General features: G+C 35.9%; 2 protein-coding genes across 6 annotated transcripts; one reads left to right on the top strand and one right to left on the bottom strand.

The window, feature by feature from the left end:
• Positions 1 to 52307: 52307 nt before the first annotated feature.
• On the top strand, positions 52308 to 74020 carry OSGIN2 (oxidative stress induced growth inhibitor family member 2). 4 transcript variants are annotated; one of them, XM_036830870.1, is made up of 7 exons: positions 52308 to 52595; positions 58413 to 58626; positions 60151 to 60305; positions 66047 to 66183; positions 66749 to 66940; positions 69285 to 69376; positions 71851 to 74020. In XM_036830870.1, the coding sequence occupies exons 3-7, from the start codon at positions 60239 to 60241 to the stop codon at positions 72884 to 72886; spliced, it is 1524 nt and encodes a 507-aa protein (XP_036686765.1). In that variant the 5' UTR covers positions 52308 to 52595; positions 58413 to 58626; positions 60151 to 60238; the 3' UTR covers positions 72887 to 74020. The 4 variants fall into 4 exon arrangements, with proteins under 4 accessions (XP_036686765.1, XP_036686764.1, XP_036686768.1 ...); XM_036830869.1 differs by lacking the exon at positions 58413 to 58626; XM_036830872.1 differs by lacking the exons at positions 52308 to 52595; positions 58413 to 58626 and adding an exon at positions 52602 to 52634.
• A 19135-nt stretch (positions 74021 to 93155) lies between these two features.
• On the bottom strand, positions 93156 to 141836 carry NBN (nibrin). Of its 2 annotated transcripts, none has more exons than XM_036830741.1 (15): positions 141673 to 141836; positions 139689 to 139819; positions 138395 to 138543; positions 137782 to 137941; positions 134918 to 135021; positions 128886 to 129003; positions 128075 to 128268; positions 122668 to 122765; positions 117473 to 117602; positions 115442 to 115717; positions 107783 to 108218; positions 102122 to 102277; positions 100728 to 100841; positions 94489 to 94538; positions 93156 to 93321 (listed from the first exon to the last, which is right to left on the bottom strand). In XM_036830741.1, the coding sequence occupies exons 1-15, from the start codon at positions 141707 to 141709 to the stop codon at positions 93291 to 93293; spliced, it is 2184 nt and encodes a 727-aa protein (XP_036686636.1). In that variant the 5' UTR covers positions 141710 to 141836; the 3' UTR covers positions 93156 to 93290. The 2 variants fall into 2 exon arrangements, with proteins under 2 accessions (XP_036686636.1, XP_036686635.1); XM_036830740.1 differs by lacking the exon at positions 141673 to 141836 and adding an exon at positions 141072 to 141318.
• Positions 141837 to 144179: the final 2343 nt, after the last annotated feature.

Raw genomic sequence — 144179 nt, 5'->3', positions numbered from 1 at the left:
ATGACATGATACTATACATAGAGAATTCTAAAGATGCCACCAGAAAACTGCTCGAACTAATCAATGATTTTGGTAAAGTCGCAGGATACAAAATTAATGCACAGAAATCTCTTGCATTCCTATACACTAATGATGAAAAATATGAAAGAGAAATTAAGGAAACACTCGCATTTACCATTGCAACGAAAAGAATAAAATACCTAGGAATAAACCTACCTAGGGAGACAAAAGACCTGTATGCAGAAAACTATAAGACACTGATGAAAGGAATTACAGATGATACCAACAGTTGGAGAGATATACCATGTTCTTGGATTGGAATAATCAATATTGTGAAAATGACTTTACTACCCAAAGCAATCTACAGATTCAATGCAATCCCTGTCAAATTACCAATGGCAGTTTTTATGGAACTACAACAAAAAATCTTAAAATTTGTATGGAGACACAAAAGACCCCGAATAGCCAAAGCAGTCTTGAGGGAAAAAAACGGAGCTGGAGGAATCACACTCCCTGACTTCAGACTATACTACAAAGTGACATTAATCAAGACCATATGGTACTGGCACAAAAACAGAAACATAGATAAATGGAACAAGATAGAAAGCTCAGAGATAAACCCACACACCTATGGTCAACTAATCTATGACAAAGGAGGCAAGGATATACAATGGAGAAAAGACAGTCTCTTCAATAAGTGGTGCTGGAAAACTGGACAGCTACATGTAAAAGAGTGAAATTAGAACATTCCCTAACACCATACACAAAAATAAACTCAAAATGGACTAGAGACTTAAATGTAAGACCGGACACTATAAAACTCTTAGAGGAAAACATAGAAAGAACACTCTTTAACATAAACCAGAGCAAGATCTTTTTTGATCCACCTCCTGGAGTAATGGAAATAAAAACAAAAATAAACAAATGGGACTTAATGAAACTTAAAAGCTTTTGCACAGCAAAGGAAACCATAAACAAGACGAAAAGACAACCCTCAGAATGGGAGAACATATTTGCAAATGAATCAACAGACAAAGGATTAATCTCCAAAATATATAAACAGCTCATGCAGCTCAATATTAAAGAAACAAACAACCCAATCCAAATATGGGCAGAAGACCTAAATGTACATTTCTCTAAAGAAGACATGTGGATGACCAAGAAGCACATGAAAAGCTGCTCAACATCACTAATTATTAGAGAAATGCAAGTCAAAACTACAGTGAGGTATCACCTCACACCAAATAGAATGGCTTCATCAGAAAATCTACAAACAACAAATGCTGGAGAGGGTGTGGAGAAAAGGGAACCCTCTTGCACTGTTGGTGGGAATGTAAATTGATACAGCCACTATGGAGAACGGTATGGAGGTTCCTTAAAAACTAAAAATAGAATTACCGTATGATCCAGCAATCCCACTACTGGGCATATACCCAGAGGAAACCGTAATTCAAAAAGACACATGCACCCTAATGTTCATTGCAGCAGTATTTACAATAGCCAGGTAATGGAAGCAACCTAAATGCCCATCGACAGAGGAATGGATAAAGAAGTTGTGGTACATATATACAATGGAATATTACTCAGCCATAAAAAGGAACGAAATTGAGCCATTTGTTGAGACGTGGATGGATCTAGAGACTGTCACACAGAGTGAAGTAAGTCAGAAAGAGAAAAAAATATATCATATATTAACGCATATATGTGGAACCTAGAAAAATGGTACAGATGAACCAGTTTGCAGGGCAGAAATTGAGACACAGATGTAGAGAACAAACATATGGACACCAAGGGGGGAAACCCACAGGGACGTGGGGGTGGTGGTGTGATGAAGTGGGCGATTGGGTTTGACATGTATAAACTGATGTGTATAAAATTGATGACTAATAAGAACCTGCTGTATAAAATTTAAAAAAAGATGCTCAACATCACGAATTATTAGAGAAATGCAAATCAAAAGTACAATGAGGTATCACCTCACACCAGTCAGAATGGCCATCATCAAAAACTCTACACACAATAAATGCTGGAGATGGTGTGGAGAAAATGGAACCCTTTTGCACTGTTGGTGGGAATGTAAATTGATACAGCCACTGTGGAGAACAGTATGGAGGTTCCTTAAAAAACTAAAAATAGAACTACCATATGACCCAGCGATCCCACTACTGGATATATACCCTGAGAAAACCAAAGTTCAAAAAGAGTCATGGTATAAAAAAATAAATAAAATAAAAATCAAATATTCAAAAAAGAAAAAAAGAGTCATGTACCACATCGTTCATTGCAGCTCTATTTACAATAGCCAAGACATGGAAGCAACCTAAGTGTCCATCGACAGATGAATGGATAAAGAAGAAGTGGCACATATATACAATGGAATATTACTCAGCCATAAAAAGAAACGAAACTGAGTTATTTATAATGAGGTGGATGGACCTAGAGTCTGCCATACAGAGTGAAGTAAGTCAGAAAGAGAAAAACAAATACTGTATGCTAACACATATATATGGATCTAAAAAGAAAAAAGAAAAATTGCTCTGAAGAACCTAGGGGCAGGACAGGAATAAAGATGCAGACGTAGAGAATGGACTTGAGGACACAGGGAGTGGGAAAGTTAAGCTGGGAAGAAGTGAGAGAGTGTCATGGACATATATACACTATCAAATGTAAAATAGATAGCTAGTGGGAAGCAGCTGCATAGCACAGGGAGATCAGCTCGGTACTTTGTGACCACCTAGAGGGGTGAGATAGGGAGGATGGGAGGGGGACACAAGGGGGAGGAGATATGGGGATATATGTATATGTATAGCTGATTCACTTTGTTATAAAGTAGAAACTAACACACCATTGTAAAGCAATTATACTCCAATAAAGATGTTAAAAAATAAATAAAGTATAACAGTATAAAATTTAAATATTAAAAAAAAGGAAAGAATAGACCAATTCTACAAGAATTTTCCAAAATAGAAACAGTATGTCTTCCTCACATTTTGACTATTTCAAATATCATAATTACAATTCGAAGTAGTCTCAATTGTCCAATGTATCTGAAACAGTCCATAAGAACAAAAACCATAGTGAATGTCAAAAGTAAAGTCATACCAGTAAGCATGTGAATAATAGAACAATCATTTACAATTTAACAATTAGTATAACAATAAAAATAACAAAAATTAAAGAATAATTTTTTAAATTAAAATATTGGGTTTATGCTTTTTCTTAGATGTTTAAAAATCAATTCTAGGCCTTAATAAGAATTACATAAATATAGGCTTTCATTCACCATGCTACCTAAAATTTAGATAATCTCATCATCAGAATGTTTATCAAATGTTTTAAATTCTAAGAGAAATGAAAAATGTAAGCCTCCAAGGTTTTATCTTTTCTTTGGCAGGCAGGAAGTTTGATTATTATTTTATTACAATTAATTTCTTCTCTCAGAAGTGCTGCAATAACTGAAAAGGCATAGGACTAGAAAGAAGTAAAGATAATTTCCCCCTCTTTTTTGTCTAGCCTAGTATTCTGGTTTAAACGTATTCTCTAATTTTTGTTTATTTTTAGTGTTGTGCTAATTGTTAAACAATATTTAAGTGATTTTTCTATGATTCATATACTTACTGTTGTGATTAACTTTTTACTGGGTGAGTTAACCATTATCAAGAGCAGGAAAAGCTAAATCTATCCTGCCTCTAGCCCTACTCCACACATCCCTCAACCTCATAACTGAGTACTCTCTCCCCAACGTTTAGCCCTAACTTGTGGCTGAGCAGAGCAGCATGAAGGCAGGGTCCCCAGCAGTCAGGGATGCCAGGGCAGATGTAGTAGCAGCCACTGATTTTAAAAGAACTGGGAGAAGGAGAGCAGGGAATAGTACTAAACCAAAAGTACAAGGCAGAAACCAACTGGCCTTGTGACTGTTGCAGCACCATCAGTCACCTTTCTTTCCATTCCACCTTCAGTAGACCCAAGCAGTAAGGGATGTCCAGCCCAGTGTTCACCTCCCCAGTCTCGTCCTGAACCATACGCTCTGAAGCAGGATGCAAAGAGAGTCAGCACTAGAAGTTCCATCAGTACTGGAAGGAAGTACCAATATAATTCATCTTAAAGACAGATCTAACAACGGCTAGAGCTTTATGCTTAAAACAATGAAAAACAATACCCTGTAGTGTTATTTATACATTCATATATGTTATGTCATTTCTCACTCTCAGCAACTTTCTGAGGTAGGTAAATTAAGGAAAGGAGAATAGAGAAATTGAGAAATGCAGTGACTTGTCCAAGCATACACAACCAGGTGGAAGTAGAATGGATGTTCTCTGAAAATAGTGGTTGAGAGTGTGGATTGGGGATCCAGATTTTGGAGGTTGGAATCATGACTTCTGAGCTGTGTGATCTTGGGTAAGTGATTTAACCTCCCTGTGCTGTACTCAAGGATTTTCATAGGGCTATATTAGGCATTAAATATGTTACTCTATGTAAAGCACTCTGGAACAGCAGTCAGGCTTTAAGTTTTTGCTCTTATTTCCTCCTCATGTAATAGCATTTTCTAATCTCCTGATCTGTTTTTAAGTAAAAGAAAAAGTCAACATTTTTGCTTATTGTTGATACTCCTTATCTACCGTTTAAGCCAATAGCCAGTAACATTCTAAAATAGAGGAATAACCTGGGAGAAGCAGCTGTCCTAGGAAGGCACTAAATGTAGAGGGTAAAAAGGTAATCACTCACCAATCACTTGTCCAAGGCCAAAAAGCCACCTGCTCTCAGAATGTAAATAAGCAGCCTAGTACCTTTCTGAGAAGTTCAGATCACATCCTCCCATTCCTGTTAAGCAGTCATCTACCACCCTTTTAAAACTATTTTTTGCCCTCTCCTCCATTTCCTGGATGTATTAGGTCTTCCTCTGCTTCATTTATGTCCAATGACTGATATGCAAAAATAATTTAGTATAATGTGGTTAGAAATAAAATATATTTTATAATGAAAAAGTTTTCCTTGGTGTTGTTATGAGGTTTAAATGGATTAATACATAAATATAATGCTCTTAGAAGTTCCTGACAAGTATTCTGTAAGTGTTAGTTATTATGTGACCGTTCCTTAGTCTCATGCACTGACTCCTTAGAATCATGCTAGTCATATACTCTACATCCTTGCTTACAACTGCTTTTTGCCAAATTAACATAATATGTAAGGGACAGCAGCATTCAAAGATGTGGTTTCATTTATCTCACTCCCAAATTATCCCATGTCTTATTAAAGGTTCATCCAACAGAGAAGTCTTGGAGAGAATATTAACTCTGCAATCTCTGAGCCTGGGTGTAGGATATTTGGGTTATTTGGAAATGCCTACATTTTCTTGGTGTAAACCCAGTCCTTGTCCTAGAGGTAGAGACCTCCTCCAAATTATGAGGAATGAAGAAGACTCATGTTGAAGGCTTTGGGAAAGGAGTACTGTGAGTCTTCTCCCTCTCTTCCCCTTTCCCTCTCACCTAGCACTTCATGCTCCCATTACCAACCACATTTCTAAGTTTTCACTTGGATTGTTTTGTTTTTGACCTACCTTACCTAGCCATTAAGCTCTGTCTTAGTAACACAATTATCAGGTTGATTTTTCATAAAATACAGGAGACATATAATCTTAAAATTTTTCCATTCCAATTTTTTTTTCCAGATGGTGTTTCTCTGTCTACATTTTGAGATCAAATTAGTTTTTCTTAAAACATTCTCTGCAGAAAGTACAACACTGCATCTTCAAGTTCTTTAAATCACTTGAAGATTGTTTGATTCCAAGTAAAGAACTTCTTTTTCTGGTAAGGAATTACTACCTTAAATGAACTTCCTTCTTAATACCATGATCAGCCTGATTTTTAATACAATCTGTGAACATGTGGCATCCATTAGGACACAGCACGATTTGCTTTACCATCTTTCTTTCAAAGAATTCCCTGTCAGTTTGGAGAGGAGGAAGAGAACTGTGATATATGGCTATGATGAGCTAGATTTCTGCAGACAACTGGATTTGATACAAAAACACCTTAACTCTCTGAACCAACCCACATTTACACTACACTGGGGAATAAATAACATGTAAAAGGGGACTTCCCTGGTGGCACATTGGTTAAGAATCTGCCTGCCAATGCAGGGGACACGGGTTCGAACCCTGGTCTGGGAAGATCTCACATCCTACAGATCAACAAAACCCATGTGCCACAACTACTGAGCCCATGTGCCACAAATACTGAAGCCTGTGGGCCTAGAGCCAGTGCTCTGCAACAAGAGAAGCCACCACAATGAGAAGCCCACACACCGTAACTAGAGAGAATCCTGCGCACTAGAATGAAGAGCCCATGTACCACAAGGAAAGATCCCACATGCCGCCACTAATCCACACAGCCAAAAATAAATAATACATAAATAAAAATTTTAAAAACACTTTAGGTCCAAAGGGGAGCCTCCAGAGTGTGGAGATCCAGAGTTCGGAGCCATGTGGCTGACAGGGTCTTCATGCTCCAGCCAGGTGTGAGGTCTGTGTCTCTGAGTTGAGAGAGCCAAGTTCAAGACACTGGTTCAAGACCTCCCAGCTCCATGTAATATCAAATGGTGAAATCTCTCCCAGAGATCTCCATCTCAATGCTAAGACCCAGCTCCACTCAATGACCAGCAAGCTACAGTGCTGGACACCCTATGCCAAACAATTAGCAAGACAGGAAAACAACCCCACGCATTAGAAGAGAGTCTGCCTAAAATAATAATAAGGTCACAGACACCCCAAAACATACCACTGTAGGTTGTCCTGCCCACCAGAAAGACAAGATACAGCCTCATCCACCAGAACACAGGCACCAGTCCCCTCCACCAGGAAGCCTACACAACCCACTGAACCACCCTTACCCACTGGGAGCAGACACCAAAAACAATGGGAACTACAAACCTGCAGCCTGCAAAAAAGGAGACCCCAAACACAGTAAGTTAAGCAAAATGAGAAGACAGAGAAACACACAACAGATGAAGGAGCAAGGTAAAAACACACCAGACCAAACAAATGAAGAGGAAATAGGCAGTCTACATGAAAAAGAATTCAGAGTAATGATAGTAAAGATAATCCAAAATCTTGGAAATAGAATGGAGAAAATACAAGAAACATTTAATAAGGACCTAGAAGAACTAAAGAGCAAACAAACAATGATGAACCACAAAATAAATGAAATTTAAAATTCTGTAGAAGGACTCAAGAGCACAATAACTGAGGCAGAAGAACGGGTAAGTGACCTGGAAGATAAAATAGTGGAAATAACTACTGCAGAGCAGAATAAAGAAAAAAGAACGAGAAGAATTGAGGACAATCTCAGAGACGTCTGAGACAACATTAAATGCATGAACATTTGAATTATAGGGGTCCCAGAAGAAGAGAGAAAGAAAGAGACTGAGAAAATATTTGAAGAGATTACAGTTGAAAACTTCCCTAATATGGAAAGGAAATAGTCAATCAAGTCCAGGAAGCGGAGAGAGTCCCATACAGGATAAATCCAAGGACAAACATGCCAAGACACATATTAATCAAACTATCAAAAATTAGATACAAAGAAAAATATTAAAATCAGCAAGGGAAAAACAACAAATAACATACAAGGGAATCCCCATAAGGTTAACAGCTGATCTTTCAGCAGAAACACTGCAAGCCACGAAGGAGTGGCAAGACATATTTAAAGTGACGAAAGGGAAAAACCTACAACCAAGATTACTCTACCCAGCAAGGATCTCATTCAGATTCAACAGAGAAATTAACACCTTTACAGACAAGCAAAAGCTAAGAGAATTCAGCACCACCAAACCAGCTTTACAACAAATGCTAAAAAAATTTCTCTAGAAGGAAAACACTTAAAATAACAAACCCAAACAATTAAGAAAATGGTAATAGGAACATACATATTGATAACTACCTTAAATGTAAATGGATTAAATGCTCCAACCAAAAGACATAGACTGGCTGAATGGATACAAAAACAAGACCTGCATATATGCTCTCTACAAGAGACCCACTTCAGACCTAGGGACACATAGACATTGAAAATGAGAGGATGAAAAAAATATTCCATGCAAATGAAATCAAAAGAAAGCTGGAGTAGCAATTCTCATATCAGACAAAATAGATTTTAAAATAGAGACTATTACGAGAGACAAAGAAGGACACTACATAATGATCAAGGGATTAATTCAAGAAGAAGATATAAAAATTGTAAATATTTATGCACCCAACATAGGAGCACCTCAATACATGAGGCAAATGCTAGCACCCATAAAATGGGAAATTGACAGTAACACAATCATACTAGGGGACTTTAACACCCCACTTTCACCAATGGATAGAATATCCAAAATGAAAATAAATAAGGAAACACAAGCTTTAAATGATACATTAAACAAGGTGGAATTAAATGATATTTATAGGACATTCCATCCAAAAACAACAGAATACACTTTCTTCTCACATGCTCATGGAACATTCTCCAGGATAGATTATATCTTGGGTCACAAATCAAGCCTTGGTAAATTTAAGAAAATTGAAAGCGTATCAAGTATCTTTTCCAAACACAACGCTATGTACATATCAATTACAGGAAAACCTGTAAAAAATACAAACACATGGAGACTAAACAATACACTCCTACATAACCAAGAGATCACTGAAGAAATTAAAGAGGAAATCAAAAATTACCTAGAAATAAATGACAATGAAAAGAAGATGACCCAAAACCTATGGGATGCAGCAAAAGCAGTTCTAAGAGGGAAGTTAATAGCAATACAATCCTACTTCAAGAAACAAGAAAAATCTCAAATAAACAACCTAACCTTACACCTAAAGCAATTAGAGAAAGAAGAACAAAAACCCTCCAAAGATAACAGAAGGAAAGAAATCATAAATATCAGATCAGAAATAAATGAAAAAGAACAGAAGGAAACAATAGCAAAGATTAATAAAACTAAACGCTGATTCTTTGAGAAGATAAACAAAGTTGATAAACCATTAGCCAGACTCATCAAGAAAAAAAGAGAGAAGACTCAAATCAATAGAATTAGAAATGAAAAGGAGAATAACAACTGACACTGCAGAAATACAAAGGATGATGAGAGATTACTACAAAAAAGTATATGCCAATAAAATGGATACCTGGAAGAAATGGACAATATCTGAGAAAAGTACAACCTTCCGAGACTGAACCAGGAAGAAATAGAAAATGTAGACAGACCAATCACAAGCACTGAAATTGAGACTGTGATTAAAAATCTTCCAACAAACAAAAGCCCAGGACCAGATGGCTTCATAGGCGAATTCTTTCAAATATTTAGAGCAGAGCTAACACCTATCCTTCTCAAACTCTTCCAAAATATAGCAGAGGGAGGAACACTCCCCAACTCATTTTACGAGGCCACTATCACCCTGATACCAAAACCAGACATAGATGTCACAAAGAAAGAAAACACTGTCCAATATCACTGATGAACAAAGATACAAAAATCCTCAACAAAATACTAGCAAACAGAATCCAACAGCACATTAACAGGCTCATACACCATGATCAAGTGGGGTTTATCCCAGGAATGCAAGGGTTCTTCAATATAAACAAATCAATCAATGTGATAAAATATATTAACAATTTGAAGGAGAAAAACCGTATGATCATCTCAAAACATGCAGAAAAAGCTTTTGACAAAATTCAACACCCATTTATGATAAAAACCCTCCAGAAAGTCGGCATAGAGGGAACGTACCTCAACATAATAAAGGCCACATATGACAAACCCACATCCAACTTCATTCTCAATAGTGAAAAACTGAAACCATTTCCTCTAAGATCAGGAACAAGACAAGGTTTTCCACTCTCACCACTATTATTCAACATAGTTTTGGAAGTTTTAGCCACAGCAATCAGAGAAGAAAAAGAAATAAAAAGAATCCAAATTGGAAAAGAAGAAGTAAAGCTGTCACTGTTTGCAGATGACATGATACTATACATAGAGAATCCTAAGGATGCCACCATAAAACTACTAGAGCTAATCAATGAATTTGGTAAAGTAGCAGATAAAAAATTAATTCACAGAAATCTCTTGCAATCCTATACATTAATGATGAAAAATCTGAAAGAGAAATTAAGGAAACACCCCCATTTAACATTGTAACAAAAAGAATAAAACACCTAGGAATAAACCTACCTAAGGAGACAAAAGACCTATACGCAGAAAATTATAAGACACTGATGAAAGAAATTAAAGATGATACAAACAGATGGAGAGATATACCATGTTCTTGGATTTGAAGAATCAACATTTTGAAAATGACTATACTACCCAAAGCAATCTACAGATTCAATGCAATCTCTATCAAACTACCAATGGCATGTTTCACAGAACTAGAACAAAAAATTTCACAACTTGTATGGAAACACAAAAGACCCTGAACAGCCAAAGCAATCTTGAGAAAGAAAAACGGAGCTGGAGGAATCAGACTCCCTGACTTCAGACAATATTAGAAAGCTACAGTAATCAAAACAATATGGTACTGACACAAAAACAGAAATATAGACCAATGGAACAAGATAGAAAGCCCAGACATAAATCAACGCATATATGGTCACCTTATTTTTGACAAAGGAGGCAAGAATATACAATGGAGAAAAGACAGCCACTTCAATAAGTGGTGCTGGGAAAACTGGAGAGCTACATGTAAAAGAATGAAATTAGAACACTGCCTAACACCATACACAAACATAAACTCAAAATGGATTAAAGACCTAAATGTAAGGCCAGACACTATAAAACTCTTACAGGAAAATATAGGCAAAACACACTATGACATAAATCACAGCAAGATCCTTTATGACGCACCTCCCAGAGAAATGGAAATAAAAACAAAAAGTAAAAAATGGGACCTAATGGAAATTAAAAGATTTTGCACAGCAAAGGAAAACATAAACAAGACGAAAAGTCAAACCTCAGAATGGGAGAAAATATTTGCAAATGAAGCAACTGACAAAAGATTAATCTCCAAAATGTATAGGCAGCGCATGCAGCTCAATATCAAAAAAACAAACAACCTAATCCGAGGATTAACCAAGATGGCGGAGTAGAAGGATGTGCTCTCACTCCCTCTTGCAAGAGCACCAGAATCACAACTGGCTGCTGGACAATCATTGACAGGAAGACCCTGGACTTCACCAAGGAGGATACCCCACGTCCAAGGACAGAGGAGAAGCCACAGTGAGACGGTAGGAGGGGCGCAATCAGAGTAAAATCTAATCCCATAACTGCTGCGTGGGTGACTCACAGACTGGCGAACACTTATACCACAGAAGTCCACCCACTGGAGTGAAGATTCTGAGCCCCACGTCAGGCTTCCCAACCTGGGGGTCCGGCAACGGGAGGAGGAATTCATAGAGAATCAGACTTTGAAGCCTAGTGGGAATTGATTGCAGGACTTCGAAAGGACTGGGGGAAACAGAGACCCCACTCTTGGAGGGCACACACAAAGTAGTGTGTGCATTGGGACCCAGGGGAAGGAGCAGTGACCCTGGGGGAGACTGAACCAGACCTACCGGCTGGTGTTGGGGGGTCTCCTGCAGAGGCGGGGGGTGGATCTGTTTCACTGTGGGGACAAGGACTCTGGCAGCGAAGGTTCTGGGAAGTGCTCCTTGGCGTGAGCCCTCCCAGAGTCTGCCATTAACCCCACCAAAGAGCCCAGGTAGGCTCCAGTGTTGGGTTGCCTCAGGCAAAACAACCGACAGGGAGGGAACCCAGCCCCACCCATCAACAGTCAAGTGGATTAAACCTTTACTGAGCTCTGACCGCCACAGCAACAGTCAGCTCTACCCACCACCAGAGCCTCCCATCAAGCCTCTTAGATAGCCTCAACCACCAGAGGGCAGACAGCAGAAGCAAGAAAAACTACAATCCTGCAGCCTGTGGACCAAAAACCACAGTTACAGAAAGACAGACAAGATGAAAAGGCAGAGGGCTATGTACCAGATGAAGGAACAAGAAAAAACCCCAGAAAAACAGTTAAATGAAGTGGAGAGAGGCAACCTTCCAGAAAAAGAATTCAGAATAATGATAGTGAAGATGATCCAGGACCTCAGAATAAGAATGGAGGCAAAGATTGAGAAGATGCAAGAAATGATTAACAAAGACCTAGAAGAATTAAAGAACAAACAAACAGAGATGACCAATACAATAACTGAAATGAAAACTACACTAGAAGGAATCAATAGCAGAATAACTGAGGCAGAAGAACGGATAAGTGACCTGGAAGACAGAATGGTGGAATTCACTGCTGCGGAATAGAATAAAGAACAAAGAATGAAAAGAAATGAAGACAGCCTAAGAGACCTCTGGGACAACATTAAAAGCAATAACATTCGCATTATAGGGGTCCCAGAAGGTGAAGAGAGAGAGAAAGGAACAGAGAAAATATTTGAAGAGATTATACTCGAAAACTTCCATAACATGGGAAAGGAAATAGCCACCCAAGTCCAGGAAGCGCAGAGAGTCCCATACAGGATAAACCCAAGGAGAAACATGCTGAGACACATAGTAATCAAAGTGGCAAAAATTAAAGACAAAGAAAAATTATTAAAAGCAGCAAGGGAAAAATGACAAATAACATACAAGGGAACTCCCATAAGGTTAACAGCTGATTTCTCAGCAGAAACTCTGCAAGCCAGAAGGGAGTGGCATGATATACTTAAAGTGATGAAAAGGAAGAACCTACAACCAAGATTACTCTACCCGGCAAGGATCTCATTTAGATTTGATGGAGAAATCAAAAGCTTTACAGACAAGCAAAAGCTAAGAGAATTCAGCACCACCAAACCAGCTCTACAACAAATGCTAAAGGAACTTCTCTAAGTGGGAAACACAAGAGAAGAAAAGGACCTACAAAAACAAACCCAAAACAATTAAGAAAATGGTCATAGGAACATACATATCGATAATTACCTTAAACGTGAATGGATTAAATGCCCCAACCAAAAGACATAGACTGGCTGAATGGATACAAAAACAAGACCCATATATATGCTGTCTACAAGAGACCCACTTTAGACCTAGGGACACATACAGACTGAAAGTGAGGGGATGGAAAAAGATAGTCCATGCAAATGGAAATCAAAAGAAAGCTGGAGTAGCTATACTCATATCAGATAAAATAGACTTGAAAATAAAGAATGTTACAAAAGACAAGGAAGGACACTACATAATGATCCAGGGATCAATCCAAGAAGAAGATATAACAATTATAAATATATATGCACCCAACATAGGAGCACCTCAATACATAAGGCAACTGCTAACAGCTATAAAAGAGGAAATTGACAGTAACACAATCATAGTGGGGGACTTTAACACCTCACTTACATCAATGGACAGATCATCCAAAATGAAAATAAATAAGGAAACAGAAGCTTTAAATGACACAATAGACCAGATAGATTGAATTGATATATATAGGACATTCCATCCAAAAACAGCAGATTACACGTTCTTCTCAAGTGCGCACGGAACATTCTCCAGGATAGATCACATCTTGGGTCACAAATCAAGCCTCAGTAAATTTAAGAAAATTGAAATCATATCAAGCATCTTTTCTGACCACAACGCTATGAGATTAGAAATGAATTACAGGGAAAAAAACGTAAAAAAGACAAACACATGGAGGCTAAACAATACGTTACTAAATAACCAAGAGATCACTGAAGAAATCAAAGAGGAAATAAAAAAATACCTAGAGACAAATGACAATGAAAACACGACGACCCACAACCTATGGGATGCAGCAAAAGCAGTTCTAAGAGGGAAGTTTATAGCTATACAAGCCTACCTAAAGAAACAAGAAAAATCTCAAGTAAACAATCTAACCTGACACCTAAAGAAACTAGAGAAAGAAGAACAAACAAAACCCAAAGTTACCAGAAGGAAAGAAATCATAAAGATCAGAGCAGAAATAAATGAAATAGAAACAAAGAAAACAATAGCAAAGATCAATAAAACTAAAAGTTGGTTCTTTGAGAAGATAAACAAAATTGATAAGCCATTAGCCAGACTCATCAAGAAAAAGAGGGAGAGGACTCAAATCAATAAAATCAGAAATGAAAAACGAGAAGTTACAACAGACACCGCAGAAATACAAAGCATCCTAAGAGACTACTACAAGCAACTTTATGCCAATAAAATGGACAACCTGGAAGAAAGGGACAAATTTTTAGAAAGGTATAACCTTCCAAGACTGAACCAGGAAGAAACAGAAAATATGAACAGACCAATCACAAGGAATGAAATTGAAACTGTGATTAAAAATCTTCCAACAAACAAAAGTCCAGGACCAAATGGCTTCACAGGTGAATTCTATCAAACATTTAGAGAAGACCTAACACCCATCCTTCTCAAACTCTTCCAAAAAATTGCAGAGGAAGGAAACCTCCCAAACTCATTCTATGAGGCCACCATCACCCTGATACCAAAACCAGACAAAGACACTACAAAAAAAGAAAGTTACAGACCAATATCACTGATGAACATAGATGCAAAAATCCTCAACAAAATACTAGCAAACAGAATCCAACAACACATTAAAAGGATCATACACCACGATCAAGTGGGATTTATCCCAGGGATGCAAGGATTCTTCAATATATGCAAATCAATCAATGTGATACACCATATTAACAAACTGAAGAATAAAAACCATATGATCATCTCAATAGATGCGGAAAAAGCTTTTGACAAAATTCAACACCCATTTATGATAAAAACTCTCCAGAAAGTGGGCATAGAGGGAAACTACCTCAACATAATAAAGGCCATATATGACAAACCCACAGCAAACATCATTCTCAATGGTGAAAAACTGAAAACATTTCCTCTAAGATCAAGAACGAGACAAGGACGTCCACTCTCACCGATGTTATTCAACATAGTTCTGGAAGTCCTAGCCACGGCAATCAGAGAAGCAAAAGAAATAAAAGGAATACAAATTGGAAAAGAAGAAGTAAAACTGTCACTGCGGATGACATGATACTATACATAGAGAATCCTAAAACTGCCACCAGAAAACTGCTAGAGCTAATTAATGAATATGGTAAAGTTGCAGTATACAAAATTAATGCACAGAAATCTCCTGCATTCCTATACACTAATGATGAAAAATCTGAAAGAGAAATTATGGAAACACTCCCATTTACCATTGCAACAAAAAGAATAAAATACCTAGGAATAAAACTACCTAGGGAGACAAAAGACCTGTATGCAGAAAACTATAAGACACTGATGAAAGAAATTAAAGATGATACCAACAGATGGAGAGATATACCATGTTCTTGGATTGGAAGAATCAACATTGTGAAAATGAGTATACTACCCAAAGCAATCTACAGATTCAATGCAATCCCTATCAAATTATCAATGGCATTTTTTACGGAGCTAGAACAAATCATCTTAAAATTTGTATGGAGACACAAAAGACCCCGAATAGCCAAAGCAGTCTTGAGGCAAAAAAATGGAGCTGGAGGAATCAGACTCCTTGACTTCAGACTATACTACAAAGCTACAGTAATCAAGACAATATGGTACTGGCACAAAAACAGAAACATAGATCAATGGAACAACATAGAAAGCCCAGAGATTAACCCACGCACCTATGGTCAACTAATCTATGACAAAGGAGGCAAAGATATACAATGGAGAAAAGACAGTCTATTCAATAAGTGGTGCTGGGAAAACTGGACAGCTACATGTAAAAGAATGAAATTAGAATACTTCCTAACACCATACACAAAAATAAACTCAAAATGGATTAGAGACCTAAATATAAGACTGGACACTATAAAACTCTTAGAGGAAAACATAGGAAGAACACTCTTTGACATAAATCACAGCAAGATCTTTTTTGATCCACCTCCTAGAGTAATGGAAATAAAAACAAAAATAAACAAATGGGACCTAATGAAACTTAAAAGCTTTTGCACAGCAAAGGAAACCATAAACAAGACGAAAAGACAACCCTCAGAATGGGAGAAAATATTTGCAAACGAATCAACGGACAAAGGATTAATCTCCAAAATATATAAACAGCTCATTCAGCTCAATATTAAAGAAACAAACACCCCAATCCAAAACTGGGCAGAAGAGCTAAATAGACATTTCTCCAAAGAAGACATACAGACGGCCACGAAGCACATGAAAAGATGCTCAACATCACTAATTATTAGAGAAATGCAAATCAAAACTACAATGAGGTATCACCTCACTCCTGTTAGAATGGGCATTATCAGAAAATCTACAAACAACAAATGCTGGAGAGGGTGTGGAGAAAAGGGAACCCTCCTGCACTGTTGGTGGGAATGTAAATTGATACAGCCACTATGGAGAACAATATGGAGGTTCCTTAAAAAACTAAAAATAGAATTACCATATGACCCAGCAATCCCACTACTGGGCATATACCCAGAGAAAACCATAATTCAAAAAGACACATGCACCCCAATGTTCATTGCAGCACTATTTACAATAGCCAGGTCATGGAAGCAACCTAAATGCCCATCAACAGAGGAATGGATAAAGAAGTTGTGGTACATATATACAATGGAATATTACTCAGCCATAAAAAGGAACGAAATTGAGTCATTTGTTGAGAAGTGGATGGATCTAGATACTGTCATACAGAGTGAAGTAAGTCAGAAAGAGAAAAACAAATATCGTATATTAATGCATGTATGTGGAACCTAGAAAAATGGTACAGATGAGCAGGTTTGCAGGGCAGAAGTTGAGACACAGATGTAGATAATGGACATATGGACACCAAGGGGGGAAAACTGCGGTGGGGTGGGGATGCTGGTGTGCTGAATTGGGCGATTGGGATTGATACGTATACACTGATGTGTATAAAATTGATGCCTAATAAGAACCTGCAGTATAAAAAAACAAACAAACAAAACAACTAATACTAAACTTTCATTGGGTTATTTGTATGGAAATATGTTAATATAAATGTTTCAGACATTACATGAAATTTCTAAAAATCTTATATTTGTATTTGTATGGAAATATGTATGGAAATATGTTAATATAAAGGTTTCAGACATTATATGAAATTTCTAAAAATCTTACATTTGTATTTGTATGGAAATATGTATGGAAATATGTTAATATAAATGTTTCAGACATTACATGAAATTTCTAAAAATCTTATATGTTCTAGTATAATGTTATAAGTAATAATCCTAGTTATTACTTTAAAATGTATATCTCAGAAATAACTAATTTTCTTGTCAACTGCATTATTATGAACCTTCATCAAATCTTTAACAGTGGTGATTTTTAAGTCTTTTGTCATTTACAGACAGTTCTGGGTGTACTCTGATGCTTTTGCAAATATGTTCCTATAAAAGGCTTTCATCTTCAAGAAATTCATGGAAAAGACTCTGACAAGTACAGGTTTCTGGTAACTGACTGTACTGCTGAACTGAATGAATAAGCATTTTCAAAACTCTAATGAAAAACTGATGAACTCATAAAAGTGCTAACAAAAGATCAAGATGAAAAAAAAATTAATTACATGGGACTAAGTGAACTGATGAGGATGAGTATAATTTTTGTAACTTTCTGTCTGAATTAAAAAAAAAAATCCCACAAGGACTCAGAGGCAAAGAATATACAAATCAATTTTCACTGCAAAGTAAAGGAGCTGTTACAGTGGAGGATTACTGGACTGAATGTCAATATTATGACATAGTATGAGTGTGTTTCGTGTTTGGTAATTGCAATCATTGTTGCTTTTGTTGTGGTCATCCATGTACAATGCTTGGTGTCAGTCTATTTATCTCTTGTAAAAATAAAATACAGTGTGTGTGTGTGAAAAACAAACAAACAAACAAACGAACAACCTAATCCAAAAATGGGCAGAAGACCTAAATAGACATTTCTCCAAAGAGGATATACAGATTGCCAACAAACACATGAAAGGATGCTCAACATCACTAATCATTAGAGAAATGCAAATCAAAACTACCAAGAGTAGTTTCTTATTGGAACCCTAACCAGACCCCGTGTGAACAACACTCAGCCCGCTGGAGGATGAGAGACCACGTGAAACAAGAGAAAGCATCCCAACTGAAGCCATCCCAGACCAACTGGCTCCTAGCCAGCCTAGCAGTCAACTGCAGACACATGTGTGAGCCCAGCAGAGACCAGAAGAAAGGCTCACTGGACCCTGCATACCTGTAAACTGTGAGCTAAGTAAATGCTTGTCAATTAAAAAAAAAAAAAAAACTACAAAGAGGTATCACCTCAAACCAGTCAGAATGGCCATCATCAAAAAATCTAGAAACAATAAATGCTGGAGAGGGTGTGGAGAAAAGGGAACCTTCTTGCACTGTTGGTGGGAATGTAAATTGATACAGTCACTACAGAGAACAGTATGGATGTTCCTTAAAAAACTAAACATAGAACTACCATATGACCCAGCAATCCCACTACTGGGCATATACCCTGAGAAAACCATAATTCAAAAATAGTCACGTACCACAATGTTCATTGCAGCTCTATTTACAATAGCCAGGACATGGTAGCAACTTAAGTGTCCATCGACAGATGAATGGATAAAGAAGATGTGGCACATATATACAATGGAATATTACTCAGTCATAAAAATAAACGAAACTGAGTTATTTGTAGTGAGGTGGATGGACCTAGAGTCTGTCATACAGAGTGAAGTAAGTCAGAAAGAGAAAAACAAATACCGTATGCTAACACATACATATGGAATCTATAAAAAGGAAAAGAATTGTTCTGAAGAACCTAGGGTCAGGACAGGAATAAAGACGCAGACATAGAGAATGGACTTGAGGACACGGGGAGGGGAAGGGTAAGCTGAGATGAAGTGAGAGAGTGTCATGGACACATATACACTGCCAATTGTAAAATAGATAGCTAGTGGGAAGCAACCACATAGCACAAGGTGATCAGTTTGGTGCCCTCTGACCACCTAGAGGGGTGGGATAGGGAGGATGGGAGGGAGTCGCAAGAGGGAGGAGATATGGGGATATATGTATAGCTGATTCACTTTGTTATAAAGCAGAAACTAACACACCATTGTAAAGCAATTATGCTCCAATAAAGATGTTGAAAAAAGCACCCTTTGAAGAATATTTTTTGAAAGCAGGATTTTAAAAGAATGTACATGTATCTATAATTTTATTATGTATTTATATGGGTACATATAAGTATATTATAGAATAGAATATACAAAAATATTAACAGTGGTTACATTTAGTGGTATGATTCTTATAACTCTCATTTTCTTCTTTTTATAGAAATGTATACCCGTTTTCTTAACTTTCTATAATGACCAGGAATTACTCTGAAATGTGTATTTTTAAAGGATGAAGGTTATTAGTTAAATATGTTTGAAAATTATTTAACTATAAATGCTTTTAAAACTTTCCAGATATTTGATAAACCCAAAATGCCTGTTCCTTATGGAGTTTATTTTTTTAAAAATAAATCATTAAAACTGCACATTTCTGAAATATTCTGTTTTCCCTCTTAATTGTCCATGTATTCAGGTATTATGAAATATTATACTTTTATAAATATATTCATTTTAGCTTATGCTTTTCATTTACTGGTTGATTACTGACTTAGAGCAGTCTATCAGCATAAGAACATTATGAAAAATATCAGTGACTCTGAAAATCTTTCCTCCCAAGAATTCCAGGATGTGAGCTCTGTGTCTACAATTTAAATCCATGCCTAATCTTTAACAAAGATCAGAGTTCCTGAAAGTGACTAATGCTGAAAACTACTTGACATTCATTGACACTGTATTGAAGGAGGTGATAGGAATTAAATGAACAATGACACAATGACAATACTTAAAATATCTCACTACCTTTTATTTTACACTGTGTCCCTGCTTCCTATGGTACTGACTGTAGTAAATTGCCAAGAGACCAGAAAAAGCATACAGTGATTTAATGATAACAAAGATACAGAGGCTTAGACTTGGAAAGAAATTTAGAGACCAGATAGTTGAAGTTCCATCCAACAGATTCTCTTCCACAACATGCTAAGGGCTGTCCAGCCACTGCCTTAATATTACCTCAGGAGGCCGGAAGCTCAGACCTTCCTGAGGCAGCACATTTGAATGCTGACCAATGCTAATTACTACTTCTATTTTTATTTCTATTACTACTGCTTCTGCTACTACTGCTACTAATACTAATTCTATTACGTTTGCACAGACCTTTCACAATGTTTACAACATTCTAAAGCAACTATACTCTGAAAAAAATTAATAATAATAATAAAAAAGATATCTCTGCTTTAATTAGCCCATACAAATTTGACAAGCTTTTCAAAAAATAAAATGCCATTTTGCCAAATGGTGGTCAAAACATTAAAATTTTGGAGACAGACTTTGTAAAAATCTAATTACTAAATAATCTAATAAAACTATTTTTATAAAAAAACAAAACTGCTATAAACATTTGAAGACACGTCTTTATAGAGAAGTTTTCATTTCATTTTGGGAAATACCTAGGATTGGGATTACTGAGTCATATGGTAAGAGTATCCTTACATTCAGAAGAAACTTCTGTTTTCCAAAGTGGCTGTATTACTTTGCATCCCCAACAGCAGTGCATGAGTTTCAGTTGCTCAATATCCTTAATAACACCTAGTATATTCCATTTTTTGGAGTATAGTTGCTTTACAATGTTTTATTAGTTTCTTGTTGTACACCAAAGTGAATCAGTCATACATATACATATATCTACTCTTTTTTAGATTTCTAACAGTTTTTTTTTTAATTTATTTATTTATTTTTGGCTGTGTTGGGTCCTCGCCTCCGTGCAAGGGCCTTCTCCAGTTGTGGCGAGCGGGGGCCACTCCTCATCGCGGTGCGCGGGCCTCTCACCGTCGCGGCCTCTCCTGTTGCGGAGCACAAGCTCCAGACGCGCAGGCTCAGCAGTTGTGGCTCATGGGCCTAACTGCTCCGTGGCATGTGGGATGCTCCCAGACCAGGGCTCGAACCCATGTCCCCTGCATTGGCAGGCAGATTCTCAACCACTGCGCCACCAGGGAAGCCCTGCTAACAGTTTTATTTTAAAATTTTTATCCATAATAGCCTCAAACTGGAAACAACTTCAATGTCCATCAACTGGTAAATAAGTTGTGGTAGTTCATATAATGGAATACTAACCAGTAAAAAAATAAAGGATATTCCAGAGAGAAGAAAGCAGGCACAAAGCCTCAAGAAAAGAAATAACTTGGTGTACTGCTGTAACTACTAGGATTTGGAGTTCACTGGAAGGTTAAGAATAAGGGGTTAAGCAGCAGTTAAACTAGACCACATATGCTATGCTAAGGCTAAAGACATATTTTTGAGAAGGGGTAACATCTATAATTTGATTTGGGCAGCATAAGGCAAACAAGCAGGTATTGAGATAAAGTAAATAGAAAATATTTGTTCAACAGAGCATGAATTGACTTATTGTCAAGGAGTCCTAATCTTTGCAGGTAAGCTACAAAGTCAAAGACAGGAAAGAGAGCAGTGACATCTGTTAGAATTTTCCTAAGAGTGTGATTTATTATGTAGGATAGGTGAAATCCACAAATGTGTTTCCTTTTTTTTTTTTTTTTTTTTATATATGGCCTTTATTATGTTGAGGTACGTTCCCTCTATGCCCACTTTCTGGAGAGTTTTTATCATAAATGGGTGTTGAATTTTGTCAAAAGCTTTTTCCGCATCTATTGAGATGATCATATGGTTTTTATTCTTCGATTTGTTAATATGGTGTATCACATTGATTGATTTGCATATATTGAAGAATCCTTGCATCTCTGGGATAAATCCCACTTGATCATGGTGTATGATCCTTTTAATGTGTGGTTGGATTCTGTTTGCTAGTATTTTGTTGAGGATTTTTGCATCTATATTCTTCAGAGATATTGGTCTGTAATTTTCTTTTGTTGTAGTATCTTTGGTTTTGGTATCAGGGTGATGGTGGCCTCATAGAATGAGTTTGGGAGTGTTCCTTCCTCTTCAATTTTTTGGAAGAGTTTGAGAAGGATGGGTGTTAGCTCTTCTCTAAATGTTTGATAGAATTCACCTGTGAAGCCATCTGGTCCTGGACTTTTGTTTGTTGGAAGATTTTTAATCACAGTTTCAATTTCATTCCTTGTGATTGGTCTGTTCATATTTTCTGTTTCTTCCTGGTTCAGTCTTGGAAGGTTATACCTTTCTAAGAATTTGTCCATTTCTTCCAGGTTGTCCATTTTATTGGCAGAGTTGCTTGTAGTAGTCTCTTAGGATGCTTTGTATTTCTGCGGTGTCTGTTGTAACTTCTCCTTTTTCATTTCTGATTTTATTGATTTGAGTCCTCTCCCTCTTTTTCTTGATGAGTCTGGCTAATGGTTTATCAATTTTGTTTATCTTCTGAAAGAACCAGCTTTTAGCTTTATTGATCTTTGCTTTTGTTTTCTTTGTTTCTATTTCATTAATTTCTGCTCTGATCTTTATGATTTCTATCCTTCTGCTGACTTTGGGTTTTGTTTGTTCTTCTTTCTGTAGTTCCTTTAGATGTAAGGTTAGATTGTTTATTTGAGATTTTTCTTGTTTCTTGAGGTAGGCTTGTATAGCTATAAACTTCCCTCTTAAAGCTGCTTTTGCTGCATCACATAGGTTTCGGATTGTTGTGTTTTCATTGTCATTTGTCTCTAGGTATTTTTTGATTTCCTCTTTGATTTCTTCAGTGATCTCTTGGTTATTTAGTAACGTATTGATTAGCCTCCATGTGTTTGTGATTTTTATGTTTCTTTCCCTGTAATTCATTTCTAATCTCATAGCGCTGTGGTCAGAAAAGATGTTTGATATGATTTCAATTTTCTTAAATTTACTGAGGCTTGATTTGTGACCCCACATGTGATCTATCCTGGAGAATGTTCCATGCACACTTGAGAAGAAAGTGTAATCTGCTGTTTTTGGATGGAATGTCCTATAAATATCAATTAAATCTATCTGGTCTATTGTGTCATTTAAAGCTTCTGTTTCCTTATTTATTTTCATTTTGGATGATCTGTCCATTGATGTAAGTGAGGTGTTAAAGTCCCCCACTATGATTGTGTTACTGTCGATTTCCTCTTTTATAGCTGTTAGCAGTTGCCTTATGTATTCAGGTGCTCCTATGTTGGGTGCATATATATTTATAATTGTTATATCTTCTTCTTGGATTGATCCCTTGATCATTATGTAGTGTCCTTCCTTGTCTCTTGTAACATTCTTTATTTTAAAGTCTATTTTATCTGATATGAGTATTGCTACTCCAGCTTTCTTTTGATTTCCATTTGCATGGAATATCTTTTTCCATCCCCCCACTTTCAGTCTGAATGTGTCCCTAGGTCTGAAGTGGTTCTCTTGTAGACAGCATATATATGGGTCCTGTTTTTGTATCCATTCAGCAAGCCTGTGTCTTTTGTTTGGAGCATTTAATCCATTCACGTTTAAGGTAATTGTCAATATGTACGTTCCTATGACCATTTCCTTAATTGTTTTGGGTTTGTTTTTGAAGGTCCTCTTCTTCTCTTGTGTTTCCCACTTAGGGAAGTTCCTTTAGCATTTGTTGTAGAGCTGGTTTGGTGGTGCTGAATTCTCTTAGCTTTTGCTTCTTTGTAAAGGTTTTGATTTCTTTGTCAAATCCGAATGAGATCCTTGCCGGGTAGAGTAATCTTGGCTGTAGGTTCTTCCCTTTCATCACTTTAAGTATATCATGCTACTCCCTTCTGGCTTGCAGAGTTTCTGCTGAGAAATAAGCTGTTAACCTTATGGAAGTTCCCTTGTATGTTATTTGTCATTTTTCCCTTGCTGCTTTTAATATTTTTTTTTAATTTATTTATTTATTTATTTTTGGCTGTGTTGGGTCTTCGTTTCTGTGTGAGGGCTTTCTCTAGTTGTGGCAAGTGGGGGACACTCTTCATCGTGGGGTGCGGGCCTCTCACTATTGCGGCCTCTCTTGTTGCGGAGCACAGGCTCCAGACATGCAGGCTCAGTAATTGTGGCTCACAGGCCCAGTTGCTCCGCGGCATGTGGGATCTTCACAGACCAGGGCTCGAACCCGTGTCCCATGCATTGGCAGGCAGATTCTCAACCACTGCACCACCAGGGAAGCCCTGCTTTTAATATTTATTTTTGTCTTTAATTTTTGCCAATTTGATTACTATGTGTCTCAGCCTGTTTTGCTTTGGGTTTACCCTGTATGGGACTCGCTGTGCTTCCTGGACTTGGGTGGCTATTTCCTTTCCCATGTTAGGGAAGTTTTCAACTATAATCTCCTCAAATATTTTCTCTGGTCCTTTCTCTCTCTCTTTTCTTTCTGGGACCCCTATAATGTGAATGTTGTTGCATTTAATGTTGTCCCAGAGGTCTCTTAAGGTGTCTTCATTTCTTTTCATTATTTTTTCTTTAGTCTGTTCCACAGCAGTGAATTCCACCATTCTGTTTTCCAGGTCACTTATCCGTTCTTCTGCCTCAGTTATTCTGCTATTGATTCCTTCTAGTGTAGTTTTCATTTCAGTTATTGTATTGTTCATCCTTGTTTGTTTGTTCTTTAATTCTTCTAAGTCTTTGTTAAACATTTCTTGCATCTTCTCAATCTTTGCCTCCATTCTTTTTCCGAGGTCCTGGATCATCTTCACTATCATTATTCTGAATTCTTTTTCTGGAAGGTTGCCTATCTCCACTTCATTTAGTTGTTTTTCTGGGGTTTTTTCTTCTTCCTTCATCTGGTATATAGCCCTCTGCTTTTTCATCTTGCCTATCTTTCTGTGAATGTGGTTTTTGTTCCACAGGCTGCAGAATTGTAGTTCTTCTTGCTTCTGCTCCACAAATGTGTTTCTATGTCATTTCTGTGTGCTTGCATTAGATTTAAAGTTTCTCTTTCAACGTTCAGGTTAACATATTGTTAAAATCAGAGAAGTAGTGACTGTATTGACATGATCAGAAATATGATACTTTTCAAATAATCAAAAGACTATGGAAGAAAAAAGAACATAATATTTTCTTCTGTCAAAATAAAGTTTTAACTCTATTTTACTCCAGATTTTGACTCTAAAATATACCTTCAAAAGATGAAGCCACAAGTTTAACACATCAATAAACCACACAGGGTTTACAGACCACTCCTCAGTGTAAGAAAGTAAAAAGCTTTGCTGAACAAAATCCATCAGAATGGGCTGGCAATTAGGAGTGCGGCAGATGGAAATATAACAGGAAGAAAAGCTATACTGTGGTCGCTAGGGAAAGGTTGGAGCCAAAGAAGTGAAAGAGGTAGAGGAGGTAGTTTACAACAGTTGTAATAAAGCCAAGTTACATTAATGGAGGCTTACTGCAAGCTGCTGCCTTTTCACCAAGTTTCTCCTTGGCAGTCTTCAGTGCTCTGCTGGACCTATAGAACATTAAAGAGATAAACAGATTATCATGTTGGAAGGAAGGGACGTATGTCTAAAGGAATGAACAACAAATAGGGTACTAAGAGTAGGTGTAACATAATGCATCAGCTCCAATAGGTTATTACCTCTTCTCTAAGAGCTCATGATCCATTTGCCTTCATTGAATTTGTGGCTGTGCCATGTATATCTAAACTCAGCACATGTGTGGGCTCTGCTGACATGTTGAGCTTGTCCACCTAGCATTTTCTGCTAGTTTTCTTGGCACTTCAGTCTATTCAGAACATTCTTGGCTTTTGCTAGTCCCACTCTTGTAGAATGGAACCCTGATTCTGAGTAATGAGCAATTAGATGTAAATTCTACTCCCAAAGTAGTTTTACTGGCCATAATTAGATGCCAAATAATAATAAAGTCGTTTTATTAAGTATTGTACATATCAGTAGTGAATTTAAGTTCAAAGTACCAGTTTGATCCCTTTGAAAGAAATAAAAGAATTATTTTACTTTAACCTAAGAATGATGAACATTCAGAAAGCATATAATATTACACAAAATTCTGCCAACTATTTCCAGGGAGAGAAAAAGGGGGAAATTCTTTACTTATCATCTTTGTAACCATCATTCAAGTAAATGTAATGATAATGATAAGGGAGTAGCTAATAAACTCAAGTGGAACTCACAAGAAGCAGTGAAACAATGAAAGGTTAAGAAGGTTAATTTATTAAATTAATAAATTTTAGGTTAACATATCAGAAAAAGTTGATACTGGAAGGACCTATTCCAATACAAAATGCATGGGCCAAGTATAACAATGGAAGTTTTGGATGTACTGTCAAGCTATAAATTACCAGGAAAATTTCCAGACTGTAGAAATAAAGGAACAGAAAATGTGGGATTGTAATTGGTGGGCAGGAGCAAAGACAAAATAGCTTCCACCTTAGCGTGAGTGCAGGGTTATCACATATGTACTGGTTTTGTTACCAAAACAAACTTGGGTGTGCTTGCCCACGTGTGATAAAGCCAACCTACTGGCACTGGGGTGTGGTGAAGGTAAGTGCAGCGTTTATTGTAGGTGCCATACAAGGAGTCCAGGCAGCTCATGCTCTAAAAAACCAAACTCCCTGATAGGTTTCAAGGAAGCATTTTTAAAGGCAAGGTGAAGGAGGGGAGTCACAGGGTGTGTGCTCAGCTCATGCACAATATCTGATTGGTTAATGGTGAGGTAAAAGGGTGGTGTCACAGGGGTTAACATTACCAAGCCTCAGGCTCCAGTTCGTCTGGGGGTTACGTGCTCATGGTCATCATGTAGTTAACTTCTTCCGTTTGGTGGGGGTTTTAGTATCTATAAAATAACTCAGGAATGTGCTTCAAATACTGTTATCTATGTACTTCAGGGAGGAACTAAAGATTCTATACTGCCATATGGCTTATTTACTATTTAAATTGTTACCAGTTCTTCTGGCCCAACTCCTACTTTTGCCACTATACGTTCACATCCTTTCAATCATTCATTCTTGAGCCAGGCTTTTGTGACTCAGGGAGGCCTGGAAGACTACAGCTTTTCTACAAACAAGAAACAGGCAGAGGACATGGGGGGAGGGGTCTGTCCCAGGAAGGCCCCATAGGGTCCTGCTTGGTTACAGTTTTCTAAGGATAGGCTTGCTTTGCACCTGCTGCTTCTGCATAATTAATAATAAATCCCTTTCCAATTTTCAAAGTGTTCTGATTAAATGATAAATGATAAGGTTTTCCTAGTTAATGAACATGTTGACAGCAAGTATTATGCTTGAGAGTAGGGTTCTGGCCAAAAGACCTAACTATAAACTTCCTGCATATGACCAGGAGTCATAAGGAGCTGACCTTTCCATGAAATGGAAAAACATCAGCCACTAACCCTGCCTAGGAAACTGCAAGGAAGCTTGGGTGGAAAAGAAGCCAGTACCTTAACCAGTGGGTAGCTGTAGAGTCCAAATTCATTCTGTCTGCTTGGCTCAAATGATCCTAAACTAAGATATTTTCATTAAAACTGATCTAGATATGGTGAAACCCATCCAGTCTAAGTAGAGGCAAATTTGAAACTGGGCTGTGGTTAAGAGGCTACGTCTTGAGTATGCAGCATAAGCCACCAAATCAACCCCTGCTGCAGATGAATTTATAGTTAAAGATTATAATCTACTTGAGGAAATGAATCATTGTGAGAAAGTATTAGCAGACACAACAAATAGAAGAATATGCACACCAAGGTTACAATCTACTCTGAAAGATACTTTGAAATAAATATTTATAAGGAAGGAAGGAATATAAATCACAGTGAAAGAATAAGAGTATTTTAAATAAGAGCAGACAGATTTGTAAAAAAAAAAAAAAAAGCCAAACAGAATCTTTCTGCAAATAAAATATATAGTCATAAGAAAAAAAAAAAAATACTGAGTAGGTAGATTTCAAATCTCTTTTAATTAGTTTATCTAAAGCTCTGGTGTCTTTTGTTAGTTAACTTTGGAGATTAACTCTTACATCCATATATTTTTAAACAGGAAGTAAAATTTCCCCTTGGAATTGCTCGAAGAAGCTAGATGTGTTTTACATTCTTTTAAGGAAATTAATTCCAACCTCTAGTTCTGAGTTCTGTATACCACACTAAATTTCTAAAATATTTAGCATTAGTTTTCTTGATTTCTACTGCAGTTCATAAATTAACATAAAATTGCACACAAATAAGCACATTCCCTGGCAACTCCCCCAAAAGAACAATCCAATCAAATATTCTAGTTATAGCAATTAAACAGGCAATTAGAGAATCAAATGATTATTTTAACTATGTCATTACTAGTATATATTCTAAAAAAATTTTAAGAAAAACTATGTTCACATTTATGATTAATGCTATTATTTCTGTGATTTATAATTTGTTTTAAGATTGAGAACAAGAATAAATAGATAGCTGTTTTAATAATACTATTATCTGAGAATACCACTATTACATAAATTCAGGACAGTTGTCTTATTTTAAAAGAGTTGTATAACTTTGAATGCCTTAAAATGCCAGGTTAACAGTTCCTCTTCTTTTACCATTGAAACATATTTAGAATAAATTATATAATGATGGAAAGTCAAAGTCTTCTTCCCAAATAATCTGATTTGTGATGTATTTGATATTACAGCTTTTTCTTTCAAATCTATAGGAAATAAATCTACAGGCAAAATGGCCTGAAAGTTCAATAAGAATAAGAATCTACAAATAAGACTGTTAATTACCTCTTAAGACTCTGAGATCCATGTCAAGACACATTTAACAATGAATATACATACAAGATAACTTCTATATCATAAACCATTTTAGCAATTGGGGAGGCCAAATAATCTTTTAAAACTAAAGGAGAATAAAGTTAGGAGCAAAATAATGAAATTACATTTTAAAGTGAAATAATAATGTCAGTGTCCTTATGAAATTATCGTATGTGGTGACATAAATTGAAACTCTGAAGTAACTGGAGGGAAATGTAGAAAATGGGTCACTTTCCAAAAATAACTTTGGCAGGCATCTTAGAATTTTCTCTGATTTAATGGACAAAAAAGTATTGAAGAGGATGATTAGGTGCAAAGGACATCTATAATCATATTTGCTGATTGGATAGGTTTATCCCAACAAAGCATCAATATTTAAATCAAATAAATAAATTTTGATCTATTTCGTAAAAACTGAAACACCCCATTTTCCCCCTAAACTGGGAAGAGAATCATTCAGAGTGGAAATTTGATTTTTCATAAACATCATAAGGTGGGTTACATTAGAAGACTCATTAGGTACAAAAACACAATATTTAGTATGTATTAGAGTGCAAGTTCCCCCTTGGGAAGCTGTTAGAATATCAAGGGCCATGTGATTCCATAGGACTGCTTTTCTCATAATGGAAACTTCTGAATTGAGCAATTAATGGCTTGATTATTATAATTCAAAGCTTGCTGAATAAATTTGGTTAAAGCCTCTATGTGAGTAATGACGTCTTCTATTCCAAGTGAAGGAACAAATACCATGGCCAAATTATCATACCATTAGAAAAATGATTGAACACAGTGTGCCCGCATTAAAGGTAGAGTGGCAGTGGCTGTTTTCAGGATTGCCCTTAGCTGATCTTGAGCCCAAGAGAAATCAATTGTGCATCTTTCTAACCAACCTGGGGAGAACCAACGCTGTAAATTTGCTCCATAAATCCACTGGGTCCTCTTAGGAACTACCTACTATTTTCCTGGTCATCTCAACCAATCAGTTCCAAACCAGTCACTGGTTCTCAAAGGTAATGACATATTGTCATTGTTCATAAGGCACTCAGCCCAATTTCCTAGTGTTATTAGGCTGATTATCCTTAGTATGATTTAACTGTTCCCAATATAAGGGCCTTTAAACTTAAATGACCATAGCGTGGTGTTAGCCATATAAATCCATGCCATAATTGAAGGAGGGTCCCTCCCAATAACTGGGAAGTTATATTCTTTGACTGAAATTTAGCTCATTGCTCTGATTGAGCTTGAGTAATTTTAAATAAAATCCGTATTTATGAATTCTGTTTATCTTCTCAAAGAACCAACATTTAGTTTTATTGATCTTTGCTATTGTTTTCTTCATTTCTATTTCATTTATTTCTGCTCTGATCTTTATGATTTCTTTCCTTCTACTGACTTTGGGTTTTCTTTGTTCTCCTTTCTCTAGTTGCTTTAGGTGTAAGGTTAGATTATTTATTTGAGATTTTTCTTGTTTCTTGAGGTGAGATTGAATTGCTATAAACTTCCCTCTAGGAACTGCTTTTGTTGTGTCCCATAGGTTTTGGGTCATTGTGTTTTCATTGCCATTTGTTTCTATGTATTTTTTTAACTTCCTCTTTGATTTCTTCAGTGATCTCTTGGTTATTTAGTAGCACACTGTTTAGTCTCCATGTATTTGTGTTTGTTACAGTTTTTTTCCTGTAATTGATTTCTAATCTCATAGTGTAGTGGTTGGAAAAGAAGCTTGATATGATTTCAGTTTTCTTAAATTTTCCAAGGCTTGATTTGTGACCCAAGATGTGATGAGAATGTTGCATATGCACTTGAGGAGAAAGTTTATTCTGCCACTTTCAGGTGGAATGTCCTATAAATATCAATTAAATCTATCTGGTCTATTGTGTCATTTAAAGCTTGTGTTTCCTTATTTATTTTCTGTTTGGATGATCTGTCCATTGGTGTAAGACTCATCAAGAAAAAAAGGGAGAGGATACAAATCAATAAAATTAGAAATGAAAAAGGATAAATTACAACTGACACCACAGAAATACAAAGGATTATAAGAGACTATGACAAGCAAGCATATGCCAATAAAATGGACAACCTCGAAGAAATGAACAAATTCCTGGGAAGGTACAATTTTCCAAGACTAAACCAGGAAGAATTAGAAAATATAAACAGACTTATCACAAGTAATGAATTGAAACTGTAATTAAAAATCTTCCAACAAACAAAAGTCCAGGACCAGATGGCTTCACAGGCAAATTCTATCAAACATTTAGAGAAGACCTAACAACCATCCTTCTCAAACTCTTCCAAAAATTTGCGAGAAAGGAACACTCCTAAATTCATTCTATGAGGCCATTATCACCCTGATACCTAAACTAGACAAAGATATCACAAAAAAAGAAAATTACAGACCATTATTATTGATGAACATAGACGCAAAAATCCTCAACAAAATACTAGCAAACAGGATCCAACGACACATTAAAAGGATCGTACACCATGATCAAGTGGGATTTGTCCAAGGAATGCAAGGATTCTTCAATACACGCAAATCAATCAATGTGATATACCATATTAACAAATTAAGGAATAAAAACCATATGATCACCTCAATAGATGCAGAAAAAGCTTTTGACAAAATTCAACACCCATTTATGATAAAAACTCTCCAGAAAGTGGGCATAGAGGGAATCTACCGCAACATAATAAAGGCCATATATGACAAACCCACAGCTAACATCATTCTCAATGGTGAAAAAATGAAAGCATTTCCACTAAGATCAGGAACAAGACAAGGATGTCCACTCTCGCCACTCTTATTCAACATAGTTTTGGATGTCCTAGCCATGGCAATCAGAGAAGAAAAATAAATAAAAGGAATACAAATTGGAAAAGAAGTAAAAATGTCACTCTTTACAGATGACATAATACTATACATAGAAAATCCTAAAGAGGCCACCAGAAAACTATTACAACCAATCAATGAATTTGGTAAGGTTGCAGGATACAAAATTAATGCACAGAAATCTCTTGCATTCTTATACACTAATGACAAAAGATCAGACAGTTAAGGAAACAATCCCATTTACCATCACAACAAAAAGAATAAAATACCTAGGAATAAACCTACCTAAGGAGGCAAATATCAATACTCAGAAAACTATAAAACACTGATGAAAGAAATCAAAGATGACATAAACAGATGGAGAGATATATCATGTTCTCAGATTGAAAGAATCAATACTGTAAAAATGACTATAGTGCCCAAAGCAATCTACAGATTCAATGTAATCCCTGTCAAATTACTAATGGCATTCTTCACAGAATTAGAACAAAAAATTTAACAATTTGTATGGAAACACAAAAGACCCTGAATAGCGAAAGCAATTTTGAGAAAGAAAAACAGAGCTGGAGGAATCAGGCTCCCCAGCTTCAAACTATCCTACAAAGCTACAGTAATCAAGACAGTATGGTACCGGCACAAAAAAAGAAATATAGATCAATGGTGCAGGATAGAAAGCCCAGATATAAACCCATGCACATATGGTCACCTAATTTATGACAAAGGAGGCAATAACACACAATGGAGAAAAGACAACCTCTATAATAAGTGGTGCTGGGAAAGCTGGACAGCTACATGTAAAAGAATGAAATTAGAACCCTCCCTAACACCATACACAAAAATGAACTCCAAATGGATTAAAGACCTAAATGTAAGAACGGACACTATAAAACTCTTAGAGGAAAACACAGGAAAAATACTCTTTGACATAAACCACAGCAAGATCTTTTTTGACCCATCTCCTAGAGTAACAAAAATAAAAACAAAAATAAACAAATAGGACCTAATTAAACTTAAAAGCTTTTGCACAGCAAAGGAAACCATAAGACGAGAAGACAATGCTCAGAATGGGAGAAAATATTTACAAAGGAAGCAACGGACAAAGGATTAATCTCCAAAATATACAAACAGCTCATGGAGCTCAATATCAAAAAAACAACCCAATTAAAAAATAGGTGGAAGACCTAAACAGACATTTCACCAGTGAAGACATACAGATGGCCAAGAGGCACATGAAAGGATGATCAACATCACTAATCATTCGAGAAATGCAAATCAAAAGTACAATGAGGTATCACCTCACACCAGTCAGAATGGCTATAATCAAAAAATCTACAAACAATAAATGCTGGAGAGGGTGTGGAGAAAAGGGAACCATCTTGCACTGTTGGTGAGAATATAAATTGATACAGCCACTGTGGAGAACAGTATGGATGTTCCTTAAAAAACTAAAAATAGAACCACCATATGACCCAGCAATCCCACTACTGGGCATATACCCCGAGAAAACCATAATTCAAAAAGAGTCATGTACCCCAGTGTTCACTGCAGCACTATTTACAATAGCCAGGACATGGAAACAACCTAAGTGTCCAATGACAGATGAATGGATAAAGAAGATGTTGTACATATATACAATGGAATATTACTCAGCCATAAAAAGGAACATAATTGGGTTATTTATAGAGATGTGGATGGACCTAGAGTCTGTCATACAGAGTGAAGTAAGCCAGAAAGAGAAAAGCAAATATTGTATATTAATGCATATATGTGGAATCTAGAAAAATAGTACAGATGAACCTATTTGCAGGTCAGGAACAGAGACGCAGACATAGAGAACGGACATGTGGACATTGAGGGGAAGGGGAGGGTGGGACAAGTTGGGATATTAGGATTGACGCATATACACTACCATGCATAAAATGGCTAGCAGGAATATGCTATAAAGAACAGGAAGCTCAACTCAGTGCTCAGTGATGACCTAGATGGGTGAGATGGGGGGGGCGTGGGAGGGAAGTCCAAGAGGGAGGAGACATAGGTATACATATAGTTGATTCACTCCATTGTATGGCGGAAACTAATACAACATTGTAAAGCAATTATACTCCAATAAAAAAATAAATTAAATATACACACTACTACTATATAAAATAATAATCAATAAGGACCTACTATATAGCACAGGGAACTATACTCAATATCTTGTAATAACCTATAATGGAAGAGAATTATTAAAAATTTATTTTAAAAAGAATATATATATTTATATATATATGTATAATTGAATAGCTTTGCTGTACATCTGAAACTATCACAACATTGTGAATCAACTATACTTCAATAAAACATTTAGAAAAGGAAAAAAAAATCTATATTTATGGCCATGGTCAGAGCAAGTATGATTAATTGGCCAAGTGAGGAGGGTCCCATCTAGAAATATCAATAATGGCCCCAACAGAACTATAAGTCCTTTCTTCTAGAATAAATTTCCTAAGGGTCATCCAATTAGAGCCTTGGAGAGGAGAAATCCACCAAGGTAACCCAGGAGTACTAGACACAGGTAATTGTCCACAAACGCAGAAATTGGACTGATTTTTGAAACGCATATGATTGAGCCCAAGAAAGAAACACATTTAGTTCATAAGCAAAAGTGTGAGCAACCATCAAGGTAACAAGTACACAGGCCTGGTTCAGCATCTTGGGTCAGCTCTCTCCTTCAGATGTCGTCTTCTTGTCCTGGTCTGGTACTGCTGGTCTCAATTAGTCGAAGCTGGTTTTCAGAAATAGAAATTGCAGTCCATTCAGAAGAGGATGCCTGATATGGCCCCTTCCAATGTGGCTATAAAGAGTCCTGTACTTGATGTCTTTTCCAATATGCATAATCTCCTGGTTGCAGGTCATGGGGCATCTGATCTTCATCCAAAAATAGTTTACTATGATAAGCTTCAGAAACAAACTTAGACTGTCCTTTTAATAATTCAATTAAACTTTACAATAATGTAACATAATAATGAGGAGCCATCCAGGAAGTGAGTCTTAGGCAGTAAATATAGAACCTCAAAGACAATTAGAACACTGTTAGAATTTAATATCCACAAAAGCATATTGCTAAAACATAATTTTTTCTCTAAAATTGTCCTTATTTCCACCAAATATAGCTAAATTAAGACTAATTTGTTTGCAAAATGTCTGGTTTCAATAAATTTGGTCTCATTAATTACATAAGTATAATTGATCATATAGGCTCTTTCAAATTTGGTTTTGCTAGAACTGTTCATAAGGAATCTTAGATTGAACTTTTAAAAGGCCTCTCAAGGCCAGGAAAGCCACACCAAGAGCTTGCTATCAGATTCCACCTGCAACATCTACAGATTTGGGAGAATTCCTCTCTTCTCAAGGTCCCCAAAATATCTTGAGATTCTTTCACCTGCCAAGATGTGGCCTTCCTCATTTACCTGGTAAGGCTTCTGGGAACCCTGTAAATGGTGTATCAAGTCATTTTTCCAAGGGGCTTTATGGCTCCATAAAGTTCACCTTAGTTCTTTAAAGCTGTCTGGTCATATCTGATTCTATGTACATTCTCAAAATATGACATTCCAGTCGGAGCCATGGTAATATAACTAATGTTTCCAATTATGTCCTGTTATAAGGAGAACAGATTCTTATTGAACTTATGGAAATAACTATATTGCCATAAAATAAGAATACTCATTAAGAGTTTCCAAAATCTGGACGGACCAGGTAGAGAGAAAAGATAAAATTTTCAATTCCGATTACAAAAATATAATTTACCAAATTGCTGTAAGTCACAATTAGTCTAAGGGGAAAGATTTACTTATATCTGGAAAACAAAGATTAAAAGTAGTACTTCAAACAAAAACCATAAAAATTATAACCATATTCACCAGTTCACTCAGTCCTATGTAACTAATTCTTGATTTTAATCATCTGTTAAGAGTTTAGAAGCCACTGGGGTTTCCATTAGAACTTTTAAATTTCTTACCTGTTTCAGCAGTATGATCTGAAAACTATCAGAGACCTGTACTTGTCAAAAAGTCCTTTCTATGAATCTTCTTGAAGATGAAGCATTTTTGCAAAAGTATCAGAGTAAAACAACTGTCTATGAATGACAAAGATTTGATTACAATGCAATTGACAAAGAAACTTGATTATTGCTGTGACATAAACATTTTAAGATAATAACTAGAATTATGACTGATAATATTATACCAGGACATATCCAATTTTAGAAGTTTCATATAATTTCTAGAACATTTATATTAATGACATTTACCCATACAATATAACCTAAGAAGCTTTATCATCACTATTTGACAATGCTTCCCATTAATTTAACATATCAAATAATCCTAATTAGTTGAATATCTCTCTTTGAGGGGCTTCAGGGACCCTCTGAAACATCCCAAAGTTAGCTAGAGGTCAAAAGAACTTCATTTAGAATCTGATTTGAAGAAGTTTGTCAAAAATTTTAAAAAAATTTTAACATTTGGTCAAATAGATCATAGGGTGCTGCGAAACAATACTTATTCACGTAGTCAAAGTGACAATAAAAGCAGCTCAGTATTCCAAGAAAACTTTGTTCTCTTTACAGAGGGAGAAAACCAAACTCCAGTCTTGTACCAACTTACTTTCAATAACAAAAGACATTTACTTATTTAGTTCAATCTAGTTTTAGCCAGTCCTGATCATACACAAAACTCTTTTCTCAGGTTTCCTTTTCCACAAACCTCCCACAACTTTCTATATCTGTATTAGTTTGTTCTTTATTTTCTTTCCCATTTAGAAATAACCAGCTTTAGTACATAATTACTTTCTGTTCCTTTAACAGAATGCATTTCCATTTATCATACCTTCTTTTACTGAAAACACACATCCTACTTTTCTTGAATACTGAAATATTTCCCTTATTATTTCTAGTAACATTAATTACTTATATATTATAATATTAACCTTGAAAACCTTAATTAATCTCTGTCAAAACCCAAGAAGCAATTAATTGTGAACTGTTAGTCATACTAGCATTTCCTGATTGGCAAACTTATGAAAATATTCTATAACCTCTAGAAACATACATTTTTCTCAAAGCATAATTTCTTTCCTCACTGTGGCACAAGACATGTGTCCAATAAGCTCAAACATCTTTAGTTTTTCTCTAATAAGACAAAAGTAGGTAAACTTAAACTTGTTTAGCAATTAATTTTCCAGGAATTTTTAGGAAATGATCTGGATATTCAATGAATTCCCATCACTTAATTTAGCAAAACTCTAAAGTTTCAAGTTACTAAAAATCTGGAGAAACTATTTTAGATAAACATACCTAAAACATAATTATTCTTAAAGTGTTCACCTAAAAAATTCTTGTCTCATTTATATTTAAGTTATTTAAAAGTTTCATCATACCAAGTTATTCTTCTTGCTGACAATTTTGCAACAGATAAAACAAGATCTTATTTGATTTCTAATAAACCTAGGTACAATGAAATTATTATATTTAATATTGATGACTCTAAAGACATCTCTGTGTTAATTAAACCAACAAACTTAAACTAACTTTAATACCAGCTATTACTTTAATACTGAATATTTCCCAGATCACATGAACCTGAAATTCTTTTGGGTTAGTTTCTTTTATATTTCTGACTGTTTATATAAGCCAATTTTATTTAAGCCAATTAAATAGAGCTCTTTTACAAATTAATTTTGGTAATACCATCTGGAGGTAAAGACATATCTATATGTATCTATCTACATGCAGACATACATACATCCATATAGACACAGAGATCTCACAGTCTTCCTGATTCAGGTTAAAAAGTCCCCCTCCCTGCCCCCTTTCTTTTTCTCAGTCTCAGGAATTGGAGATGCTCTAGATAAGAGTAAGATAAAAATTCCTGAGAGCCCTGATAGAACATTTACATCTCAAGGCACAGGGAGAAGAAAACAAGCTCTATTCCTAGGGTCAGAATTCTGAAAAGATGTTTCATCAAGCCAGCTTTCTTTAACTGTGTACCAAAGCCTGTTTTGGAATGTCAGAAGAGTTCCATCTTGGCCATTTTCAGGTCGAGACTTCCCTCTGTTCCCAACTAAGCACTTGCAAGTTATACATTCCCTAAATGTGATACATAAACCCAGCTAGTATCCACTTAGGTGGCTGTCCATCCGGGAGCTGATTGTCCTTTGGGGCACAATTTCCCATTATTAATTTAGTAGCCTAATTTAGATATGAGATATGGTATGAACAACTTTCTGAGGACAGTGTGGTGGATTGGATGTGTGCTGCTTCTGAGTCCAGTTCCCCAAGGGTTGGTTCAACTCTTTTAGGTGTCATAGTTTTTCCCTCTGACAGTCTAAAACCATTGTGGGTGCTTGGAGCCCTGGATGATCAGTCTTTATCTTATGCATCCTTAGAGGAAGAGTATTTACTTAATGGTTATAGTGGGGTTCTCTGTGGGACTACTGCAGGTCACAGGATTGATCCTCAGATACATCTGTTAGGTTCTTAGTCACCTGAGGACACCTTATGGCTGGAAGGACCCAACATCCCTTGTTCTTTAGAGCTAAATAATTCAATCTCTCATTTCACTAGCAAATAGTTTGTTCAGACCATATATCTACTTGGGTTTTTTTTTTTCAGTTTCAGCCAAATTTAACAAAAACCAGACACCTATATTTCCCTTGAGCTCCCACCAAGATCCCCCTAGGTCCCTGCCTTGGAAATACATCAGTGCCACTTAAGACTCCAAGTCTTAAGTAAAATAGCTCAAATAAAATTTTTAGGTTTATCACTTAAAAGCAATGAGATCCACATATCAGGAGAACTCACCGGAACATCTGAGGAGTACCAAGAAGTCAGTGGGGCTCAAATGGCCCATGCTGATATCAAACACCAGTTCAGGGTAGACTCCAGGTGTCCTCTGGTGGGTATCTCTGATATCCTGCCAACTATGTTATGCAAATGTTGATGAAAAAATAATCAATAAGCGATCTAAGAAAGAAACGGAAAATTTTATTCAAGCCAATCTGAAAATTATAACTAGGGAGATAGTCTTTCAGAAAGCTCTGAGGACTGTTCTGCCCATTAGAGGTCAAAGCACAGTTATATAAGTTTTTGAGACAAAGGTTATACATCAAAGTGTTAAACATCAAGGTGACATTGACAGTTTACATAGCTCAACAAAGTGAGTAGTGGGTCCTCATAACCCCTTACATGATTAAGGAGGGAATGCTATCTCCTAAGGAGTTTCCTTGATGGTGCCAGCAGGAAATTGATGTGTGTGTGTGTGTGTGTGTGCACGCGTGTGTGTGTGTGTGTGTGTGTGTGTGAAGGCATTCCTGCGTCTTCTTAGGGAATCTAGTTAATGTATAATGCAGTTGCACAATGCACACTAAGGAGAAGGTATAGTGGCTCAAACAGCAGAGAAAATTTCACGTTAAATTTTTTTCCTGCCTTAAAATTATTTTGTTTCCTCAGCAGCCTCATTGAGGAGGTAATATCTGAGTAGACTCTAAGGTGGTGAGGGACTTAGCCTTATGGATATGGTGGAAATAGTGTTGCAGGCAGTAGGAGCAGACAGTGAAAAATTCTAAGGAGGAGAGCTTGCCTGGCATGTTTGGAGAACAGCATGGGGACACTGAGGGTAAGAGGTGAGATTAGAACTGTAAACTAGTATGTTTGTTTTGGGGGGGGTCTTTTGACCACAGAATTAACCTTATTAATGAAATAAAAGCCATACATTTTCTATTTACACTATAACTATGTATTATAAGGTCAAGGAAGTGAGTGTTGTTCTTTCTTGGACTTTATATTATGAATATCAGAATGAAAAGTGGTTTGAAGCTCTAATTTTTTAACTCAATCAATTGTGCAGAAATCGCTTATGAACTATATGTTAATGATTTACATCATGTGCCTGAGGTCCCTTTGCCAGAGACTTTTAAATTTAATTGGTAGTGGTGAGGGTGGGAAGGGAGGGGGTTGTGCCTGGGCATTGAGTTTTTTAAGTGCTCCCAGGTGGTTCTATATGCACTACTCTGGTACCTGCATATATAAAAAAGAGACAGCTTTTCTCATTCCGGCTCCAAAGTAGTCTGCCCAGTATGCTTATCATCCTTGCTGCTTCAGCTCACTGCAATGTCTAATAACTACCTGGAACTCCACAACCACAAATCCCCTCCACAGAAATCCTGGGACCTCTCCTAGCCATGCCATTGGAGGGGAAAGGTAGGACAGGTAAGAGTTCTCCTTTACTGCCCCATTCATAAGTTCCCCACAACACCAAAAAACAAGACTGGGTGTGGGCACCAGATGACTGAAAAGTTTGTGTTACAGAATGACAATGTAAGAGGAAGGGTAAGAGAAGAGGGGAGCAACATGTTGGCATCAATTGCCTAATAAAAAATTTTAAGAACAAGGCTGCCTAATATTCAATTTCAAATTTTGGCATTGTTATGGTAGAAAATACCCTGTCTCCCCCACTCATCTGTTTCATTTATGTGTCTGGCACATTTTTGGCACACAACAAATATTTGTTATATAAATGAATGAATGAATTCAATAGGGCTGAACACAAAAAGCAACAAGCCTCCAACCCATCCTTTCCTGATCCCTCCAATCTTGTTCCCCAGTGGCAGTCGCATTTACCTCATTGTTACCCTACTAGCTCTAAATTATATATTTATGCTGTTCATTCTAGATGCATCGGTGTTATGTCTTGCATACTCACTTTCTGCTAAGATAGGTAAGGATTTTACTAAATTAACCACTCCAATTTTTCCCGACCTACAATACCTAATAAATTATATCACTATTGTTAGCTTTCCCATTGCTTACATTTGTGAGGTTAAATAATATACTTAAATTTGTATTTCTTATTTCAACTATAAGGAGTACCTCTTCACTTTGTCAAACAAGAATTTGTATCCCATACCCTACTCTTCATCTGTCTTGTTCTCTTTTACCTTATCATGGATGACATTTATAATCTGATTCATAGCCATAGTTAAGGGATTCTTGATTTGTCTACAGGTGGACTATAAATGTGAAAATCAGTAAACAGTGTATATCTTACATCTACCCGGCCAGGTTGTATTCTATGACTATATATGTTTTTTGTATACTTTTTGCCATACACCCCCACCCTACTAGACTTCTGCCTTTTTTTTTTTTTGAATGGTCTATTTTTATGCCATCATTAGTATAGGTTCTCCAACACTTCCATTTACTCTCACATCTGGGGGCTCTTTTGTTGCAACAGAAAATCCTCTTACAACTCTGTAGTCTCCTTTCAATTTGGATGGGTGGCTCTCAGGCCTGCTGCACAGTCGTCACCCTGGAACTTGCCCTCATTGCTTTGCTGAATTAGTTCTATTGTTAATAGAGCCAACCTGCTCCAATTTCTTGGACAGTTCCCTTGTTTTGCCAGTCAACATTCCCAAGTAACATCCTAAAAAAGAGTATTTGAGATATAAAGCTTCCTCAGTTTATGTTTAGTTTTCTTTTTCATTCTGCCTTCATATTTTGTCAATAGTTTGGCTTGGTACAGAATTCTAGGTTCAAAGTCATTTCCTTGACTTGGGAAAGTGGAACTTTCAGGGAATTGCTTATCTCCTAACCTCTACTCCTATTGCTGAGAAGTCTATTCTTAGCCTGATTCTCATTCCCTTATGGAAGACCTGTATTAGCTCTCTGGACACTTCTGAGATCTTCTCTTTATTCTTGCTATCCTTAAGTTGTATATGCCCACATATAGATTTTTTTTTTTTTCTCCTGCTCAGTAGATATTATACACTTGCAGACTCACATCTCCCTTTAGCTCTGAATTTTTTTTTCTTGTAAGTTTCATCCAATCATTTTCTCTGTTCTTTCTGGAACTTCTATTCATGTTGGAAACCACAATTAATTCTGTATGAATTATCTTTTCTGTCATATTTTGTCTCTGACTACTGTTCTCTACTTTTCTCCTTTTCTCTAATCTTGTAGTAATGCAAATATAGCCTACAAGTCAACCTTATAGGCAGTGAGACAGAGAAATGAGTCATAACTCATGTTTCTCCCTTCCATTTAGTTAAAGGCTTATCCAACATCAGTCCTCCTGGATCAGTGAGTGAGTGTCACCTATGGTGGTGTGTGTTCACTCTTACTACAAACTAATATCTGGTCTCAGTGCTGGAATATACAATAGTGAACAGAGAAACAAAGTTCCTGACATCCTGGACTTACTTTGTTAGAGGGAGGAAAACAATCAAACGTTGCACTTCAGGTGTAGTTCTAGAGTGAGCAGCTGTAGCTGAAGCTTTCAAGTAGGCAGGCAGCATCTTGGTCACAGATAGGCAGCGGCTCCCTTGGTGGTTTGGGGTACTAGGTTAGGCAGCCCCTAAATGTGCCTCAATGGCATACTGATTATTTTGAATTAAATTTACTAAACAGTCAACACAAAAAGTACTCTGACTCTCCTGTCTCCGTGAAAAGAGGAAATAAATTGTGACAAGTGCACTCATGCATCTGGAGGTAGAATGATACCTTTTCACCAAAGATAGGGAATTTGGGGCTGAGAAGCCTATATAAACAAAACTTGTTACTTTAATTTACTACCCCAAACCCAAATTCTGTTTAGATTTTTCACTAATTGGGCACCCAAAACCTAAGTTCCTTTGTCCTATCAATTCCTTACAAATTTATTGTTTCTTTGCCTAAAAGTATAAAAGCTGCTTGCTTCAGCCACTTCTTAGGACCCATTTCTACAAGACATCCATGTTCATGACTAAAATTTGTTTCTTTTTCTCCTGTTGATCTGTCTTGTATCAATTGTATTAGTATAGCCACAAGGATTCAAGAGGGGTAGAGGGGGAAAATTCCCCTTTCCTGATAGTGAACTGCTCTTGCAGTGTGACTATGGGTACTTTTCTCATAATTCTACCTATGTGTCTTCAGCTCTCCTATGATTCTGCAATATCCTGTAAAAATTCTTCTTATTCTTAAGAGTGATTCTTTTTTTTTTTCACACACACACACTATATTTTATTTTTACAAGAGATAAATAAACTGACACCAAGCATTGCAAATGGATGACCACAACAAAAGCAACAATGATTGCAATTACCAAACACGAAACACACTCATACTATGTCATAATATTGACATTCAGTCCAGTAATCCTCCACTGTAACAGCTCCTTTACTTTGCAGTGAAAATTGATTTGTATATTTTTTGCCTCTGAGTCCTTGTGGGATTTTTTTTTTCATTCAAACAGAAAGTCACAAAAATTATAATCATCCTCATCAGTGCACTCAGTCCCATGAAATTAATTTTTTTAATCTTTATCTTTTGTTAGCACTTTTATGAATTCATCAGTTTTCCGTTAGACTTCTGAAAATGCTTATTCATTCAATTCAGCAGTATAGTCAGTTACCAGAAACCTGTACTTGTCAAAGTCTTTTCCATGAATTCCTTGAAGATGAAACCCTTTTATAGGAACATATTTGCAAAAGCATCAGAGTACACCCAGAACTGTCTGTAAATGACAAAAGACTTAAAAATGACCACGGTTAAAGATTTGATGAAAGTTCATAATAATGCTATTGACAAGGAAATTTAGTTATTTCTGAGATATACATTTTAAAGTAATAACTAGAATTATAACTTATAACATTATACCAGAACATATAAGATTTTTAGAAATTTCATGTAATGTCTGAAACATTTATATTAACATATTTCCATACAAATAAGCCAAAGAAAGTTTAGTATTAGTTGTTTTTTATTTGTTTGTTTGTTTGTTTATACTGCAGGTTCTTATTAGTCATCAATTTTATACACATCAGTGTATACATGTCAATCCCAATCGCCCAATTCAGCACACCACCATCCCCACCTCACCACGGTTTTCCCACCTTGGTGTCCATACGTTTGTTCTCTACATCTGTGTCTCAACTTCTGCCCTGCAAACCGGTTCATCTGTACCATTTTTCTAGGATCCACATACATGCATTAATATATGATATTTGTTTTTCTCTTTCTGACTTACTTCACTCTGTATGACAGTCTCTAGATCCATCCACGTCTCAACAAATGACCCAATTTCATTTTTTTTATGGCTGAGTAACATTCCATTGTATATATGTACCACAACTTCTTTATCCATTCCTCTGTCGATGGGCATTTAGGTTGCTTCCATGACCTGGCTATTGTAAATACTGCTGCAGTGAACATTGGGGTGCATGTGTTTTTTGAATTATGGTTTTCTCTGGGTATATGCTCACTAGTGGGATTGCTGGATCATATGGTAATTCTATTTTTAGTATTTTAAGGAACCTCCATACTGTTCTCCATAGTGGCTGTATCAATTTACATTCCCACCAACAGTGCAAGAGGGTTCCCTTTTCTCCACACCCTCTCCAGCATTTGTTGTTTGTAGATTTTCTGATGATGCCCATTCTAACTGGTGTGAGGTGATACCTCATTGTAGTTTTGATTTGCATTTCTCTAATAATTAGTGATGTTGAGCAGCTTTTCATGTGCTTCTTGGCCATCTGTATGTCTTCTTTGGAGAAGTGTCTATTTAGGTCTTCTGCCCATTTTTGGATTGGGTTGTTTGTTTCTTTAATATTGAGTTGCATGAGCTGTTTATATATTTTGGAGATTAATCCTTTGTCCATTGATTCATTTGCAAATATTTTCTCCCATTCTGAGGGTTGTCTTTTCATCTTATTTATGGTTACCTTTGCTGTGCAAAAGCTTTTAAGTTTCATTAGGTCTCATTTGTTTATTTTTGTTTTTATTTCCATTACTCTAGCAGGTGGATCAAAAAAGGTCTTGCTGTGATTTATGTCAAAGAGTGTTCTTCCTATGCTTTCCTCTAAGAGTTTTATAGTGTCCAGTCTTACATTTAGGTCTCTAATCCATTTTGAGTTTATTTTTGTGTATGGTGTTAGGGAGTGTTCTAATTTCATTCTTTTACATGTAGCTGTCCAGTTTTCCCAGTACCACTTATTGAAGAGACTGTCTTTTCTCCATTGTATATCTTTGCCTCCTTTGTCATAGATTAGTTAACTGTAGGTGCGTGGGTTTATCTCTGGGCTTTCTATCTTGTTCCGTTGATCTTTGTTTCTGTTTTTGTGCCAGTACCATATGGTCTTGATTACTGTAGCTTTGTAGTATAGTCTGAAGTCAGGGAGTCTGATTCCTCCAGCTTCGTTTTTTTCCTCTCAAGACTGCTTTGGCTATTCGGGGTCTTTTGTGTCTCCAAACAAATTTTAAGATGATTTGCTCTAGTTCCGTAAAAAATGCCATTGGTAATTTGATAGGGATTGCATTGAATCTGTAGATTGCTTTGGGTAGTATAGTCATTTTCACAATGTTGATTATTCCAATCCAAGAACATGGTATATCGCTCCATCTCTTGGTGTCATCTTTAATTTCTTTCATCACTGTCTAATAGTTTTCTGCATACAGGTCTTTTGTCTCACTAGGTAGGTTTATTCCTAGGTATTTTATTCTTTTTGTTGCAATGGTAAATGGGAGTGTTTCCATAATTTCTGTTTCAGATTTTTCATCATTAGTGTGTAGGAATGCAGGAGATTTCTGTGCATTAATTTTGTATCCTGCAACTTTACCAAATTCATTGATTAGCTGTAGTAGTTTTCTGGTGGCATTTTTAGGATTCTCTATGTATAGTATCATGTCATCTGCAGTGACAGTTTTACTTCTTCTTTTCCAATTTGTATTCCTTTTATTTCTTTTTCTTCTCTGACTGCCATGGCTAAGACTTCCAAAACTATGCTGAATAATAGTGCTGAGAGTGGATATCCTTGTCTTGTTCCTGATCTTAGTGGAAATGCTTTCAGTTTTTCAGCACTGAGAATGATGTTTGCTGTGGGTTTGCTGTATATGGCCTTTATTATGTTGCGGTAGATTCCCTCTACGCCCACTTTCTGGAGAGTTTTTATCATAAATAAATGGGTGTTGAATTTTGTCAAAAGCTTTTTCTGCACCTGTTGAGATGATCATATGGTTTTTATTCTTCAATTTGTTAATATGGTGTATCACATTGATTGATTTGTGTATATTGAAGAATCCTTGCATCCCTGGGATAAATCCCACTTGATCGTGGTGTATGATCCTTTAAATGTCTTGTTGGATTCTGTTTGCTAGTATTTTGTTGAGGACTTTTGCATCTATATTCATCAGTGATATTGGTCTGTAATTTTCTTTTTTTGTAGTATCTTTGTCTGGTTTTGGTATCAGGGTGATGGTGGCTTCATAAAATCAGTTTTGGAGTGTTCCTTCCTCTGCTATTTTTTGGAAGAGTTTGAGAAGGATGGGTGTTAGCTCTTCTCTAAATGTTTGATAGAATTCACCTGTGAAGGCATCTGGTCCTGGACTTTTGTTTGTTGGATGATTTTTAATCACAGTTTCAATTTCATTACTTGTGATTGGTCTGTTCATATTTTCTTTGGCTTCCTGGTTCAGTCTTGGAAGGTTATACCTTTCTAAGAATTTGTCCATTTCTTCCAGGTTGTCCAGTTTATTGGCATAGAGTTGGTTGTAGTAGTCTCTTAGGGTGCTTTGCATTTCTGTGGTGTCTTTTGTAACTTCTCCCTTTTCATTTCTAATTTTATTACTTTGAGTCCTCTCCCTCTTTTTCTTGATGAGTCTGGCTAATGGTTTACCAATTTTCAATTTTGTTTATCTTCTCAAAGAACCAGCTTTTAGTTTTATTGATGTTTGCTATTGTTTTCTTTGTTTCTATTTCATTTATTTCTGCTCTGATCTTTATAATTTCTTTCCTTCTGCTAACTTTGGGTTTTGCTTGTTCTTATTTCTCTAGTTACTTTAGGTGTAAGGTTAGATTGTTTACTTGAGATTTTTCTTGTTTTTTGAGGTAGGCTTGTATAGCTATAAACTTCCCTCTTAGAACTGCTTTTGCTGCATCCCATAGGTTTTGGATCATCATGCTTTCATTGTCATTTCTCTCTACGTATTTTTTTTGATTTCCTCTTTGATTTCTTCAGTTATCTCTTGGTTATTTAGTAACGTATTGTTTGGCCTCCATGTGGTTGTGTTTTTTACGTGTTTTCCCTGTAATTCATTTCTAATCTCATAGCGTTGTGGCCAGAAAAGATGCTTGATATGATTTCAATTTTCTTAAATTTACTGAGGCTTGATTTGTGATCCAAGTTGTGATCTATCCTGGAGAATGTTCCGTGCGCACTTGAGCAGAAAGTGTAGTCTGCTCTTTTTGGATGGAATGTCCTATAAATATCAATTAAATCTATCTGGTCTATTGTGTCATTTAAAGCTTCTGTTTCCTTATTTATTTTCATTTTGGATGATCTGTCCATTGGTGTAAGTGAGGTGTTAAAGTCCCCCACTATTACTGTGTTACTGTCGATTTCCTCTTTTACAGCTGTTAGCAGTTGCCTTATGTATTGAGGTGCTCCTATGTTGGGTGCATATATATTTATAACTGTTATATCTTCTTCTGGGATTGATCCTTTGATCATTATGTAGTGTCCTTCCTTGTCTCTTGTAACATTCTTTATTTTCAAGTCTATTTTATCTTATATGAGTATAGCTACTCCAGCTTTCTGTTGATTTCCATTTGCATAGAATATCTTTTTCCATCCCCTCACTTTCAGTCTCTATGTGTCCCTAGGTCTAAAGTGGGTCTCTTGTAGACAGCATGTATATGGGTCTTGTTTTTGTATCCATTCAGCAAGCCAGTGTCTTTTGGTTGGAGCATTTAATCCATTCAAGTTTAAGGTAATTATCAATATGTACGTTCCTATGACCATTTTCTTAATCGTTTTGGGTTTGTTTTTGTAGGTCCTTTTCTTCTCTTGTGTTTCCCACTTAGTGAATTTCCTTTAGCATTTGTTGTAGAGCTGGTTTGGTGGTGCTGAATTCTCTTACCTTTTGCTTCTCTGTAAAGCTTTTGATTTCTCCATCAAATCTAAATGAGATCCTTGCCAGGTAGAGTAATCTTGGTTGTAGGTTCTTCCCTTTCATCACTTTAAGTATATCATGCCACTCCCTTCTGGCTTGCAGAGTTTCTGCTGAGAAATCAGCTGTTAACCTTATGGGAGTTCCCTTGTATGGTATTTGTTTTTTTTCCCTTGCTGCTTTCAATAATTTTTCTTTATCTTTAATTTTTGCCACTTTGATTACTATGTGTCTCGGCGTGTTTCTCCTTAGGTGTATCCTGTATGGGACTCGCTGTGTTTCCTGGACTTGGGTGGCTATTTCCTTTCCCATGTTAGGGAAGTTTTTGACTATAATCTCTTCAAATATTTTCTCTGGTCCTTTCTCTCTCTCTTTTCCTTTTGGGACCACTATAATGCGAATGTTGTTGCGTTTAATGTTGTCCCAGAGGTCTCTTAGGCTGTCTTCATTTCTTTTCATTCTTTTTTCTTTAGTCTGTTCCACAGCAGTGAATTCCACCATTCTGTCTTCCAGGTCACTTATCCGTTCTTCTGCCTCAGTTATTCTGCTATTGATTCCTTCTAGTGTAGTTTTCATTTCAGTTATTGTATTGTTCATCTCTGTTTGTTTGTTCTTTAATTCTTCTAGGTCTTTGTTAAACATTTCTTGCATCTTCTCGACCTTTGCCTCCATTCTTATTCCGAGGTCCTGGATCATCTTCACTATCATTATTCTGAATTCTTTTTCTGGAAGGTTGTCTATCTCCACTTCATTTAGTTGTTTTTCTGGGGTTTTATCTTGTTCCTTCGTCTGGTATATAGCCCGCTGCCTTTTCATCTTGTCTATCTTTCTGTGAATGTGGTTTTTGTTCCACAGGCTGCAGGGTTGTAGGTCTTCTTGCTTCTGCTCTCTGCCCTCTGGTGGATGAGGCTATCTAAGAGGCTTGATGGGAGGGACTGGTGGTGGGTAGAGCCGACTGTTGCTCTGATGGTCAGAGCTCAGTAAAACTTTAATCCACTTGACTGTTGATGGGTGGGGCTGCATTCCCTCCCTGTTGGTTGTTTGGCCTGAGGCAATCCAACACTGGAGCCTACCTGGGCTCTTTGGTGGGGCTAATATCAGACTCTGGGAGGGCTCACACCAAAGAGTACTTCCCAGAACTTCTGCTGCCAGTGTCCTTGTCCCCATGGTGAGCCACAGCACCCCCCATCCTCCACAGGAGACCCGCCAACACTAGCAAGTAGGTCTGGTTCAGTCTCCCCTGGGGTCACTTCTCCTTCCCCTGGGTCCCGATGCACACATTACTTTGTGTGTGCCCTCCAAGAGTGGAGTCTCTGTTTCCCCCAGTCCTGTTGAAGTCCTTCAATCAATTCCCACTAGGCTTCAAAGTCTGATTCTCTAGGAATTCCTCCTCCCGTTGCCGGACCCCCAGGTTGGGAAGCCTGACGTGGGGCTCAGAACCTTCACTCCAGTGGGTGGACTTCTGTGGTATAAGTGTTCGTCACTCTGTGAGTCACCCACCCACCAGTTATGGGACTTGATTTTACTGTGATTGCACCCCCCCTACCATCTCACTGTGGCTTCTCCTTTGTCTTTGGATATGGGGTATCATTTTTGATGAGTTCCAGTGTCTTCCTGTCGATGATTGTCCAGCAGCTAGTTGTGATTCTGGTGTTCTCGCAAGAGGGAATGAGAGCACTTCCTCCTACTCTGCCATCTTGGTTCCTCTCCAAAAGCTACTCTTAAGAGTGATTCTTAAGAGCTAGAGTGAATTTTATGAGTTCTGTTCTCTGCAACTGAATCTGACTGCTACAATAGCCACAAAAATAAATTGTATTTTTAGCAAGCAGCCTTCTTGGTATAGAATTTTCTAATCCCCTGAGTTCAAATTGCAGGAACAAACTTTATCTTAAGTCCCCAGCACCAGTAAGTCCCCAATTTCCTGTGTAGTCAGGGAAGCATTTTTTTAAAATTTGCCATCTAGATAGAGAATAGAGCTGATGAGAATTCCAAATTGGCAGCTAAACAGAGGTAATTCTCTGTATCAAAAAGTGTCAGTGGGCCTGAGGATAAAGAAATCTGAACGGTATCTGAACTTCCCAGAGTTTCAATAAAGGAGGAACTGTTTTTCTACAATGTTTTCTAAACCCCTCTAAAACTTAGTCTTATACTACCAAGCATATGAAATGGTCCATTGACAGGTTTACCTAGTATATAAAATGCAACAGTTTATTTTGAATAATTTCCATTAAAATTTTCTGTTTGCTTCTAGAAAATGCAAAAACATACTATCTTTGTCAGCTCAGGCTCTGAAACAAAACGCCATACAGTAGGTGGCTTAAACAGACATTTATTTTCTCACAATTCTGGAGGCTGGAAGGTCTGAGACCAAGGAGGCTGCTGATTTGGTTCTTGGTGAGAGCTCTCTTCCTGGCTTGCCACCCTCTCCTGTGTCCTCATCTGGCAAAAAGAGACCGCTCCTCTTCTTCTAAGGTACCAAACCTACTGGGTTAGAGTTCCACACTCATGACCTCATTTAACCTCAATTACCTCTTTACAGGCCCTATCTCCAAATACAGTCACATTAGGGTTAGGGCTTTAATATATGAATTGGGGTGGAGTGGGGGAGAGCACATTTCAATCCATACACATACTTCCTGATTTTAGAAAATGTGAAAATATTTTACAATATTATTGATAATAATGAAAAGTATTTATTTTCATATTTATTTAATATTTTATACTTAATTATTTTAGTATTTATTAACATGAGCCAGGTACTATGGTAAGTGCTTTATAAGTATTTTTTAATTTAATTCTTATAACCAATGAACTAATTATTATTATCTCATTTTACAGATGAGGAATCAAAGCCCAGAGATGCTAAGTAACTTGTCCAAGATCACACTGCTAGCACAGTGAAGATTCCAATAGACAGTCCTTTTAACTACTATACTATAATTTAATGTATAAAATACTGGTATATTATACACCAGTAAGGAGGGTTGTTTTGGAATGGTTGTTAGTGTGAGATAAGCTCCACCCTAAATGTGCTACTGCACGTGCTGAAAGGAGGAATGAGAGTCTATTATGCAGATGGGGGAGTTTGGATTACATACTAATTTACACTCTCACCAGCAGTATCTGAGTCTGTTGCCCCACGACCTCATCAAACCCGGATTTTATATTTAAATAACACCTTACCCTACAATTTCAAAAAACAGAAACAAAACTTCTGATGTGCCCCATTTGCTATAAGAAAAATCCTCTATGTAGTTATTGTGACCTGGTTTAATCATTAGCCCTTATCAAGGGTAAACCATGATAGCAAGTTCCCGAGGTTTAAATACAAGGCTGCTTAAGGCTAAAATTTGACATGCTCACTTTATTAATTCATCTGAAAATACCACAAGAAACTCAAAGTGAAAACAAAGCCATAAAGAAAAGAAAAAGTTATACAAAGTACTCATAAACCTTACAGTTTTAAATATTTCAATTCTCTGGATTGGCATAGCTATTACGAATTTAGTTCCTTTAAAAGGATAATGTTATGAATATCAACAGAAAATTATGCTTCACTTTCTGAAACATTAAAGCAAAATAAACATTAGAGTAACATGAATATAAGTGTATATGTATGAATGAATATATTATCTTAGATTGTATAATCCTGGAGTCAGGCTGAGTCCTAGAACTTCATTTTAAGCTCCACAGACTCTAAAATACCTGCTAAGTCCAAGTTTGTTCAATGACAACATTCAGGAAAAATTGAGAACTTAAAAAATTATTTAAAAACAGAAACTTACGTATCCCAGATTTTAACTGCAAAAATAATTAGCGCTCTTTGGAAAGAGGGATAGAAAGACATCTCTATATAACAGTATATGCAATTAATCACTTCTCCCAGGTTTTGTCCCCCTTCATTTCTTGAAAATACCGAACAGGGACACTCATTACTCGGTACTTTCTAACTTTTCTCGCATTATAACCACCTGGAGGGACTTAAAAAATACACGTTCCTGCCCTTTCCCCCTCCATGAAAGGTACTCAGTGAATCTGGGGCGGGGCTGAGCACCTGTATTTTTAACCAGCGATGCCACTTACTTAAGGAAGGGGACCTCAGTCGGAAAGCCAGACTTCCCCCATCAGAACCCTTGGGGTGGGGCCCGGGCACCCATGGTTTGGTGAGTTCTCCCAGGCGATTGTGAGGCAGGGTCAAGAACGAAAAGCGCGCGGAAGCTCCGGGCGTCTGCGCCCAGGCCAGCGCGAGGTAAGGCGCTAAAGTGGAGCGGGAATCTCGGTCTTGCCGGTCGTCCTCGGTGAGAGGCCCGCGTGCACCGACTCTGGAGACACTGGGGTGCTCGGGTCGCAGAGGCCGCGCAGCACGCAGGGATTTCCCCCTAACCGTCCCGCTACCGAGGTTAGCAGCTCTTCCTCTTCCCCTTGTCATCCGGCCCTCAGGACGCTCGTCCTCCCAGCCTCGCCAACCTCCCACGCCGCAGGTCGGGAGGACGCGGAGGGGCGGCAGGGCGCAGGCCGAGGCCCGGGCCCCAGTAGCCACCGCCAGCCGTCTGGTGGGCAGAGGACCTCGGCCCCCCGCCCTCTCAGCCAACACTTCTTCAGGCCGGGCCCCTCGCTCTGGCCGCGGCTCCACCAATCCCGGGCCTCGCCCGCCGCCGCCGCCTCCGCACCTGCGAGGAGGAGCCCGCCCGCCTCCGCCGCAGCCGTCGCAGCGTCCCCGCCCCGTTCCGCCCCCATCGCGGCGCCCAGAGATCGTCGGCCGCCGGCGTCCGGCTGCCACTAGTCGAGGAGCGGAAGCCGCTTTACTGAAGCGGGCTTGGGTGCTCCAGAGCCCGGCTGGCTGCTGAACCGCAGCTTCCGGCAGCCGCGGCAACGGCTAGGCGCGGGGCGCGGGCGCCCCGAGGACCCCGTAACCGGGCGGGCGCCCCGAACGGGCAACCCCGCCGAGGGAGGTGGCTGTGGCGGTCGCGCTCGGGCGCCCCGTGCGCCGCGCTCCATGCCCGTGTGGTGTTGCCGCTGCTCCCTGGCCGGTCATTTCAGGTGACTTCTCCACCGTGGAAGAAAAGGGGGCAGGCGGAGGTTAGAGTGCTGCGGGGTCCTGCGACAGGGCAGGGGCCGAAATGGGTAGAGGCCGCGCGGGTTAGGGAGTCGGGGACGGGTCGGGGGTGGAAGGCAAGCGCCTGAACTGCAGAGGCCTCCCGCCTCGGCCGCTGCTTCCTTCTGGTTCCTGTCTAGTCGAGGTTCCCCGCCTTGGCTCCTGGCTCTGGGGGACTCTCCTCTGTTGTCCCCTTTTCCTCTCCCTGGACCGTGCCAGTCACGGGACTGCGGGACCGGCTAGGCCCGGATCTAGTCGGTTACGGCGAACTGAGACTTAAAAGTAGTGCAAAGTTTTAGTGAAGGGTTGTGAGGTTCTCCCAGCCCCACACACACCTTAAACATTTTTTTTCTTTAAAAAAAATCTAAAAACCTAAGTTACTGGGTTGAAGGGAGGCAGGGAGCTATGTTTAAAATGAGATGTTCTAGCTACAAATATGTTTCTGACTTTTAAGATGTCAGTCATTGTAAGTCATATATATTGTAGAAATTTGAAAAATCTGGCGATTCTAGACTAACATTATGAGGAACGTTTTTAGGGGTCATACAGATAATACGTTTTAAAAGAAAAGTTTATGTACTAGATCTAGCACAGTTGGCCAACATTTCATTCAGTTATGGAGAGAAAGACCAAAAGCAACTTGAAACTAGTTTTAACCTTCTGGTGAAGAAAAGATAAGCTTAGCGAAGACTTTAGTAAAGTGCCTTGCCTTATATATACACGAATGTGCTAGAATAATGATATGCAAAACTTCTTTTGTAAAATATGAAATTCTGATCAGAGTTCTTAAATTGGGCTGCATGTATAGACTTTAGGTGGCCAGTGAACTTGGATGTAAAGAAAGGTACCAGGAATTTTCACTCAACTTTAACCAAAATCTATTTTCTTCAACTGTAAATATAAGCAGTAAATCACAGTAGTATTTGTGACTTTGTCATCAATAGAAATCACAAGTATTTTCATACCACATTAATTGTTGCAGATACCTAGAAATACTGTTTATTTCTGTCTTCAAGATTACAGTAATTATTTTACATCACTGAACTTGTTATTTAATACAGTAGAGGAATACATAAAAACATATTCCAAGTTTACTTTTTAGTTTCCTTGTAAATCCTTTTATGTGTTTAATAATATTATTCAAAGAAGAGGTCCAGAGGCTTCACCAAATTGCAAAAGGGGTGTAAGGCACAGAAAAGACTCAGAATTCCTGTTGAACTAGAGCAGCAATCCAGGCTTGCCTACCTTCTCAGTGAGTTTTGTAGGAGTCTCTAGATTCTGGATATTAAAAATTATTTTATGTAATAAACTGCTGGATCTTAAATTCTAGGCAAATTTGTGTGGTATCTACTTGACAGTGATTTGAGAGTATCAGATCCACTTTGGAGAACTTTAGAAAACAAGTTCCCCTAGTGAAAACTTGTTAAACTGAAGCCCCTGAGAAAATAATATGCCTTTTAGAAAGTACTGTCCAAAAGCCTTTTGACACCTTTTGGTACACTTGAATTCTAAGGACACAGCTTGGGATTCATACGTGTTCAACTAACCCTAGGTAGTGAATATCATGTGCTTATGTCCTTGTACAGAAATGTGGAGGAGGAGGTGAAAACAAGGTATTTGCTATATTTTGATCTTGAGGAATAAGGGAAAACAAGCCTGCTAGCCAAAGAATAAAAATTGTGATTGATAAACCATATTTCCATTGTATAAACAGCTCTATCTTATCTAAATTTTTAAAAAGAAAACGTTTATTTAATAATTAAAACATTTCCTTAGGAGAAGGTTTATAATTTACTAGCACAATTTTTTTTTTTTTTTGAGTAATTTCATTAGGAACACATTTTAAAACCAATTGTGACAGTGTCTACATTTTGGATCTTGCCTTATATCTGAAAGAATAAATATTGTGAGAGAACTGTCTCCTAACTTCCCAAGGAAGAAAACTTCCATACTTCCTGTTCTAGAAGATAAAGAGTGTGACTGACTTCCTTTGTGACTTTAGAACCTTCTTTTCTTATGGTAGTATCAATTTGGTAAAAATCTAAGCTCATGCTTCCAAAGACTAAACTCAGGTAGTAAAGCATTTCATTTTGAAGGATCATTTAGAAAAGTATTGCTAGGTGTGAGAAAAGTGTTTTGTTATTCAAATATTATGTCTGTGCCATCCTTTTAAATTTGTTTTGAGTCTTTGGACCATAATGTTTCAAAAACAAAACATGGAAGGCATCTAAAATCATCTGAAATTTCAAATAGTCTTCTAATTTGATGCCTAAAAATAAGGTAACTATTTTTGCATATGTGTAAAGTGCTGTTCTTTACTATTTCCTAAAATTTAATTATATTTTCCAATTTATTGCCTCAAATAAAGGAAAAGTAGATTTTTTTAAAGTAGATTTTTTTATTACTCAAATACTTGTTTTAAATAGAACATTCAGCAAATTGGATATCTGCAGTGGAAATTTTCACTGTTCATAGACCTGTGAACACAGTATGCATATACTGTAAAATATGTACAGCAATACTAAATTTATAGTTTAGACTCTGAATTTTTTAGAAAGAATACTTACTAATAGGTCTTTGTTTCATTGTTGCTTTATGTAAATTCAGTGAACCTTATTTTCATTTCTTCTCTTGATTCAGTTTTTCATGCCTGTGTTAAACCAGTATTTATCATGTACCATGCAAGTTTATTACAAATAGTTTATACCAATATTATGGATTATATACACAAAGATTATACCTATGACCAGTTAGTAGAAAATCAGAACAAATTACGTATACTCTGGAGAATTAAGATAAGCTAAAACTTTGGCTCTATATACTCTGCTTGAGTCTTGGGAGAGACTAGTGTCAAATTGCTTGAGGCCCACACACACACACAAAACCTACTAGATCTAATAAATGAATTCAGCAATATTGCAGAATACAAGATCAACATACAAAAATCAATTGTATTTCTGTACACTTACAATGAACAATCTGACAATGAAATTGATAAAACAATTCAATTTATACTAGCATCAAAGAGAATGTAATATTTAGGAATAAATTTAACAGAAGAAATGTGAAACTTGTATATTGAAAACTAGAAAACATTGAAAAGAATGAAAGGAGGCCTAAATAAATGGTAAGGAATCCCATGTTCATGGATTGAAAAGCTTAGTATTCTTAAGATGGCAGTAATGGCAATATTCCTTGAATTTATCTACAAATGCAGTGTAATCCTATCAAAATCCTAGCTGCCTTTTTTTTTTTCAGAAATTGATGAGCAGATCCTAAAAGTCACATGGAATTACAAGGAACCCAGAATAGCCAAGACAATCTTGAAAAAAGAACAAAGTTGGAGGATTCACACTTCCTAATTTTACAACTTACTACAAAGAAACTGTAATCAAGACAGTGTGACGTTGGCATAAAGATAAACATAGATCAATGGAATAGAATTGAGAGTCCAGAAATAATTCCCTTTATTTGTTGTCAGTTGATTTCTGTGGGATCCCAAGACAAAGGGAAATATCAGTCTTTTCAACAAATGATGCCAGGACAGATGGATATTCACAAGCAGAAGAATGAAGTTGGACTGCTACCTCATACTATACATAAAAGTTAACTCAAAATGGATGAAAGACCTAAATTTAAGAACTAGAACTATAAAACTCATAGAAGAAAACAGGTTTGTAATCTTAGATTAGGCAGTGCTTTCTTAGGTATGACACCAAAAGTACAGCAACAAAAGAAAAAAATAAATTGGACTTGATCGAAAATTAAAACTTTTGTGATTTAAAAGACAATATAAAAAAAGTGAAAAGACAACCCACAAAATGGGGGAAAATATTTACAAATCATATATCCAAAAAGGGACTTGTATCCAGGACATATAAAGAATTTTTTAAACTCAACAATAAAAAAGACAACCCAGTTGGAAAGTGGGCAAATAAGTTGAATTATTCTCTGAAGAAGATATGCAGATGACCAATAAGCACATGAAAAGATGCTTAACATTATTAGTCATTAGGGAAATGCTAATCAAAACTGCAGTGAGATGCTACTTTACACCTACTAGAGTGGCTAAAATAACAAACACAAAAAATAGCATGCTGGTGAGGTTGTGGAGACATTGGAACCCTCATATCACTGGTGGGAATGTAAGATGATGCACACTTGGGAAAATAGTTTGCTAATTCCTCAAGATGTTAAACATAGAGTTTATGGCCCAGCCATTGCATGCACTCCTAAGAGAAATGAAAACATTTGTCCACACAAAAATTTATATATGAATGTTCATAGCATATTTGTAATAGCCAAAAAGTGGAAACCATCCAAATGTTTATCAGCTCATGAGTGGGTAATATACAATGGAATATTATTCAGGCATAAAAAGGAATGAAGTACCAATACATCCTACCACCTGGGTGAACCTTGAAAACATGCTAAGTGGAAGAAGCCAGACACAAAAGGCTACATAATGTATGAGGGGTTCCATTTATTTGAAATTTCCAGAGTAGGCACATCAGTAAGACAGTAGATTAGTGGCTGCCAATGGCTGCGGGGAGGGAAGAATGAGGAATGAGTGCTAATGGGTGCAGCATATACTTTTGGGGTGATAAAATTTCTCTGAAGTTATTGGTAGTGATTGCAAAAACCTTGTGACTACTTAGAGCCCTGAATTGTACACTTTAAAAGGGTGAATTTTGGACTTCCCTAGCAGTCCAGTGGTTAAGACTCCGTGCTTCCACTACAGGGGGCGTGGGTTCAATCCCTGTCAGGAAACTAAGATCCCACATGCCAAGTGGTGCCGCCAAAAAAAAGGGTGAATTTTATATGTGAATTATATCTCATTAAAAGTCTTTTTTTTTAAAAAGCATTACCAAGTTCCCTCTATTTATTTACCTTGGTCTAAGGCCTGATCAGATGATCTGTTGTTTTTCTGATGTTTTTGAGCGCTTGAAAACTTTGTCTTTCTTGATTAATAGAAGCCTAACAGAGGAGGCATTTTATTTCTAATTGTCTTAACCTCTTTTTTCTTAAGTGTAAACCCATTATTTGAGAAGACTAGTCCAGTGTAATGAAAGATCCTTGTAAAATGTATAGTCAGGGGGTTGGTGGTGGTGGGATGAATTGGGAGATTGGGATTGACTAATATGCATAAAATAGATAGCTAATAAGAAGCTGCTGTACAAAAATAAATAAAATTCAAAACAAAATGTATAGTCAGTTTATAGAATTGATAGCTATATTAAAATTCTGAGGCCTGCCAGAAAAAAAAAAAAAAAAGGTTTCTTGAGACATCTTGACTTAGAATATTAAATGCCTCTTAATAAGTTATTAAATAAATGAATTCTACTGTACCTTTAAGTAAAAGTGATTCGGAGTTTAAGCCAACACTTCTAGCCATGATTTTTTTGTTCTTAAGGAATTTAAATATTAATTATTTGTTTCACAGCGTTTATTTGTAGACTTAAGAAACTGGACAAGGCATTTTAGATCATTGAGTTTTGCTTATAAAATCAAATATGGTAGTAACTGCTAAAGTACCTTCATTCAGTCATTCAGAGGATTATCAGTTTGCTCTCAGAGTGTACAGGATATCAGATAATATTCAAGTATCTACTTTAATATTTATATAGTCTCAAGTTGACTCTAACCCCCAGCATATCTGCCCTTTTATTAATGTGAAACATTTGTTAGGGTTTGAAGAAGGAGACATCTTTTTAATTACCAGAATCTTAGAGTGATGATCATTTTTATTATTTAAATTCCAGGTTATATATATGGAAGCAACAGTGTTTGAGATAGGGATGTCAGGAGGAGACTGGCCATGATGTCTGCATCTCCTGAAAAAGAACTGTGGCCTTTACAACCACCATAATATTAATGAGGCCTGGATACCTGAAAGGACTAATCAGAAGCATCCAAAGGAAGCTGGGGAACCTGTCCTGGGCACACACTTTGGAGAAATATCACGGACAGGCCCAAGTATGATATACTCATGTTGAGTTCAGTTGTCAAGAAGCAGAAGGCAAGACAGCTAGTACATCTGGATCTGATTAGTGGTGGGAGCTGGAATTCTCTGAAAGGGATGGATTGAGCATAAGACACTTCTTTCAGGGGCAGGCTTGCAGTGTGAGGAGGGGCTTTCCTAAGTAGCCATATCCAAAGGGTATCAGTTCTGGCCAAAAGGGGCCATGTATCGTTAGGGGAGCCCAATTACTGGGGGTGGGAAAGCTGTCAGTGTATCCTGGGGAACTCTGCCCTATCCTAGGGTAGTTTGGGAACTTGGAAGGTTATAGGGAGGGAGAAATTTTGGTCTCTGCCTAATTCTTTCCATTTGTCATCCTCCCCCAAGGGTCAGTGAGTCCTGTGAAATAACTGATCCATTCCCATGTTTATCATTTTAGGAATAGTAATCACACTCACCCACTGGTCAGTACTCAGTTTAATATTTTCAGACATTGGCCTGTTTCTGACTATATGAAAATGAAAAATAATTCAGGAATTCTGTTCTGAAGTAATCTCTAGTATAATGCAGAACATTAACTGTGTTCAAAGGATACTCCATTTATTGCATGAGCTTGTCAGAACGCCAAAACTAGTTTCTAGGGAGGCAGTTGGGAAAGAAGGTAGATTGGAAATCAACGTTAAGATCTTTGCATTTTTCAGTATCTCTTTGAGAATAAGATGTATAAACCTTACTTTTTTTTTACCAAAATGCACCATTTGTAATATATAAGTTCAGTAACTTTTCCTTAAAATATTATGTGTGACTGTTTTTTTCCAAATATACTGCCTCTATTGCACTCACCTTTTTATTAATGAGAAAAAAGTGAAGGAGAAACTTTCCAGTCCTAGGAGATCTCAGAATTATAAAAATCCCTAATACAATGTTGTGTCTTTGGTCATTAAAAATAGCTTCTTATTTAAGACTTGCCTTCAAGGCATTAAAGAGACATGAGCAGCTACATTCAGCCCTCCATATCCACATGTTCTGCGTCCACGGATTCAACCAACTGCAGATGAAAAATATTTGGGAAAGAAAAAATTCCAGAAAGTTCCAAAAAGCTAAACTTGAATTGGCTGCATGCAGGCAACTACATACATAGCATTTACATTGTATTAGGTGATATAAGTAATCTAGAGATGGTTTAAACTATGTGGGAGGATGTAGGTAGGTTATATGCAAATAGTATGCCATTTTATATAAGGGACTTGAGGATCCATGGATTTTGGTATTTGGGGAGTGAGGGTGGGGTTCTGGAACCAACCCCCCTTGGATACCGAGGGACCACTGTATTTAGGATTTCTGACAAAGTGGTGTACGTTGACATGTAGCTAAGGCACTAATTTGAAAGCATTAATCAAAAAGATTTCCTTTTCTCCTTTTATGGAACTATTGAATATTTTATGGCCTAAATAAAATCTGAATAAAGACAGATTTTTATAAAAGCTATATTGACTATATATCTGTTGTTTTGTTTTTGTTCCATATTTTCCTTTTAAAAGAAACTATAGTGACCCTGAAACTGAAGGAGAGATTTTTAATTCCTTAGTGCAATATTTTGGTGATAATTGGGGGCGAAAAGTTAAAGCTATGCCATTAGTTGAAGAAACTTCTTTACTTGAAGATTCATCAGTGACTTTGCCTGTGGTAGTAATAGGTAAGTTTTATTGCATTTTATCTCTTAAAATTACAGTTCTGATCCTTACTACTTTTATAAATGCACAGTTACATAGCACAAGTTCTTAGGATTGTATTGAAAAATATTCTTAGGTTGCTTAATATTTTTAAATAACCAATAACCAAATCTTTGGAGAGAGGAATTGGTTTATCTGATATTAGATTCTGTGTTAGAATGGAACATTTTTTCATTGAAGGGTTGATATTACTCTATTATTTTAAAATATCAGTAGTCTATCAGTTGTGTTACTTATATGACAGTGTCATGATAATGATGATAACCAATGTTATTAGAGCCCTGTATAGAGCATTCTGTGTACATTATTGGATTATGCCTTACAACCCGATAGCCCTCTGAGGTTTTCGGGTATGGACAGACAGGGAAACTCAGTTGTTGAGTAACCTGTGCAAGTTAGTAGTCAGTGCTCAGTTAGTAAAGAACATTATAGTACTCTACAGTTAGGTTTATAATATTTTAACCATATGTTACTATTATATATCCATTGTACCACCTCAATAGATAGGTATATAAGATATTAAAAATTAAGTTATTAATAAAACCTAATTCAAAATTATAAAATTTTATGATTTTGTTTTACTGCATGTATTTAATTACCTGTCATATGTATCTTTAATCTAATATTCAAACTCATGAAGTTGGACAAGTACTATAGTATGAAACCAAGCCAAAGGAAAGAATTATGGGACATAATGTACCTTGATGGCATATAACTTCCTTAGTTTCTTTGACTTGTTTCAAGTTAATGGAGAGGAAAGTCCTGTGCTCTGTCTGGCATATTGACATCTCTCCATAGGAGATTCAATAAAGGAAGGAAGGAAGGAAGGAAGGAAGGAAAACAAGATAGTTCTACACTAGATTCCCCTCTAGGGGAGCTGACAGTGTTTGCAGTATTTCTCATCCAAGATATCTTGGAAACTAAATCTCACGTTCCATTTCCCACTTATATCCAGCCCTGGTTTTCCATCCTGGATGTCTTGCCATAGGCAAAGGAACCTATGTCTTCTTGTTCTAGTTGGGCTATGGCAGGGTCAGAAAAGGAAAAACTACTTTCATCTGCGCCTTACTTCCCCCAAAGCAATCTGTTCCTATTTTGCCTCAGCTAGCCGAAGCATAGCTTAACCTCATGTGTATAGGGCCATTATTGCTGGCAATAGCACCGCCAGCTGATCATAATAAAGGGCTAATTTCCTTAATGTATGTAATTGGTTTTCTGTTGCTGTCATAACAAATTACCACAAACCTGGTGGCTTTAACAACATAAATGTATTTAACTGTTCTATAGGACAGAAGTCCAACACTGGTCTCACTGGGCTAAAATCAGCAGGGCTGCATTCCTTTTGGAGGCTCTAGGATAGATAAAATGTTTCCTTGCTTTCCCAGTTTCTAGAGGCTACTAGTATTCCTTGGCTCCTGGACCCCTTTTGCATCTTCAAAGCCAGCAGTGTCGTTTCTCTTTTAACCTTTCATAGTTATGGTTCCTCCTTACCAAAGGTGGGAAAGAGTCTCTGTTTTTAAGGACTTGTGTGATTAGATTGGGCCCACCTGGATAATCCAGGGTACTCTCTCCAGCTCACTGTCCTTAATTTAATCACATCTACAAAGTCCTTTTTCTCTGTAAGGTAACACGCTCAGGTTCTTGGGGTTAGGAATGGGAAATCTTTGGGAGTTGGGGCACATTCTGCCTGTGTATATATTTCTCTATGAACTGCTTATTTGTATTCTTTTTGTATTGTCTTTTGAGTGTTATTTCTTTTTGATTCTTTGAGATATTAACTCCCACTATTTTTCATATAGTCAATATTTATTTTAATAGGCTTTATTTAGAGCAGTTTAAGTCTATAGGAAAATGAAACAGAAATTACAGAGAATATTTCTGTAAATACTCTCCCAACCCCCTTTTATACCTTTTATTAATATCTTTATTATATATTCCTTTTCTTCTCCTTCCCAACCCCCTTTTATACCTTTTATTAACATCTTGCTTTGGTGTGGTACATTTGTCACAATTGATGAACCACTGTTTTTATACATTATTATTAACTAAAATCTATAGTGCGCATTAGGGTTCACTCTTTGGGTTGTACAGTTCTATGGGTTTTGCTGGGTGTATAATGTCATGTATTATAACATCATATAGAATAGTTTCACTGCCCTAAAAACCTCCTGTGTTCCACACATTCATCCTTTCCTTCAACTATCAACCCTTGGTAACCACTGATCTTTTACTATCTCTATAGTTTTGCCTTTTCCAGAATGTCATATCTATGGAATCACTGTATGTAGCCTTTTCAGACTGGCTTCTTTGACTTGGCAATATGCATTTAAGATCCCTCTCTCTGTCTTTTCATGGCTTGATACTCATTTCTTTTTATCACTGGATACTATTGCATTGTTTGGATGTTTCAGTTTACCCATTCGCTTATTGAAGCACATCTTGGTTGCTTCCAATGTTTGACATTTATGAGTAAAGTGCTGCAAACATTTATGTACAGATTTTTGCATGGCCATTCAGTTTTCAACCCACCTAGGAGTGTGATTGCTGGGTCATACAGTAAGACTATGTTTAGCTTTTTAAGAAACTGTCAAATTGTCTTCCAAAGTGACTGTATCATTTTGCATTCCCAGCAACTATGAATGAGAGTTCCTGTTGTTCCACATTCTTGGAAACATTTGATACTGTCTGTGTTTTGGGGTCTAGCCATTCTGATAGGTGTGTAGTATCTCATTGTTTTAATTTGCTGTTCTGTAATGATATACAATGTTGAGTAATTTCTCATATGCTTATATTCCATCTCTATACCTTGAGGTACAGAGCTTTTCCCTACTTTTTAATTGATTGTGTTGGTGGTTTTCTTATGGTCGAGATTTAAGAGTTCTTTGTATATGTTAGAAACAAGTACTTTATCAAATACATGTTTTGCAAATATTTGCTCCTAGTCTGTGACTTGTCTTTTCATTCTCTTAACAGTGACTTGGCAGAGCATAAATTTTAAATTTTAAGAAGTCCTGCATATCAATTTTTTTCTTTCGTAGATCTTGCTTTTGGTGTTATATCTAAAAACTCATTACCAAACCCAACGTCACCTAGATTTTCTCATAGTTATTTTCTAGATGTTTCATAATTTTTATTTAAAATTAATTAATTAATTTTTTTTTGGCTGTGTTGGGTCTTCGTTTCTGTGCGAGGGCTTTCTCTAGTTGCGGCAAGTGGGGGCCACTCTTCATCGCGGTGCGCGGGCCTCTCGCTATCGTGGCCTCTCTTATTGCGGAGCACAGGCTCCAGACGCGCAGGCTCAGTAATTGTGGCTCACAGGCCTAGTTGCTCTGCGGCATGTGGGATCTTCCCAGACCAGGGCTCGAACCCGTGTCCCCTGCATTAGCAGGCAGATTCTCAACCACTGCACCACCAGGGAAGCCCTAGATGTTTTATAATTTTGTGTTTTATATTTAGTCTATAATCTGTTTTAATTCATTTTTGTAAAGATACAAAGTTAGTATCTATATTCATAGTTTTTACATGTGGATGTCCAGTTGTTCTAGTACCATTTGTTGAGAAGATTATCCTTTCTCCATTGCATTGCCTTCGCTTTTTTGTCAAAAATAAGTTGACTGTATTTGTGAGGATCTATCTCTTGGCTGTCTATTCGGTTCCATTCATTTGTATATTCTTTCATTTCCACACTGTCTTGTTGACTGTAGTTTTACAGTAAGATGAAGTTGGATGGTATTAGTCCTAACTTTGTTCTTCAATATTATATTGGCAGTTCTGGGTCTTTTGCCTTTCCATTTAAACTTTAGAATCAGTTTGCCAATATCCACAAAATAACTTGCTGGGATTTTGATTTTGATGGCATCATATCTGTAGATCAAGTTGGGAAGAACTGACATCTTAACAATATTGAATCATTCTATCCATGAACATCGAATAGCTTTCCATCAGTTATATATTCTTTGATCTCTTTCATCAGAGTTTTGTGGTTTTTCTCATTTAGATCTTATGTGAATTTTGTTAGACTTATACCCAAGTATTTCTTGCAAATATAAGTGGTGTTGTGTATTTAATTTCACATTCCACTTGTTCATTACTGGTCTGTAGGAAAGCAATTGACATATATATTAACCTTGTATCATGCAACATAATTGCTTATTACTTCCAGGAGTTTTTTTGGTCAATTCTTTGGGACTTTTGACATAGATAATCATGGCATTTACAAATAAAGACAGTTTTGTTTCTTCTTTCCCAATCTGTATACCTTTAATTTCCTTTTCTGGTCTTAGTGCATTAGCTAGGATTTCCATTAAGGTGTGTGATGAGTAGGAATGGTGAGAAGAGACATCCTTTTCTTGATCTTATAGGGAAAAAACCCCCTAATTTCTCACCATTAATTATGATGTTAGCTGTAGGATTTTTGTCGATACTCTTTATCAAGTTAAGGAATTTCCCCTCTGTTGTTTGTTAAGAGTTTTTACATGAATAGGTGTTGGATTTTCTCAGATTTTTTTTTTCTATTTCTGTTGGTATTATGATTTTTCTTTAGTTTTGTCTCTTTCTTTTTGATTCAAGGAAGTTAGCTTTTTGCCTCAGATCTTAACTCCCAGTATTTGCCATTTAAAAAAAAAAAATTTATGAAGTCAAATGGTTTATTTTCCTTTCTGTCTTTTGAGTTTTGTGTTGTATTTAAAGGCTTCTTACTATAACATTATAAGTAGAAATATTAACCTCTTTCTTAATATTATGATGTTACTTTTCATGTTTACATCTATGAGCTTATTTTATTTGGGGCAAAATATTAGACAAGGAACAGGATATTTTTCTGATGGCTTACAGTTGTCCCAGATAGATTAAATTTTTGGTAGATGGATATAATAGAGAAGTGGCAACCCAGACTAAAAGAACTACAGAAATCAAAGTAGTTGTTGGAGTTCAACAACAACAAAAAATCCAGTTTGGTTTTGGGTAAAGGATATAGAAATACAGGAGGGACGTTATTAGGAGGTGGGACTTGAAAGATGGTTGAGACCAGAACATGGAGAACACTGGATAGAAGAAACAAGCAATGAAGGACTTTGGGTAGAGTGGGTAACATAGCGTGGGTAACATAATGAGAACTCTGTTATGAAAACTCATTTGAATGTAGAATGTGAAATGATTTGAAGTAGGTGAATCTTGAAGAGGAGCAAGAAGAGATTTTTGTCTTCTGAGTGAGAATATGTGAGTGAGAATAACAAAGACAACTGAATGGATATAGGTGACAAAATACGTTTAAACCAGAACCTGATTAATTTAGGATTTTGCTGGTAAGTATCATACCAGCAAAGGAATAAGGTTTAAAGGAGGGGCACCAAAATGGAAGAACTCATGAATTTGCTTTTGAACACATTGTGATTAAGTTATTAGTGGTTCAGTCAGGTGAAGAAGTGGCATATGGAAATTTGGGATATATTTTGGGGGTAAGAGGTCAGCCTAGATATCTAATTTTGAGGGTTAGTAGCATAGAGAGTTGAAGCTTTGAGTAGGTGAGACTCCTAAAAGAAAACAGGAGAGAAGACAAAAATCTTCTCTTGTGAATACTTGTCTTTGAGAGTTTAGAGAAAGAAGAATTGGTGAAGGAGAAAAACCATCTGTGAAACAGAAAAGCCAAAGAACATGAGTATTAAGATGCAAGATACACCCCTCTCCACCTTTTTTTTTTAAATAGGAAATGGACCCTCAGGAATCTGCCTTTCTTATATGCTGTCAGGCTACAGACCATATTTATCATCAGAAGCAATACATCCAAACACAATCTTACATAGCAAATTAGAAGAAGCGAGACATCTTTCCATTGTTGATCAGGTATTATTTTTCACATGTTGATGCTTTTAAATTTTTTTATACTGAGGCAAGGTTAGTTTTCTACTATATAAGCATTGTACTTCTTAGCTGAAAACATTTTCTTCTAAATAACACCTTCTAACATTTTAATTTTAGATTTGTAAATATATTCTGCTGAGTTGCTTCCATTTATTTTCCTGAATTAATTAGAGCAGAATTTCCCAAATTATTTCCTGATGGAGTTTAATAGGTGCTCTATGCTCTGGTAAGTTTGGGAAATGCTGCTTTTTATTATTAGAGTGTCATGGTAGACATAGTAAGGCATACTAGCATATTAAAGTCATCTTCAAGTTTTGTAGTAAAACGATCTGATTAGCTTTTTGAAACCCAACCTTTTCCCATACTTATTTGACCAGAGAATCTATTAAGATCTCAAGGAACGTCAGTGTTTTGTAGCACACTCTATGGGAAATGCTGGATTACAATAATGGTCTTCACTATTATTATGTTAGCTGGAGTTTTTTTGTTTGTTTTTCCAAACTCCATCTGCCTTTTTTCTTTCTTTTTGAAAAAAAAATTCATTCAGGACTTAGAGTATTTGTCTGAGGGCCTTGAGGGTCGATCATCCAATCCTGTTGCAGTACTTTTCGACGCACTTCTTCATCCAGATGCTGACTTTGGGTATGATTATCCATCCATTTTGCATTGGAAATTAGAACAGCATCATTATATCCCTCACTTAGTTCTTGGTAAAGGTCCACCTGGTGGAGCTTGGCATGTGAGTATATTTTCCTTAGCATTTTAGTGAATGTGAATTATTATACGTCATCTTGATAAGACCATTTTGATTCTTAAACATTATGATATAATGTTATATATGATGATTACCACATCTTTATCTGAGAATTTTAATGTGTTCGGATAAATATGAATTAATTACTAGTAGAAATTAAGCCAAATTTGATTAGTGATAGTGTCTTAGAATAAATGTTTCTCTAAGAATTATACAGAAAATATTTCAAGATGTTTTGCATAGTAAAACATTTTTAATTCATTTATTCATTGTAGAGTTTACAAAATCTCACACAGTATTTCATTCTAATATGTATTATTTCCCTACATTTTCAAGATCTTAAATGAAACATGTAAAAGAAAAAAAATTGTATTAGTCTGCTTGGGCTGCTAAAATAAAATACCATAGACTGAGTGTCTTAAACAACAGATTCACACTTTGAAGGCTGGAAAATCCAAGATCAAGGTGCCAGATGATTCAGTTTATGGTGAGGGCTCTTTTTCTGGCTTGCAGACAGCTGCTTTCTTGCACATCCTTATGTAGCAAAGAGAGTGTGAACTCTCTTCTTGTAAAACCACTAATCCTGTTATGAGGGCATCAGCCTCATGACCTCATCTCGCCCTAATTACCTTCCAAAGGCCCCATCTCCAAATGCCATAACATTGGAGGGTTAGGGTTTCAGCATGTGGATTTGGGGGGTGATACAATTCAGTCCATAGCAGAGGTTAAACCAGAGGACTGTCAACATAAAGATCCAGCATATTTAATTAGTGGGCAGCAACTAATAATTTTTCTTCACTCCTGTGTCCTTAGCAGTTAGTACAGTGTCTAGTGTGTGGCGAGTGCTCACTTGTACAAATAAATGTTAAATAACTTTTGCTATGTTATGAAATAAAGACTTCATGGGAATTTTAACTTTAAATATCAAATCTTTAGTATAAACTTCGGTTGAATATTCCTATATTAGTGCAACGTTATATGGCTAAAAGTTGTTTACATTTATCAAACGATTGTTTCAGAGTATTTGGGGACTTTATAGATTAACTATGTCGCTGACTTTTTCATCTCAATTACCTTTATGGTAAGTAATGGATAGCAACTATCAAAATATCTGTGCCTTTTAGCTTACATGTTTATATTTGCTTTATTAATAAGTAGCATTCTTAATAAAACTGCATTTATTGAAAAAGCCATAATACATTTTTTAAGTTTTTAGAGAACCTTCTATAAATTCCTGAGGTTTTATTGTACATATATATTTTCTGCTTAGAAAAATGTGCAGGCAATATTTGATCTCTGTTACTGCATTTCTCCCACTTACATTTAGGAAAGTTAAAGTATGGATAAGCCTTGATTACTAAAACCATATTTGAATCAGTGCTAAAGCGATATATACCTGAAACTTGGTTCTAATCCTAGTATCAGGCCCAGCCTGCTTCAAAGTAGTGGCAACTTGCTGCATTCTCTTCCTGTGGTGATCTTGTACTGTCACAAATAATATGACTTTATAAGCCATAGCACATAGTAAGTGCTCTGTAAATGTTGGCCAATAATAATAATAATAACAAGTCCCATTCCCAATACTGGGCTGTGTAGAAACAGGGCAAGAAGGGTTCAGATAAAAGAAGGCATAGCCTAAAAGAGTTGGTTGAAAGCGATCGTTGAGGTCATTGGGAAAGGTGCTTTTGGCCCTTGGGCTTTTCTTGCTTTGTACTGAGCAAAGCAGAAGTAGGGCAAGCTTGAAGGGGCTCACTTCCTTAAAGGCAGCATTAGCCTCAGCAGTGAGTCTGTTCTTAATCAGGCAACCACTTACTTATTTCCCTAGTTTTAGAAAGCGATGCCTGCTGTATTGAAACCAGCTTAGACTTCACAATCATAATTGATTGGGGGGGGGAAGCTATTTTGCTGCCCATTTAAAAAAATTTGTTAATAGTATTAAAATGCAAAGACATTTAAAGTGTTAGAAATGAATGAACTTGTCCCCTTTTGTTTAAAATGAAAATACTGATTTGCTCCTCTAACACGATATTCTGCATCTAATTATGTTGATTATAGGCATTGGGTGATATTGTAAATCTGATTTATAAATGTATAATTACATGAAAGAAGGAGTATAGAAACTACCAAGTGTTGAAAATATTTGAAAGTTAATTGGAATAAATTTCCAGAGGTGATTTACACAACCATTTAGGACTTCTTTGAGCTCTCCTTTTCCAGACTTAATTATAGTAAATGAGATGGCTTTGGTTAAAAAAAAAAAAAAAAAAAGAAAAAAACCCTTGCTACTGATAAAATATGTTTTTTGATTGTACATTTTTTATTCAAATAGAATATGGAAGGCTCGATGTTGACAATCAGCTTTGGAAATTGGATGGAGCTACCTGGACTTAAATTTAAAGATTGGGTATCTAGCAAACGAAGGTAAAGATCAAACTATTAAAATTTTGGTGTACAATGGGAGTCTGTCAGCCAATCTCAAACTAGTTGTGATCCTGTCTTAGATGAATAATATTAATGCATGTGTCTTTCAAATAAAACCTCTTTGCAGCAGTGGTTATGAGTTAGTTTCTATTTAGAGATTTTATAAAACTAAGCACACAGAAGTAAGGGCTTGTCTGCAGACTGTTAATCATAGTTTTATCCCACTCTCCTGTTAAACCACTCTGTTTTGTTACTTTCTTGTCCACCTACATATCCTTTCCTTATTTACTTATTTTTATGAGTGGATATATATAACTTATTTTTATGAATGGATATATAACTTCATGTATGCATATCTCATGTATACATACCTAAAGTATTTGACTTTTCAGAGTAGAAGAGTATATATAATGAATAATTTTAAAAGGCTTAAGAGTTATATGATCTGAAGAGAAACCAGAATATATATAATGAATAATTTAGAATGATGGAATAAAATAGAATCCGTGATGTGATTGCCTACTTGGCTGTAGAGGTAAATATTTAATAAGAATACTAAAATATGAAAATAGAAAATATGAAAATCCCCTAACACAACATTGTAAAAAAAACTATACTTCAATGAAAATTAATTTTTAAAAAAAGAAAATATGAAAATCTCAACTTGAAAGAATAAAAGTTTATTTTGTATTTATTTGGGAGAAAGAACCCAAAATTTAAAAAGAGAAATATGAAAAGCCCTATCATTTTCAAGCCATTTTCATTCCTATAGATAGTAACTACTAATACACAGAATCTACTCTAATTTGACTGCTGCCAGAAACAATAAATTAAAGCAGGAAGTTACTCAACCTTTGTTAGAACAGGGCTGTAATGTTTGAATGCTTTACTTTCTGCTAGATAGAAACCATGTTAATCTACAGTAATTATCCTTAATTTAAGAAGATTTAAGGAAAGTAAATTTAGACCAGAGTAAATTTAAACCTTTCAAATATGACTTTTGGGTGTTTAGAAAGGAATTTTATGTGGGTTTGAAATGTTAAGTTGCAAAATCAGGCAAATTGTACAAGTTCTTGATTTTCATAAGTAAGAAAGTGAAATTGCTCAACATATTTTTCCCTTTATGATGTGGGTAAGAAAGGGAAAGAGAGCTTTATGATTTACATACCAGAGTGTTCATTCTTCTAAATTGAGCATATTGTGTGTTTAATATGTGAAAATGAATCTTGTGATAAATATTAGCTTTAGTTCCTGCCCTTGCATAGTGTTAAGACTCTTAGACCTCTAGAGATTGGCAGGGTTTAAATCCTGACTCTGTAACTTCTAATGTTATGACCTTGGTCAAATAACTTAAACTAGCTATCAATTTCCTAGTTTGCAAAATGAAGATAATAATAATAGTAACTATTACATAGGGTTTCTGTACAAATTGAGAGTTAATACATTCTAAATCTTAATTATTATAGTCATTAAACTTTGAACTTCTTCCAGCTACAAGTTACACTGAATTATGTGAAATGATTTGGTGTTTTTTCTGGGTTTTCTTGGCCCCACTGCGTGGCTTATGGGATCTTAGGTCCCCAACCAGGGATCGAACCCGGGCCCTTAGCAGTGAAAGCACGGAGTCCTTACCACGGGACCACCAGGGAATTCCCTGATTTGGTGTTTTTATTTCTACTTACTTCTAATTGGGGCATTGTTTAAGGATACTAACGCCCATTGCTTTAAATTTCAGGTGGAAAATAAAAAATGTATTAACGTGCTTTTTTCATAAAGAGCAGCTTATATTTATAGATCTCTTTATGAGTAGGAAAACACAGAGAGAGAATTGTTATCTACTTAAATATGATTTTGTTCAGCAAAAGACTGATCTGAATTATTTTTGGTCATTAGGAAAACAGAAAGCAACTTATTAAAAATCGTGTCTAGATATTATCTTTGAGAAGTATATGTATTGCAGTCAGACCTGTAATATCTCAATGGTTGTAATCTAAACAATTCAGTCTACAGTTAAATATAATACAGACTGAATAGTATAGCTATAGACTGAATTATTTAGATTACAATTGTGAGATAGACTAAAATAGTCTAATTTTCAGATATCCACATTTTAATCCATTTATTTAATAAAAGTTTATTGATAAAGGCAGCTAATCTGAACAGATACTTATACAAGGCATTGGGGAAACAAAGATGCATTAAATACAGTCTCTACCCTCATGGGACTTCCTCCATTGATAAACTAATTTATTAACATTTTTAAAGAAAAGGAAAGGCTTTCTTTCTTTGTAAAGTGTTATGGTAAGTGTTATGTAAAGTGTTATGGTAAGTGTTATGGTAAAGTGTATGGTTAGCTTTAGCTGAGACAGTCCAGAGGAATTAAAAAGATATAACAGTTCACTAGATGGAGAAGTACTAATCATGGAAACTAAAAGTATTATCCTCATAGAATATTTTTCCTTTTCTTTTTATAGGAACCTAAAAGGGGATCGAGTTATGCCAGAGGAAATAGCTCGCTACTATAAACATTATGTAAAAGTCATGGGTCTTCAGAAGAATTTCAGAGAGAATACTTACATTACCTCTGTATCAAGACTCTATAGAGATCAAGTTGATAATGATGGTCAAGACAGAGATATTTCAACACAGCATTTACAGATAGAGAAGTCAAAATTTACCAAGAGAAACTGGGAAATCAGGGGTTATCAGCGAATAGGAGATGGTTCCCATATTCCTTTCTGTCTCTTTGCTGAAAATGTAGCTCTGGCAACTGGAACATTGGATTCTCCTGGTCGTTTGGAAATTGATGGGGAAGATTTTCCTTTTGTGTTTCATTCAATGCCTGAATTTGGAGCCGCTATAAGCAAAGGAAAGTTGTGTGGCAAAGTGGATCCAGTGTTAATTGTAGGTTCTGGGCTTACCGCAGCTGATGCAGTACTGTGTGCTTACAACAATAATGTCCCTGTGATTCATGTATTTCGCAGACGAGTAACTGATCCAAGCTTAATTTTCAAACAGCTTCCCAAAAAGCTTTATCCAGAATACCATAAAGTCTATCATATGATGTGTACTCAGTCATATTCTTTAGACTCAAATCTTTTATCTGATTATACCAGTTTTCCTGAGCACCATGTGCTTTCCTTTAAGTCGGACATGAAATGCATTCTTCAAAATATCTCTGGATTGAAGAAAATATTTAAGCTCTCTGCAGCAGTAGTGTTGATAGGTTCTCATCCCAATCTGTCCTTTCTGAAGGAGCAAGGGTGTTACCTGGGCCACAACTCAAGCCAGCCAATCACATGTAAGGGTAATCCTGTGGAAATAGACGCATATACATATGAGTGTGTTAAAGAAGCCAACCTTTTTGCATTGGGTCCTTTGGTTGGAGACAATTTTGTTCGATTTTTAAAGGGAGGGGCACTGGGTGTTACACGCTGTTTAGCTACAAGACAGAAGAAAAAAAAGCAGCATTTATTTGTTGAAAGAGGAGGAGGAGATGGGATAGCTTAGAGCAGGTTTACAAGTAATTTATATGAACACTTTACCATTAAAGATTTTTAATAGTGGTTTTACAGTGTACTGGCTTGAATTTTCTGAACTTGAATTAACTGGAAGAGCCTCAAGCTATAGTAACTATTTTTTAAAGTTACCAGAATTTGGTGTCCTGATTACATTATAATGTATCAAAGGTGTCAATTGTCAGACAAATAGAAACACTGCCAATTTTGTGTACTTTAAGTTCTCACTTAACTAAAACATTCTTTTCTTCCAAGACTTATTTTTTGTGATCATTGTTGGTTATTTATGTTTGATTACAAAATATAACAGCATTGAATCTATAAAACCACAGTCATTAGGCCAGAGGTTTCCTTCACTTTATATGTTGGGTCACCTTGCTGCTCAAAGGGTGGGTGGTTCAAAGATAGCATCAGCTTCATTTGTGGCTTGTTAGAAAGGTAGACTCTCAGGACCCACAACAGACTTACTGAATCAGAAATTGCATCTTAATGAGATCCTCAAGGAATATGTATGCTTATTAAAGCTTGAGACACACTGGTTTAAAAGAAAATGGGATGTAAAGGTATAGATGCTGAGGGTGGGTGGAAAAAGAGGGCATATACTACTCAGGTTTTATTTATTTTGAAATCATCAATTGTATAAATCTAATTTATTAACAAATATGATGGGCTTTTAAAATTTTTTATTGTTGAAACCTTGACAGGTAATTCATAGTTTCAGCTTCTAATTTAAACAGTCCAATAATGTTGGCATATACTGAGACATCCAGGGACCTGCTGAGATATTTTTTAGAGATATATTCTCTAGTTAACTAGCATAATACTTAAACTAATTTGCAGTTCAATAAATTTCGAATGGAACTATTTATTCTTTTGTGAACACTGAGTTAATTTGTCACTGAAACTTAAGATATTTGGGCATAAGTACTTATAATATTGCAATACTTTTTGAGTATTACCAGAATTATTAAACGTTAAAATTGAAAAAGTTAAAACCTGTCTTTTCTATTCTCAAGATGATTACTTTGAAATTTGTTCATTGGAGATGACATAGCATTTAATCCTTTGGTTATTTATTGAATTATATGTTCTATCTTGATTTATATTTAGGTGTGCTTAATGTCTTGTGTTTTCATGCAAATCCCCAGAAATTTAGTATTAGACAAGAAAAGTGTTACTTGTGAAGTTCTCCATGGCAAATTGAATTTCTCAAGTCTTTTTCTCTCTGTTACTCTTTTTTTTTTTTTTTTTGGTAAATTTATTTCACCTGGAATGTGTTTATTCAAAGCCTATTTCTATTTTTATTTATTTATTTATTTATTTATTTATTTATTTATGGCTGCATTGGGTCTTCATTGCTGCGCACGGGCTTTCTCTAATTGCAGTGAGTGGGGGCTACTCTTCATTGCAGTGCATGGGCTTCTCATTGCTGTGGCTTCTCTTGTTGCGGAGCACAGGCTCTAGGTGCACGGGCTTCAGTAGTTGCAGCTCGTGGGCTCTAGAGCGCAGGCTCAGTAGTTGTGGCACACAGGATCAGTTGCTCTGTGGCATGTGGGATCTTCCCGGACCAGGAATCAAACCCGTGTCCCGAGTATTGGCAGGTGGATTCTTAACAACTGTGCCACCAGGGAAGTCCCTCTATTTTTTTTTTTTTTTTTTTAGTATTAAAAAATGGACTAAAAGTCAGTATTTTTCTGTTCATGTTATTGCAATGTTATGTGCTTACAGAATCATAATTCACCTTAGAATTGTTTGGAATAGACATCTACAACTAGCTGTTTCAGATGAATTCTTACACTCTTGAAAACTGTCATGTATGATTAACTTGATTTTAGAAATGACATACCCAGTTTTTATAATGGTAACTTTTTCAAATTAGTTTCACACCTATTGATACGGTATAACATCCTTTCATGCACTTGATTGAGCACTTTCTTGTTTGTTGTTTTGAGCTCTGAATTAGTTGGATTGGATGTTTTTCTTAATGTCAATTCTAAATTGAAAATGACATTGTCATAAAGATGGTTTCTAGGGAAGGATAAAAACTGTTGACATCCCCTTGTGTCTCAAAAGTTTGCTTTTACCCGACCAATAGCATTTTTGCGATGAGAGTATTCACATACACACACAAAATGACTTCAAGGAAAATAAAACTTCAGAAGGGCCCTAAAGGCCCTAAATAAACCTGGTGAATAATTTCATTTTTAGTAACCTCACGTTTCTCAGTTCTCCCTCAGACCTAGCTGTCCTATGTTGCATGTAACATTAAAGCTTTTTCTCTGATGTAATATACTCTTGTACTCTTAAGTTGATCAATTTCAGTCCCATAATTCCAAATCTTTCATTATTTGTCAGTATCAACTACCTATTCAGGGAGGGAGGAAAGCACTAAATATTTTGACTAGTCATACCATGATGTGGGCATCTCCTTCATCCCTCAAAAGCCGAGCTCTTGAAAGAATGATTAAAAAGCAGAACCTCTTTGGGGTTTTGAAAATAATACAATAAAAATAAGATTTAGTCATGACTCTGTGTTTTAAGCAGTCAGTATGTGAACTTTGTTCAACTTTACCTTTTTTTAAAGTGAAAGAAAGAAAGAAAAAAAAAGCCAGGCATTCAGGTGAGACCTCAAACAGGCCAACCCTTGGGAATACAGTTACTATAAATCCGCATTACTCTAAAACCAGTCCTCAACAGGATCACACGTATTTGCCAGTAAATTAACTGCCTGCCACCACAGAACTGGACACTCTCTAAAGGAAGACAACAAAATCCAGATCCTTAGCAACATCACAGCATCCACAATATGCAATATGCAATAAAAAATTATTAGGTGTTAAGACAAGAAAATGTGACATAACCAGAGAAAAAAGCCATCAAAATAGATCCAGAGTTGACACAGATGTTACAAATAGCAGACAGCACTTTAAAAGCTACTATATAAATGTTTAAAATATTAATGAAAAAGGTTTACATTGAGGGAATAGGTGGTGAGTCTCAGAACAACAAAAACAAAAAACAAATAAAAACAGACAAACCCGTATATTCTACAGCTGAAAAATACATTCTTAAATGAAAAATTCACTAGATGGGCATAAAAATATACAAGACACTGTAGAAGAAAAGATCAATGAACTTGATAGGTTAATTGGAACTACTCAAACTAAAGCATAGCAAAAGGATTTAAAAAAAGAAAAAAAACCTGACATATGAGATAAATAACAAGCTGTCTAACCTGTATAGTTGGATCCAGAAGGAGAGGAAGAGTGACTGGAGCAGAAAAATATATATGTAAAAATAAAGATTAAAAAATTTACAAATTTGATTTAAAAAATAAAAACTCACAGATCCAGGAAACTCAAGCTGCAAACAGGATAAAAGAAACTGGTCAATTGCTGAAAAAGATGAGAAATTTTAAAAAGCAGTCAGAGTTTGACACATAGCAGTGAACAATAAGAAGAATAAACAACTTACCAGAAAAATGTAATCAAGAAGACAGTGGAACAATGTCTTTAAAGTGCTGAAGTTTAAAAAAGGGTGTCAAACTAAAATTCTATATCCAAATATCCTATAATGAAAACTGAAAAAATTCGATACCAGGAGATATGCACTACGAGAAATCTTAAAGGAGGTTCTTCACATTGAAGGTAGTGACATCTGGTGAAACATATATCTACATGAAGGAAGGAAATTCCAGAAATGAAAATTTTAAATTATTTTTCTAATTCCTTAAATTATTTAAAATCTAATTGACTATTATTAAAAGGAAAATGACAGTGTTTAACCAGAAGAAAATTTAAAGCAGAAATTAAGAGCTAAGACTTAGGACATGTAGAAGTAAAATATGTGATAATTATAAGTAATGGGATGAATGGAAGTACACATTTATAAAATGTATATATTACACTGGAAGTGGTATGTTATTTAAGGTAAACTGCAATAAATGTATTCCTTACAGCAACTAGAAAATTTTATAAGGTGTGGCTGTAAAGCCAATAGAGGCAGTAAAGTAGAATACCAAAAAACATTTTAAATTTTTTATTTTTTCCCAGGTGCACAACATAGTGATTTGATATTTCTGTATATTACAAAATGATAAGCACGATAAGTCTAGTTACCATCTGTCATCATACAAAGATATTATAATATTATTGATTATATTCCCAATGCTGTCCATTTCATCCCCATGACTCTATTTTGCAACTGGAAGTTTGTACCTCTTAATCTCCCTCACTTATTTCACTCATCCCCCAGCCCCCTGCACTGTAAGAATGACCTATTTGTTCTCTGCATCTAGGAATCTATCTGTTTTATAATGTATGTTCATTTGTTTTTTAGGTCCCACATATAAGTGAAACCATATGGTATATTTCTTTCTCTCCCTGACTTATTTCATGTAGCAAAATACCCTCTAGGTCCATCCATGTTGTCACAAATGGCAAGATTTCATTCTTTTTTATGACTGAGTTTATATATATATATATATATGTGTGTGTGTGTGTGTGTGTGTGTGTGTGTGTGTGTGTGTATACACACACACACACACCATAGACACAGGTTGCTTCCATATCTTGGCTATTGTAAATAATGCTGCAAGGAATACAAGGGTGCATATATCTAACTGAATTAGTGTTCTTGTTGGAAAAATACCCAGATGTGGAATTGCTGGATTGCATGGTAGTTCCATTTTTAGTTTTTTGAGGAAACTCCATGCTGTTTTCCATGGTGGTTGTACCAATTTACATTCCCACCTACAGTGCAAGAGGGTTCCCTTCCTCCACACGCTCACCAACACTGGTTACTTGTCTTGATGACAGCCTTCTGACACAGATGTGAGGTGATATTGTGGTTTTGATTGCATTTCTCTGATGATTAGTGATGTTGAGCATCTTTTCATATGTCTGTTGGGCATCTGTATGTCTTTTGGAAAAAATGTCTTTTTGAGGTCCTCTACCCCTATTTCAATTGGTTTGTTTTTTTGAAGTTGGGTTTTAAGAGTTCTTTGTATATTTTGGATATTAACCCCTTATCAAATATATCTTCTCCCAATTCAGTAGAACTTTTTCATTTTGTTAACAGTTTCCTTTGCTGTGCCAAAGCTTTTTAGTTTGATGTAGTCCCATTTGTTTATGTTTACATTTGTTTCTCTTGCCTGAGGATACATATCTCCACCAAAAGATATTGGAAAGACTAATGTTAAAGAGCATACTACCTGTGTTTTCTTCTGGGGTTTTTATGGTTTCAAGTGTTATTAAGTTTGGAATCCATTTTGAGTTGATTTTGGTATATGGTGGGAGAAAGTAGTCCAGCTTGATTCCTTTGCACATAGCTGTCCAGTTTTCCCAACACCATTTATTGAAGAGGCTATATTTTCCCCATTGTATATTCTTCCCTCCTTTGTTATAGATTAATTGACCATAGAAATATGAGCTCATTTCTGGGCTCTCTATTTTGTTCCAGTACCATAAAATTTTTGATCACTGTAGCTTCATAGTATAGTTTGAAATCAGGGAGCATAATACTTCCTCCAGCCTTGTACTTTCTCAAGATTATTTTGGCTATGTGAGGTCTTTTGTGTTTCCATACAGATTTTTAAATTATTGGTCTAATTCTGTGAAAAATGCCATTGGTATTTGATAGGGATTGCATTGAATCTGTAGATTGCTCTGGGTGGTATGGTTATTTTGACAATATTAACTTTTCCAATCTACGAGCATGGTATATAATTCCATTTGCTTGTATCATCTTCAATTTCTTTCATCAGTAATTAATTAAAAAAAGAAATCTATGCAACAGATTTCTATATATTAATTTTGTATCCTGCAATATTATTGAATTCATTAAGTAGTTCTAATAGTTTTTTTTTGGTGGTATCTTTAGGATTTTCTAAATATACTATCATGTCATCTACAGTGACAGTTGTACTTATTCCTTTCCAACTTGTATTCCTTTTCTTTTTCTTGTCTGATTGCTGTGGCTAAGACTTCCAATAATATGTTGAATAAAAGTGGTGAGAATGAGCATCTTTGTCATGTTCCTGAACTTAGAGGGAATGCTTTCAGCTTTTCACCTTTGAGTATGATGTTAGCTGTTGGCTTGTCATATATGGCCTTTATTATGTTGAGGTATGTTCCTTCTATACTTGCTTTATGGAGAGTTTCTGTCACAAATGGATGTTAAATTTTGTCAAAACTTTTTCTGCATTTATTGAGATAATCATATGGTTTTTAATCCTTCAGTTTGTTAACCTGGTATATCACATTGACTGATACCAAACCATTCTTGCATCCTTGGGATAAATTCCACTTAATCATGGGGTATAATCCTTTCAATGTATTGTTGAATTTGGTTTGCTAATATTTGGTTGATGATTTTTGCATTTATGTTTGTCATTGATATTGTCCTCAATTTTTTTTTTTTTCCCTGTGGAGCCTCTGGTTTGAGTATCATAGTGATGTTGGCCTCTTAGAATGAATGCAGAAGTGTTCCTTCATCTTCAACTTTTTGTTTTATTTATTTTTGGCTGCACTGTGTGGCATGTGGGATCTTAGTTACCTGACCAAGGATCAAACCCATGTGCCCTGCATTGGGAGTGTGGAGTCTTAACCACTGGACCACCAGGGAAGTCCCCATCTTCAATTTTTTGGAATAGTTTAAATATTCTTTAAATATTTTGTAGAATTCACCTGTGAAGCCGCCTGGTCCTGGACTTTTGTTAGAACTTTATTATTATTATTATTGCTGATTCAATTTAATTACTGGTAATTGGTCTGTTCATATTTTCTATTTCTTCCTGATACAATCTTTGGTGATTGTACATTTCTAGGAATTTATCCATTTCTGCTAGGTTGTCCATTTTATTGGCACATAAATGTTTATAGTAATCTCTTATGATCCTTTGTATTTCTGTAGTGCCAGTTTTAACACCTTCTCTTTCATTTTTTATTTTATTTGAGCCCTTTCTTTTTTCTTTCTTGATAAATATGGCCAGAGGTTTATCAATTTTGTTTATCTTTTTAAAGAACCAGCTCTTAATTTCATTGATATTTATTTTGGTTTTTTTAGTCTCTATTTCATTTATTCCTGCTCTGATCTTTACTACTTCTTTCCTTCTATGAAACTTGGGGAAGAGGATTGCTTTTTTTCTACTTCTTTAGGTGTAAGATTAGGTTATTTGAGATTTTTCTTGTTTCTTGAGGAAGGTGAGTATTGCTATAGAACTGCTTTCCCATACATTTTGAATCATTGTGTTTCCATTTTGATTTGTCTCTAGGTATTTTTAAATTTCCTCTTTGCTTTTTTCTTTTTTTTTTACCCATTGCTTTTTCAGTCTCCACGTGTTTGTGTGTTTTGCAGGGTTGGTTTGTTTTTCTTATAGTTGATTTCTAGTCTCATACTGTTAAGGTTAGAAAACCTTAATTATGATTTTTTAAGACTTGTTTTCTGTTCTCGCATGTGTTCTACTCTAGAGATTGTTCCATATGCACTTGGAAAAGAATATGTACTCTGTTGCTTTTGGGTGGAATGTTCTAAATATATCCATTAAGGCTATCTGACTAATGTGTAATTTAACGTCAGTGTTTCATAATTGACTTTCTCTTTGGATGATGTCCCTTGATGTAAGTGAGATGTTAAAGTACCCTACTATTATTGTGTTCTCCATTTATCTTTTTTTAATATATAAATTTATTTATTTATTTATTTATTTATTTATGGCTGCATTGGGTCTTCATTGCTGCGTGCGGGCTTTCTCTAGTTGCGGCAAGTGGGGGCTACTCTTCATTGCACTGTGTGGGCTTCTCATTGCGGTGGCTTGTCTTTGTTGTGGAGCACAGGCTCTAGGCGCATGGGCTTCAGTAGTTGTGGCACATGGGCTCAGTAGTTGTGGCTCGTGGGCTCTAGAGTGCAGGCTCAGTAGTTGTGGCACATGGACTTAGTTGCTCTGCAGCGTGTGGGATCCTCCCAGACCAGGGCTCGAACCCGTGTCCCCTGCATTGGTAGGTGGATTCTTAACCACCACACCACCAGGGAAGTACTTTTTTAGAATTTTTTTTTTTTTTTTTTGGCTGTGTTGGGTCTTTGTTGCTGCACACAGGCTTTCTCTAGTTGTGGCAAGCGGGCTTCTCATTGCGGTGGCTTTTCTTGTTGCGGAGCATGGGCCCTAGGCACGGGGGCTTCAGTATCCATTTATCTTTATTAATATTTGCTTTATGTATTTAGGTGTTCCTACATTGTGTTCACATATATTTATAATTGTTATATCTCTTTTTGTAGTGATCCCTTTATTATTATGTAATATTCTACTTTGTCTCTTGTTGCAGTCTTTATTTTAAAATCTATTTTGTTTGAAATTAGTATTGCCACCCCAGTTTTTCTTTTCATTCCCATTTGCATGGGATAACATTTTCCATCCCCTCACTTTCATTCTGTGTATGTCTTTAGAGCCGAAGTGAGTCTCTTGTAGGCAGGATATATAGGTCTTGTTTGTTTAGCCATTCAGCCACTCTATGTCTTTTCACTGGCGCTTTTAGTCCATTTACATTTAAAGTCATTATTGATAGGTACGTAGCTATTACAATTTTGTTAATTATTTTGGGGTTGTTTTTGTAGTTCCTTTTTGTTCCTTTCTTCTTTTGCACTCTTTCCTTGTGATTTGATGACAATTTTGAGTGTTATGTTTGGATTCCTTTCTCTTTTTTGTGTATCTATTATAGGTTTTTTTGTTTGTGCTTACTGTGAGGTGTGTATATATCTATATCTATATCTATACATCTATATATATTTTTATGTATCCCTTAACAACTTATTATGGATATAGATGATTTTAGTACTTTTAGAAATTTTCCTATATCTAATTACGGTCTTTTCTTTTCCATTTAGAGTTCCTTTAACATTTCTTGTAAAGCCAGTTTAGTGGCGCTAAACTCTTTTAGCTTTTGCTTGTCTGTAAAACTATTTCTCTGTCATATGTATCTGAATGATAGCCTTGCTGCAGAGTATTCTTGATTGTAGATTTTTTCATCACATTAAACATATTGTGACACTCCCTTGTGGCCTGCAAAGTTTCTGCTGAAAGTCAGCTGATGATTGCTTATCTTATGGGCATTTCCTTGTAAGTAACTAGTTGCTTTTCCCTTGTTGTTTTGAGATTCTCTCTCTCCCTCTCTTTAATTTTTACCATTTTAATTATAATGTGTCTTGGTGTTAACCTCTTTGGGTTGATTTTGCTTGGGACTCTCTGTTCTTCCTGGACCTGGTTGTCTATTTCTTTTCCCAGGTTAGGGAAGTTTTCAGTTATGACATCTTCAAATATGTTCTCTGCTCCTTTCTCTTACTCTTCTCCTTCTCAGACTCCTATAATATGAATGTTAGTAGGCTTAATTTTGTCTCAGAGGTGTCTTAAACTGTCCTTATTTTTAAAAATTCTTTTTTCATTTTTCTCCTCAGCTTGCATGATGTGCTCTACTCTTCCAGTTCCCTGATTTGTGCCTCCATATCATCTATTCTGTTGATTCCTTCTAGTGCATTTTTTTTTTTTCGGTTATTGTATTCTCCAACTGTTTGGTTCTTCTTTTTTCTGTTAAACTTCTCATTGTGTTCATCCATTCTTCTCCCGAGTTCATTGAGCATCTTTATGATTGTTGCCCTGAACTCTTTATTGGGTAGATTGCTTATCTCCATTTTGCTTAGTTCTTCTTCTGGGGTTTTATCTTATTTCTTCATTTGAAACATATTCCTCTGTCACCACATTTTGTCTGTTTTCATTTCTATGTTTTAGGTTGGTTACATTTCCTGATCTTGGAGAAGTGGCCTTATGAAGGAGATGTCCTATGGGGCACAGCAACACATTCCCCTCTGGTCACTAGAGCTATATCCTCTAGGGGTGCCACCCATGTGGGCTCTTCTGTTGTGGCAAGGCCAACTACTGTGGGCATGCAGGTAAGTGGAGCTGGCCCCTTGCTTGGTTGGCTAAGGCCAGGAACGTCCCAGGGCTGATGCCATCCTGCTAGCAGGCAAGTCTGGGTCCCCACACAGCTGGCTGCTTGTCCTGGAGGATCCTGGCACTGGCACAAACTGGCTGATGCGCAGGTAAGCCTCCAGTGCTAATAAGCTAGAGAGGACTCCAAAATGGCACTTGGCAGCACCAGTGTCCTTGTGGTACAATGAACTCCCCAAAATGGCTGCTGCTAGTGTCTAAGTCCTCCGGGGAAGTCGTTTCTTCGTACTTCTCTAGGAGTCTCTCCAATATCAGCAAGTGAGTCTGACCCAGGCTCCTTTCAAATTACTGCCTCTGTGCTAGTGGTCAGAGTGTGTGATATTTTGCATGTGCCCTTTAAGAGAGAAGTCTCTGTTTCCTACAGTCCTCCAGCCCTCCATAGACAAGCCCTGCTGGCCTGCAAAGTCAGATGTTCTGGAGGCTCATCTTCCTGGTGCAGGACTCCTGGGCTGCGGAGCCCCAATGTGGGTCTTGGACCCCTCAGTGTGCAAGGGGAACCTTTGCAATTGTGATTATCCTCCTGTTTGTGGGTCACCTACTCAAGAATGTGGGTCTTGACTATACCACATCTCTGCCCATCCTACCTGTTTCATTGTAGTTCCTTCTTTATATGTTCAGTTGTGGAGTATCTTTCCTGCTAGCCTTCAGGTCATTCTCATCAATAGTTGCTCTGGAAATAGATGTTATTTTGGTATGCCAATGGAAGGTGAGCTCAGGGCCTTCCTACTCCACCATCTTGGTCACTCCCCCCCCCCCCAAATATTTGATTAAAAAGGAAGACAGAAATGGAGAAAAAAGGAAAGAATAGATGTGGCAAGGAGAAAAAATCATGATGACAGACTTCAACCCAACCATATAAAAAATCATAAGTGGATTAAGTACCACCAGTTTAAATGCAATTATCATCATACTGGATAAAAAGAACTTCAGTAATGTGGTGTTTACAAGAGACTCATGAAAATATAGATACTGATAGATTATAAGTAAAACGGCATAGCATACAAACACTGAAGAGAAAGACTTCAAGATAAACTATTACTAGAGATAAAGAAGGATTTCATTAAAAAAAAGGTTTAGTAAATCCAGAAGACATACCAAAATTTAAAATATATGCATCTAATTTCTGAGTTTCAAGATATATAAAGCAAAGTTCTGGTCCAAGATGGCAACAGAGGAGGCTCCTGAATTCACCTCCTCCAGTGGACACATTGAATCTGCAGCTACACACAGAACACTTCCCTCTGAAAGAAATCCAGAAATTAGCTAAATTATACCTATATATCCAGTGAATTAGAAAAAAAAAATCAAAAAGCAGTAGGAGAGGGTGCGAAACTCTCTTGCCAGAAAACCCACCTCTGGCAGTGACAATTAGGAAAGAACTCCCAACTCCTCCCTGAGAAGTGAAGGGTTTGGACCCAACATCAAGCACCCCAACTTTAAGATTTCCATCTGAGGGATACGCCCCCCAAACATCTATATCTGAAAGCCAGTGAGACTTGTGTACACAAGACGCACAAGGCTATAGCAAAAAGGAAACAGTTCTTAACTGGCTTGGACTTGCTGTGACTATCCCATCAGGGCTCAGCATAGAGGCAGCAGACAAAAACGCCTATCTCCTAGTCTTCCCTGAAAAGAAGCTTATTTGCATAACTTAAAAGCTGCAGCCTGAGGGTCAGTTTCCTAATTTGGCACACATGTAGGGACAGACTGCTACCCTCTCCAGAAACCAGCAGCTGTCATGTTTTGCATTACCCCTCTGCCCCACTCCAGGTTACTCTGATGTCACCCTGAAAGAAGCTTGTGCACATGTCTGGTGCCCTAGGTTTTGTGGCTGCCACTCAGAGGATATACTCCTTGATACTCTGGCTCTGGTGGCCAGCAGAGCTTGGGTTCACAAGTTCAACAGGGATGTAGCAAATAAACAGTTCTTGGCCAGTTATCCCACAGGGATCAATGCAGAGGCAGCAGACAGAAATCCCCTTTTCCTAGTCTTTCCATGAAAGAAGCCTATTCACATATCTTAAAACCTGCAGCCTTAAGGTCAGACTTCTAATTTAGCTTATATCTAGGTAGAGACTGACATCCTGTTACCAAAAGCTCGGCCTCTCTGTACAGCAGTGCCGAACCAAATCCTGGAGACAGAGTTTTGGGTGAAGTAGAAGAGGATGGCTTTATTCCTTTGCCAGGCAAAGGGAGACACACCGGGCATCTGCCTCGAAAAACTATGTGTCTTAACCCCAGAGGATTTGGTGGAGGTTTTATAACAGTGGTTCAAAGGTGGATTCTCTGACAAGATAAGGATGTGAGCAGGGCTTGCACTCCCTTAATCTTGTCTCAGGTGGTCTCTTAATCTTGATGAGCTTTTCTGGTCCCTTTAATCTTGCCTCAGGTGGTTTCTTGGCTGCTCCTCCCTTGATTAGCAACTGTTCAAATCCACCCTTTGGAACTCAGGGAAGGTCATGGAGGCTGGAGTCTTGCCTACAAGAAATGGTGGACCAAAGGATGCCTCTGTGTCCAGGCCCCACTCAGTTTCAATCCTACCCAAGGATCAGGGAAGCCAGCAGGCACTGTATCTGCATTATCCCTGTAGCCAAATCCAAATCACCAATATCTCACTGGAAGGAGTTTGTATTTATGGATCACACAGAATTGTAGCAAAAAGGAAATAGTTCTTAACTGGCTATCCCCACCTGGGCCCAGTGCAGAAGGGAGACAGAAACTCCCAGCCACAGTTCTATGAAAGAGATCTACTTGAATGCTTTAAAAAGCTGCTGAGGGTTCAGCTTTTAATCAGCCTTCATCTAAGTGCTGAGTTCTTCCCCTTTAGGACATTTACAGAACTTGGCACATCCTCAACTACTGGAAGCCACTAAGAACAAATTTGGTGGCTTTGATGATCACAAAGATTTGAGAGACAACTAAGAGCTAGGGCCTGACTGAATGATAAGCTTTATCTCCTACATGAGACCACTCTGTCAATACTGGGAGAGATGGCTATGTTATCTAATACACAGAAACCAACACAGAGAGTCAAGGCAAATGAAGAAACATAGGAATATGTTCCAAACAGAAGAAAAAGATAAAAACCCAGAAGCAGAGGAGTGATGGAGATAAGTGATTTAGTTAGCTAATAAAAAGATCAGATTCATAGCCATAAAGATGACTGCTGAGGTCAGAACAATGGATGAACAAAGTGAATAGTCAACATAAACATGGCAGGCCAAAAGGGAATGTAATGATATAATCAAATTGCTGAGGAAAAAAAAAAAAAAAAAACCCAAAAAACAAAACTTGCCAACCAAGAATACTCCACCTAGCAACGTTCTGAATTGTTCTGTCCTTCTGAATCAAAGGAGAGATTTTCCAGACAGCAATAGCTAAAGGAGTTCATCACCACTCAACTGGCCTTACAAGAAATGTTAAAGGGACTTCAAGCTGAAAAGAAAGATGCTAATTAGTAACAGAAAAACATATGAAAATATAATCCCTGGCAAAGGTAAATATAGTTAAATTTAGAATAATGTAATGGTGATGAGTAAATCACTTAAAAATCTAGTATAAAGGTTAAAAGACAAAAGTAGAAAAAAATAATTATAGCTACAATAATTTATTAATGGTTACATAAGGTAAAAAGATGTAAATTGTGACATCAAAAACATAAAACATGGGGGTGGGAAGAGTAAAAATGCAGAGCTTAGTATGCATTCAAAGTTGTTATCAGTTTAAAATAGACTGTTATAACTATAAGATGTTTTATGTAAGCCTCATGGAAACCACAAAGCAAAAACCTACAGTACATACACAAAAGATAAAGGAATCTAAACATACCACTACAAAAAATCATCAAATCACAAAGGAAGAGAACAAGAAGGAACAAATGAATTAGAAAACAATTTACAGAAATTAGTCAGAAAACAACAAAATGGCAATAGTAAGTTCACACTATCAATAGCTACTTTAAATGTAAATGGACCAAATTCTCCTATCAGAAGATGTAAAATGCCTGAATGGATAAACAAACAAACAAACCAAACTATATGCTGCCTACAAGAGACTCACTTTAGCTTTAAGGATACATACAGACTGAAAGTGAAGAGATGGCAAAAGACACTCCATGTAAATGAAAATGAAAAGAAAGCAGAAGTAGCTATGCTTTTATCAGACAAAATAGACTTCTATCCAGAGTATAATACAAGGCAAAGAAGGTCATTATACAATACTAAGGGTCAATCCAACAAGAGGATATAGCAAACATAAATATTTACGCACCCAACACAGTAGCACCTAAACACATAAGCAAATATTAACAGACTTGAAGGAAGAAAGAGACAGCAATACAATAACAGTAGGGGATTTCAATACCCTGCTGTGATAAACAATTACAATTAGTACTAAGGAGATTGAATCAATAATCAAAAATCTCCCAACAAAGAAAAGTCCAGGACTAAATGTCTTAACTGGTGAATTCTACAAAACATTTAAGGAATAATTAATACCCATCCTTCTCAAGTGAGTCCAAAAATCTGAAGACAAGAGAACACTTCCAACCTTGTTTTATGAAGCCAGCATTAATTAAGCCAGCTCAGGGACTGAAACAGTTGATATTGTTAAAATATCCATCCTACCCAAAGCAGTGTACAGATTCAGTGCAATCCTTATCAAAATTCCAGTGGCATTTTTCACAAAAATAGAACAAATAATTGTAAAATTTGTATGGAACCACAAAAAACTTAAAAAGCCAAAGGAGTCTTTAGAAAGAAGAGCAAAGCTAGAGGCATCACACTTCCTGATATCAAAGTATATTACAAAGCTATATCAATCAAAACAGTACAGTATTGGCATAAAAATACACATAGACCAAAAAAAAAAAAAAAAAACCACATAGACCGAACATAATAGAGAGCCCAGATTTAAAGCCATGCATTTACAGTCAATTAATTTTTGACAAAGGATCCATGAATATAAAATGGGGAAAGGATAGTTTCTTTAATAAATGTTGCTAGGAAAACTGGACAGCCAAATGTAAAAAACTGAAACTGGACCATTATCTTATACCATATACAAAAATCAAGGCAAAATATATTAAAAACTGGACTGTGAGACCTGAAAGCATAAAATTCCTAGAAGAAACCATAGGAGGTAAATTCCTTGACATAGGTCTTGGCAATGATTTTTTTTTTTTGGATTTGACAACAAAGGCAAAGCCAATAAAAGAAAAATAAACAAGTGGGACTACATCAAACTAAAAAGCTTTTGCATGTCAAAGGAAATCATCAACAAAATGAAATGGCAACCTATGGAATGGGAGAAAATATATGCAATATATGCAAACCATATATCTGATAAGGGATTAATATCTAAAATATATAAAGAACTCAATAGCAAAAATCAAACAATCCAATTAACAAACGGACAGAGAAACTGAATAGACATTTATCCAATGACATACAGGTAGCCAACAAGTACATGAAAAAGTGGTCAACATCACTAACCATCAGGGAAATCAAATCAAAAGTATCTCACAGCTATTAGAATGGCTGTCATCAAAAAGATAAGAGATAACAAGTGTTGGCTAGGATGTGGGGAAAAGGGAACACTTGTGCACCATTGGTGGGGATGTAAATTTGTGTAGCTACTATGTAAAACAGTATGAAAGTTCCTCAAAAAGTTTTTAAAAAATACATCATATGACCCAGCAATTCCACTTCTGGCTATATGTCTGAAGGAAAGAAAATCACTATCTCAGAGAAATATATGCACCTCTGTTTCACTGAAGCATTATTTACAATAGCCAAGACATGGAAATAACTTAGGTGCCCATCAATGGGCAAATAAAGAAAATGTGGTATATATACACAATGGGATATTACCCAGCCATAAAAAAGAAGGAAATCCTGTTATCTGTTACAACATGGATGAACTCTGAGGCCATTATAATAAAATGGCAGAGAAAGGCAAATACTGTATGACCTCACTCATGTGGAATCTAAAAAAACCCAACTTATGGAAACAGAGAATACATTGGTGGTTGCCTGAGGCAGAGGGGTAGGGAAAATGGATCAGGGTGGTCAAAAGGTACAACAAACTTCCAGTTATAAGATAAACAGGTTCTGGGTATTGAATGCACAGCATCTTGACTACCTTTAACAATACTGTATTGTATATTTAAAAGCTGGTAATCTTTAAGATGTGATCTTAAAAGTTCTCATCACAAGAGAGAATAAAAATTTGTAACTATGTGAGGTGATCGAGGTTAACGAAACTTGTGGTAATCATTTCACAATATGTACATATATCAAATCATTATGTTGTATACCTTAGACTAATTTATATCTCAATAAAACTTAAAGATATATGAAGTAAAAATGGACAGAACTAAAGGGAGAAACAGACAAATCCACAACTACAGCTGGAGATTTTAATATGCATCTTTCAGTAACTGGTCAAAGAGAAAAAAAAATTAGTATATTAAAGATTTCAATAGTATTATTAACCACTGACCTAACTGACATTTATAGAACACCTATACCCACAAACTGCATAATACACTTTATTTTTAAGTGCATATATAACACAAACAGACCAACCATATGCTTGTGATAAAACAAGTTGCAAAAAATTTCAAAAGACTGAAATTCTTACTAAATACATCTCTCACCATACTGCAATTAATTTAGAAAGCAGTAACAAAGAACTGGTAACTAACTGGCTATTATATCTTTGGATAGACAGAGAACTTTTATTTGGAAATTAAATAGCTAATCCACATGTTAATGAAGAAAGCACAAGGAGATTAAAACATATTTTGTATTGAATAATAACACAAATATCCAAAGTTGTCACATGCAGCTAATGCAGTGCACAGAGGGAAACATATAGTTTTAAATTCTAATATTAGAAAAGAAGACAGGTTTAAAATCAATGATCTAAGTTTCCATCTACAGGTGCTAGAAAAATAAGAGCAAATTAAACACAAAGTAAGTAGAAGGTAGGAAATAAAGAGTGAAAATCAATGAAATAGAAAAAAGACAAAAAATAGAGAAAATCAATGAAACTAAACATTTAAAAAAATTTTTAGAACAGAATTGAGAAACCTCTAACTAGATTGATCAAGCAAAAAAAAAAGAACACAAATCTCTGAAAAGAACAAAAGAGACATCACTATATATTATACAGACATTAAAAGCTTAATACAGGAATATTATGAACTCTACACCAGTAAATTTGTTAAACTTGAAGGAGGAGAAAACTTTACCTAAGTCTCAATGTGCTTTGATCTCTTAGGAAGGAATATGGATCATGATCATTCAAATAAGCAAATATAGACTCCCACTAGTGTGACCAACCACAAGGTTTCAGTTATCGAATTAGGAAGAAATCTGTAAGGAAGATACTTCTGGGTAGAAAGAGCATTATACCTAGAGAAAGGGAAGGGGGTATGCAACTTCAAAAGTGCTGCTGGAGATCCTTTTTGATCCACCTCTCAGAGAAATGGAAATAAAAACAAAAATAAACAAATGGGACCTAATTAAAGTTAAAAGCTTTTGTACAGCAAAGGAAACCATAAAAAAGACAACACTTAGAATGGGAGAAAATATTTGCAAACGAAGCAACTGACAAAGGATTAATCTCCAAAATATACAAGCAGCTCATGCAGCTCAATATCAAAAAAACAAACAACCCAATCCAAAAATTGGCAGAAGACGTAAATAGACATTTCTCCAAAGAAGATATACAGATTGCCAACAAACACATGAAAAGATACTCAACATCACTAATCATTTGAGAAATGCAAATCAAAACTACAATGAGGTATCACCTCACACCGGTCAGAATGGCCATCATCAAAAATCTACAAACAATAAATACTGGAGAGGGTGTGGAGAAAAGGCAACCCTCTTGTACTGTTGGTGGGAATGTAAACTGGTACAGCCACTATGGAGAACAGTATGGAGGTTCCTTAAAAAACTAAAAATAGAACTACCATATGACCCAGCAATCCCACTATTGGGCATATACTCTGAGAAACCCGTAATTCAAAAAGTCATGTACCACAATGTTCACTGCAGCACTATTTACAATAGCCAGGATATGTTAGCAACTTAAGTGCCCATCGATAGATGAATGGATAAAGAAGATGTGGCACATATATACAATGGAATATTACTCAGCCATAAAAAGAAACGAAACTGACTTATTTGCAGTGAGGTGGATGGACCTAGAGTCTGTCATACAGAGTGAAGTCAGAGAGAGAAAAATACCGTATGCTAACACATATATATGGAATCTAAAACAAAAAACAGTTCTCATGAACCTCGGGGCAGGACAGGAATAAAGACACAGACGTAGAGAATGGACCTGAGGACACAGGGAGGGGGAAGGGTAAGCTGGGACGAAGTAAGAGAGTAGCATTGACATATATACACTCCCAAATGTAAAATAGATAGCTAGTGGGAAGCAGCCGCATAGCACAGGGAGATCAGCTTGGTGCTTTGTGACCATCTAGAGGGGTGGGATAAGGAGGGTGAGAGGGAGACACAAGAGGGAGGGGATATGGGGATATACATATGCATATAGCTGATTCACTTTGTTGCACAGCAGAAACTAACACAACACTGTAAAGCAATTATACTCCTATAAAGATGTTAAAAAAAAAAGTGCTGCTAGGCAATGGACAATTGTGAGATTATGGCCAAAGGCCAGGCTACCTCTTCCCTGCCACCACCTAAAGGCCCAGGTCAAAAATGGAGGCAGAGTTCCCATTCATCTAAGAAAGGGAGGTGGCAAGTTTCATCTCCCCTCTTTCTCCTAAAACATGCAAAGGCTTAGAAAAGAGTCCCCCAAAAATCCAAGGGAAAAGGTACACACCTTACTCAAGCATGGGTATGACTAAAGTTGTTCAGAGCTAAGAGAGCTTTATAAAAATTGTGCAGCACTGAAGGATCTATGCAAAGCAATGGCAAACATCTTTCATCTATTTAACAATACTTTCTAAGCTAAAGAGAACTTAAAGGGAATTTTAAAAACTCAGTCAGTTCTGGAGCGTTTGAGCTTTTAGACTACTCCTAGAAAGTTAGAGAGACCATTATTCATTTACCTTTGAATTCTTTCAGTGTTGTGGAGGGCAATGTTTTATATAAAATACAAATTTAATAATGTTTCCTAAACAAAGAAACAAGAAAAAAGCTAGAACATTTAAAAACTATCTCCTGAAAGGAAATAACATGTTCTGAAGGCTGGTCAAGGGTGCAAAATATATTAGCCAGATACTTAAATGTGGTGACTTCCCTTGACTGAATATGGAGGAACACTAAATCTTCCATGAAGGCTTAGCAACACTACAAATTAACTTATGATATAACTTTTCACGCTAGGCTATCTCTCACAACCTAAAAAGGGGTGGCAGAACCTACGTGAAACTAGGAAGTTTTCAGTCAGTATAAAAAGCATGTTCTACCTCCTAAGACAAAATGCATCAGTCCTTAGAGGAGATAAAAAGACTTTACCCTATATTATAATGTACAGCCAAAGCTGTCTATATGACAAAATTTGGAAACAGACATTCTTTTTCTTACCATCTCCCTTTAAGGTAGAAAGAAGACGACCTTACCATTTCTACTTTATAGATACAAAAAATAGGATTCTAAAAGGCTCAAAACACCCAGCTCAGTAAGAGCACCAAATAGGTCTTATCTCATTCTAGTGAGATCTATCCACAAGCTTGATGAAGTCTTCCACTATCATTTCCAGTACTAGAATAATATGTGGGTGACATCTTCAACACTGAAATCCATTTCACTTGGGTTACTTCAGCTCAGGGAAGACTATGGCAAAATGGAAAAGAAAAAAATAATAAACAGAAAAAAATTATGTTTTGATATGACTATAACCTTCCAATCTAGTCAATGAAAAAGAATAAGGTACAGAACACTGTATATATTATGCTATCAATTTTATAGGAAATTACCGAAAAATGATATGCAGAGAAATTTGAAGACATTAAAAATCTCTGTAGAGACTCATAAGAAATGAGTGTCATGGATTTTTTCAGAGGAGGGGAAACGAATAGCTAGGATAGTGGTAGAAGGGAGACCTTTTATTCTTTTACCCTTTTATACTTTTAGAATTTTGAACTGTGACCACAGTAACTATTCAATAAGTTAAAGTACCATTTAAAAATGAAAAAAAATTATTATAAAAGATTAGATAACAAAGACTGAAAACAGAATAAACAATACTAATTGTCACACACAAAAGAAATGGAGTTTTGTTCATTTTATTTAACAAATTTAGGGCATAAACTTAAATCTTCTATACACTATATGCATGTATCCCCGAGGAAACTCGACGTATATACTTGATAGGAAATGTTTTTCCATGGCTTCTTCATAAAACCCTGTTATCTTCTCCTTTTTACATTAGGATTGTATCTGCAAAGAAAGAAACAGTTAAATGATATCTAGATAAATGACAGCATTCCTTTTTACTTTTCAAGTTAAAGGGCTTTCAAAATAGAGACACACTTTTGCAAACAGAAATGAGAATGCTAATTTTATCCTTGGGATCAGATACTAAGCACTGACATTTTTACTGTCATTTATCCTTTTGATGTTGCTTTGATGAATATTTGGTAAAAGTAAAACTATCAAAAAATACTGTAAAAGCACTAAAATAATTAATGAAAACAACAGTTTAAAAATTAATGCATGTTTTTATACTTCCTCCAGGATGGCTGCAAACAGACCTCTCCACTCTCAAATTAAATTATACCATTTTCACCAAGAGCATAATGAACCTAAAATATAATTATGTTATAAAGTCTTCTCCTATAACAAACAATGTAGTTGGGCAACTATTCCCATCTGACTGTACTTATGAAAAATCAGCACCATTTGTCAACATTTTCATCAATGATTCACACTGTCAATAATGAAATTAAAGAATCAAATTGGTTACAAAACAGACTCAAAAATACAGTATTTCTTGGGAAAACGTTATTCTCCCCTAGCCAGTATCTACCTACAATATTGTTTATGAATATTTGCGAGCTAATTATTATAATGTTTGTTGGGTCTGCAGGAATGCTGAAAATGTTAAATCAGAATTAAATTATAATCATCCATTATAACTCCTCTAACCCTCCCACAAAAACCTGCTTTGAAACTCTAATCCAGCTTCTTATTTTTATGTATGTGCCAAATAAAACTAACAAATGGTCTGGTATTTTACTTGTCTTATTTCAAAACCCCACTCATTCATAATTCTACTCAGAGCTGAAAATCTCACAAATTTATCAGCCAAACTCACCCAGCTCAGGAACCTTCTTTTGCCTAAATGCCCCAAATAAATTTTAAATATCTTGTGATACAGTATAAGTGAATTAAGCTCAAACCTTGAAGATATATCCAGTAAACCCAATTAAGAGGTGCTCAAGTAGTAAAAAGAAATACCTATATTAAAAACAAGACAAAATATTCTTTCGGTGAAGGTACTAAAGTGTCTATTTCTAAGGATAGAAGAAACAAATATTTAAACTCTATCAATAGAACTGAATTTTATATACAAAGATTCAGGAGAAAGCTGAAATTAAACTTTACCTAAAGAGTTCATCGGCAAGAGATTCTTCTTTTGCATGTTGATTTTGCACCTGTCAAAATTAACAGAGTTTCAAAAACTTTCTAAGTGATGAAAATATAGTTAATGAAATTGCCATGCTGGGTGATCACATCCCAGAGGTCACCAGATCTGTAAGTTTTTGCCTCTATGACTTCTTGCCCATTCAACAGGTCTGTTCCGTATTCACTTCATGCCAAGATTACTGCAAAAGTCCTCTAATTAAACAACTTTCTCCAGCCAATCTCCTCTCAAAGGCAACCAACACATACATTGCTAGCTTGTTGAGTTTTTAAACATTTTTTTCCAGGAGAACGCTTTTACTAAATGAAATTTCAGTGTTTTGAGATCATACCACTGATGGAGTGGCTGAGAGGGCAATATTTACCCCACCTTCAACCAGAGCAGCTCTGCAGGTAAAGTGGCTCTCTTCCTCACAGCCCCAAATCAGGACTCAGAAGTCGCTGCTGAATCACCTCACCCACAAAATAATTTAAAACACAAACTCACCAAACTCTTAAAGCACCTTTGACAGTTAGGACTGGAAATACCCTGTGCTGGGTGCATATTCCTAAAGTCCAGCTATGATCCTATCATGTGCCATTCAAAACCCTTCAATGACTTCTCCCACCTACCAAAGAAAACACAAACTCTTGAGTCTGACTCTTAAGTGGGAAAGGCTCTTCATAACTTGGCTCCATTATACTTCCTCAATCACTTCCCACTCTCCTCTTCGTGAACCCTGTATGCCAGTTAAACTGAATCACACAAAAAGACAAAACAAACAAAACAAACAAAAAACCAGGCTCACCTCCTAACAAATATACTGGGACCCTCTCTGCTTTTGTTCATGAAAAAAATTTTATACAGTATCCTCCTCTTTCCACATCTGACCATCTTTCAAGGTGCATTCACTCAATAATTGTTTAGTGTCTACTATGCATCAAGGAACATGTTCTTCCCCTCTTTAACAATGGCTTTCTAATTCTCTTCATTTAAAAGTAAGTCTGGGGCTTCCCTGGTGGCGCAGTGGTTGAGAATCTGCCTGCCAAGGCAGGGGACATGGGTTCGAGCCCTGGTCTGGGAAGATCCCACATGCCACGGAGCAACTAGGCCCGTGAACCACAACTACTGAGCCTGCGCATCTGGAGCTTGTGCTCCGCAACAAGAGAGGCCGCAACAGTGAGAGGCCCGCGCACCACGATGAAGACTGGCCCCCGCTCGCCCCAACTAGAGAAAGCCCTCGCACAGAAACGAAGACCCAACACAGCCAAAATAAATAAATAAATAAATAGCGTTCCCTTAAAAAAAAAAAAAAAGTAAGCCTGCTATGAAGAACTCCCACAGAACTTTACCTAGGTGACTCCTAGATGTTCATCAATTTCTATCTTCTGTTATAATTATTTATATCACATCTCCACTAAAAAACTGTAAGTTCTCTGAATGCAGATACCATTTACTGTAATTTACATTTGTGTATTTCCAGATACTATCTTAAAACTGTTTCTAAAAAGAACTCATTTAATCTTCATATAATCTCATTACTACTTTTACACTATTATTCCAATTTTAACCAATAAGGAAACAGAGACTTAGGTTAAGTACGTTGTAGAAAATCAAAAAACTGTCATATGGAAGAACTGGGATTGACCAGGTCTCCTTGAATAAAAGCACCAGCTATTAACCAGGCTGTTACACTGCTTCTGAGTCTTTGGAAAGGGCCTAGAAGAAGACTTGCAGGGATTCAAACTTATAGAATGATTTTCTATTCATACAGTGAAATGTCAAACTGAAATTACATCTTTTACATTTTCTAATAAGTATAGCGGAACACAAATGGGAAGGCACATGATTTTCATAAAGCAGTTGTCAAAAAAGCTGCTGGTATCATTCTCCTAAATATTCTTAAAGGCTTCCTAGTAAGGGATGCTAATTTTAAAGTTTAATATAGTAAAGAAAAATCAGCTTTATCTTATATATCTTAGTAAAATCATTAAGTAAAAAAGTACTAAAAAACAGAAATCCTCCTATTACTGGCATTTTTCAGTGGCTTGGGAGAACTACAAATCACAGTCTTTCAAAAGTCAAATCAGGTTGGGTAGAGGTCAAAGAGTTATTATGTTTAATGCACAGAATAAAAATATCCTATATTCAAAGAAAGTTTGGGAACTAAGTGATTATGAAAACTAAGACTGGTCTGCAGCAAAAGAAGAAAAGGAGGGCTGAAAAAGAACAAAGGCAGGGAATATAGAAGAGCAGCTAGAGCAAGACTAGGGAAACATCAAGACAGTAGCACATTTATATGTAGAAGCTGCAGCCATGTAGAAGAACAAGGTCAACTCTATTATCTTAGAGAGCAAATCCTACCTAGAGCACCTAAAATTGTTCTAGCAAAAAAAGGAGAGATTTGGTAGAATAAATCTAGGACACAGCTTCTCTACTAATGCTAACGAAATAAATGAAAGATAGGAAAAAGTCAGCAGCTGCACCATCATTCTGTCAACTCCTCCCCATCCAAGAACAAATAAAACTCCACAGCTATAATTAATCAAGAAGAGCATAACCCCACGCCACAGACTTCAAAAAGGTGGCTGTGCAAAGAACCAAAAGATTAATGCAACTGATTCCTAATCCTCCCCCAACTCATTTAAAAGTGCTACAGAACTGTCCAGACCTGAGAATTCCTACTAATAATACAAATTTGGGAAAAAGTAGCCTGAGCAGGAAAGAGAAGACAACTGCTGGTGGACTGCTGGGAGGGGACTAATGGCATGGAGAGGTAAGTGGGACTGACACTGACCAAAGGCATAGGCTCCAGGCATCCCTGACAAATTAGGCAAATAACCTAAAATGTAGGTTATTCTCTTCTGGGATAAGATATACTCCCTGGTACACATTTAATTCCAGTCCCAAGAAAGAGCTGCACACAGCTTTACCTGACCCTCCCCTTTCCTCAATTCAATGTTTTCAGGCAATAGAAACTAGATGGGACATGCAATGTGCCTTTGACTGAACATGTTGCCATACCAACAGTATGGAGGCATCAGGATAATTCTGTTCTTTATGAGCAAGCTAAGATGGGTAGGAGTGATTTCAACAACATTCAATTTTTGCCTCACAAACTGGTTTCAGAATAAACCAGAATAAACCCTGCAATAAGATGTCATATGATGTTTCACACAGCAAACAATATCTGGACAGGGTATCTTACTTTAAATAGCTGCAAGGCAAAAGAAAACAGGAAAGCCACTCCACATCCAGATGGAAAAAAAGAGAGACTGGAATAGAACCTGCAAAAGACAGTTAAAGAACCTAGTCTGAAAGAAATAATAACCCATAAATAAAAAATAAATAAAATTAATAAGAACATGAAAGCAATAAAATAAGAACAAGAAAGTTAAATATAGAAAAAACACAATGAAATGAAATGGGAATGAATGCTAAGTAAACAAACTGAGAACTCTAATAACACCATTTCAGAATTAAATAAATGAGAAATAGCTAACACTGTTTCCACTGTTATAAATGCTTTATTAAGTAGTATGTATGTTATTCTCACAAAAAGCCTGTGAAATGGAGGTACTATTATTATTCCCATTCTGCACAGGAGGAAACAGAAGGATAAAGAAGTAATTTCCTCAAGGTCACATAACATAGCTGGTGAGGAACAGAAGAGACACAACTGAAATCTGAATTTCTGATATACTGAAAGAGCTTAAGAAAACCACAATGAATGTAGAAGAAAAGGATGTGAAGGGCAAAGGTGATTTAATAAAAGGAGAGTTATGTCTTAAATGCAGAGAACCCAGCAAATACAAAAATGTTTTTAAAGATGTAATAGAAAAGTTCCTTGAAATAAAAAAGAACTGCACCTACAAATCAAAATAGCATACTTTACTCTGGGAAAAATGAAGGGAGAATGATCAACACTGAGATATATTCTGACTGTTACTGACTTTCAAGCCTAAGAAGGAATACTGTAGGCATGCAAGTCACCTAAAAAGGGGGAAAAGGGGCACTGGCATGAGGTGCGGGCGGGGAAGTAGAGGAAGCACAAATAATTTCCTCACTCTTCACAGCAGGAACCAACAAACAGTGTCTAAAATCAAAATACGTAGTTTGAAACAAATACTGATTCTAACCTGATAGTGTTTTTCTTATTTAGGGATCTCAGGAACTATCTGGAAGGAAGAAACATTTATACAAATTCATCAATGCTTTCAGTTTTACTTCCTTCTATCCATCTCTCTTCTTCCCTTCCTACATTATCCCTCCCTGCCTCCACTCCTCCTCAATAAAGAGATGTCTGGAACATTATGTATTTAATGTCTAAATGGGTACTTAGGATTTTCACTTCTTCATTCTTTTGGTACTACCATAATTATTTGGAATGCACATTTATAAAATAATAAAGCCAGTTATCCTTTCAAAAAAGAAAGAAGAGAAGGATGGTACCTTCATTCTTCCATTTTCTGCCATTAAAAATCCTGACAACCCTATTTTTGAGTGACCTAACAATTTTTTGATTAAAAAAAGCATGCTTAAAAACAAATTTCTGAACACTACATTAAACCCATAATAAAGCAAAATATAAATCTAGAGATGTTACCAAGTACCAAAGCCAGCTTTTGCCCTGCCCTGGGGGGATCTACAAAACACAAAAAAACCCAGGCTCTCCTTTGATGTCTGTACGGGAAATGAGCATTATCAAAGAAAATCATAATAAATAGAATAAAAGACTCCAGCACTAAAGGGCAAAAGAGGAACAAACTCTACAACACAAAAGGAGACAGCAAAGAAACCTGCCTATCTTGACCCTGACAGGGTGAAAGAAAGAAATAAAAAATCTCACTAAGTTTATAATGACAAGCCAGCCTTCACCCAAGCTTCTGGTCCAAATACATTAACTACCTGAATGATCCAAAAACATCACAAGCAGAGATTAAAGTAGTCTCATATTGGTAGAACAAGACTGGCAGACAGAAACATATCTTTTCTGGAGGAAATAAACCTGAAATTAGGACTTAAGGAATTCCCATAGATCAAGTTCCAAGGAAAATGAGCAGTTCACATTCAAAGATCACAAAATACATACTTGGAAACAAGGCACCATAAGAGAGAACTAGATTAAACAGATCAACACTTTAGGTATTGGTATCATTAGGAAAAGAATACAAGAGAGGAACTTTAAAATGTCAGCAGGGAACAAGATTTAGAAATAAATGACAAAGACTTCCAGAAATGAAAAAATCCAATAGGTTGAATGAAAACTCAATGGATGAATGAAATACCAACCAGACAGAGCTGAAGAGAGAAGTACTAAACTGGAAGACAATCTGAAGAAATTACGAAAGTACAATCCAAAGAAACAAAGCAGTGAAATATACAGAAAGGAGCTAAGGTACATTGAGAAGAAAGTGGGATTTAACTTATGTCACATCAGAGTGCAAGAAAGAGATATTGTCCCTACCCCCTAATTACCAAACAGCCCTACTTCAAACAGCCTGTTGAGATGACCAATGGAGCCCACCTTTGGGTTCCAGTAGCACTGGATAATCACGCAATACAAAGACTAAGAAGAAGACTTTCTACCTTTGGATACGGACTCTGATTATCTCTCAATTCAATGGTCATGTGTTTCTGAATTCTTAACTTCCACATAGTACTTCTATATTAAAAAGCTCCCAACTTTAATGAATTTTTATCAAATTCACCAGTTTAAAAAAAGTAAGGGGTTGAAAGAATTATGGATCACATGGACAGTCTTGTTATATAACATACACTAGTACTCAAAACACCCAGGGAGAAAGTAAAAGAAGCATATTTTTGTATTCTTCCCTGTGAGTTCTCATTATAGTAGTTTATAAATATTTACTTGTAGCCAATAGCTGTAAAACAGTGAGTTTTTGGAAACCACATTCTAACATGGAGAGCTGTAAAGCAGTTCATATTTTCCCAAAAGAGCATTATAACTGAGGTTTGGTTTCCTGAGGCTTAGGCGGCATATTGGATATCATATGATCAATAAATCTAGAAGTCCTTTAATGAAGTGTTATAGAAAGGTACAAATTAATCTTAATGCTCTGTAACTCAGGAATTTTTCTGAAAGAATAACCTTAGGTCACTCATCTTAAGTTTGGTTTTAAGAAGAATTTGCTCTAAGGAAATCACAAGGGATCAAAATACAAATCAAACAAGTTACGGGGTCTTACTTCCTACTAACCTCCATTTCCTGCCTCAACCACTCCTCTAATTCTGTATTCTTTCGAGCATGATGAGCCATTAGGTCTGATCCTCCAATGATGTGTGGAAGTTTTCCTGCTCCAGGAAATTTGACCTGTTAAATAGTAAACCTTGGTAAATGCACTAAAAAATTGACAATCTTTTTTTAAAAAAAGCTTAAAAAAAACAAAGATTGTAAATCACATATAAGTACTAAAGATGTTTATATATTATAAATGAAAATGAGTGTGAGAGGAAATAGAGCTGTTTCATTGATTTGAGTATATACAGAAAAAGTCAAACAAATTCTTTCACTACAGGCAATCCAGTTAAGCTTCTTTTTATTGAGTATTACTGATTTTTGTTTGGTAACTTAATTAAAAAAATTAGTATGTCTTTTGAATTTTGATTTAACAATGAGATTTTGTAACACGATATTGAACATGAAGTAAGCATGCATTAATACAGACTGGATCAGAAATATTCTCTTAGAACAACAAATATCGTATATTAATGCATATATGTGGAACCTAGAAAAATGGTACAGATGAACCAGTTTGCAGGGCAGAAATAGAGACACAGATGTAGAGAACAAACGTATGTTCACCAAGCGGGGAAAGTGGCGGGGGGTGGTGGTAGTGGTGGGATGAATTGGGAGATTCTGATTGACATATATACACTAATATGTATAAAATGGATAACTAATAAGAACCTGCTGTATAAAAAATAAATAAAATTCAAAAATGCAAAAAAAAAAAGGAAAAAAAATATTCTCTTAAATATCTTGTCAGTTCCTAAAGGAGGAGGAACTCAGATCTGATATTCAGTATACATATTTATATTTTGTTTAATATACACATGTAATAATAAAATGCCTAGTTTTCATTATTAAATATGCTCAGTTATTTTGAACAAATCTGTTATCGTCACAAAGTCCTAAGTTAAAGAACCTCTTCAGGTAGTCACAGATCAATATTAGAAAATAGGAAGACCTGGGAATTCCCTGGAGGTTCAGTGGTTAGCACCCCATGCGTTCACCACCGAGGACACAGGTCTGATTCCAGGTCGGGGAACTAAGATCCCGCAAGCCATGCTGCATGGCCAAAAGACATAAAAAAAAAGAACTAGGAGGACACTGTCGATACAGCCAAAAGCCTGCTGCTTAAGGTAGAAAAAACCAGGTAAACAGCATCCTTTAAAGAATTCAACCTTAATAAAGTTTGTTTTATATATTCATTTAAGTGTCAGTTTATGTCCTTAGTAGTTTTTAACTGTTTTAAGCAGAAGAAATAGCATCACTTTTCAACATAAACTGCTTTTATTACTAGTTAGCATATTTCTAAAAACATTTCAAACACTGGCCTCTTGTGATATTTTAGTTAAAGGAATACATACCTTTTTGAATTTCTTGAAATTCTTTAGTTCACCATAATCATTATTTACACTGGATGCATTTCTGGAGGTAGAGTTACGAACCACCAGTGACCTAAATTCAGTCAGTAAGACCTTCTTTGGAAGCATCTCACCATCATCCTGAAGTTCATCATTGTTCTTAAATGGTGTTAAGATGGAGAGAAGAAATTAGAAGGAAAAGGAAAATTACTTGTCATTTAGGAGTTTACAGAAAAAAGTTCAAATACCCGCAAAAATAGTAAAAAAAAAAAGGTTTATTTCTGGCACCTGAACTTTGTACTTGAAATCAAATCATATCTATTTCAAAACCAGAAAATTACTCAAGTACTCTACAACTTTAGAGACATTTATAACACACTCATCTATGAGAGAAGGCTAAAAAACCATGAAGTGTTTGAAATTTAGTAGCATATTCTAATAAAAATCATCCCAATAAACAATTTATCTTCTTGTATACATTTTCTTGGCAAGAAATAGTCTGCTTCTTTTCATTAAAACCATACACCGAGATTATTATACAATCCATTCTAGAAGTTCTCTATACTATGTTTAAGGTTTCTTGGATTTTCAATAATTTATATTTTTTATTATTTTGGACACCTCAAAAAAATCAATCATTAATTCTGGGCACACCACCTCATTAACTGAAAGCCACTTTTTTATTCCAGATTAATAATTATTAAATCAGCCTGAAGATTCCTTCCTGTTGCTGGAAGAGATTCTTTTTTTTTTTTTTTTTCACACACACACACTGTATTTTATTTTTACAAGAGATAAATAGACTGACACCAAGCATTGTACATGGATGACCACAACAATGGAAGAGATTCTTTATGTCACTTACTATTAACTAACTAGCTAGTTACATATCCACATTCTTACAGCTGCTCAAGGCTATCTTAGTTTTTTAAACTGCTTTACTATATATCCATTTGGAAGTTGCTAATAGGACTAAGATAAAAACAGTCTTAGTCCTTTTCTTCTTAGGGAGAGAAGAAAAAAGGGAAAAGTAAAAAGAAAAGGTTCATGCAACAGTGACAGAATGTAATCAGGAACTCAAAATAACAATGGCCTAATACTTTTGTATTTTGTTTTAGAGTTTACAAATATTTCATTACTCTTTTGGATATAAACAACAACCCTGTTGTAAAAGTGTTAACCTGATTTTATAAACAAAAGACTTGAGGTTCATAAATGTGAAAATCACGTTTTCAAGGTCACTATCTATGGAGTAGAGGGCAGGGAATTACACTCAGGCTTTGTCCATACTCTTTTTGCTATACCATGGTTATAATATGATCTATCCATTTCCAGAGGAGGCATAATTATGAAATAGACCAAAATTATAGAAAGAAAATCAATTAATCCTAAGAATGTAGACTGACAGAAATTGATGCAATGATGGTCCATACAAGTCAAATCTTTATAAAAATGAAATACAAATCCCTCACAGATAGTTCTTTAGTTGACCAAAGTGATTCTTGAGCTCACACTTCTTCCGAATTTCATATTCTTGCTAAAGAAATAAAAAATATTGCTCATAAGAGTTATAAGATGGTATCTTTCTGAAAACCTCAGAGATACTCATGCTCTTGACCCAGTTATTTCACTTTCAAGCATCTTTCCTAGAGAAACTATGAAATGAGACTAGAAATACACATAGAAAAAGACTGTCATATGAGTTATAAGAGTAAAGAACAAGAAGCAATTTAAGTTCATACAGGTTATACACTTAAAGAATGTAATATGAGAAATGATCATAATACAAATGAGTTTAAAATGGTTATAAAATTGCATTAACATTTGAGTCCAATTTGAAAAATAAGATTTAAAAGAGAAAGTGCCAAAATATTGACTATGGTTATCTGCAGATGGCAGGATTATCAACAAACTGTAATGTTTTTCTTTAGTTTTCATATTTCTACATGATCGTGTATTACTTTTACAGTCAAAAATAAAAACACATTTTTAAAGAAGTCTATCTAAATTTATTTAGAATTGAATGTTAAGTCATCCTTAATCCAAGATGAAAGAGTTATTTTAATTGTTCAAGATATTTATGGAGACTGCCTTGTATAAAATCATACTATCCTTCATATTCATATATCCAGACCACGTACTAGACAAAAGTATATTACACAGATAACTTTCTAATACTTCCAATAAAAACTACAATTCCTTTGGATACAATAGGGGGGCATATCATTTTACATCAAATTTTCAATGATTCAGTAAGAAAAATTCAGAAAAATTTTAATAAGAAGAAAGTTAGAAAGAAAAAGCAAGATGTACTCTGTGCTTGCTTAGAGACTAAAGAAAATTAATGCTATTTATCAGTAGTAAGATTAAAAATTTCGATTCCAAGCCTACCATGCACCCTTTTACTGAGTATTTTCACATACATTACCCACTGGAAGTTGTTACTACAATCAGAACATTTTACTCCCCCATACATTTTCCCCATCCTGTCCTACTCCCTCAAACTTGCTTAACCTCTTGAGCAAGTTTTTATTTCCTATCTCAGAGAATCATACTACAGCCTACCCAGACCCTTCGACTGCAAGCTTGGGACTTCTACACTCTTTCCTCTCTCCTCATTTCTCATATTGAGTCAATCACCAAGTCTTAGAGATTCTACCTCCTAAAGGCCTATCAAACTTATTCTCTCAGACTGCCTTTCAGGTTAGCATACCCAATGCCTAGAATAAATAAGTGAATGAATGACATTCTGAGGAACCTGACAAAAGAAACAGCCAAAAGAACAGGGTGGACCTTGCATTTTCATCTCAGTTGTCAAAACCTAGCTAAGTCACTTTGGCAAGTTACTTAACTCCCACTGCAGTTTCCACATCTGTTCAATGTGTATAGTACTACTTCACTGCAGGTTGCTATAAATAGCATGATGGTATCCAGTAAGTGGTAGGTATAATTGTCAGGCTTTCAAAGATGTTATATGGTAAGAGAAGAGGAAACCTTAATTTAGAATAGAAGGGTGGAAAGAGGTGAAGAAGAGATATTCTGTAGACAGGGGGTGCTGTTAAGAGGAGGAATGTTAACAAGGATATGGAGACATGTTTGCATTTTATGGAGACTGGGAAATTGAAAGTAAGGCCAAGACCCCGACACAGTTGTCATTTACACAAGGATAAATGCCTAGCAGGGGTATCTAGCCAATAGCTTTCTATTTCAGCTTATAGTAAATCTTACAGACATGCTAGAATCCACATTTAATCCCAAAATAGAAAAATGGTAGTTTTATCATCAATATATTTTAGAAAATGCCCTTCTGATATACAGCTAAGGAATCCAATGCCAGAGAGAAGTATGACATTTTTGCCTTCTTAAAACTGAAAAAAGTTTTTTAAATGAAAGGATTACGAAATATTTTTTCTGATAATCACTTCTGTAGCTAGAAAAATTAAGTGTAATTCTTTCAATCCACGAGTATCCACAAGGACCTTCAGACAACAAATTCTTAAAACAGTAAAAATGAAAGAATTAAAAATAATTTCACACTGTCTGAGTAAGGTTGATGAATTATATCAATGTCAATTTCCTGGTTTTGATATTATACTTAAGTTCTGCAAGATGTTACAATTAGGGGAAACAGGGTGAAAGGTATATGGAATCTTTCTATATAATTTCTTACAACTGCATATGAATCAGCAATTATTTCAAAATAAAAAGTTTAAAAAAATTATCTTATATTGAAAGCAAAATTACTTTTGTTAACAAGGTTCTTACTAAAAAAGTACAGTGCTAAAATACAGTGATTTAACTTCAGTATATCCAGAAGTGTGTCACAATTGAGTTGCTATTCACTCTCCAAACGTCTGCTACAACATATTTATGTTGTACCATATTTTTATTCAGAATGTCATGAATTCTAAAATAGTAAAATAAGAACAAAGGAAATTATGCTGCAGAATCGTAGAGCAAAATAAAATAATTATATTCCCTGATATCATTATACAGCATGTAAATCTTGGCCCTATCTTATTTAAGCCACTGATTTTAGAATTTTTAAAGACAGCAAAAGTAATTCTTAACCAATACATTGAGGGAACTTATTCTGGGAAGAAAACTGGATGTGCTGAATCAGGATCTCTGGGGCTTCGGTCTGGGAATCCCTATTTTGAAAAAGCTCACCAGGTGATTCTGATGCAGCTGGTCCACAAAACGGCATTAAGTATTCACTTATAAGGAATAACAAACAATGAGGATTTTCTACCTTATATGAAGATGCCAGTATATAGGCTAAACAGGACATATATTTTGATTTTTCAATAGTAGTTATAGATTTATATAGTGCTTGATACACACTAGGTTCTCAACAAATGCTTATCAAATCATTGTACCTGTGCTCTCACCTAATGAGGTAACCAGTCTACCAACAGTAGGCAACTTAATGATGCATAAAATACAAAATAATCTAAAGAGTTCTCTTAGACCAAAGAGGGTAAGACAAATTACTAACATTCAGGAAAAGAGGACAGAACATTAAAGATAAAAATGAAAATTAAAAATCCCTAGTGATGTTATACATGTTCTATCCTAAAAATTTATTTAGTAAATACTTTGTTTTTACTAACTTTCTTCATCTCTCTGTGCCTGTTTACTCTATTAAAGCTCCTCCTATACTTATCATCATGGCCAAATGTCTGATAAAATAGTACAGCCTGGAAATCTATTAAAACAATCATGGGGCCTTCCCTGGTGGCGCAGTGGTTAAGAATCCATCTGCCAATGCAGGGGACACGGATTCAAGCCCTGCTCCGGGAAGATCTCACATGCCGTGGAGCAACTAAGCCCGTGCACCACAACTACTGAGCCTGCGCTCTAGAGCCCAAGAGCCACAACTACTGAGCCTGCACGCCACAACTACTGAAGTCCGCCTGCCTAGAGCCCGTGCTCTGCAACAAGAGAAGCCACCGCAGTGAGAAGCCCGTGCACTGCAATGAAGAGTAGCCCCCGCACACCACAACCACAACAAAGAGTAGCCCCTGCTCGCTGCAATTAGAGAAAGCTCACGTGCAGCAATGAAGACACAATGCAACCAAAAATAAATAAATAAATAAATAAAATTGATTCTTTAAAAAAAACAAATCATGAGTAAGTTTTATTTGTTGTCATTTATTATATATAGTCAAAGAATCACTGTATTTTTAACATTTACCCTATCAACCAACAAATGCTTATACTTAATACTGGGTGTAGAAGATACTAATTTTTTCCCCCAAATAAACATCATGACTGCTCATACTGTCAATACAAATACCTCAAGTACTTTTTAACATTCTAAGTTCCTATTTGCAATACTTCTTATTAAAAAATGTTGGGCTTCCCTGGTGGCGCAGTGGTTGAGAGTCTGCCTGCCAATGCAGGGGACACGGGTTCAAGCCCTGGTCTGGGAAGATACCACATGCCGCAGAGCAACTAGGCCCGTGAGCCACAACTACTGAGCCTGCGCGTCTGGAGCTTGTGCTCCGCAACAAGAGAGGCCGCGACAGTGAGAGGCCCGTGCACCGCGATGAAGAGTGGCCCCCGCTCGCCGCAACTAGAGAAAGCCCTCGCACAGAAACGAAGACCCAACACAGGCAAAAATAAATAAATAAATAAAAATTTAAAAAAAAAGTTACTTACAGAGATTTTGTTACTTTCTGGTATTGCTTCATCATTACAAGTGCCATTTCTTTCTATATCCAATCTCGGCCTTTTTCTAATATTGACATCTTCCTCTTGTTTTTGAACTTTCACTTCAATTTCTAACTCTGGGTTTGCGTTCTTGAATAACTGTTCCAATACTTCATCTTCTATGGCTAAATCATCAATTTCTTTTCTTTTTTCTGATCTTAGTTTTTCTGTAGAGAGAGATTTATTGGCAGAATTTTTCACAGTGGATTTTAAATCTACATCTGCATACGAGTTATCTGGTTTTTTTTCCACAGGCTCATTCTGCTGCTCCTTATTGTTCCATACTGAGGATGTAGTAGGTTGTGTTTGTTCTAAAAGAGAACAAGACATTTCTATTCTTGCTGATTTAGATAAAGACATTTCTTGATTTTCTTCATCCCTTTCCCTTAGGTTCAAAAAAGGAGAGAAGAAAACAAAAACAGAAAATGAACACAGCTAAGTAATTTTTTAGTTTGGCAGTATACACCCCCTTCTTCATTTAATTGACAATATTCTTGGTTTTACTGATTAACAATCTCACCAGAAATAAAAAAAACAGACATCTGAAAACAGTACATAATTCACACACACTCTACTGTTTTGATAGGACTGGTCAATTCCATGACTTAAACAATAGGGAAATGTCTATCTTCTTTGCTGGAAGTTACAGTAGTTGATGAATCAGTGTGGAGGAAAAGGTAGAAAAATATAAAATACAAAAGACTTGTCAGAAAACAACAGCTTACTTTATAATGAAGGGAACCTGTGGACATGGAAAAATTACCCTGGGACTAAAACCTGATGGGTTAATGAGAGCTAGATTCAAGATAGTAAGTCAAAGTGGCTAAATCCAGAATACAGTATAAACTATATACTGCAAGTAATATGTGAATATATGACTAAGGGTATTCTATACAATACTGTATCATTCATTCAATGAGTACTGAATACCTGACTCATTTAAACTGTACTGAGGCCCACAGAGGGCACAAAAACTTGGGTCTCTGCTCTCTAGTTTACTGGATTCATGTTGAACTGGAACAGTTAGAGTGATATTTTCATAATACTAATCTAACGTCAGGGTCCTAAATAAACCAATCAAGAAGTTTTTTGTAGAAGAAAAACTACGATCCTGCAGCCTGTGGACCAAAAACCACAGTTACAGAAAGATAGAGAAGATGAAAAGGCAGAGGGCTATGCACCAGATGAAGGAACAAGAAAAAACCCCAGAAAAACAACTAAATGAAGTGGAGATAGGCAACCTTCCAGAAAAAGAATTCAGAATAATGATAGTGAAGATGATCCAGGACCTCGGAATAAGAATGGAGGCAAAGATTGAGAAGATGCAAGAAATGATTAACAAAGACCTAGAAGAATTAAAGAACAAACAAACAGAGATCACCAATACAATAACTGAAATGAAAACTACACTAGAAGGAATCAATAGCAGAATAACTGAGGCAGAAGAACGGATAAGTGACCTGGAAGACAGAATGGTGGAATTCACTGCTGCAGAACAGACTAAAGAAAAAAGAATGAAAAGAAATGAAGACAGCCTAAGAGACCTCTGGGACAACATTAAACGCAACAACATTCGCATTATAGGGGTCCCAGAAGGAGAAGAGAGAGAGAAAGGACCAGAGAAAATATTTGAAGAGATTATAGTCGAAAACTTCCCTAACATGGGAAAGGAAATAGCCACCCAAGTCCAGGAAGCGCAGAGAGTCCCATACAGAATAAACCCAAGGAGAAACACGCCGAGACACATAGTAATCAAAGTGGCAAAAATTAAAGACAAAGAAAAATTATTGAAAGCAGCAAGGGAAAAACGACAAATAACATACAAGGGAACTCCCATAAGGTTAACAGCTGATTTCTCAGCAGAAACTCTGCAAGCCAGAAGGGAGTGGCATGATATACTTAAAGTGATGAAAGGGAAGAACCTACAACCAAGATTACTCTACCCGGCAAGGATCTCATTTAGATTTGATGGAGAAATCAAAAGCTTTGCAGACAAGCAAAAGCTAAGAGAATTCAGCACCACCAAACCAGCTCTACAACAAATGCTAAAGGAACTTCTCTAAGTGGGAAACACAAGAGAAGAAAAGGACCTACAAAGACAAACCCAAAACAATTAAGAAAATGGTCATAGGAACATACATATCGATAATTACCTTAAACGTGAATGGATTAAATGCCCCAACCAAAAGACATAGACTGGCTGAATGGATACAAAAACAAGACCCATATATATGCTGTCTACAAGAGACCCACTTTAGACCTAGGGACACATACAGACTGAAAGTGAGGGGATGGAAAAAGATATTCCATGCAAATGGAAATCAAAAGAAAGCTGGAGTAGCTATACTCATATCAGATAAAATAGACTTTAAAATAAAGAATGTTACAAGAGACAAGGAAGGACACTACATAATGATCCAGGGATCAATCCAAGAAGAAGATATAACAATTATAAATATATATGCACCCAACATAGGAGCACCTCAATACATAAGGCAACTGCTAACAGCTATAAAAGAGGAAATCGACAGTAACACAATAATAGTGGGGGACTTTAACACCTCACTTACACCAATGGACAGATCATCCAAAATGAAAATAAATAAGGAAACAGAAGCTTTAAATGACACAATAGACCAGATAGATTTAATTGATATATATAGGACATTCCATCCAAAAACAGCAGATTACACGTTCTTCTCAAGTGCGCACGGAACATTCTCCAGGATAGATCACATCTTGGGTCACAAATCAAGCCTCAGTAAATTTAAGAAAATTGAAATCATATCAAGCATCTTTTCTGACCACAACGCTATGAGATTAGAAATGAATTACAGGGAAAAAAAACGTAAAAAGGACAAACACATGGAGGCTAAACAATACGTTACTAAATAACCAAGAGATCACTGAAGAAATCAAAGAGGAAATCAAAAAATACCTAGAGACAAATGACAATGAAAACACGACGACCCAAAACCTATGGGATGCAGCAAAAGCGGTTCTAAGAGGGAAGTTTATAGCTATACAAGCCTACCTAAAGAAACAAGAAAAATCTCAAGTAAACAATCTAACCTTACACCTAAAGAAACTAGAGAAAGAAGAACAAACAAAACCCAAAGTTAGCAGAAGGAAAGAAATCATAAAGATCAGAGCAGAAATAAATGAAATAGAAACAAAGAAAACAATAGCAAAGATCAATAAAACTAAAAGTTGGTTCTTTGAGAAGATAAACAAAATTGATAAGCCATTAGCCAGACTCATCAAGAAAAAGAGGGAGAGGACTCAAATCAATAAAATCAGAAATGAAAAAGGAGAAGTTACAACAGACACCACAGAAATACAAAGCATCCTAAGAGACTACTACAAGCAACTTTATGCCAATAAAATGGACAACCTGGAAGAAATGCACAAATTCTTAGAAAGGTATAACCTTCCCAGACTGAATCAGGAAGAAACAGAAAATATGAACAGACCAATCACAAGTAATGAAATTGAAACTGTGATTAAAAATCTTCCAACAAACAAAAGTCCAGGACCAGATGGCTTCACAGGTGAATTCTATCAAACATTTAGAGAAGAGCTAACACCCATCCTTCTCAAACTCTTCCAAAAAATTGCAGAGGAAGGAACACTCCCAAACTCATTCTATGAGGCCACCATCACCCTGATACCAAAACCAGACAAAGACACTACAAAAAAAGAAAATTACAGACCAATATCACTGATGAATATAGATGCAAAAATCCTCAACAAAATACTAGCAAACAGAATCCAGCAACACATTAAAAGGATCATACACCACGATCAAGTGGGATTTATCCCAGGGATGCAAGGATTCTTCAATATACGCAAATCAATCAATGTGATACACCATATTAACAAATTGAAGAATAAAAACCATATGATCATCTCAATAGATGCAGAAAAAGCTTTTGACAAAATTCAACACCCATTTCTGATAAAAACTCTCCAGAAAGTGGGCATAGAGGGAACCTACCTCAACATAATAAAGGCCATATATGACAAACCCACAGCAAACATCATTCTCAATGGTGAAAAACTGAAAGCATTTCCTCTAAGATCAGGAACGAGACAAGGATGTCCACTCTCACCACTATTATTCAACATAGTTCTGGAAGTCCTAGCCACGGCAATCAGAGAAGAAAAAGAAATAAAAGGAATACAAATTGGAAAAGAAGAAGTAAAACTGTCACTGTTTGCGGATGACATGATACTATACATAGAGAATCCTAAAACTGCCACCAGAAAACTGCTAGAGCTGATTAATGAATATGGTAAAGTTGCAGGATACAAAATTAATGCACAGAAATCTCTTGCATTCCTATACACTAATGATGAAAAATCTGAAAGAGAAATTATGGAAACACTCCCATTTACCATTGCAACAAAAAGAATAAAATACCTAGGAATAAACCTACCTAGGGAGACGAAAGACCTGTATGCAGAAAACTATAAGACACTGATGAAAGAAATTAAAGATGATACCAACAGATGGAGAGATATACCATGTTCTTGGATTGGAAGAATCAACATTGTGAAAATGAGTATACTACCCAAAGCAATCTACAGATTCAATGCAATCCCTATCAAATTACCAATGGCATTTTTTACGGAGCTAGAACAAATCATCTTAAAATTTGTATGGAGACACAAAAGACCCCGAATAGCCAAAGCAGTCTTGAGGGAAAAAAATGGAGCTGGAGGAATCAGACTCCCAGACTTCAGACTATACTACAAAGCTACAGTAATCAAGACAGTATGGTACTGGCACAAAAACAGAAACATAGATCAATGGAACAAGATAGAAAGCCCAGAGATTAACCCACGCACCTATGGTCAACTAATCTATGACAAAGGAGGCAAAGATATACAATGGAGAAAAGACAGTCTCTTCAATAAGTGGTGCTGGGAAAACTGGACAGCTACATGTAAAAGAATGAAATTAGAATACTCCCTAACACCATACACAAAAATAAACTCAAAATGGATTAGAGACCTAAATATAAGACTGGACACTATAAAACTCTTAGAGGAAAACATAGGAAGAACACTCTTTGACATAAATCACAGCAAGATCTTTTTTGATCCACCTCCTAGAGTAATGGAAATAAAAACAAAAATAAACAAATGGGACCTAATGAAACTTCAAAGCTTTTGCACAGCAAAGGAAACCATAAACAAGACGAAAAGACAACCCTCAGAATGGGAGAAAATATTTGCAAATGAATCAACGGACAAAGGATTAATCTCCAAAATATATAAACAGCTCATTCAGCTCAATATCAAAGAAACAAACACCCCAATCCAAAAATGGGCAGAAGACCTAAATAGACATTTCTCCAAAGAAGACATACAGATGGCCACGAAGCACATGAAAAGATGCTCAACAACACTAATTATTAGAGAAATGCAAATCAAAACTACAATGAGGTATCACCTCACTCCTGTTAGAATGGGCATCATCAGAAAATCTACAAACAACAAATGCTGGAGAGGGTGTGGAGAAAAGGGAACCCTCTTGCACTGTTGGTGGGAATGTAAATTGATACAGCCACTATGGAGAACAGTATGGAGGTTCCTTAAAAAACTAAAAATAGAATTACCATATGACCCAGCAATCCCACTACTGGGCATATACCCAGAGAAAACCGTAATTCAAAAGACACATGCACCCGAATGTTCATTGCAGCACTATTTACAATAGCCAGGTCATGGAAGCAACCTAAATGCCCATCAACAGACGAATGGATAAAGAAGTTGTGGTACATATATACAATGGAATATTACTCAGCCATAAAAAGGAACGAAATTGAGTCATTTGTTGAGACATGGATGGATCTAGAGACTGTCATACAGAGTGAAGTAAGTCAGAAAGAGAAAAACAAATATCGTATATTAATGCATGTATGCGGAACCTAGAAAAATGGTACAGATGAGCCAGTTTGCAGGGCAGAAGTTGAGACACAAATGTAGAGAATGGTCATATGGACACCAAGGGGGGAAAACTGCGGTGAGGTGGGGATGGTGGTGTGCTGGATTGGGCAATTGGGATTGACATGTATACACTGATGTGTATGAAACTGATGCCTAATAAGAACCTGCAGTATAAAAAAACAAACAAAACAACTAATACTAAACTTTCATTGGGTTATTTGTATGGAAATATGTTAATATAAAGGTTTCAGACATTAAAAAAAAAAAAAAAAGAAGTTTTTTGTAATAATTTAAAAGATCAGCGTTTGAACCAGAGAGCTAGCAACACAAACAGATGGAAACAGAGGAATTTATAAGACAAGGAAAATAAGAATCAGCACTACTGGTTTGGGGAGGCAGAGGAGAAACAGTCAAAGATTTTGACAAAGTAAATTACTAACAAAAATATATATACAAGGCAGTGACAGGGGAGAAAGTTTTAGGCCTATGATTAGGGGAAAAAGCAGGAGATTTCTGTGGGAAAGTAGAAGTGATGCTTAAAGAATAAGCCAGGACCAAATATACTGATCATCTGTAACCTGAAGTACAATATACATAGCAGGATGAAAAGAAGTCCTCAAAGGGAGCAAAGGAGAAAGTCAGAGAGGCAAAAAAACCCCCCAGGATAGGACACTACCACAAAAGTCAAGAAGAGACCAGAAGGAGAACAAAGGTTCAAGAGTTGAGTGTTACCAAAAGGCCACAAGAGGTGGCAACTTGTGTCGATTACTTTCAAGGATGTCATGTCAAGATGAAATATTGAGAGTTAAGAAATATTTCATACAGAAACGGGAATAATAACGATAATCTCCTCTTTATGAGAAGTTTAACAGTGATTGTAAAAGATAAAGGGCAGTAGCTAGAGGAACAAATCAAGTCAAGGGAAGGTTTTAAAAACTAAAAATGAGATAGAGTCTTTGAACACAGAAGAAAAGGACCTAGAAGAAGATATTAAAGATGCTAGAAATTGGGGCTTCCCTGGTGGCGCAGTGGTTGAGAATCTGCCTGCCAATGCAGGGGACACGGGTTCGAGCCCTGGTCTGGGAAGATCCCACATGCCGCAGAGCAACTGGGCCCGTGAGCCACAGCTACTGAGCCTGCGCGTCTGGAGCCTGTGCTCCACAACAAGAGAGGCCATGATAGTGAGAGGCCCGCGCACCACGATGAAGAGTGGCCCCCGCTTGCTGCAACTAGAGAAAGCCCTCGCACAGAAACGAAGACCCAACACAGCCATAAATAAAATTAATAAATAAAATTAAAAAAAAAAAAAAAAGATGCTAGAAATTAAGAATAATTGATGAAGCATGGTCCTAGAGGAAATGAGAGACATGACCAAGGGAAATAGGTAGGTCAAAAAAACTGAGGTGTGGGAAACCTCTTCTTCAAGAGAAGTACAGCAAATTAAACAACAGAAGGAAAAAGTTGAGGGAAAATGTATCTAATGACCTTAGTGAAGAAAGAGACTTGGACATTTCTGAGAGGGAATAAGCTCAAAGGGCCACAGCTTTCCACAGAGGCATACTTAAGCAGAACATGGACTTAGTACCATTCTACAATCGTATAACAAATATTAGTATTTTTAGACACACAGAGCAGTATTATTAAAAATTATACCTTTTTTTGGTAGATGGCTGAAAGTAGTTTTTGATGGAGTTGGTTTGCTGATTCTGAGAAGCCCGATCTCCACTTTTATTTACACCTGGGAATTTAGTTGGTGAAAGCTGATAGTTTGGGATTTTCATACTAACAAGAGTATTTGATACTATATTATTATTATTAGAGTTTACTTTGTGGGGTTCCTTCACAGTGGATGATTCTTGTGAAGGTATTCTGAATTTTTGTTCCATTCCGAAGATTTTGATTTCTTTTGGCCTTTCACTCAAATTCATACTGCAGCAAAAGAAAAGAATGCAAGGTAAACAATCACGTTTATAGCAATTTTTATCCAGAAACAAAGTCCTTTAAGTAGTACGAACGTAATATAGTTATCTTGAGACAGTAGTTTAGTGAATATATTTTACTATCCCAAGAAAGTAGCTCCTTTGTCATCAAACCTCCCTGAAGACATGATATCTTTCTCTTCTTCGTCCCCTATAGCACATACTGTCAGGAATGCTCTATAAAAAACTGCCAAACACACATGGAATAACAACCTAGTATCCTATTATAAATTAAACCAGGTCATATACCGAAGTGATTTTTGCTTTGTTTAAAATTTTAAAATTATTTCCATGTAAAAAAATTAATAAAAACTGGAAATTTATGAAAAGAATAAGCTATCATTCCAATTTCAAATATAATGGGGTATTCAGATCACTTTTGATGAACTGATATGGTTATATTCCAACCAGATGGCAGTCTCTAGAATAGAACTCTAGAGTAGAACTCTAGATCATCAGAAAAATATTTTAAACACACACACACACAAACACACAGTTCTACAATGTATGGTTGAATATATACTACTTTTGCTCTTCTTATTTCACCAAAAACCCCAAAGTTGTCATTCAACTGACTTTTAAAAAATTAAGTTTCTCTTTTAAAAGTTATATTAAAAGTTCTCTTTTAAAAAAATTTGTAGTTTGTCTTTTAAAAGTTATTATCTCAATACAAAACATAGGTATAGTGAAAATTTAAATATAAAAAAAAAAAAAAAATCCAAAAAACTATTTTAAAAAACCCTCTTCAAATAGAGAACCACTAAAAAAACTACCTTTATGAACAAATATTGATTATTTAGATAGCCAGGTACACACATATAAAGTATCTCCAAAACTATAAGTAATGTTCACATACAGGCAACACCATATAATAGAAACAAATTTATCTCAAACTTATTTCACCAGTCACAAATAAAACAGTATAATTCTTTGTAGTCTACCATGTACATGTGCAAGGAATAAAAAAAAAAAACTTTATCATTTTCAGGAGTTGGCAAACTACAGCTTGCAGGACACATCTGGCCTGTTACTTGTTTTTGTAAATTAAGTTTTATTGGAGCACAGCCACACTCATTCATTTACATGTTGTCTATGGCTGCTTTAATCCTACAATGGCAGAGTTGAGTAGCTGTGACAGAGATCAGTGGCCCACAGACCCAAAAATATTTACTCTGTAGAGCTTCATTTTTATTTATTTATTTTTGGCTGTGTTGGGTCTTTGTTGCTGCGCATGGGCTTTCTTTAGTTGCGGCGAGCAGGGGCTACTCTTCTTGCGGTGTGCAGGCTTCTCACTGTGGTGGCTTCTCGTTTTGGAGTATGGGCGCTAGGTGTGCGGGCTTCAGTAGTTGCAGCACATGGGCTCAGTAGTTGTGGCTTGTGGGCTCTAGAGCGCAGGCCCAGTAGTTGTGGCACCCGGGTTTAGTTGCTCTGCGGCATGTGGGATCTTCCCGGACCAGGGCTCGAACCCATGTCCCCTGCATTGGCAGGCAGATTCTTAACCACTGCGCCACCAGGGAAGTCCCTCTAGTGCTTTATAAAAAGTCTGCTAAACCCTGTCCAAAATATTATTTTGCCTGGCATCCCACACTCCCAATTCTTTATCTCCCAAGAGATGACTTGATACAGGCATTGACTCTACTTCTTGAATATACTATTAATTTATTGATAGAATAATAACAATAGTTCGTTAACAATGAAGCTTTACCATGTATCTCCTTGCTCTGATTGTGTGTCAGCTACATATGTTGTAGTATTCACTGGGGCACCTGGAATTAAGTTTTCATTGGCTGGTAAGACTTGGGAAAGGCCTGGACCTGGAGTTGTTGTCTTCAATCCTGTAAATCACAGAAGTGAAAGAAAGAATCACAACTGCTAGACACAAGATGGACATTTGGTCACTTAGAATTGTTAGGACTGTGCCATGTTGAGAGAATTAACTATAGCATACAGTTGTCTCCAGTCAAATACTTAACAAAACAGCCTATAAGCAGCAGCCTGTTGGCATCTGTGATGGGCTTATCTGAACCAAATCATTTTAAAGCTACATCAAATCCTTCATATTAAACTATTATCAACTTAAATAAAAATAAACTCAACTTAAATCCTAATTCAAATTATGCTTTAGTCAGGAGACCAAAAAATTAAAATTTCTCCCCCACAGAAAGTATATCTACTCTACTGTCTACACAAATCAAAATCAATGTGAATTTAATTTTTAGAAGGAATACACTATTTGAAAAGAAGAGATGAACAGTTTTAGACATAAATTTTTTGGCTACTCCAGAAAACCATAATGATTACTTCATCATTTTATATACCAGAATAGCAATTTAATTCAAGTGCCACTCTTCTGGAATACTTCTCTTGAACCTCCCACATTGAATTAGATGCCCCTCATTTTGGATCCCATACCACCCTTTACATCACTCTACTAACTGTTAACACACTCTTACTAACTTTTTAACACTACCTGTGTGACCTGTATTACTTAACCTCTCTATGCCTTAGTTTCCTCATCTATGAAATGAGGATAATTACATGTTGTTTCTTCCTCACATATTGTTTTAAGGGCAAAGTGAACTGATATATGGATAGCACTTAGAAAAATGCTTGGAACATAATAAGGACTACGCAAGTGTTAGCTGTTATCATCACTTTATACCGTACTTGTTTACTTGTTACTTTCTCTTATTAGACTTGGAACCTCCTTGAGAACAGGGACTGAGTCTTGCTCATTTCTGTATCTCTAATCTCTGAGCAACGTTTGGTATATAATGGATATAAATAAGTTAACAGAATTAAATTAACTGAAAAAAAATTTTAAGTTGACATTTACTAAGTATCAAAGCTAAATTACCACTCTGTTAGCTCCTCATGACACAGGATGTGTTTAATAAATGTTTATTACTGATTCCAAATTCAGGTATTTAACTTACTTCTGCCACTCTCCTTATATGACCACCTTAGCTCACTGGCATTTCCTTATACATACATATCCCTAAAATTCATCTTAGCTTGCACAGTTTGCAAAAAATAATAATTACAAATGTGTATATAACCATTAAAAGAAATACTTATAAGCTGAATCTAATGATGCAGAATAACTAATGTCTGTCAATAAGATTATTTATAATATTCTCCTTGCTAAAATACCAGGAGGGTAGGGATTTGCTCTACTCTGCTCACCTCTTTATTCCAAGTGTTTAAAGTAATTAAAGGCATATAACAATGTTCAATAAATACTTGTTGAAAGATAAATGAATGAATATGGAAGGAAAGCAGGAAACAAAGGAGAAAAAGGGAGGAAAGAAGACATGCATTCACTGTTCCCCCCAAAACTAGCCGTGTTCTAAAATTGTTTGTTAAGTCTGATGTCTATGACTTGGAACCCACACAGACCTACCTATGAATATGAGCAAGAAATAATACTACTAATTATAATGTAGATTTTTAATCAATTCCTTATGACCTTGTTTCCATATGAAATAACACAATAGAAAAGGTGCTGGTCTAGCAGTCACAAAACCCCAATTTTAGGATTGTCTTGGCTGTTTTATGTATGGGACCTTAACTTTTCTCAGCCTTGAGGTCTCTCACCTTTTAATAGAAAGATTAGATGATCTTTAAGGACCTTCTGGCCATAAATACATTTCTAACAGTGGATGATAAAACTTTGTTGCTCCACCCTAGCAAAGATAATCTTGTGTACCAATAACTTAGTTCAATTAAGCAAATATTCATACCAACTACAAACAAGTATTGGGCTTGGTGATGTCAGAGAATCCAAAATTAGTAAGAGTTTATAATCAGTCTAGTGGCTGAAAGAGGCATGGAAACAACTGGTTATGTTTCAAAGTAGGAAAAAATTCTAACTGGAAGGCAAAAAAAAAAAGTTACTGGGGTATAAAAAAACAGAATAATTAACCTGACTTGGAGAAGAGTTATGGAAGAGGAAAAAACCTAGAAAAACTTCACGTAAGAGGTGAGCATTTGTGGAAGGAGTCAGATTTTGAAAAGCAGTGCTAGCATTCTAGGAACAAGGACCATGATGAGCAAGGTCAAGAAGTATGGCACATAAAAGAATATGGCATATGTATTCTGTAGGGAAGTATATTAAAAAAAGATGAGGATGGGAAGAGATAGGCTACAGCTAAACTGTTGAAGGCTCGAAAGTCTAGACAAAGGGCTTAGGGATTTATTCTATAGATAATGAGAACTAGTAAAAGTTTTTAGGAGAAGGGAAGGTGATTCTAGTGGCAAAGTGAAATATTAACTGTAGAGATGAATATGGAGGCAGGACCTTAATGAGGGCAGTTAGAACAGCCCTCAGGAAATAAAGACATGGAGGGTTAAATAGGGCAGTGGCTGTGAGAAGGGATGGTAGCAGACCTCTTGAGCAGAAGCTGCAGAGGAAGAATTTCAAGTCTTGTATGAGTAAAAAATGACTTAAATTTATAGTCTGAGTGCCTCCTCCATTTATATAAAAGAAGGCTCCTCTCTAGTTCAGTCCTTCCCTAGTTTCTATGACAAACAGGTTAAAATCAAGCAAAAGAAACCAAAAAAATCTGATGCCTTGGCTGCATCCCAGAATATCCTGGAATACAGAGAATGTGAATTTGAATTTGAAAAAAATGTTTCTGAAGCACATATCTAATTGAGACTAGTTTTCTAAAAGAGAACAGAGGACAGCTGTTCCAAACAGGGACCTGGGACAAGGGGAGATACTCACATAGACCCAATGATTGTTTATTTTTACATATTTTTTGTTGTGTTGTTAAAGTCTGAAATTACACATAGCGTTTTATTTTTTTCTGTAACAGAACAGAAATACACAATCAACAAAATAGTATCTACAGTACATGCTATTTCTAAAGGGTTGTGGAGCTTTCTAATGGACAGCTTCTATAGGAATATGGCTCACTTTTGGTATCCACATCAAAGTAGTTTTCTCTCTAAGAGAGGTTGAAGAGTTGGTCTTTAACTTCTGACTCTAAGGATAAATTCTGAGAATGTTAGTCATGAATTTTGAGGAAACATTCACCATATCACAATTATTATGGAAACTTCACAAGCTCTTAAAACTGTATTTGAAGGTTACCCATGTATAGACAGAAACATATGTAGTGTACTCATGGAAAAGTGTACAGATATCAGGTGAATAAACATTCTTAACCAGATCATAAAATCCAAGTACTAGTCTGTTTATCCTTTTACATCTGCTCCCAGTAACCCCCACACCATCAATCATAATAGCAGTATAATAATATCATAAAAGCTTTGACTTAAAGAGTCAGTTTGAATCAAATTATTTGCTATGTGACCTCTGGCTAATTTCTTAACCTCTCTGTACATCAGTTCCCTCATCTGTAAAATGCAAACAATGTCATCTATCTTAAAAGGATTGTTTTGCAGATTAAATTGTAATGCCTTGTGTAAAGCACATACTTCAGTCTCCACAAACTCAAGAGACAGCAGCTATAATTACTAATCAGGAGGTACGCTGTCCAATTCTATAGGTGCCATTCAGTGGGCTACAATGTAAATGATACCCCCTGGAGTGTATAATTAGGTAGTGCTGTCCTAACTCGTCTTTTAGCCAAAGTCCAATAACTGCTGACAAATAGCTATAAAAAGAACTTAGGAGGCAAATAAATGTATAAAGAAATACCAAATGGATGCACACATAGCTAGACAAAGAAAAGTTACAAGGAAGAATAAACGTAAAAATATCTAAGGTAAAGAAGCGAGAAGGAAAGAATAAATGAACCATCTTCTTGATGGCAACATCAGCTTGTCAAGAAAAGTAGGGGAATGAGTTTTAAAAAACCAAGGGGTAATAGCTGCCCTGAGTAAACTGGCTTTTGTGATAGTCAACACTGAGATGATTATAATAGGTATTCTTCATCTCTGTAAATGGCATCACCACCCAACCAGCTACTCATGCCAAAAGATTAGGAGTTGTTTCTAAATCCTCCACGGGCAAGATGTGCTGGGTCTAGTTCCAAAATTTGGCCTGAATTTATTTGCGTTTCTGCATCTCTACTACTACCACCATGGTCCAAGGCACTAGGCTCTCTCTCACCTGGACCTCCACAACAGCTTCTACTCATATCCCCACTTCCATTTTGGACCCCTGGAATCCATTCTCCACACAGACACGATTTTGATCTGTTCCTTCTACCTGGAATTCTGCTATCCATATCCTCCCATGGCTGCCTTTTCTCATCACTCAGGACATGTGAGGCTCAAATATGACATCTTAAGTGAGACTGTCCCTGACTACCGATCTAAAATAGCCTGCTCCCAGTCACTATCACATCATCTTGTTTTAGCTTTCTCTTTGTACTTGGCCTTAACAGAACTTATCAGATGTGTTTGTTTGCTTGTTAACTGTCTGAATCCTGACTTTTAGAATATAAAGTTCACAATAACAGGTATCTTGTTTACTTTATTCACCACTGTATCTTCAGTACTTACAACTGTGCCTAGTACTTGGCAGCCACAAATATTTATCAAATGAATAAATGAACAGATAAACACATGACTTTTAAAAGACGGTGAAGATGGTCACCCCTGGCAAGTATAATGTACATACAGGAACTTCCCTGGTGGTCCAGTAGTTAAGAATCTGCCTTCCAATGCAGGGGACGTGGGTTCGATACCTGGTTGGGGAACTAAGATCCCACGTGCTGCGGGGCAACAAAGCCCGTGCGCTCTAGAGCCCATACGTTACAACTAGAGAGGAGCCCGCATGCTGCAACAAAGATCCCGCGTGCCACAACTAAGACCCGATGCAGCCAAATAAATAAATAAATATTTTTAAAAATAATGCACATACAGCCAATCATCAATTTACACAATAAAGTTGCTAAAGAATCAATAAAATAGTATTTTAATTACCTGTACTGGGCTGGCCCTGAGGATCACAGTAATTCTCTGTAGTAATGAAAATAACTGCCAATCCAATTTCTGCTTCAGGAATAGGTCTAAGACCCTGCCTGTTAGAATAAAATAGTTTAAGTATGATGATATATTAAAACTAACAACTTTTATTAAGATGATGTCAAACTGAATCTATCTTTTCCCGCCCCCCCAAAGTGATATCACAATTTTATGGTACAGAGAGAATTGCAAATACCTATAGTACTAGCTTATTCACTGGAGCAATGTTACATTGGGCAAGTTCACCACCTTTTAGTAATTCAGTTATTTCATCTGTAAAATAAAGGTCTAGAGTAAAGGATACAGATCCTTCCAGTTCTAAAACTCTATAATTTTCAGAATAATAGTAATACCCAGATGAAGCAATAAAATAGATTTTTTAAAGCAAATCTATGATTACTAGAATCCTAAGATAAAACTTAAAAGAGAGAAAAAGAGGGGAGAAGGATAAGGAGGGAGAAAAGTACAAAGAACTAGAAATAAGCTACATCTATACGTATGTTAGTAAATCAAATCATTTTACCAAATTTACATGTATTAATGAATCTTCTTATTAAAGGAATCTTATGGTGAACCTATCTTCTGTTATTCTGTAATGTGAATAATGACTGATTTTATCAAACAAACATAATTTAATATAACTTAATAATGCTATATAGAAACTACACCTCAAATTTTAAGAGCTTTAAAACTACTTTTAATACTTATTGTAGAGATATTTTAAGTGGTTGTAGTACCTTAACAGGTCATTTTCAAATGCTTAACATTTGTTTTTCTGTTAAGTTTTTAAAAAGATGATTCTAAAATGTATATGGAAAAATAAAAAGCCAAGAATAGCCAGGATGCTTCTGAAGAAGAGCAGAAAGAAAATATTTGTCCTACTAGATATGAGGACTTAAACTGTTATAGTAATTAAGACAATGTAGTAAACGTGGTATTAGTATAAGAAGAGACATATTGCTCAATGGAAAAGAAGGCCAAAAACATTCCCATGCATGTAACGTCCCTTGGTATAAAACAGAATCAATTCCAGATAGATCAAAAATAAATTTCAAAAACAAAATATCAAAATACTAGTAAAAATTAGTAAAAAATATAGGTGAATATCTTCTTGATCTATGAGTAGAAAAAGATTTCTTAAACAAAATACAAAAAGCACTAACTATGAAAGATTTTTAAATTTTAGGATATTAAAATTAAGGGCTTTCATTCATCAACACAATAAAAAGATAATTTACAAAGTGGTAACAGATTCTGCAATCTTTTATGTAATCACATAAAAGTGAAAAAAGGATTAATGTCAAGAATATATAAAAAGCTCCTACAAATTAAAAAAAAAGGCACACAAATATGCAATAACCATACAATCCAGAAACTGCACTCTTGGGCATTTATTCCAGAGAAATGAACACTTATGTTCACAAAGAAACCTGTACATGAATGTTCATATCAGCTTTATTTGTAACAAAAGCTGGAAAAATGCAGACGTCCTTCAATGGATGGATGACTCAACAAACCATAGTATATCCATACTACAGAATATGTAAAATATACATATGTATATGTATTTTAAGTGGCTGTAGTAGTTTAAAAGGTATTTTTCAAATGCTTAACATTCATTGTTTTGTATGTATTAGTTTAACTTAGACTTGAACTCTAAGTGAATTTATAATAACACACAAAAAAAGATTTTAAAAAGTGTTATCATCAAGTGATCACACACACCTACTTGTATTTCAGGCAATTCAAAATTGATATTTTACTACCCTACTAATACTTTTGAAACTATACATACATTATATCATGAAAATTAGTTACAAAGATTGGCTATATAAAACAAAATACACATTTAATAATCATGTTATACAGACATACATCATCTTAAATGGGGAAATACTGGAAGCATTACTTTTAAAGTCAATAGTGAGATAAATGTGGCTACTATCACCACTTCTATCCAGCAGCTTTGGATGTCCCAGTTGGTCCAAAACCAAGAGAGAGAATAAAAGAGAGAGAGCAGTACCAGAGGCATAAAGGATTAAAAAGGAGGAGAGAAATATTATTTACAGATGATATGGTTTATACAAAAAAAGACTATAAAGTATTAGAAATACAAGGGGAGTCCAACAAGGTGGTGGGATATGAGATTAATATCAATGTCAGCTGAATTTCTATATATCAACAGTAAACTAGAAAATGTAATTAAAGAGACAATATCCATACCATGGTTATCCATACCATGAAACACTACTCAGCAATAAAAAAGGATGAACTACTCATACAGAAAACCTAGATGAATCTCTGAGGAATTATGGTGAGTGAAAAAAAAAATTCTAAAAGGTTACATGCTGTATGATTTCATTTATATATCACTTTTTTAATAATAAATTTTAGAAATGAAGAAGAAATTAGTGGTTGCCAAAGTTTAGGGACAGGGAGGGGGAGGTAGGGAGGGGTGTGTGGTTATAAAAGAACAACATGAGGGATTCTTGTGGTGATGGAACTGTTCTGTATCTTAACTATGGTGAATACACGAACCTACACATGTAATAAAATTATATAGAACTAAATACACACATGTACACTACACACACAAGAACACATAAAACAGGGGAAATCTGTATTTAAAACAAAAAAAGAATACAATTAGCCCAATAGAAAACTGGGCAAGAGACATGTATTTCACAAAGATGGAAAAATTAACATCTAATAAACTTTTGAAGAAATGTTAACCATCACTGGTGATCAGGGAAATACAAATCAAAATCACAAGATATGATTATATATCCATTAAATTGGCAAAAATGATAGTCTGAAAATACCGACTGTTGAAAATGATGTGCATCTAACTTAATCTCTTATATACCGTGGGTGGGAGTATAAAGTGGAAAACAGTTTGATACTGTTGAGTGTTCTAACCCTAGTAATGCGGTAATATATCCCAAAGAAAATCCTGCACAAGTACCAACAGGAAACATACAAAGATAATCTCAGTAGCAGTTTACAATAATAAAAATTTATTTAAAATAACTAATTAAATAATTAGTGAACAAAACGAATGTGTATTATTTATAGTTCAGTGATGACAGTGTATCATGATCCAAAGATTATGATTCATTCAATTTTATGCAAAGCTGTGGAACAGGTGAGAAGAGGATAAGGCACAGGAGGAGAGGATAAAGAGAAAATAATTAAATGAGTAACAGGAAGAGGTCCCAAATATGGGCTAAGACATTGGGAAAATATCTCAGCAAGAACAAAAATCAGGGTTATATTGTTCCCCTAGACATCTAATCTTTTTCAGAGATATTTAATTTTAATCACTGATATCCTATACCCACTTCTGACAACTAATCAGTAGCGCCATGGCACTAACCAATCCCAATGTTGCCCTATTGTTTGAAATTCAGTCAATAGCTGACTTTACTGGTTTGATATAACTGTACCTTCAATTGCTATCAATGGCTTGGACTAAATGGACAGGTGTTATTTTAAGTGATAGTCTTTCTCAAACTGTAAAATTGTCCTCTCTCCAAGAACAAATTGAAACAGGAGCCAGAGACTACAGAACAAAATGTCATCTCATGATCAAGTTACCAGCCTTTGAGCAACCTCTCACTCCAGCAAGGCAGCAAGATGTAATGGTAAAGAGCATGGACTCTGGAACCAGACTGCATGCGTTCACATCCTGGCTCCTCTGCTCGCTCCCTGTGTTCTACTCAAATCCCCTTTTGCCCTCTCTGCACAATGGGGACCATAACAGTAAAAATACACATGATTGTATGAGGATTAAATGTCTTAATATATGTAGAACTCTTAGAACAGGACCTGCTACAGTATACAGTATTATGTAAGTAAGCTATTATTGCTATTGTTCAGCATGGCTTTTAAAGACTGGTAAACTGGTCATAAGTAAAATACTGCCTGAAAGAAGCCTTCTCTATTTAAAATAAACTTCTCCCCTCTGCCCTGTTATTCTGTTTTCTTATACACATTTGTAGTTATCTGTTTACTTGTCTTTATCTGTCTTTTCCTCTAGACAGTAAGCTCCAGTGGTGGCAGGGTCCATAGCTATCTTGTTAACCATTATATTCCCAGTGCCTAAAACACAATAGAATCACAGTATATTTTGGTTGTAGTAGTAAGATGGTATTTTTGTTAAACAAATATTTTCTTTTTCACAGTAGTTAACACATCTCCTTTATGCAAAATATTTATGGGACACATGACTGAAATTTTACTTTTTACTTTGGCAAACCCATTTAAAAAAAAAGCAATCTTCATGGTCAGAAAGACTCCTGGGTCAGGAAAAATGAATACTGTGGAGAGCTTATTTGTATGGACTTTTTAGACATATAAATACCCTAGGCCCTAACTATTTTTTAAAATATTTATTTATTTATTTCGCCACGCTGGGTCTTAGTTGTGGCGTGCAGGATCTTCTAGTCGCAGCACGCAGGATCTTTAGTTGCAGCATGCGGAGTCTTTTAGTTGTGACATGTGGGATCTAGTTCCCTCAACGGGGATCGAACCCAGGCCCCCTGAACTGGGGGCGCGGAGTCTTAGCCACTGGACCACCAGCGAAGTCCCAGCCCTAACTATTTTTCACTAGGTGAATAGAAATTCAGTCAACGGACTGCCAATGCTGACTTTTTTACTTTGTGCTTCAAAAATGCTAAGATTATTAACACCAGTAAAGAGTCCAGGAAAAAAATCCTTGCTTTAGTGCTTTCAAACTGCCGCCCCTCCACACTACAAACACTATTCTAGGATACTTGATACTTTCTTTCCTGCTTTCCCATAACAGCCTATATAGCCATAATAGCCTAATTTTTATACAAATTTTCAATGGGTAATAATCAAGGGAAAAATACATTCCAGCTTGAGGCTATTTCAGAACAATTTTACATTTGAGTTTTAACTTACTCAACTACATATTCTAGAGAAAAACAAATACTGCTTTATTAAGAGAGGTATATTCTGCAAATTCTATTAAAGTAACAAAAAAGCGGCAGAAAATAAATATTGAGATAAAACTGTCATGGATAAATATATTCTATTTCTAGCATACTAAGTCACAATAAATTTCCAAGTACCATACACAATAAAATCTTTACAATAATTCTTTTTTTTTTTTTTTAAGATTTTTAGAAATTTCATGTAATGTCTGAAACATTTATATTAACATATTTCCATACATATTTCCATACAAATACAAATATAAGATTTTTAGAAATTTCATGTAATGTCTGGTACAATAATTCTTGTATATACCTTTACATTATTATGTGGAGTGCAAAAAAAGTTACATATAAAATCACCTACCTGCCCTGTTTTTTTTTAACTAATAAGAATAATTCTGTACCTCTGCAGTATATCCATAATGGAATGAATCCATTTTTTCTGAGAGTCAGGAATTAAGGTCTGTGAATCTGTTATTCCTACATCAACAACACAAGTTCCAGGAGCTGAAAAGAAACTATCTTCTTCTTCATTGTCTTCCGTTATCAACCTAGTGTCTCCTCCTCCAAATACAACTGCTGCACTTAATTTTTTATGCTAAAAATGGAAAGAAAAAGAAAAAAAGTAATGAAATAGCCATAATTAATGTCTTGAATACATTCTTAAAATTATAAGAATTTGATTTGGGAAGTAAAATATAAGCAGAATTGAAGAAGAATTGATTTTATAATACTTCCTGAGAGGACAATCTGAGCTTCCACTCTTGAGAAAATCCCTAGTTCACCAGGTACCACTGCAGCCCTGGAATCCTTACATCATCTACAGCTCCTCTTCACACAGTACTGTAACTGTGGGTTTACTTGCATGATTTTTCCACTTGTAACATTAACTCCTGGAACTCTCATTTCAGCACACAGAAGACATTCAACAGCTGCTTACTAACTGAACAAGTTAGCACTTAAACCAAAGTTTTTGGTCTCCTCCTTGTACGTATTTATATAAACTTAATTAATAAGCCAATTAAGAGATATTAAGAAATGCCACAGTCATATACATGAACGCTGGGAAAGTTCTGGTGCCTGGGTAGTTTTTTATTTCACTTCACACTTCTACACAAAATCTCAAAAGGAAGTGCATTAACAACTATTGACAACAGTAATAATTTATCCTAGTTTATAACATTTTCTTTACAAAAATTTAGCTTACAACATTACCTGTTTGGCATTTAGAAAGACAAATGTTTTCCCTTTGAAGATCTGTTTTCTTTCCTGTCGTCCTGACAGATCAATATTTTTACTTCCAATAACTGGTTCATCAATAGGTGGGTAAAAACTATAAAAAATAAAATAAAGTACATTCTAAATATACACTACACTGTATGTGTAACATTAAATTTGTAAATAGAATGGCAATCTAGACACTAGAAAGGCTTAATTTCTATAATACCGTTATATTATTAAAAAATTAAGAGTTTTATCTGGGACGTAAGGACCGAAAGTGCCTAAACACTTTTTCTAGAAATATGGTGACAGATGCCACACAGAACAGCAGAATTCTTCTTTATTTTCTAAAACTATATAATGCAAAAGTAGACAATCATAACAAGATACAATTAAATATATATGAATCAAACAACTTATGTAAATTACAAATGGTTGAGAGAGAAAAAGTAATTAAAAAGTTTTTAAAAAAGTAAAACCAAAACCAAAACCAAAAAAAAAAAAAAATCCGAATGGTTGAAACATCAACCATTAAAGATCAAATTCTATTAGCATGTTGTGCTTGCTTAGGAACCAGTAAATATTAGTAATAATGTTCATATTGTAATTCTATGAACTACTGCTATAAGTGTTTTGTTACAAATCTCTTTGGAGAAGCTCAGGGAATTCTAAAACCTACATTTTGTCAGTTTAAATAAAATTCCCAAAGATTTAAAAACACAGTCTTTTAGCTCTTTAATGTAACACTATAAACACATCTTAATAATCCACAGAGATTAGGGAAAAGAAGAAAATAGAGAAGTAAAATCAACAGATAATTCAGTCCATAGTTTCAACTTTCTATATAACTAGATCTTTTGTTACAGCTATTCATAACTGACCAGACTTTTAGTTTCTCTATCTTCTAGTAAAAATTATTAATGTTCATGGATAGAAAGACTCGATATTGTCAACATGTCAGTTCTTCCCAACTTGATCTATAGAATAAACACAATCCCAGTAACTCCCAGCAAGTTATTTTGTGAACGTTAACAAACAGATTCTAAAGTTTACATGGAGAGGCAAAAGACCCAGAACAGCCAACACAATATTAGGGAAGAAGAACAACGTTGGAGTACTAACACTACAGAATTCAAGACTTAATGTAAAGCGGCAGTAATCAAGAGAGTGTGGGACTTCCCTGGTGGTGCAGTGGTTAAGAATCTCCCTGCCATTGCAGGGGACACGGGTTCGAGCCCTGGTCCAGGAAGATCCCACAAGCCACAGAGCAACTAAGCCCGTGTGCCACAACTACTGAGGCCCGCGCGCCTAGAGCCCGTGCTCCGCAACAAGAGAAGCCACCACGATGAGAAGCCCGCGCACGGCAACGAAGAGTAGCCCCTGCTCGCTGCAACTAGAGAAAGCCAGCGCACAGCAACGAAGAGTAGCCCCCACTTGCTGCAACTAGAGAAAGCCCGTGCACAGCAACGAAGATCCAATGCAGCCAAAAATAAATAAATTAAAATAAATAAATTTTAAAAAAAGAAAAGATTAAAAAAAAAAGAATCCGCCTGCCAATGCAGGGGACATGGGTTCGAGCCCTGGTCCGGGAAGATCTCACATGCCACGGAACAACTACTGCTTTCTAATGAGAAAAATAGCATTTTAAAATTATCTACAGCTTTGTGTTTTTCACACTGTCATTCTTAATTTTGCCACAGATAATAGCTAACAGTTAACTACAGTTTAGTTCAATGAAGAGTGAACATTTGTTATACCAAGTCACATTCCATGAGAACAATATGCAATTAGCTTTCCAGAGTTCTAACTTTTATTTGTGTGATTCTTTGATGTTTGGTTCCTCTACTAAGTGCCAAGATAGTAGAAACTGTAACGCTTTTTGGCTCATCATTATATCCTCAGGTCTATCTTGCCTGGTTCAATAAATATTTGATAATAAATAAACTGATAGTATAAAACAGAAATAAAAATTTCACCTAATAAATTAGAAGTAGACAGAAAGTAAAAACATCCCTCAATACAAATGTGAGTATTAAAATTCTGGGACTAGAAAAATGTATTTTGGTTTTCTTTTAAAAACATTGATAAATTTGAGCCCCAATACTCAATAAGACTGATCTTGAAAGGAAAAAAACCACCGTATTATCAAGAATCGAATCAAATGTTGGAGTCATACATACATATACATATATATGATATGTATATATATCATATATATAATACAGTGATAAATAATATACCATGTTCTGGAACTTCATATACATAGAAAAATCTTTCTCTCTTTAGTAGTATTAAGGATGAAAACAAGAAAGGAGAGACTAGTCATAAATGTGAAGAAAACATCATTAAAAAATCAGTATTTCCAAAAAATTACATTCTAGAAGTTTTAAAGCATCACTGAGGCTATAGTGATTTGACAGCTAGTAATAAAATTGGAAAACAGTAAATTAACTTGGCAGAGACCTAGGTTAGAGGCACACTGCCTGAATACAAGGATACCACAAATATAAAGTGATCTCTAACTTGTATAATGAAAAAATTAAAACATTTTTTGGCATACTTACACAGAAACTTCAAGAGCTACAAATAAAATAATTATGCTTTATTATGTAGTAACTGGTACATATTATTCACAAATTCTATAAAATATTAATCTAGAAATATTGACTTTTTCCTATATACATTTTATAACTTTATATAAATTCTTCACGTGATGTTCAATAAATTTTATCTAACTCAGAGCACATCATCTTCACTTCTGTCCCAAGATTTTCCAAATACAGAATTTTTCTGAATTCATGTATAATTCTGGCTGTGGAAATTATTCTAAGCCACAATATTTCTTTGCCCAACATCTGGATAGCTGTTTATTTCATTAGTACCAAAGGTACATGTTCATGATTTCTAGAACCACATACTTACTATACTGCTTTTTTTTTTGGTGATCTCTAAAAGGTTTGAATTACATTGGCATCCACAACTTGTAAATCTGAGCTTGTATCTCCAGGAAGAAAATTTCTAGTGTGTGTTAAATTTCTTTGCTTTAAATTTTAATTGATTATTTAAGGTCAACTCTACAAGCTTCCTAAACTTTCATTTACCAAGATTGTTTCATGCTAATGTGTCTCTTGGGTCTGAGATTTTATTACAAGCTAATAAGTTAACCTATTCCTCTTTCATGGATGCTGGCAGAAGACACAAGACTCCTGGGTCAGAGACAAAGCAAGCAGCAAGCCTCAGTGTGTTTGCAGCAGGTCTCCTTCCATGCCAAGTCCCCTGAGGATGACACAGAAGGTACATACTGTGGGTTATGTTACAGGAGAGGTATATACCATGGGTAGTGTTACACAGAACTTGGGAATCCACCCATTTTATAACAAGCTATAAGCAGGCCTGCTCTCTGTCCTGGGAAGGAGATACTACCTCATCCCTCCAGGTTTCTCACTGCAAACATAACCCTGAGAAATGGCCTGGGTATAGGGCAGTCAGGGCCTTTCATTCTTGGCATATCCAGCAAGTTCTGTATGATGTAAGGACTCTCTCCCAACAGTGTTTTCTGAAAACAATGCTGCTTGTTGTCTGAAATAAATTGAGAAAGGGAAACTCTTTTTTTCTCTTGAGGATCATTTTTTTTACATTCAGACATATATAATATTTTAATGAACTTCCTTTATTAGAGCATAGAGTATCAAAATTAAATACTTCTTTTAAATGTAATCTAAAAATGACTTCACCTACATTGGTACTTTGATAACAGTATAGGAAAATTAGGTATCACAAACCATATCAGGTACTCTATCTTAACCCTTCACTTACTCTGTTTTGTGGTAACAGTGCAAAGATGCAGACATAACTGTACCAAAAAGTACTACACATTTTGTTAGGTAAAAATATTATAGTATGCCTCCTAATTTAAATTCAGGACTAGTGATAATGCTTTTACAGAACTAAAAGAACAGGTAGTTATGTAATAGAAGAGCCACCACAATTTATCTCATATCCCTTTTATAACCCATCCTACTACTATTTAATATCTTAAATTTAATCATTTTTCTATTTAATTGAGTATGTAGTCAAATTAGTCTTCAACAAACATATCAAAATGGATCCCAATAGGTATAGCAATCTATTAAGGCAAAAAACTACGTATTTTAAAATAGTATTAAAACTTGATTATCAGTTGCTATCATCAAACATGAACTAATGTAATAGTCTTTCCTGGTTAACACTGAATTAGGAGTTATTGAACAATCTTAGAGTAGGGATGTTTTATTATAGCCATCTAAGTTAATACAGTCACAAATTGAAGCCAGAAAAAAACTATGCCTAACCTAAAGTAAAAAAAACAAAAAACAAAAAACCAAGGTTAAATATACCTGAGAATCTGAACAAATAAGTAAGAATCAATGACTAATTCTAAAAACTCCAAGACCATAAAACATATCACCAGTAGTAAAAACTTAATCAGACCCCTCCACTCTTAAGTAATCTAGAATTAACAATGGTTTATTATCTGTAACAAGAGTCATTATTTATAGGATTTATCAACTTTTCTAGGGAGGGTCATAAATAGGCTTCAGGGAAAAATGTAATTCTGTTGAAATACTGTGTAAGTTGGTAGTAAGTGAAGTTTCTAGAGGAGAGACCAGTGCTTTCATTTTCTCACAGGGGTCTAGGACTCAAAAAAGTTTAAGAATCATCTATTTTAAAATCTCAGGAATTCCCTGGTGGTCCAATGGTTAGGACTCTGCGTTTTCACTGCCAAGGGCCCAGGTTCAATCCCTGGTCAGGGAACTCAGATCCCTCAAGCCGCTTGGTGTGGCCAAAAAATAAATAAAATAAAATCTGAAGATCTCTTTCCAAAAGAAAGCATATTTTCTGTTAACCAGATTATAAAATACAAGAAACCTCCCAAATGAAAATTAAAAACAAAGAGAAAAATCTGATATTCAGTTACTTTTAAAAGCAGATACATATTATCAGGTATAAATAGTTCCTAAAAATATATGCACTGGGCAAATTAGCTTATAATAGCTAGTAATATTTTTAAATTGGTAATAAAATACTTAGCTTGAATAGGTAATACTTAACCTAAATTGGGTAATAAAATACTTAATTTGCATAGAATTTTAGATTTTTAAAACCTCCTCAAATCTATTATGCCATATAGACTATAAGCTACTGACATACATTTTAAGCAAGCATGTTCTTATGCTGACTAAAAACACCCACCGTTTTATAGTCACCAGTACTTTAACCATGCAATCTGAAAAGAAAAATCACAAATATCTTCCTCCTCAACCACAGCTTATATTACTGCAAACGTTACTAATACAATACATACAGTGGATAGATCCTTTAGTCTGGTGGTTCACAAATTTAGCAGAGCATCCAAAAAATTAAATAAATAATCAAGCTACTATGAATCTTCCCAGATATTGCAATTAGCTACATTTCTTTTAATAAGCACCTATTATGATGCCAGGCAATATGCTCAGACTTTATGTATACCACTAGTTAAGATGAATAATAATTATACTAATACTAATAATACTAAATACTTAAACACTCAGCAGGACAGGTATTAGTCTCATTTTTCAAAGGAGGTAACTGACACTTAGAAGAAATCAGCTCAATTCCCAAGGCCACAGTGCTGTTAATATTCTGGCCCAGGACTCTGAGGCTCCACAACAGGGATGCTGCACCACACAATTCCTGGTGTCCTGCATGCATGATGCCCAGCATTGTCATGTGTGCTCTACTGATTTCACCTCTATGTTATTACTGTCCTTCAACATTTTCCTTTAAATATTGGCACATATGTAACATTTGTTTCACGGAGATAAGGAACAATCACAAAGAACTGGGAAACTTTCTTCACATACTGACAAGACAACTTCATTAATAATACTGAACTGTAACATTACATCCTGAAACAGTCAATAAAGAGGGAATTAACCTAAATAAAACCAGTGCTATCATATTTTGTGTGTCATATTTTATTATATTTAAAATATGCAATATACCTTTCAATTTCTGGAGGCTGTTTCTTGGACTGAACTGTTTTAAGAAATTCAGTAAAATATTCTGGTTTTACAATCGGACGCCCACAAATGAGTGCACATATTGTCTAAAAAGAAGAAAACATGTGAATACATATACTCATACCCTAGCTGTTTTAAAGATGTAAGTTATAGACTACAAAGAGGCTGTTCTATTCTGTTTTTCCTCCTGTCTCTCTATATTTATAAAGGAGGCACAATCTATAAAATAGAAGTCAGTATTGGTCACTGCCTAGTTTTAGTATAAAAATCCCTGTATTATCACTTGATTATTAGAAGCTACCAATTACAATACGGGGTGGGGGACAGATTGGGAGTTTGGGATTGACATATACACAATGCTATATTTAAAGTAGATAACCAACGAGGACCTACTGTATAGCACAGGGGACTCTGCTTGACATTCTGTAATAACCTAAATGGGAAAAGAATTTGAAAAAGAATAGATACATGTGTATGTATAACTGAATCAATTACTTTGCTGTACACCTGAAACTAACAAGGTTGCTAATCAACTATACTCCAATATAAAATAAAAATTAAAAATAAACAAACTGTGGTAACTACAATTCATGTAAGTCAGACCTTGCAAAGCAAAGGCCTATATGCTAAAATAGCAATAAGATTGTTGAAATAACAAATAAATGTAACATACAGGCAAGTATCAATAAACAATAAACAATCATTATTAAAGGTGAAAAAAAAAGAAGCTACCAATTACAATATTAATTTAAAAACTGCTTGGGGAGGGCAGAACAACATAACATAAAACACAAGTCAATTTAAAAATGTATACCATTTTAAAAACATTAAAATGTACATCTTAGAATTAAGGAAATGTAACATCTGCCCTAGAGAAGACAATAACAAGAGATAAACATGAGAGAGTTCTTTCAGCTTAATTGCCTTTCAAACTGATTTTAATTATGGAATAAAGTGTTTTTAAGAAAGTAAATAAAGGAATAACTCTTTAGTGTTGGACAAAAGCTGAAAATAAGTATATACAGATGGAGTGGGGGAAGAAACTTCAACTAGCAAGTGAATTAAACTATAAGCCTCAAATACAATGTATCCATAAAATTTGAGACAGGTTAAAAAATACCATCACTGACAATGAAAATAAGATTCAGCATAATTCTAGGAAATAATCCAACTAAAGAATTGGTAAGAATGCTTCTAATAAACATGGGAAATTACCTAAATGTGAGCAAGCAATTTAGGGTATCTCTCAAGAGTGGAATCTGAAAGTTATGAACCTCAAATATGAATGAAATAATTGACTCCTTGCATGAAGCAGTAATGTGCAATTCAACACTGGACTGAGTAAACTCCAATACATGTGATCCTGGGCAAAGGATTCAATTGCTCCATGCCTCAGTTTCCTCTTCAGAAAATAAAAACTGAACTGAATGCTCTTTAGGTTACCTTTTGGTTCTAACATTCAACGATTTCAAAAACATAAACTAACCTGTATTTTTGGAAAATTTACTAAAAAAATAATATAATGACAAAATATTTTTTGCACACGATTGATCAGAAATATTGAAAAAGGAGTATTGCTCTGCAAGCCTTTGTTGGTATATATACAGTACTCTCTAATATCCAGGGACTGGGTGGCCATTAGCATCCTAGTCACTGGAATACAGTGTACTATGGTAAATGGATGCTAGTTTCCAGGTCTGTCACAGACTCAGTAAAATATCTTTCAAGACCATCTAACTGCCTTTGCTCTTATTTCAAACCCACCAAGCAATGGCATGATTACCTATTCCATTTCTCAGGTACCTTGGTATCTTCAAGGGGACCATGTTGGAGTCTACATGTAAATATTCTGGTCACTATAAAGATACATCCCTACTATAAACTGATAAATGGACATTTTGAATTATGAATCTATTATCTGGGTTTATTAGCATAAATTACTATTCAGGAGGCTAATCACTCTGCTGAATTTTTAAATCAATTTCATAAACTAACAAAGATAAAACAATCTTTGATCCAAGTTTAACATGAGGTTCAACCTGAACAGCAAGCCTTTCTCTATGACACCTATTTAGGTATAAGACACATATTCTAATTTAATTAATTATATATTAAAGGATTTTTGTATCATCGAATAAAGGAATCTAAATATCTGCTGCTTTTCACTATAGATATTAACCTAAAACAATCTCACATATCTATAGTCAACTTGCTGAAGGAGACGAATCACCTCCCAATATCATTCTTCAATTAGTTTTGGATTAACCAAATCTGAAGAAGATGCAAAGTCTGAAAACATACCAAAATATATCACTGCTTTGACAAATAACATATATCTACATATCTCTAGATTGTGACAATACATTAAGGTAATATTGTAAGAACCTAAAGTCTTTGTGATTAGGGTCTAAAGCCAAATAAGAACTAAATAAAAGAGCATGAAACCATGAGATGGTATCAGAGACTGGAGGAAGGAAAGACATGAGCTGCTAACTTTGAAGATTGGCAGTTGATCTCTAATTGCTTTGCTTTTAGACTGAAAACACAAACTACACGCTGTAATAACTTCTTGGATAAAGGATAATATAAATCATTTAAATGCTAAATCAATATCTGAAATATAATTTCATGTGCTTTTGCTTGCCCCAGATAATAAACAGTGTTTCTGAAAAACCATTCTAGCCCATACGGTAGATATGGGGTTGGTTGGCATATATACACCTACAACTAACAGTTCTGATAGTTTTAAAGCAAGTGACTTTTAAAACATCCGTGTACAGTGGGTAAAGGAATAAACTTAAATTCAGAGAACTTACTTTAACATAATAACAAGGCATTCAACTTACTTTAATGGTAACTTTAACTGATACCATGACAAGGTGAGTACATTCCTCTGTCCAATTGTTTACAGTAAGTCCTCCAAGTTGCAATACAGCTTGACTTAAAGCAGTTTTCCCAGAGACATCTAAACAAGAAGAGCACGCAACCAAAGGTTCATACTCTACTCTGTAAATGAGAATAAGTTACATAAAGTTATCATAGTTATAGAGATGGCAACTTATGGTACTTTAAACTTTAAGCTCACATCATATGCTGTTATTTTGATTTTTACGTATTACTAAACTTTCTAACTTATGAAATTATCACTTCCTAAGTCTTAAGTCACAATTAAGAAAAAAACAATGATCAAAGTTTAACATTATACTTTGACCTATGCAGAATCAAACAAAAGTAGTTCCCATCAAGGTTCTTAGGGCCCACTCAAACTCTCATTCACTCTTTTCACTATCTATGATTAATAAAAGGCACTAACCACGTGTGGTGCAAAGTTCACTACTGTCCTAAGTAGGAACTAAATAGACTGGTTCCAATTCATTATCCATAAATATCCTTTTCCTTTAGAATCTGATTGGTGCAAAATAAAGCTGTCCATTTTAACATCAATTTAAAAATTCTTACTTGAATTTACTTTCAAACACTCCAAAGGTAACTCTATCCCCTGTCTTCAGAATTCGGGAAAGGCCATTCTGCATTTTTTCCTCATTAACAAAGGTACCATACTTAGAGTTATCTTTTATTGTCAATACAGGGATTTCATCTGTTTGACTCTGAAAAAAAAAAAATCAATAAATAATTCAAAGTCTCTTACCACTCAGTAAATACTATTCCTAAGGGGAAAGGTTTCAAAACAAAAGGTTGATAACTTCTGGAATAGGTGATACGTGGCTAACCTCCCAACACAGTAGGCAATACAGTTATTGTTTTGGTTGCATGCAAAGAATGATCACTCAACTAGCAATTAAGAGAAAAATGTCAATTCCAGAATCACTCCTCTTAGAACATACATTTTCTTTATTTTTGTAAATCAGTGGAGATTTTCCTGACCCCTAAAAATATGAGAACTGTTTGCTTTTGTACAGTCTGTTCATGTATAAAATGACAGCTTCATTCCTAAGGTTTCTTTTTTTTTAAATTATCAAAATCACATAGTAAAAATCAGTCTAATGCAAAAAGGCTAGAGTGTCTGACTTGCACTAACAATTTTATTTTTTTCTTTAGGATTTTCAACAATGTTTTTCTATACCTAAAAGAATACAGACACAAAACCTAAATATTACTGAACAGATCCAGCATTTGCCAACATGCAGTCTTTGCTCAAAATAATGGCTTTTCTTTCTTAATTACCACCAGCATTACCATTAGCACAGCTATTTGTGCTTTTACAACCTACCTTTATTATTAAAACAACCAACACACCAAAACAAACTCAAAGCCATTCAAACGAGCTGTGGGGCATATACAACAGCTGTTTTCCCTAGTAAAGCAAATCGATTTCCCTTGTGAAAACCTAAGATATACGGGAAACACCAGTGTTCATATGGCTGCATTAACTCATTAAAGCAGGAGTCATGATGGTCCATTCACTGCTCTATTCCCAGGCTTTGGCACAGTGATTGACACACAGTAAGCACTCAATAAATGTTCAAGTAAATAAATATAAATATGTTCTACTTGCCCTGAGTTTCTAAATCACTAAAACAAATAGTAAAATACTGAAACAGAAACTTTAAATCTTAAATAAACAAATATCACCAGTACCACTGCCCAAACGTCCTTAATTTTGTTAACATTTAAAGAAAACTAACAGCTTTATAAAAAGTCTCCCAAATTCTCTCTTACATATACACCAAGGTAAACTTTTGTGATTTCAATCCTCTTACTGTCAGCTACTGAAATAAAATTAGTAACTTACCAGGTTAGTTACAGAAAAGTTAGCAGTTAATACAGCATGATTTCGGCTGATTGATTGATCATCTTCAATTAGAATGCCACAGTTTTTCCTTCCAACAATGTACTCAACACCAGCCAAAAGTCTGTATGGTTCTAGGAGAATTTTTTTAAAAAGTAAATTAACAGGTACGCACATACATAAACATGTATTTACGATATAGATATGGCAAATATTTAAACATTTTTATTTTGCTATTTAAATGCTAATAATCAACTTTACGTAAATCAAACTTGTGTTTTCCAGTAAAGCCTCACTGAAGGAGGCAAAACTAAACAGATAGAAAGCTCTACCATTTTTCTAACAGGAAAACAATTTTGTCAATGCTTGCCCAAATTAACTTATAATTTAATGCATTACCAAATAAAATCACAACACTATGTTTGGAGCTTGATAAACGAATTCAAAATTCCATCAGGAAAATATAATGTGAAAAACTGTCCAGAAAAATGTGAATATTATGGGAACTTCCTCTACCAGGTGGTAAAATATGCCACAAAGCGAAAGCAGTTAAAAAGTATGGTATTGGATCAAGAGTAAAAAATATAGATCAATGCAAGAAAAGTCCAGACCAGATTCAAGTGCATAATTTGGGGATTTTTTTTTTTTTATGTTAAAGGTAGCTTTTAGAACAACGTGAAAAGGTTATTAGTTTAAAAAAATTTTGGAAATCACAAATTGTTGGAGGAACAGCATGTACGTTGAAGACTTGTAGAGTTTAGTCTGGTACCACTGGAGTGGTAGAGTGATTAGGGCAAATAAACTAGAGAAGTAGAAAGGAGTCCAGGTAAACCTTGACCAGACCTGGATTATATTTTATTAATCAGATTCTTAACCTAGAGTGGACTCTTTCAACGAAAAACTTTTGTGTTGGTTTCCCTACATTTTTCCTAGAAGGATGGCACCCCATAGCTTCCATCAGATTCCGAAAAGAGTTCAAGATCCCCCAAAAGTTAAGAATGCCACCCACTGGCGCTAGGGGCATTTTTCTTCTGCTACCTCCTTAAAGGAACTCAAAGAGCCAGCCACAGGCTACAACTGTTTCTGGAAACTGTTCCTACTGTGTTCCACCTTGCAATGCTCCAAGTCCACAGTGAAACTTGATCTTTGAGTCTCTATAATATTTTTTAGTATCTACAGTATTTTTACAGTATTTATTTTCCTTACCATTAGTTTGGCCCTCTCCATACTTCCTTACACTGTCAATCCATTTAGCCTCTACGTAGATCTTTTTTTCAATCATAATGTAAACTTCCGGAGGGCAAGGCCAATCATAGGCTACAACTGCTTATCTAATCAACTAATAAGTGCTTACATATATTAGGCAACCAATTTACATGCAATTACCATTTTCCTTTGCTAGAAATGCAGAAAAAAAAAACTTTTTCAGTTGTGATGACAAAACGGAAAAAGGCTCCGAAACAAAACCCAAATTATGCTTTCCTGTAGTTGCCATTTACACAAGTCATCTCCGTGGCTCCTCACAATAATAAACAATGCGCTCAAGACAGAGTCATCGAGTCTTCCAGACTGTTAACTTATTCTGGGTGTTTCCTCAAAAGCTTAAAACGCTAGGTGTTGTAACATATACCCGGTCAAGACTCAATCCGGAAGACCATTTAAGTCCGGGTCAGAGCTAGTCCCGCCAGAGGAGTTGGTCCCAACCACGGAGAACTTGGCGGTAGACCGGGCGGAAAGGACCCGGCGGTCACTGAACGGCCCAGTGTCGCATGCCTCCTCCCCCCGTCAGACCAAAGCCTGGTTCGCAAGCACTGCGCACCCGCCGAGAAAGACCACGCGGTCCCCACACAACAAATGCGCGGCTTCCGCACCAGCTTTCGCAGCCTCCCAGGGCGAGAAGGGACCGGAAGTAACGATCCGCAAACCCTGTGCCCACCGCATCCGCTCCCGGGAAATCGGTCCCCGGACATCTCCCTACCGCCCTTACCTCGGGCAGGGCCCGCAGCTGGCAGCAACTTCCACATGGCCTGGAACACTAGAGTCTGGCCGATGTGCGGCAGCGTAACCGCGGCTGACCGACGTGCGCGGCCGCAGCGCCAGCGATTGGCGCGGACTCCGGGACGTGCGCGCTCCCGGAAGCCACACCTGCCTAAGAAGCGGAGGGATAGACAGAAGTGCGGCGTTGGTGCCTGGTCGCCACCCTGTGGTTAGGAAAGGAATAGCGCAATGTGTATTGAAATGTGCTGTCTTAAAAGGATCCCATTTTAAGGTGTTCAACGAATACAAGATTATCGATTTTTTTCTGATTGTGAATGGAAATGATTTTAAAAATCAGCTTCAAAGCAACGTAAGGAAACTTTCTAATTAAAGATATTAACGTAGTGACCAGTTACATATCTCCATGCATTTGCAATTGCTTAAATTGCGGTCATTCCTTCGTATGGATCCTAATGATTGTGATAATTATGGTGAAGATAAGTATTTCACTCCAATTATTTTTACTCTTCTCCAAGCTCAAATAAAGTTCTCCTAATTTCTCTGTTTCATAATGTTGCACTTTCATCTAATCAGTAGCTAAGTACTGGGGAGTTTATCCGTCCTTTCCATTTCTACTTGTACCGAGCTGGTGCAAGCTCTTCTCAATGCTATAGTAGCTTCCTAATCCTTCACCACCCACCTCCTGCACTAATCCATTCTACAGTCTACACACTACAAAGTAAACACCCTAGAGTACACTTCTGATCACATAATTTTTGGTTTTCAAAAGCATTCTGAAATGAGAAGGAAAAAAGATGTCACTTTAAAAGGCTGGTTTATGAAAGGCTCTGTTATGAACATAGATGCAAAAATCCTATACACAAAATTAGTGAATTGAATCAGGTGGTATATAAAAAGGATAATCATGACTAAGTGGGACTCATTCCAGAAATAGAAGGGTGGGTGTTAACTGGGGGGGAAAAAATAAATGTAATTCACCAGAATAACAGGAAAAAGGGAGCAAAATAATGATCATCTTGGTAGCTGCGGTTAAATCATTTGATAAAATTCCACATTCATTCATTTATTCTCAGCAAAATTGGAATGAAGGGAACATTCTTGATCAGATAAAAGGCATCTACCAAATAACTGCTGCTTACATTATACTTAAGGTAAATTATTTCATGTTTCCCCCTGACATCAGGAATGAAATAAGGACATATTTGCTCTTACCACTTATTTTAAACATTGTTTTGGACGTTCTAAGCAATGCAAAAGGGAAAAAGAAAAGGCATATGGATTGGAAGGGAAGAAATAACAGTCATTATTCACAAATAACATGATCATGTACATTGAAAATCTAAAAGAATTGAAAAGTATATTTAATAAGGTCACTGAACACAATGTCTAAAAAATTCAGTTGTATACCTTTATTCCAGAAAATAAATAGAATGTGACACTTAAATAACTAATTATAGTAGCACCAACAGTCATCAAATACCTTATAAGAAATCTATCAAAAGATGTGATACAAAACATTTTTGACTACAAAAAACTACTGACAGAAATTAAAATAAGTTCTAATAAATTCAGGATAATATACCATGTTCGTGGATTGTTAAGATGTCATTTCTCACAAAATTGATCTTTCTATTCAGTGAAAAATGAATATAAAAATGTCCCAATTTTTTGAGTGGAAATTGATAAGCAGTTTCTAAAATCTATATGGAAATGCAAAGGCTGAGAATAGCCAAGGAAATTTTGAAGAAGAATAAAGCTGGAGTGCTTACAACTACCAAGTATCAGGATGTATTTATAAAGTTATATTGTCAGTGTTCTGTTGACACGAGGATAAAAAATAGGCAAATGTGTCAAAATAGACCTAACCCATGTCAGGTCAACCATGTTGATCTGCATATGTAATTTGCTTTTTCAAAAGTGATATTACAGAGCAATGGAAGAAAGTTCTTCATTTTTCAGTAAATGGTCCTAGGGATATTAGTTAACACTACAAAAGAAATGAAGACTGACCCCATACTTCACACACATACAAACTTTCAAATATACAAAACAGTATTGTTAGCTATAGTTATGTTGTACATCACAACTGGAAATTTCTATATTGTTTCTTATTTACTATCTTGCCTGTGCAATTTCAGAGGCTCCCCATTGGCCTTTCCCACTTCGATAGCTCTTATTCCATAGGCCAAAGAACTGTACTAATATGGGTGCTTTACTAACTACCAAATATGTCCTTTTCAATTATATATTTGGGAACTGTGGAAATGACCACCAGATAGGTCCCTGTGCTCAGTGGACGTACTTCTTCCACACCTGGGCAAAAATTACATTTATTATCTGGCTCCTATCTACCTCTAACTGCAGGCCATAATAATTCTTTGTGTTCCTGGGTATCAATAATGATTGTGTCCAACAATCCTCAAAATGTTTGAGCATTCCCTCTTCCTCAGTGTATGGTTTCCCAAGGGAATGGCCACAGGTCCTTTTGAGGAAGGA

This window comes from Balaenoptera musculus, chromosome 17, assembly GCF_009873245.2.
Source record: "Balaenoptera musculus isolate JJ_BM4_2016_0621 chromosome 17, mBalMus1.pri.v3, whole genome shotgun sequence".
Lineage (NCBI taxonomy): Eukaryota > Metazoa > Chordata > Mammalia > Artiodactyla > Balaenopteridae > Balaenoptera > Balaenoptera musculus.
The sequence above is the reverse complement of the archived record's forward strand: the minus strand, read 5'-3'. Positions and strand labels throughout refer to the sequence as shown.

What these genes read in the sequence shown, in the direction of transcription:
- NBN (XM_036830740.1), bottom strand. Translation starts at nt 141,180, where the DNA reads ATGGCAACTACAGGAAAGCATAATTTGGGTTTTGTTTCGGAGCCTTTT. An exon ending in TCTTTCTAAATGCCAAACAG is followed by an intron (nt 128,269 to 128,885) that starts GTAATGTTGTAA and finishes TTCCATTTTTAG; the next exon opens with CATAAAAAATTAAGTGCAGC. An exon ending in CAGAAAGTAACAAAATCTCT is followed by an intron (nt 102,278 to 107,782) that starts GTAAGTAACTTT and finishes ACACCATTTAAG; the next exon opens with AACAATGATGAACTTCAGGA.
- OSGIN2 (XM_036830869.1), top strand. Translation starts at nt 52,552, where the DNA reads ATGCCCGTGTGGTGTTGCCGCTGCTCCCTGGCCGGTCATTTCAG. An exon ending in TTTGCCTGTGGTAGTAATAG is followed by an intron (nt 60,306 to 66,046) that starts GTAAGTTTTATT and finishes TTTTTTAAATAG; the next exon opens with GAAATGGACCCTCAGGAATC. An exon ending in ATCTTTCCATTGTTGATCAG is followed by an intron (nt 66,184 to 66,748) that starts GTATTATTTTTC and finishes AAATTCATTCAG; the next exon opens with GACTTAGAGTATTTGTCTGA.